Source organism: Leiobunum rupestre, chromosome 9 (genome assembly GCF_980474605.1).
Source record: "Leiobunum rupestre chromosome 9, qqLeiRupe1.1.hap1, whole genome shotgun sequence".
Taxonomy (NCBI): Eukaryota; Metazoa; Arthropoda; class Arachnida; order Opiliones; family Sclerosomatidae; genus Leiobunum; species Leiobunum rupestre.
This window is the reverse complement of record NC_143392.1, coordinates 48944087-49088265: the sequence shown is the minus strand read 5'-3', so window position 1 is coordinate 49088265 and position 144179 is coordinate 48944087. Positions and strand designations below refer to the sequence as shown.

The 144179-nt window shown below is 34.3% G+C and overlaps 5 protein-coding genes across 6 annotated transcripts; 4 read left to right on the top strand and 1 right to left on the bottom strand.

Annotated features, from left to right (window-relative positions):
- The first annotated feature begins 12990 nt into the window (after positions 1-12990).
- Positions 12991-17172, top strand: LOC149928585 (putative deoxyhypusine synthase). The gene is made up of 8 exons (XM_090157933.1): positions 12991-13071; positions 13139-13249; positions 14768-15151; positions 16290-16376; positions 16443-16548; positions 16611-16714; positions 16890-17015; positions 17092-17172. Exons 1-8 carry the CDS (start codon positions 12991-12993, stop codon positions 17170-17172), a joined length of 1080 nt encoding a protein of 359 aa, XP_090014059.1.
- A 21956-nt stretch (positions 17173-39128) lies between these two features.
- Positions 39129-66147, top strand: LOC149928583 (protein spaetzle 5-like). 2 transcript variants are annotated; one of them, XM_090158925.1, is made up of 4 exons: positions 39129-39259; positions 58405-58589; positions 59694-59957; positions 65941-66147. In XM_090158925.1, exons 1-4 carry the CDS (start codon positions 39224-39226, stop codon positions 66128-66130), a joined length of 675 nt encoding a protein of 224 aa, XP_090015051.1. In that variant the 5' UTR covers positions 39129-39223; the 3' UTR covers positions 66131-66147. The 2 variants fall into 2 exon arrangements, with proteins under 2 accessions (XP_090015051.1, XP_090015052.1); XM_090158926.1 differs by lacking the exon at positions 65941-66147 and adding an exon at positions 61381-61803.
- Positions 52290-53687, top strand: LOC149928584 (uncharacterized). Its single transcript, XM_090159273.1, has one exon. It carries the CDS (start codon positions 52290-52292, stop codon positions 53685-53687), a length of 1398 nt encoding a protein of 465 aa, XP_090015399.1.
- Positions 66148-75161: 9014 nt separating the features above from the next.
- Positions 75162-101793, bottom strand: LOC149928582 (protein spaetzle-like). The gene is made up of 4 exons (XM_090158743.1): positions 101352-101793; positions 86356-86600; positions 77422-77655; positions 75162-75610 (listed from the first exon to the last, which is right to left on the bottom strand). The coding sequence occupies exons 1-4, from the start codon at positions 101373-101375 to the stop codon at positions 75361-75363; spliced, it is 753 nt and encodes a 250-aa protein (XP_090014869.1). The 5' UTR covers positions 101376-101793; the 3' UTR covers positions 75162-75360.
- An 11331-nt stretch (positions 101794-113124) lies between these two features.
- LOC149928581 (uncharacterized) lies at positions 113125-114118 on the top strand. The gene is made up of 3 exons (XM_090159616.1): positions 113125-113382; positions 113443-113523; positions 113814-114118. The coding sequence occupies exons 1-3, from the start codon at positions 113205-113207 to the stop codon at positions 113867-113869; spliced, it is 315 nt and encodes a 104-aa protein (XP_090015742.1). The 5' UTR covers positions 113125-113204; the 3' UTR covers positions 113870-114118.
- Positions 114119-144179: the final 30061 nt, after the last annotated feature.

Here is a 144179-nt window from a genome sequence, read left to right as displayed (position 1 = left end):
CCTAGGCCTAGGCTTAACTAATAAAAAGCGCATTCACCGTTCTTTATATCTTGGAAACTTTGAAAAGAAAGATAAACGAGACTTAATTTTCTTAGTTGACGGACAATTTCTCGCCGATAAATATATATTAATAGATTTATTGATGTTAAATTATCCAACAAATAGAAAACTTTTTGCGTCGTTATATGCCTAAATCGTGCGCCGCTCGAGGCAAATGGTGATAGTAGCGTCCTCAAACGTCTAAGACTAATGGACATTTTAGCGGAAAAAATCATACGACGGATTTTTAAAAGAAAGGCGCCTCTCTATACTCTACAATCTCTGCACGTAGTGAAAATAGACGCGTCGCACAAATAAGCAGACGATCCGCAAACCCAGAAACCAGTAATGAAATAAAAAATAAGCAGCGAAAACACTTTGCCCAAGGACCGACACGTATACTAAAACAAAGCTGGAGAAATACCGCACCCGAGAAGCACAACGTAACAATTGGTGAAATGGAGTAACTAAGCTAGAAAGATGAAGAACACTCCCGCGAGTAACACGTGTGACTACTGTTGCATTGATATATAATAAACATAATATATTTAATAAAAATAAAAATTTAATAAAAATAAAAATTTAATAAAAATAAAAATTTAATAAAAATAAAAATTTAATAAAAATAAAAATTTAATAAAAATAAAAATTTAATAAAAATAAAAATTTAATAAAAATAAAAATTTATTAAAAATAAAAATTTAATAAAAATAAAAATTTAATAAAAATAAAAATTTATTAAAAATAAAAATTTAATAAAAATAAAAATTTAATAAAAATAAAAATTTAATAAAAATAAAATATAAATAAAAATAAAAATTTAATAAAAATAAAAATTTAATAAAAATAAAAATTTAATAAAAATAAAATATAAATAAAAATAAAAATTTAATAAAAATAAAAATTTAATAAAAATAAAAATTTTATAAAAATAAAAATTTAATAAAAATAAAAATTTTATAAAAATAAAAATTTAATAAAAATAAAAATTTATTAAAAATAAAAATTTAATAAAAATAAAAATTTATTAAAAATAAAAATTTAATAAAAATAAAAATTTTATAAAAATAAAAATTTAATAAAAATAAAAATTTAATAAAAATAAAAATTTAATAAAATTAAAATATAAATAAAAATAAAAATTTTATAAAAATAAAAATTTTATAAAAATAAAAATTTTATAAAAATAAAAATTTAATAAAAATAAAAATTTAATAAAAATAAAAATTTTATAAAAATAAAAATTTAATAAAAATAAAAATTTTATAAAAATAAAAATTTAATAAAAACAAAAATTTATTAAAAATAAAAATTTAATAAAAATAAAAATTTAATAAAAATAAAAATTTATTAAAAATAAAAATTTAATAAAAATAAAAATTTTATAAAAATAAAAATTTTATAAAAATAAAAATTTTATAAAAATAAAAATTTAATAAAAATAAAAATTTAATAAAAATAAAAATTTAATAAAAATAAAAATTTAATAAAAATAAAAATTTAATAAAAATAAAAATTTAATAAAAATAAAAATTTAATAAAAATAAAAATTTAATAAAAATAAAAATTTTATAAAAATAAAAATTTTATAAAAATAAAAATTTTATAAAAATAAAAATTTAATAAATAATCATATTGTTAACCGATGAGTCATTAATTAAGTAGAGTAAAACTTAACAGAAATTAATAATAAAATTGCTTAAATGGTGTATTTGCCTTTGAAGACTTTTCAATTTATTAATATTAGTTGGGCATGTAGTACCATATATTATTGAGTAGTGGCGTACCCAGATATTCCAAACTCGTGGCGCTTAAGCCATAAGTACTGTTCAGCTCTGTACAGTGCCTAAGGCTAAAGCGCCATTGAGTGATATATGGAGGGGGGCTCTCCCAAAAAGGTTTGTAAAGTTAAAATATTGAGGCCGGCTAGGAAAAATGAAATTTTTAATTCCCATTTTTAGGTTCGAAGAAACTTTTAGCCAAGTGAATTACAAAAAATATTAATTTTAGGAGGCGCTTTTCGGAAATTTTAGGTGGCGCTTCAGAAATTTTACAGGTGGCTCCAGCTCCACCTAAAACACCCTAGCGACGCCACTGTTATTGAGAAAAAGAAAACTGAAGACAATATTAATGATGCATAAAGGGTGCTACGACTAAGTATGTCATATATTTTAGGGCGTGTTCTTTGAAACCTTATGAGTCAAAAATGTCCTATGACCATGTGTCCTAAAATTCTTTGTTTCAGAGTCTTAGGCCCACAAAAACTGGGCTTTGAATCCAATTTTTCCATTTATTATTAATTTGATTTTTTTATCGATGAAGCAATAAGCATGATAGCAAATGGCAAAAGTTCATTATTGAACAAGCAGAAGTGTGCTAGGTCCTACAATGATTTTATTAATGGCCAGTTCCATTATTTCCAAGAATCGAGTTTAATTGAAAATGTTTAACATGGTTAGAAATTATGGAAATAAGGTGAATGTCAATTCAAAGTATTTTCCCCGATGGATACTGGGACAGTGCTTTTGAAAAGGCACAAGAGGAAAAACACGAGTGTTAAGGAAACTGTGAAAAATTCAAATTCCCGAATGAAAATGTTTGCCTAAGCTGTACTGAATGAGACCTAACACTTGTTAGGTCGGCGTTATCTAACTTTATCTCCTCTGAACGGATAAGGTCATGGGGATAAATCAATTTTAATATTTGACCTTTTTGAAAGTCATCGAGGTCGTTTACACTTGGTTCTTACTTTTTAAAGAACCAAATAAAGCGTTGTTGCGATAATTCATTATTTTGTATCCTAATTTAGGATTAGTATGGCGCATTTTACTAATTCTGAGGACGCGTATATGCACAGGGTGGCCTCAGGGAAATAGTGTAAAAGCCCAAAAATTGAGAGACAATTGGGTGTAAATCACGTTAGGGTTTGGCGAATTTTGCATAGTCATTAAATTCACCGGTATGTTCAAGCTCTGATCTACGCAGTTTATCCTAAGCGAGTTGTTTTTTTCAGTGGTTTGTTGATAAAGTAGGTTAAGACCATAAGTTCTTGAGTATTCAACAGCCAATAAAGCAAATTTTTCCCGTGACTATATACTCAACTTGCAAAACGCTCACCAGTGGATACAAGATAACCCCCAAGGGACTAGTGTTTGATTTCTAGTGCAGTTTAGCTTAACCGATTGGTGTGGTATTGTGGGTGATCATTAAGTTAGTACTTTTTTAATTCCGCCAAGGTCAAATGGTAAGTCATAGTTACAATTTTCGCGTTATTTAACGAGACTTTTTCGTCTCTGGAACAGGCTCTTAGTTTATAAGACGCATAATTTATGGCTATGAACAGGGCCGGATTCAAGGGGGGCGCATTCATCGAACGAGTTTTGGAGATTTTCCGAAACGGCTCGGAGAGAGAGAGAGAGTGTGACGTCATACGTGGTAGACCCATATTCTTGGGTAGCTAACTTTTATATATGGGTGTCTGTCAGAATACAAATAATCAGGTATTAAAACCATTTTTCCTAATAATGGTTTTGAATTATATAATTATATATATATAATTATAAATTATATAATTATAATATACAATAACGTTTGTAATATAATTTATAACTAGTTCATTAATTAATATAAATTATATTAGTTAATTACGTACGTAATATAAATTATATTAGTTAATTACGTACGTAATATAAATTATATTAGTTAATTACGTACGTAATATAAATTATATTAGTTAATTACGTACGTAATATAAATTATATTAGTTAATTACGTACGTAATATAAATTATATAATTATAATATACAATAACGTTTGTAATATAATTTATAACTAGTTCATTAATTAATATAAATTATATTAGTTAATTACGTACGTAATATAAATTATATTAGTTAATTACGTACGTAATATAAATTATATTAGTTAATTACGTACGTAATATAAATTATATTAGTTAATTACGTACGTAATATAAATTATATTAGTTAATTACGTACGTAATATAAATTATATTAGTTAATTACGTACGTAATATAAATTATATTAGTTAATTACGTACGTAATATAAATTATATTAGTTAATTACGTACGTAATATAAATTATATTAGTTAATTACGTACGTAGTATAAATTATATTAGTTAATTACGTACGTAGTATAAATTATATTAGTTAATTACGTACGTAGTATAAATTATATTAGTTAATTACGTACGTAGTATAAATTATATTAGTTAATTACGTACGTAATATAAATTATATTAGTTAATTACGTACGTAATATAAATTATATTAGTTAATTACGTACGTAATATAAATTATATTAGTTAATTACGTACGTAATATAAATTATATTAGTTAATTACGTACGTAATATAAATTATATTAGTTAATTACGTACGTAATATAAATTATATTAGTTAATTACGTACGTAATATAAATTATATTAGTTAATTACGTACGTAATATAAATTATATTAGTTAATTACGTACGTAATATAAATTATATTAGTTAATTACGTACGTAATATAAATTATATTAGTTAATTACGTACGTGATATAAATTATATTAGTTAATTACGTACGTAATATAAATTATATTAGTTAATTACGTACGTGATATAAATTATATTAGTTAATTACGTACGTAATATAAATTATATTAGTTAATTACGTACGTAATATAAATTATATTAGTTAATTACGTACGTAATATAAATTATATTAGTTAATTACGTACGTAATATAAATTATATTAGTTAATTACGTACGTGATATAAATTATATTAGTTAATTACGTACGTAATATAAATTATATTAGTTAATTACGTACGTAATATAAATTATATTAGTTAATTACGTACGTGATATAATTTTATATTAGTTAATTACGTACGTGATATAAATTATATTAGTTAATTACGTACGTAATATAAATTATATTAGTTAATTACGTACGTAATATAAATTATATTAGTTAATTACGTACGTAATATAAATTATATTAGTTAATTACGTACGTAATATAAATTATATAATTATAATATACAATAACGTTTGTAATATAATTTATAACTAGTTCATTAATTAATATAAATTATATTAGTTAATTACGTACCTAATATAAATTATATTAGTTAATTACGTACGTAATATAAATTATATTAGTTAATTACGTACGTAATATAAATTATATTAGTTAATTACGTACGTAATATAAATTATATTAGTTAATTACGTACGTAATATAAATTATATTAGTTAATTACGTACGTAATATAAATTATATTAGTTAATTACGTACGTAATATAAATTATATTAGTTAATTACGTACGTAATATAAATTATATTAGTTAATTACGTACGTAATATAAATTATATTAGTTAATTACGTACGTAATATAAATTATATTAGTTAATTACGTACGTAATATAAATTATATTAGTTAATTACGTACGTAATATAAATTATATTAGTTAATTACGTACGTAATATAAATTATATTAGTTAATTACGTACGTAATATAAATTATATTAGTTAATTACGTACGTAATATAAATTATATTAGTTAATTACGTACGTAATATAAATTATATTAGTTAATTACGTACGTAATATAAATTATATTAGTTATTTACGTACGTAGTATAAATTATATTAGTTAATTACGTACGTAATATAAATTATATTAGTTAATTACGTACGTAATATAAATTATATTAGTTATTTACGTACGTAGTATAAATTATATTAGTTAATTACGTACGTAGTATAAATTATATTAGTTAATTACGTACGTAGTATAAATTATATTAGTTAATTACGTACGTAATATAAATTATATTAGTTAATTACGTACGTAAAATAAATTATATTAGTTAATTACGTACGTAATATAAATTATATTAGTTAATTACGTACGTAATATAAATTATATTAGTTAATTACGTACGTAATATAAATTATATTAGTTAATTACGTACGTGATATAAATTATATTAGTTAATTACGTACGTGATATAAATTATATTAGTTAATTACGTACGTAATATAAATTATATTAGTTAATTACGTACGTAATATAAATTATATTAGTTAATTACGTACGTAATATAAATTATATTAGTTAATTACGTACGTAATATAAATTATATTAGTTAATTACGTACGTAATATAAATTATATTAGTTAATTACCTACGTAATATAAATTATATTAGTTAATTACGTACGTAATATAAATTATAATTTCGTATGTAATATAAATTATATAATTAGTTAATTATGTATGTAATATAAATTATAATTACGTACGTAATATAAATTATAATTTCGTATGTAATATAAATTATATAATTAGTTAATTATGTATGTAATATAAATTATATAATTAGTTAATTACGTACGTAATATAAATTATAATTACGTACGTAATATAAATTATATTAGTTAATTAGGTACGTAATATAAATTATATTAGTTAATTACGTACGTAATATAAAATATAATTAGGTATGTAATGCATATTTATATAATGAACTAATTATATGGGTGTGTAAAAATTTAATATAGCTATAATTATCAAACCTTAGATAATTAGTTTAAAATTTTTTAGGCTTATCAAAAATTTTGCAAAAGTAAAACTTTAAGAGTTTAAATCATTTTATTTAAGAACAACAATAATTTGAACAACTAGATAAATTTCTTATGTATCTGCGACCGTTATTTCGTCCGCCATCTTAGAAAATGGCGGACTGCAATGCCGAATTTCGCATTCAAACTTAAATGATATAGTCCGATTGTTTTCAAATTTGGTAAATCTTTTGATTGTGACGCTGAGAACACTATTACAAAATCTTAAAGGTATCTGACGGTTACTTCGTTCGCCATCTTGGAAAATGGCCGTCTGGAAAATATTCACCTTGTCGATAGCATTTATATAACTATTTCGAATCACTTTAGGGTTAGATTAGCTTTTAAAATCTGGAAAATGAAAACCGGTGATACAAATGTATATGTATATATAAATAATATAACATATTTAATAATAATAATATAACACATTTAATTAGGAAATGCCCAAAACTATTTATATATTCTTAAAATATTCAATGAAATATTTATCAGTTGCTGCAGCTCGTACCAAGAAACATCCATCTTTCTTTGTCCGAATAATAATAAATGTCGTTGCCCATCTCTCTAGCAAGACATTTCGAAATTAAAACACACCGGTTTATATATGTAGATATTAAAATTTAAAATCTATTAGTCGTTACATGAATAATACTTTGCTAACTAACCATTCTGGAGCAAGTAACCGTTTTCTGATTTCAGTAGTTCATAGAGAGTAAGGAAAGAGTTGCGAGTTACTTCTTTACGGTTACAGAATGGAAACAAATGATATGGTTTCAAATATATCTCTAACGATTAATATCAATTTTTGTGAGCTTAAATTACTTTTAAATTACCCCTTTACGAATGAGCGTTTGCCTGTAAAACACGTACACACATATTCACACTCATTTCGTGTAACTGTAGAACGACTTGCCCTAAAAACTGCGATTGCAAAAGATCTGGTCTCGTTTGCTATGCAATGTTTGGTATGATCTGAAGTAACCCTTGGAAATATTTGATTGAAGAAGACGACGAGATTATAATTTGCGATTTGTAAATATTAGGAAGTAGCTGGGGAGCCCGACCTTCGACCGGGTCCCACATAGTTGCATTGATCGTATAATTCATAAAGCCATAAATTTAATCACTGCTATATTTAAGATTTTGTATCTCCATATATTTTCTCATGTATAAAACGACGATACTTATCGTACACCGAGGTAAAGGATTGCACCAAAATTGCTACACAATATCGCGCAGTTTCCTAACAACGATCCAGTGGCGCACCCAGGTTTGTTTTCTGGAGGGGGCCCATGAAGATCAAAACTCTTTCGACTGCTTTAGTTGTAATAATTAGAAAAAAACCGAGTTTTCTTTTTGTTCTTGGAGGGGGCCCGGCCCTTCTGCCCCCACCCGCGTGCGCCACTGCAACGATTTGAAAGAGCAAAATGGCAGGATTGAATAAATATGATTTTTTTCTGGTTTAAATTTAATCACTGATATATTAAAGATTTTGTACCTCCAAAAATAAACGTGTACCACTAAAAGAAACACATTTGATCGTTTAGAACCGGTTTATTAGATTGTATAACGCCTTTACTCTAAAATTTCGAAGTACTCCTATAGACTCCTCTAAGCAACCTTTTAGACTGCTTTAGAACTCGTACTCATATCAGTAACCTAGCTGACCCCTTTAACGTCGTGTACGGTGTACCTCTATAAATATCAGTGTACTCCTATAAGGAGCCCCATTAACCTCTTTAAACTACCGCCAGAGCCGTGCTATTTTTTTTTGGGCCCGGGGCAAATGTTTTAGACCCCGGGCTCCACTAACGTTTTCAAAATGTTATTGACTTTCTCCCCCTCCTTGACCTAGGGGCCCCAATCAGTACCTCATGGGCCATATACTGCCAGGACCCGGGGATATAGACCGTTCTCTATTAAATTAAAACACGTGGCCTGTAGAGGGAAAGGAAAGCCCATCGACAGTTCGAATATAAATGATGAAAAACGATACATCGCCAAAGAAAACATCATGTGCTTATTATATAGTTAATTAAACAGTTTTGGGTATTTCCCAATAAAATGTTTTCTACAAATAAATGCGTTATATGTGTATCACCGGTTTTCATTTTCCAGATTTTAAAAGCTAACAATCTAACCCTAAAGTGATTCGAAATGGTTATAAGAATGCTATCGACAAGGTGAATATTTTCCAGACGGCCATTTTCCAAGATGGCGAACGAAGTAACCGTCAGATACCTTTAAGATTTTGTAATAGTGTTCTCAGCGTCACAATCAAAAAATTTACCAAATTTGAAAACAATCGGACTATATCATTCAATTTTGAATGCGAAATTCGGCATTGCAGTCCGCCATTTTCTAAGATGGGGGACGCAGATACATAAGATTTTGTAACCATGTTCCAAAGGCCGTAATAAAACTATATACCAATTTTCAAACATATTGAAACATATAGTGGAAAGTTACGTGGAAAACCTTTTTGGCTGCCATTTTCCAAGATGGCGGCCAAAATAACGGTTGTACATCAAAACAAAATTACAATACTATTCAGAAAGCCTTAAATGTATAATGTACCAATTTTTAACATTTTTGGACACTTTCATTTAATTTATGACGTCAGGCGTGCTTGGCGGCCATTTTCCAAGATGGCGTCGGAAGCTCACGTTCTAGAGGTGGGGACTTTTAGTATATATTTTTTTTGGGGTCCAAAACTACCTATGTACCAATTTTCATCTTTATGGGAAAATGTTCCGGGTCAAACCGTATCTGTCCTGGGCTACAAATCCCACGCCCGCGAAAAGAAAACCACGTGTGTGAGCATCTTGCGCAATCGTACCGTAACGAAGTGCTACAACGTCCCAGAGAAAAGCAAACTGACGAGCTGAAAATAACCAGTGATGAGTACAATTTTCCGTTCCTTACCTCCCCCCGTAGATACCTAGGGTCAGAATCTATAGTAGCCAGTAAAAAGCCTGGAAGAATTACCAAAAAACAAAGAAGCAAAAATGGTTTTCCCCTCGCCATGGCCCGAGTTTGCGAGCTCATTTTATCCACCGGTTATCCCGTAGCAGGTCCCAATATTTTCGAAGTCGTTCCCGAGTTATTTTTCTCCCACATATATTTAAATCTTTTTTTCGTAGTTGTAGTGTATTCCTTTTTTTTGTTGTATAAGTCTTAATTGTAGTGAAGTTAATTGTAGCATCTTTATTTGTAGTTTTATTTAAGAATAGTGTATTTAGTGTTTTCATTTCCCTCACATTAACAAACCGATGGCTTTCGCCCGAGAAATGGGGACTAATACCATAAATGATTGTAAGTAATCGAAATGTTAATGATAAAAATTGTGGTCAGAGTATTTGAATGTCCCGCGCTAATGACAGGAAATCAGAATCAGATTTCCATTTCGTTTATTATTTTGTGTTCCGTAGAGTGTATAATATTAACCCACGCCCTAATTTACTGTATTGCATTTTAATTCCCGCGCTATAATATCCTTACCGTCTGATATTTGTTCATTGTATGTATATATATTTTAGTACGTAAATAAAGATTTTTGGAATTTAATCGCAGGCAAAGTGTTACCAGACTGAAATCCGAACCTCCCCCTTTTTCCCTTCCCTTATTTTTATAATCATTCACTCGCTCCGATATCTTTCACCCCAACAAAGGCCACGACTAGCAATTACCATCATATATCTCATAATTCTTTACGTGAAATTTATTTTAAATAATTTTAAGATAGATTAACAATGTAATACTGTATTTATCTCATTGATTTATAATCGTTTAATTTGTTTTTAAGAGTTAAATCAAATAAATTAGCTTAATTTTGAAAGATATTATATTACTTTAAGGTGTATGTTGATGTTAGTTATCATTTAGATCGTAATTAAGGCACGAGGATCTTAAAAATGGTTACTTATCGTTGCGAGTGGACCAGGGGGTGTCAAATGTCAATTTCTTGCGTTACGTTATTTGGGAACATCCCGATACCGGCTGTGTTATTCGCAAAAATGTCTCAATTTAAACTTCTGTTTGCGAGTAACAGACCAAATGTGGTCATATAATGATGGGTAGCAGTATGAACAAGCATCATATCCTCTCTTGAACTAGTTTCTATCTTTAACAAAGCAAATACTTATACACATGTAAATGTTTTCCACAGATAACGATAAACAATATTTAACTGAATAAGGTTATACACAACGGCGCAGCAGTCCTAATAGAACTCTGCGGCTCATCTCCATTAAACGATCGTTTAGCGACTTTGGTAAGATCAAATATTCCTTTATTTTATGTATGATAAAATTAATTTGAAAATGTATTTGTGGCTAAATGGTAAACTAAAATATAAAAGTAACTCATAATATATTTAACGTTAATATAGAGGTAATTTAAATATTTTTAACTATATGGCATCTCGTTATTGAGCGTCAAGATCGGCGGAGCAGATAAATTAACTGGCAAAATTTCAATTAATCATAAAATAGCGGTTAACCGTTTATCCATGGATATTATCCATGGATTATCCATGGACAAAAACGATTTAATATGGGAAAAAGCCAAAAATAACTGATTATTTTTTGGATAATTTTTGTTTATGGATATTATCCAAACAAACGGTTAATTGTTATCCAAACGCCGAACTCTAATTGAGCTTAAAGGTTAGAGTTAGACCTTTATAGAATTTATCATTTTATGTGCCTCATACGTTGCATTGCTTCAGGCGTAATCAATCCGCATTTAATAATATTTTTATCGTTTTTTTTTTCTTATTTGGTATTGTTGTATTTTGATTGTTTATTTTAATGTAATTTTTAGGTCATTTGAGTCAGTTATTTATAGTCAGCCCTTACCAATTTAAACTGATCATCCGAGATCAGTGATTGGCGGGCTCGGGGCTCTAAAGAGTCCGAGAGCTATTGGGCGCGAGCTCGACTCTTCGGGAAAAAAGAGAAGAGCGCAAGCTCAGCCGCTAAGAATAAAAGAGAAGAGCCCGAGCGTCATCTTCTGAGATAAAAGAAAAGGGCTCGAGCGCGACCTTCAGCGCCACCCTTAGAGAGGAGAGCGAAATGTAAAACAATTGATTCCCGCCTTTCTTCACGAATCACATCACGTGGTGCTTTTTTTTAATGTGAATTGCCCAGAATCTATCGGTCTCTGAGAGAGGGCGATTCTCATTACGAGCAGACCGCGAGCTCTAGCTCTTCCTCTTAAAAGAGCGCGAGCGGGGGCTCTTCCTATTGTATTAAAAGAGAAGAGCGCGAGCCGCTTTTACTCTTGAAGGTTGGGTAACGTGCCTTCGGAAGCCTCAGAACGAGCTACACAATAAATTGCCACACTCAAACCACACATAGGCTTGAGGGATTATATAAATAATACGATATTGGCGGTATAACAAAGGTGCCGTCCCTGCCAGTTGTTGAGGATGTAGTCATTAGACGCCTGTGGTTAATTATCGGGTAAAACATTAACTATCAAAAACTGCCGGTTAACATAACTCGCTTCAACTACCAACATAATTCAACCCTTACTCCGGACTAACTAAGCAAAGACTGACAGCCCACTGAGCCCAAGGTTAGTAAATTTTAGGCTATAAAAGGTTGCCTCGATACGCTGTGGTTGCTAAGGGCTAAGGTTGGTAACTTCGTTGCTAACGAACATCGTGATGTCACTGAGATGAGATCCTATTGAAAATCAATGGGATCTCATCTGGGTGACGTCAGCAACAGACGAATTTTGGAGGCAATCCAAAAATTCTTTCAAACCATTTCTCGATCGAGACCCCGTTGCCACTGAGCCTAGGCAATCTGCGTCTGCTAATAATACCATGGAGCAGTGCTGCAAAACACGTCAGGGCAATGACTAGGGCCGGAAACTGCTACAAGATGTAACTAAAATTACTATTTATATATAAATATCTTAAATAAAATAAACTACAGGAAATCTAATTTGTTGCTAGACTAACAATTACGGAATGTTTCACTTAATAGGGAGTCACGTCACGTGATAATTTGTCAAGAGTTGAGAACTGATAATGAGACACAAGAATAGATAAATTTCATATCTTTGCCGCCTCGCGTCACGCGTAGCCATTTAGAAACGTGGGGTTAACATTGTGCATACCGTCATTTATTTGTTGATCTAAGATTATTCGCAAACTTTTTATTTGATATACCTATTAATGAAATTGATTTTTGAAATTTTAAGGAAGTCAATTTGGTTTCATTTTATACAAACATCCCAAGTATTTTATAATTGTTAATGAAACCTTAAATATATTTTTTTAGTTTCTTGAATATTACCAAAATGAACGCAGTACCACCACTTGTTCTTAAGGCCCTAAAAGTTAAAACAAAAACTGATTTATCGACTTACCCGGTTGTCAAGGTACTTTTTATTTTTTACGCTTTTACAATGTCAAAGATCTCACATTAAAATAAAGATTTTTCCACAGGGTTATGATTTTAATAGTGGGATAGATTACCACGAGTTATTGAAAACGTTTCACACTACTGGTTTTCAAGCAACGAACTTTTCCAATGCTGTTGAAGAAATATGGAAAATGGTAAATAAAAACATTTTTTGCTGGTCGTTCACAAATTATTTAACGAAAACCGAACCTTGTTTTCCACCATTTCATCCCTATTTACACAGAAAAAAAGGTGTTTAGAAGATGAACATTTGTTTCAACACCAAATGCAGCTGAATTTTTATTATGGTATGCACACCTCCCGTTTAATTTTAAAAATTAGCATTTGAACACCTCTAGGCTGTGCATGTTTAATATTAAAACATGTTTACGTGTGCTTATGCTCTAGCTTGAAACATGCCTTGTTATCAAACACGAGTATCGACTTATACTACTAGTTTTAAACCATGTTTATTGATTTATATTCATAGCTTTTAAACATATTCATGGAACCATTATAATAATATTATTAATAATAATATTAATAATTATAACAAAAAATAATGATTAAATTTATTTAATTACAAAATTCTTACCATTTTCTAAAGGTAAGCGCTACCTCTTTATTTCAGAAAAACCAACATTTGAGCCAGAGATTCCGACAGTAGACCGGTTTTGGTCTTTTTTGGCTGATCAGTACTGTGTTAGAATTCGGGCTATAAATAAATAGTTAAAAAGTTTCCTTGTATTGTGGTTTGAAAATTTATTTGCATTGGTAGAGGATGCTAGGAACTAAAATTTGTGTTCCAAAATCATCATTATTATTGTAATGTTTTTAAATAGTTAACAAGTTTAAAAATTTAAAAAAAATAAATATTTAAAATTTTATATTAATTTATAATTTGATTGAATCTATCCAAACTATCCATTAGATAAAAAATATTATAATAAATGATAACAATAACAATAATATTTATAGTTATTATAAACATACCAAATTCTTTATTGATGAAACACGAACTGCATAAAAATAAAACTTTCAATACGTAAATTTTTAGCTGAGTGTTTAAAAAGGCGTGATTAAGTTTTTTAAATTTCACCAGGATATGGCTAGTAAAACAACATTGAACATATCACTAGGACTTTCTATAAGTGTTCTGGTGACATTTAAGCAAGTCACACCCAATGTTTAGATCAGAACAAACTTATATGTTTAAAATCTATACACCTTCTTTTCTGTGTACTTAACAGATTATTTTCTCTATTACTATTAACCCTAATAAGATATGATTATTAAGAATTTAGCTTTTTTTTTTCAAAATTATAAAATATTAGAAATTATGATTTTCTTAAATAATTTGCAAATGTAGCCTTGTGTATTTAATATTGTCTTATTAGATAAAATTGAAGTCACCTTTCCCCGTTTCCAAGGGACACAGAAAATGTTGAATTTTGAGGGTGTAGCTACAGAACCACTTGTTTAGGGAAGCAGGATCTTATGCTTAAGTCACGAAACGACAATTAAGTAATTCACCTTAATTCTGCCCAAACTTTATAAAACGATTCTGTGGCCCTTTAAGGAAATTTTCGAACACTGAGTTACACCTTCCACTCTTATGAAATTTGTGGGCGGACCTTTATGAAAATGCACTTTGTAACGACTACATTAAACAGATAAAAGTAAGGGAAGTGCCACTTTCAAAGGATGATGAAGACAACATGGAAGAGGATGAATTTATCCGGAGGAAATATAAATGTACCATATTTTTGAGCTTCACTTCAAATATGATATCATCAGGGGTTCGGGATGTGATAAGATTCTTGGTTGAACACAAAATGGTGGACTGTATTGTGACCACTTGTGGAGGAATAGAAGAAGATTTGATGAAATGTTTAGCACCGACCGTTTTGGGAGATTATCACCTTAGTGGAAGCGCACTTCGCAAACAAGGAGTGAATAGAATTGGAAACTTGTTAGTCGGCAATGATAACTACAGCATCCTGGAATCTTTCATGTGCCCAGTTTTAGATGAAATGTTAGAGCTACAAAAATCAAAGGTAACTGCGTTATTAATAGGCAAATAAGGTTTGAAGGCTTTTACTTACTATTATAAGAACGTTTCGAAGCCTTATCCATCTAACGGCGAAAAAAATCGAAACATTCTTTGCGCGTGTGCGAAGGTTTCACGAGGAGCGATCCTGTTGGCATTTTCATGCACAAACTTCTAACTTAAAATTGAAATAGGTATACCACGAAGAGATCTAGTTTACGATTTTCTTAAACATAACACATCCTTCCGATAACTCTCATATCATGCCCAGTAGTTCTTAAGCCTACGTTTTGGAATATGTAATAAATATCTAATATATTGATAATCTAGCCTATACGTAAATATATAAATTGAAGGAAAGCATCTAATATAATTATTATAATGGCAATAATTAAACAATCCCAAAGTTGTGTTATTTATTTAATGGAAGTACACATGGAAGTATTTTTTAAGAGTTAATTTAATATTAAAAACATAAGACGAAACCAGGTTTGAAAAATGTGATATTATATTCCAAAGTTCCAACTTTCGAAAAACATTTAAGCCATTTCCAGTAAGAAACACCCGTTATTCACGAAATAATGAAATATTTATTGCCCTGACTCTATTTCTCAAATTGATGAGCTTAAGAATGCCATTCTGTATGGTATTAAATGCGTATCTATATTCTAATAAGCTTAGAAAGTATTTATTGAAATTTGGGAAAACGACTTTATTGAGAAGACTTTTATCATCGAACTGAATCCTCACGATTGATAGATATATTCCTTCTCCCTTAAAAAAAATCAGCCGGCTTTGTCATTGGCTCCTAAAACTGACATTTTCCAACGCGACGGATTAGAGAAGCTCGAATCACTTTTATATTGAAAGCGAATAAATGGCATTTTGGAATGATAAGATGATTCGATTACCAGGACAAAGCTTGAAAGTATAAAACCATGCTGGATTAGCGGACGGGTGAGATTTCAATATCACTGACTGGAGCGCCATCTCTATGTTTTTATTATATTAAACTTGTTTGACTATGAGGCCCTGATTGCTGTCTCCACTGAACTGCTAGACACTGATGAAAACAAACTCTACACACGCATGCTTATTTTCAAGGACAAATTAAAGTTATATTAAAAAAAATGTTTTTCTGACAGAATATTATTTGGACTCCATCGAAAGCAATTGCTCTTTTTGGTGAAAGAATAAACAATGAAAACTCTTTTTTATACTGGGCTTTTAAAGTAAGCGACTAATTTTAATTAATAATTATTTGAATACCTAAAACGTCTATCTTAACAAAATTTTAGAATAAAATCCCAGTTTTTTCACCGGCCTTGACGGATGGTGCTATAGGTGATTATATTTACTTCCAAAGTTTCAGAAACCCGGGACTGATATTAGATATAGCAGCAGGTAAAATTAATCCAATATTTGATAAAAAATATATATAATAATTCTTTATATGCATTATAAAGATGTAAGTAGATTATTCAGCATTGTAACAAAAGCCAAATCTTCAGGAATGATTATTTTGGGTGGAGGACTTATTAAACATCACACATGCAATGCTAATCTTTGTGTAAGTATAAATTTATAGGATAATAAATAATAATAATAATCAGCTTTGCTACAATACAAAGTACCACAATGGGCCCAAAATACCAAGCAACGTGTAATGATATTATTCCTGGTGGGCGGGCTTCATTGCGTTTTGTTGTTTGTGAAATAAGTGACATTTCTTAATGGTTGTGTAGAGAAACGGAGCTGACTTCTCCGTGTATATCAATACGGCGGATAGCTTCGATGGCAGCGATGCTGGGGCCACTCCGGACGAAGCTGTTTCTTGGGGTAAAATAAAAATGGAAGCGACTCCAGTTAAGGTTAGAAATTTCATTTCTAATCAGTTCATCTTCATCTTTTATTGTAAATTGATACTCAATGTTTTCCGTTTCAAAGGTTCACGGAGACGCGACTCTAATATTTCCAATTTTAGTAGCCGAAACGTTTGCGCGCTGGCATCATCGACTTGAAAAATAATTTTAAAGTTAGATGATTGAAAGCGAAGGAGCATGACTTGTTTGTCCTGGCTTCGTCGAAAACTATGTTGCTTGAAATAGGATGAGGTTTTGGCAATAAATCAATCGATAAATAGTTTTTGGTGTAAGTTTAAACACTTTTTTTAAACTTTATACAAAATGCAGAGTTTTTCTCATAAGCTGTTAAACACATCCCGCCACATTCACTATAAAGAAACCACGAGTGTTTTAGTGTTCATGTTAATACACACTGGTAACTTTTGTTTACCTCGATAAACATTTTACATAAATACATCTGAAATGTTGGTTACAAATTCTTAAGATCTTTAAGCCCCAACCCTTTTTAAAATTTACTAAATAATTTAACAGCCTAGAAAAATAACCATATGGTTGTACAGTGACAACCAAATGTTGTGTTCTACAATTCTTTATTAAAAATATTGACATGGCTAAGGGTTTTTTAAAAGTGCTTATACATGTTAAACAAAGTTTAACGACAATATCCGTAAATAGCGTACTAAGACTCAAGCTACTTTCCTTTTAATAAGAAATCTTATCTGAGATTGTATAACGCCACCTAGTGTCAATCGTAGAAACCTTTTTTATGTTTTGAGGAAACCGATAAAATTAGAAAGAGTAAAATGCAGTGCAACTTCAGTTCGTGAAACTATTTATTAAAAATAACTTGAACGTTTTATTTATAAGTGGAAATATTTATTTCAAGTAGAATGTGACTGATTTAATAAACAAACCAAAAAATGTCATTTTCAATTTTAGAGCGAAGTGAACTCTATTCGTAAAAAACTGGTTTATGTTAACATATGTTTATAAAAAAATAAAAGCGTTACACTTGTGCAAAATATATAAGGCAATGGCTACAGTCGGCCGTCCCCTTAAATTTACCGCAAATAACAGACTATCTGTTAGATTATAAACATTTGTAAAAAGAAAAAACCTTTGATGATAAGCTCCTCAGATAGCGTTACAGTTTCCATTTTAAATACATTTATATATGTTACTTAAAAAAACTTGTTGCTTTCTTTGATCACAGTTACCTAATAAGTTTATTATTATACGTATTACCAAGAATGTATTGAAGTTTCTAAGAATATTGGACTACAGGATTCTGATTCCCATCCTCGCAGCCTTTGTAGCTTAAATTCGTCCGCTTTCCCATTCAAGTTTGCCATATGGTATGACCTTGAATGCCCCTTAAATGCAGACTAACTTTCTCCACAAAAGCTGTGAGGATGGCACCAGGGGTTAATGCTATGCTGAAATATTCTTACTAACTTCAATACATTCTGGGTATTACTTGAACCTTGAAAATTCATTTTTGATTTTTGGATGTAACACGAACAACCTACTGAAAGAATACACTGTTCGCTTCCCAAAGCTACCTTGCGAGTAGAACAACAAGTTTTGTATTGGTTTGGAAGTGTTAAAATATGTTGATGAATTCACGTATTGAATAAATTCGGAGAGCAACTGCCTAGCCCACTAAAAAACAAGGGGTAAAAATATAAAAAGTAAAATAAAAAATTTGGAAATATCTTGAGCAGTATTATCGAAAATTAAGGTAACAAATTTTAAGTAAAAACAACCTTCCTTTAATTTAGTGCTTCGAACGGTCCCGGACAGAGATCTGCATTTGTGTCTGGCTCAGGCCATATTAAGATCACTCATATCTAACCATCATTTTCTTTACTACTTTTGGTTCAGAACAATTAATTTTTAAATATAACAAAAATACGTTTTTGGTGGAATTCAAAGGTTTAACTGCCTTTATTTAACACAGACGATTCAAATTCCACGTTGGTTGAATACATAAATACCAAGAAGCAACTACGAAAAACTTGGAACCGGCACAGTTTTCATTTCCATGTAGTTCTACTATTTTTCATAGCAGAATCGAATGCATAAATTAGCAACTTCCACAATTGCAAAATATTCCATTTTTTTAGCTAATTCTAAATATTATTTTAGAAAATGCTGTAACTTTTTTTATAAACTGACTTATTATTAAAATATTAATTATTAATGAATCAAATTACATTTTCGATAACAAAGTAAAAAAGCATAAATAAATAAATATAAATGAAATTATTAAAATATAAATTTATTTTATAGACGATATTCAAATATTATATTTTACGCATTTATAAAAAATATCATTTTAATAATAAAAATTATAATAATTATAATAATAATAATACTTATGAGAAATGGCTCGTGTTCCGTACAAAAGATGGCGCTCCAGACCTAAAATCCAGAAGGAACCTAAAATAACTTGGGGCGTCGGTATAATAACATATTAGCGAAACTATAAGCTACAGTCTCAGGATTTCCTTACGTAAATCGGTTCTTGTAAATACGTTGGCTTTTAATGCTCCTGAAGGAAAACTGTGAACATTGATAGAAATTTATAATATATTGCCTACAACACAAATTCCCATTAAAGTCCTTAAAACATGCTCTTTTCACTCATTGCAACGCTGCTCAAAAATTAACGACCTGTATAACTAGGTTGGAGGCAGTTAAATACTGAAATTACAATCCGTAAAGATATAAACTTGTTATTTTGTAATCAATGGCATTACTTAGCTTTCAATGACACACCTGCGAAGCTTTATACGGGCAATTTTCTATCATTGGAACTATTACTTTTCAGAATTTAACATTATTGAACAGTGTTCTCTTCCATCAGATTTGTTTTATTCAATTAATTCAAACGACAAACGATAATTTCGCTTAAATAACTAGTTTATGATTTAAATGGTTTATGCCTTTCTTGTATAGGTATAAAAATATTTTTGTAAATTGATTCATTTGCTTACATCATAAACATGACTTATGAGTTTATTTTATATTTTTAAAAATCGTTTAGTTTTTGAGTGGCGCAATTGGGTGAAAAAATGCTGAACTTAAATAAAATCTACATAAACGGCATAGTAGCCCAATGAATTTCTACATGGAACTAAATGGAATTACATTATTGTTCATTTCACATTTCATGAACCTCTACCAGAAAAAAAAACAGTTCAAATTATGGCAAAGCTTTCTTAATCTGTGTTATAAAGAAATAACACTTTTTTTGTAAAGATAATGTAAATGCAAGGCTTTTCCTATAAAATACCGTATAATTGTAGGTCTTGGATATCTCATCAATATTTATATGTAGTCATTTACATTCAAAAGGCGCAAGTTTTGCATTCAAGGTTTCAAAGAGGCTTTTTCCAATTTCACAATAATTTGCCGTGAAAGTAATTTCATTCGTTGACACAAAAAAAAATGTTATTTCATTTTGACTTTTTAAGTTTTCCTAATTTATTTCATCCAACCGAAAGCAATGTAAATTCCAGTAAGAAAATAAAACATTTTTACTAGCCAAACTACTACAATAATGCAGAGCTAACATATTGAAGAGCTTACATATTTATTTCATTCAATATTTAATCTAACTTTTCACGTGGGCATCATGAGTTTATACAATCCCCATAGATTGTTTGTATACACGAATGCGAGAATGGGGCCAAAACTTTTAGCGCGCCATTTTAAAGTTTGGTAGACCTTCCGTTTTAAAATATTTGCCCGGCAAAACTGATATCCGGTCAAAACTATGATGGCAGCCGACGGGAGTTTTAGCTGTTTCAGCTCGAGCGCTAGCTCAAACAAAGGCTTAACAGTTTTAAATGAACAAGTGCTTGGTTCAAAAGATAATAGACTAATTTTCCCAATTCCTGGATTTACAAATTGTATTGAAAATGTACCTAAAATAAGCGTTGAGGATATTTTATCATATTACGAAAGGAAATCAATAGCCAAACGGCAATTTGAAAGAAGTTATAAATTTGCCATTGAAAGTTATTTAAATAATGGATCTGTTCAAACATCATACAATAGGTTTGTATTATTATTTGATGACTCTACAATGAAGTATTAGTCGTTTAATTTAAATGAATCAATTTCAGTGGAACTAAAGTGGTATATTTCAAGGGAAAGTGTTTTCGGAGTCGACGAAAGAGGTTGAAGCCATATACTCCAATGGTCGCTATCAAAACAACACAGCCTGTTACAATTGTTGATGGTGACTGTGAGTGCAAAGCTGAAAAAAAAGGAACATGCAATCATGTTGTAGCTTTGTTAAGATTGTTATGTCTTTTAAAAGAAAATGGATACAAAAATGCACCACCTGCTAAAGCGAACTAAATGAGGCAGTAAAAAAGCTACAAGAAGATCTATTTGCTGACAGCTTAACGCAGAACTACATTTCACTTGAATGGCAAAAACCTCGCTTTGGCAGAGCTCCTACGTGCTCTACCCTAAATTTGCGACTCCCGCTAATGGAATTTGGATTTTCCTTTAAATTTTCAGTTAAACCTGGGAGTAGTTATCTTAATGATAAAAATGTCAATTTTGTGATACCTAGCCAAAGCAATAGCTCAGATTGGGAACTGACAAGTGTTTATCTTCCAATTCAAGAGGACGAGTACAAAATACTAATGGTAAATTTACATACATACTGATTTTATATTTAGGAAAATCGTAAAGAGAAAGACACGAGAAGCCCAAGTACGTGTGCTCTATGGGGACAGCAAAGACGAATGAGACTAAGCGCATTGAAATTTGGATTGGTGTCAAAGAGAGTACAAGCCTGGTCAGAAAAAGGTGTAGCGAATATCATTGTTAGTAAAGATTTAAGTAGAGTTACTAGTGTTCGTTATGGAATAACCAATGAACCCATAGCCGTGGAAAAGTATATTATGTGCATGAGTAACATAGGGCACGAGGTAAAAGTCAACGCATGTGGTTTCGTTATAAAACCAAAATTTCCAAACCTGGGTGCATCGCCTGATCGTATCGTGTATGACCCCATGGAGAAACCAAACGTGGGTTTAATCGAAGTCAAGAGTGCTTATTCTTATAGAGGGGGAACTGTGGAGCAAGCTTTAACTGATAAAAAAATTTACATGGAAGAGGTAATTGGCAAACCAGTGTTAAAAAAGCACCATATTTATTACTGTCAAGTATTAGGACCGTTGGCAGCAGCCAACTTAAAATGGTACGATGTTGTTGTTTACCTTCCAAATGGGTTAATTGTAGAAAGGATTTGGTTTGATGAATTAGCTTGGAATCCAATTAGATAGGTGATATTTTGAGCAAATGCTACCTTATAGAGTTAAAAATGTAACTTAAAAATTCCATGTATTGTATGGTTCAACTTGTACATAAAATCCTTGGTAATTGGACCTAGCTACTTAATTTTGATCTCATTTTAACACAATAAACTGCAATTTTTTTTAAACTTTTACGTTATTTTAAAGAAAATCACATTCCTCTAGACTACTCTCACGAAAGACATTTTCAGCATCGGATTCTACTATGCATAAATTATCCGATCATTTCTAGAGGAGCCACGATTTCTTCCAAATCATTATTCTGGTTCCAACTACTGATATTATTTTTAACCAAAGGTCCTTGAAAGTTTGTCAAAATTGTGCAAACAGTCCATATTTAGTTAATTACCGGAGATAATGTATGTGGTATGGCCTTATCAAATATGTTAAAAGCTTTAACTCGTTTAATTTTTCTCTCCACATGAATCCTCAGAGAGGCCATCTTCTGAGTCTCTTCGATTTCTTTTCATCGAGCTAGTCCTTATTACGCAGAAAGGCTGGAATGTTAAGAGCGATGCCCTACTCTTTTAGCATGATTTGTATTGTGAAATCTGGATTTGATTGCTTAAACGTTACATTAGTTACATCCGGCAAAATAATTGTCTAATTAATGTTACCTTTATTAGCCATTATGACGTCGGAAGGCTCGAATGGTAGTTTCAGTAACAAACTTCTCGCGGTGAGCTCTCGATCGGATATGCAACTCGTATACAGCGTAGAGACGAAAGTTACTAATCCATCCGGGCTGATTCCTATTAGCTCTGAAGGTAGTCGTTGATTTATAGTTCGAGCAAGTTCCTGACTATAGATATAATTATTTAGTAGTTTCGCATTTAATTTCTGTGGCGTCCAAAATACACCTCGGATAATAGATAAAAGTCTGCTGGCATATTTCGTTGGATAGCGTCTTTAGAAGTCCAAATACATAATTGGCTCAGATGGAGATACATGTAGCTCACCCATGTAATGGTTATTCTAGATACTGTGTTAGGTGATATACCGAAACGGTGGGAAAGGTCTCTCGTAAATAAACCTAGTCTTTAAAGCACTAAAAACAGTTGATTTTTAACAGATAATTTTCTTGGTCTCCCGATTCCACGATCAGTAGCCTGGTTTCTTCTTTCTGCGTTCCATAGAGTAATGTTCTCGCCATTTTCGCCAGGATTCAGAAATGTAAGCAAGCTTTCGAAACGACCATAATTTGGCAAGCCAGTATAAAAATATACATCTTCGTCACTATTTTGTATGGAATCTATACTTGAAACTCTACTATTCAACTCTTCAGCGATATGTTGACTTTTCGCCTTCTCCTCTTCAAGAGTTTCTAAAATAGTTTTCACCTCTTGTTGCTTTAAATTCAATTCTTTTTTAAGATTGCTGTTTTCAAGTAAAAGGGATTTTATTTTATCTTCAAGAGATTGGCAATTAGTGCAATTTGTAGGTTTTTCAGATAAATTTTTCCGTGATGTGAGTCTTTCATTCGAGTTGAGCCTTGACATGGAATTCACTATTGTAATTGGTGTTGATGTTAGTTTGTAGCTTACATCAGTATTGAAATTGTCACTGCAAGTATTATTTAAAGCTGACTCGAGTTCATTTTCATTATCAACAACAATTTCGCTTATTTCATTGGAGTTATTTGTGGTTGAGATCAGAGACGTTTCTGCGGTTGGTTCAGATTGACGAGACTCGAAACTATGAGATGAACTTAGATTTATGAGACACACTGATAGAAGTATCCTAATCTAAGACTGTCGGAATAGCATTTGTTTTCAACCGTGGTCTTTCGGAGTCCAATGATAAGAAATCAGATTTTTTTATTTAATGGAGCGATCAAATTTAGTTGATTTCGTTATTTTGCAGTATTTTAAATCACGATGAATTTTTATTAACCATTTGGCCTTAAGGTTCTCATCTTTGGGTAAACTATGAAATGTTACCTAAAACATAACCAAGGCTTACGTTAAAAAGCTCATTTTCATAATGAAAATTATTTATTTTTTACTGAACGACTTACTTTTTCGCCATTTTCAGTAAAACTGTTTACAACGCGCCACAAAACATACCTTCGACATCTTGTTTAATTAAGTGTAATTTAAAAAATCGGAATGTAGTAAGCGTGTACAAAAGAAACTAGAAAAGCTACCGACAAAATGATCCAAAGACTACGAAATACACTTCGGACTAGTTACTCTTCTGTGCCGGAAATACCTAGCGGAAGCGGCTGCAAACTTTAAAATGTCCGACACACTTCATGCCCCCCCATTCACTCAATCATGTATTTGTTTAACATACGACGACAATGGCAACGGCTATACTGTATTTCATACGTGTATAACCGTTCTTTGAACTGTTTAAGAAGGTCCAATGATACATGTATGTCAATCGATAGAAAAATCATTTCGTCAATAGCATATTTGGAATTGGGGAGATATGGGGAGCAAAAGCTGAAGATTTGTTCATTTTAACTCTTTGCAGCTATTTTTCTATTTAAATTTACATATGAAGTTCCATTTGCCTGAAAATTAAATTTTTGGTTCGGCGATATTTTTTTAACTAAGATTAAAGTCAAAATGATTTTAAAGCACGTTTTTGACCTTACAACGCACGTCAACATTATTGCCATATATGAATGTGGTAGCAATTCTATATTAAGAAACACACGCCAACCATCTTGAAAATTTCATTTCGGAAATTTAAATTTTGAGCATTTTAGCGGCGATCATTTTTTCTACTTCGTGTAAGTTCTACAGTGTAATGGCAATAATATGTTACGTATTTTGGTTTGTATTATCATAGTGCAGTGCAATTTTTGAGATTGTAAACAGTTTAAATTTGGGAAAAAACTACATAATTCCCAACAACATTTCGGCAGCTATCAAGCCTCTATGATTCATAAAAAAATTTTGTCAATCTACAAAAATCCTCTCTCGCCTGACCATTTTCAATTCAAATTCCCTTTAAAAAGCATGTGTTTGATAGGTATATTTTTTTGTAATTTCCAATAAAACTCTTCATGGTTCCTATTAAATTCTATCATTTGACTACACATTTCCTATTCTGGCTAAAACGAAATTTGTTATTTCCTGCGATCACCCAGAGCAAAGCGTGTGTAAGTATCTTCCTATTTCGGAAAATTTAAATTATATGCTTTTAGTATTAGATATATTCCCTGCCTATAATTGGCTCGATTGTTGAGAAAACGATTTCTGTTAATTTATCTAACAACTCGCGATGTAATTTTACTTAAGCCTTCACTTTTATTTTTCTTATGTAAGAAGGACTTTTACCACATAAACCTTTATCAATGTAAAACTTATGTTAAAAAATGAAAATACTTCTGTGGTCCACGAGATTGCAAAGACCGACCACTACATTTATAACGTTCGCGAACCAATTAAGAAGCGCCAACAGTTTAAAAACGGGTTATAACCATAGTTTTTGCGGAATATATCTAAAACACAATTTAAAAATAAAAAGGTATAGCAATTGTATCTGAAAATTACCGAAACGTTTTATCGAATTTGTTTGTAAATATCTTTAAAAATATAGAATTTAAATATTTTAGTGCTTTAACTTCTCTTTTTACATGGCTCATTTTCGTATTAATTATATTTATAAACAAAAGATATTAACTTGCCAAACTGGTTTAAAAGAACCATTTAACACCTACTTTTTAATCATTCATTGTAATCGGTTTTAAAAGAAATTAATTAAATAGTTAAATTTAACTATTTTAAAGCTAAATTCGGTGAGTTTAGCCGTGATGCTATAATGTTCAGGAAAGTTATAAATATGTCAACAAATAATATTTCCAAATATAAACTTATAAATAATATAAAATATAAAAATAGTAATAAACATTCAGAGAGCAGTCCATTGAAACTTATAGTGAAATTCATCACCAATTATTGCACGGCGGTCGCTATAATTCAGCAGACATCTTTTACGCTCGGGCTTCCGTTGAATTCCAACGTTAAGATATTTATATCAAAAGTTCCTATACAGTACTGATGAGCCCCAAACTCATTTTACTTCTAAAAGGAAATTAATGAACTTTTGCCACTTGTTATTAAAGTTTCTCGCCTCACGGATAAAAAAAACAATTGATAGTTTTATGAAAACAATTTGGTTCAAGGAAGAATATTGTTTGCCAGATTTAAGGCTGTATCCGGTTTTTTTGGGTAGTTTTTTGGGAGCCCATATCTCTGAAACGAAGCACTTTAGGACCCATGTTTATTAGAAAATTTTACTCATAGAGACCCAAAGAATGCATATAGAAAGTTTCGGTACTCTTATCCGTAACACCCTATATAAGCTGCAATGTCATCCTTAAAAAAAAATCGAAAGTAACCGGCTACGATGAGATGGGTGTGCCTATGACCTTAACACATTTGATAAATGTATATATAATATTTCTAAGGAGTTTGAAAACGTAGTAAAAACCGACTTACATAATTTCTTGAAAAATATTAGTATTTTTTGATTAACCAATATGGTTTAAGGAAAGGACTTAACACTTTTAGCGTTATTTTAAGTGTTACCGAGCGACAATGCAGTTGTTGTTAAATAATAAAATATTAGGTTTATTCCTAGATATAAAAATGCTTTTGACATTGTCTTTCATATTATTTATTGATTTATAATTTTGACAAATCTGGTATATGTAGAATTAAAGGGGAATTATTTAGAGATATTTGGGCAATCGTAATACAATAGTAAAAACGGTAGATAACTAAAGTCAATAAGTAATTACTTAATCAAATATATTTTTCTCATTTATATAAATTACTTAGAAAATAACATAGAAAAAGTTCGGTTATCATGGGAAAGGCTATTGTTTAGCACTAATTATACTAACAAGGAGATGACCCGAGGTGATAATCACCGATTTTGTTCAAAGTAGGGTATAATGTACACCTCCGTGTAACTTGAAAAACCTGCAAGGGAAAAGTAGCGACGGGCTTTCGTTTTGCCATGGCAACTGAAAACGATTTTGACAACATGATTTGGAATTATTTCCATTGAAAATAACATGGGAATCTGAAGTATTTTAAGGGTCCCCCAATTGACCAAATTGCATTTAAACTTGATTATATTAAATTTTTAAAATCAATTTAAATGTATTTTTAATGGTTTTGAAATGTTAGAAATTTTTCATTTTTTAAAAGGTTTCAGATTCCCATGTTATTTTCAATGGAAAAATCCGAAATCTTGTTGTCAAAAACGTTTTCGGTTGCCATCGCTAAACGAAAGCCCGTCGCTACATTTCCTATGCAGGTTTTTCAAGGTACATGGAGGTGTACATTATACCCGAGTTTGAACAAAATCGGTGATTATCACCTCGGGTCGTCTCCTTTAAGTAGTAAGTATACTTCAAGAAAAATTAGAAGAAAACCTCTTTTTCTTAAATATATAGGAACTTTTTTTATTAAAGAAAATTAAAGGTATTGAACCCCAAGTATGGCTCATGTAAGAACTACAATTTAAACTACTGGGAAATTGAAAGGCGAATAAGGTTAAATATCTTGGGATAATTAGAGTGGGACTTAAAATAGAACTGCAAGAAAAACGAGAACCGCACCGTTGGACTATGTAAAGATAACATAAAACAACGCCGAAAAAGTAAATAAGACTAACGTTTCAGGATACTATAATATATTTATTTATTAAAACCGATAAGCGGTAGTATGGGGGATAGACCTTCAGGCGAAGTTACAAGTTAAAACTCGTTTTAACCCTTTGGCGTTGTTTAATGTTAAAATAGAACAACCAAAGCTCTTACTTATCGGAAAGGTTTCAACTTTGCTTTCGAAAATTCCACGATATCAGGTATGTTTTCCATTTGATTTGGCTAAAAGCTGTTTATTGCGCCTGAATACTTTCGTTTTCATCAAATGGCTTTGGGTGGTACCATTGAGTTGGGAATATTAATCTAGAGATCCAATCAAATCTGCTCCCCGCGAAACAAGTTTTTGAAAATAACGAATGGGTCGTCTCCTCTAAAATGACGAGTAAACGTTATCATATGACCAGTGGCGCCATCCATTATTTTTGAAAAACAAAATCGTTTTGCCAGAAAACGCGTCTTTTTTGAACGAACCATCGAGAGATAGACGGCGCTACGGGTAGAATGATAACGTTTTCTCGTCATTTGGGAGCAGACGACAGTATTCTGATTTTTAAAAACTTGTTTCGGGAAATACTGAAATCCGGCGTTTCGATTGGACCTCTAGATTAATATTCCCAACTCAATGGGTGGTACTTATGATACTCTCATAAGCCCTCTGGAAGAACTTTCAAACATGGATTAACAATAACTCACAGGGATAGCACAGTGTTTCAAAATCGACTTTTTTGTGCCAAAATTAAATTTCAACAAAATATAATGAATGTGTATATATTATTGATCACTGTTTTTAGCTCAGTCCGAAAATATAACTTATATTCTGGTAACTGCCACCAGGGGGCCAAACGTTCCCCTTTGGGAATTTTGTGGAATTTCTTTAGTCAATGTGTGTATAGGCTTCTGCTAAACGTAAATTTAAAATTCGGTGAAAATCGGTTGTACAGAAGTTCTGTAAAATGCGCTCAAAGGTTCAAATTTGATCAAAATATGGCATATTCAAACGGCCTTTTTCCAAAATGTTGCAAGTAGTTGCAGAAAAAATCATCATAATTTGGTAGAATAAGTTCCGCATTATAACTTGCAAAAAGTCCGAGTGCGAAGTTGCGCGAAGTTTTCAAGATATATACATTTTTATAACTCCGAAAAACATTTTTTGAAAACGCAATTTCGGCAGGTCTCTGTTCATCTTGTTTTCCTTCTTTCCACTACAAAATATTCCACGCCTGATAAACTTTTATTTCATCCACCAGTTAGTAGGATTTTGCTGTGCGCATGCTCTCGCAGAAATTGATTTAGATTGTCTCACATGTCTTGTTCCTATGTAATTTCATACAATTTAAAATTTTAGATACAGTCGTTTCATGAAGGCAAAAAATAAATTAAATTAAACAAAACTAAATCATTTTAATTTTTACTTTTCCTTTGTTTAGCAACTTTAGAACAGGAACCTACAATAAATTGAAAGTACCATTTGCCGATTATTATATAAAGAATCAATATAAATGAACAAACACACATTTATTATCTTGTATTGTGCATTTTGAACAAATTACGTTGAAATAAGTAATGAAATGAATACTTCATTTTTGAAAACAAAAAAAACTCTTGTAACAACAAGTAAAATTAATAATAAATAAAAATACACTTTCATTATTTGCACGAGTTAAGTTTTTAAGTGATATAAGTAAAATTAAGTAAATATTATTTAAAAATGTTCCTCATTTTCCAAAATAAGACCAAGACCTTGCATATCCGCATGTAAATCAAATGAATCTTCCAAATCGATGTCGAACTCTTCACCAGCATAAGCGCATGGCGGTTGCAAAAATTCTACTTGATCACTTTCTTTCAACAAAAGAATAACAGCCAAAGGTAGTGGTTTGTTTTTATTTTTTCTCTTTCTTTCAACAAGTGAAAAATCTGAGATTACCGGGTCAGACGAATCTATAGATCGGTTGAAGATGTCAAGTAGGTTATCTCTTCTGCTAGTTTTTCTAGCATGGAACTCTCTATACTGGCGATACATCTTGTTTTTTGATTCTGCAGCCTGTTCGCTGAGCAATCCCAATGGTAGAGTAGAAGACTTTATTATGTCTTTTCCATGAACCAGAAGCTTATGCACGCTTACAGGCATGTAGTACCAGCCGTAACTTTCAAGGTATGTGTGAAGTTAACCTCTACAATACTCTCCAAATTTATCTTCGTCTACTGGTAATTCGCATGATATTGCGACGAGAATTACGTGCAGCTGTTCCATTAGCCAGTGCTCCAATCCTAAAATGTCGGCAAATATTCGACGGTTCCTTTCATTGAACGCTCTTCGTGCTGTGTTGCCATCATTGGAAGACCCACTTCCACCCGGTTTCGGAAAGTCAACCCTAAGTGCCAATTGGGACAACAGTTTCTCTTGAATTTATCTTTTACGCTGCTGAAAGATTTGCTTTTTCTCGTCCCCGTCTACGCGCCAACATCTTAAACCGTCGCAGTTTCGATAGCCAAGGTGAAGGCAGAATTCTAGACATCGTATCCACGCGTGAAGTAGACTTATTCCGTATTTGAGGTTTTCAGGTTTAGGGGTGAACGTGTAGTTAGAAATGTTGTTGAATTGAGATGGGTAGCTCCACAAACGGGACACGGTTGTTGAGATTTCGTTCCGGTGACGAAATAATATTCGACCGATAACTTTTTATCTGTTTTAAAAAAAAAATTCTAGTGGTGAAAGAGTCTTTATTTCTTCATCGCCTCGGCGCTTTTCTTCTTTAATTGCATCCGCCGTCTCCTTGCAGAAACTAAGTCGTAAAGGTCGACAATATCGAACAGATTGGGGCGTTTGGTTATTCCATAAGACGTGATCATTTTCAGACTTAAACTGAAGTGGAGTAACGGTGGTGGCGAACAATCCCTGGTCGTCGTTATTTGCGTTCTCATACGAAAACGACTGTTTGTACTGAGATTGCCCTGTACTCCCATCAAATCCCCAAGAAAGTGTAAGAGTGAATTTCTGCTCTTCCATATGTAACATATCGAAATACTGACTTAAAACTTCAGCTTGTAGGTGTACAATGCGCGTAACCGTATGGTTTAAAAGGAATTGCAATGGAATCACCGCTGATGTGTCGGATATTTGAACAGGTTCCATGGGTCTGGACTCTTTTTTATTTCGAGCACTTCACGGTACGCTGGGTATAAATCGATACCATGGGATTTTGCACCTTCTCTCAAGCGGTTATAAGTCTTCACCGTTAAGCCCTCATCAATTATCAGAGCGAAAGCTTCTTGTGGGGTATATTTCCGAAACATATTAGGTTGTTTAATGTGACTAATAATTTTATGTGGTCGTGCAGGACTTTTTAGCACCTCTTTCAATAGAGTGGAAATTTCTTTTTCTCCATCTCGCTTAGCGGACAACTGTACAGGCTACAGCCTTCAAAACCTTTGTAAAAGGTTGATCAGACAAGGTATTTGATAATACTGAAAAGTCCCTTTTTTGTGTGCGAGGACTCATCAGTGAAAACTCCTTAGTTAGCCTTCCAGTGGAACTAGTGTGGGTTCGGTACAAATATCTTTGCTAACCGAGGTTTTTTCTAGTGTAATATTGGTGAACGTCTTACTTAACCAATCCGCATTCTTTGTCAGGAAATGGTTTTTGATGCGATGGCTGCTTTTGTACTTGTTTAGAAATTTTGTTTTTAAATTTTTTATTTTCTTAACTTGTAACTTTAATCCTGCTTCATCTAGTGTTAAATGTTCTGGATCCTTGATAAGTTCTAAACAAAGGCGTAATTCTTCTGCGAAAACATTTCCCTTCAGGAAAATCTCGACTAGATCTCTATTCTTAACCACTTGTGATTCGCAAGTAGAAACACAAACCTCATTAGTTCTTAATTCTGACATTCCAGCGTTGAATTTAATTTTAAAAATAATTTTTCAGAGCTTAGGAGGTGTTTAAAAACAAATTTATATTGGACAAACAGTTAAAGAAAGTGGCGATTTCGAAAAAGTTAAATTCAATGGGTACATGACGAACACAAAATTAAGAGTTGAAACAAAACTAGTAACCACTGCACACATCACTTACTTGGTTTGCAATATATACACTGTTTAAAAGCACGATTTGCTTTAAGTATAGTTGCTACTAACTGTGAAACGCAAAAACTCGATTGTGTCAATAAGTTAAAAATAACAGACAGAAATAAACTAAAAAAAAATCCATTGTAATAATATTTTGTTGACATTAGATTTGTTAGTTTAATTTTTGCCTTCATGAAACTACTGTATCTCAAATTTTAAATTGTTGGAAATTACATACGCAAGCGCACAGCAAAATCTTACTAACAGGAGGATGAAATAGAAGTTGATCCGGCGTAGAATATTTTGTAGTGGAAAGAAGGAAAACAAGATGAACAGAGACCTGCCGAAATTGCGTTTTCAAAAAATGTTTTTCGGAGTTATAAAAATGTTTATATCTTGAAAACTTCGCGCAACTTCGCACTCGGACTTTTTGCAAGTTATAATGCGGAACTTATTCTACCAAATTATGATGATTTTTTCTGCAACTACTTGCAACATTTTGGAAAAAGGCCGTTTGAATGTGCCATATTTTGATCAAATTTGAACCTTTGAGCGCATTTTACAGAACTTCTGTACAACCGATTTTCACCGAATTTTAAATTTACGTTTAGCAGAAGCCTATACACACATTGACTAAAGAAATTCCACAAAATTCCCAAAGGGGAACGTTTGGCCCCCTGGTGGCAGTTACCAGAATATAAGTTATATTTTCGAACTGAGCTAAAAACAGTGATCAATAATATGTACACATTCATTATATTTTGTTGAAATTTAATTTTGGCATAAAAAAGTCGATTTTGAAACACTGTGGATAGTTCTCTTACATAGAACTATCATTGCCAGCCAAAACTACGTTTGCTACAAACTCCCCCCCCCCTTACAGTCCTACACTCGCCACTTTCCGCCCCAAAAACGATTCAAATCCGGAAATATATAGTAACGCCATCTCGTGTCTGAAATCGATACTATGGTTTTTTAATATGGTTTTTAAAAATGGCGATTGTCAGTAAAATTGGTCCGCAGATTATTTTATTCGGAATTTAATACGATTTGACATTGTTTAAGCCGTAAATTTTATATCGCATAGGTAAATATTAATTAGTTTTACATTAATAAAAAGTCAACAGTGATGGGATTCTATTATTATTATTATTATTATTATTATTATTATTATAAAAAGAATTACCTGATGAAAACATTTTAAGTACTAAAAACAGAAACGTGATGCAAAAATTAATTAGATTTCGTGGCGCCAAAGAAACTGCCCATCTGCTCGCCGAATTGAATCGTTTCTGCTCAGGCCTAGTTCTGATTTCGCCCGCTAGTACCGATGGCGTTTGAATCAAACTTATTTTCGAAGAGAACTATCCCTGTGATTTATTGTTAATCCATGTTAAAACAACCGTTATTTTAGTAATTTATTGTATAAAGTTTTTACGAAAACCCATTACATATTAAAAAATATTTTAATATACTAAAAATAAAATAACAATGAAAATAACCTAGTAACAGATAAGAAATTAAAAAGAGAAGTCTAATACAAGCCACGTTTTTAGGGCCGAAGTAAATAACCTGTTAGATAACGATATTTTCAAACGTAATAATATCACTATTTCAAAAACGAATTGTATAGTGGTTAATTGAAAATGGCTTTAGTGATATGTTAACACCTGATATTTAAATGTAGGATCTTTGTCTTAATGTACTTTGCTCATTATTGCTATTTATATGAAGTGTGAGATAATTTTGAAATATGTATCTAAAATATTTACATAACATGGTTGATGTACTTAGGAAATTTAAAGCCCAGCCACGCACGGGCATTAACGTACGTGTGACATGGGAAGATGTTCTAAAATGAAAAATACGAAATTGACAGAAAGGACATCATTAAATTTAATAATTAAAGTAAGTGCTTTAGGTAATAAAAATAACCAATTAAACAATTTTAAAAAGGTAAAAAGTTTAGAAACTGCCATTACCTTAATTAAACAATTAATTGCCAGGCATTTCCTTACAACAAAGGTACTAAGCATGAACAATTTATTTAACGCAACCTCAATTAGAACGTTGTCCCTCAATTGCCACTTAACTAAGTATTTTCATAAATTTAAAAACCAAACGGCAAATAATCAGTTGCTCTTATGATAGGTGATCATAAACACCTATTGTACGAAATCGCTAGACCATCGGGAGTGACAAGTTGGAAGGCATTAATAATTATCTGGTGCATTTCGTAGAGGTTCCGAATAGGCGTCTGGTAAACGTGTTCCTTGAGGCTTGATGAAGTCTGAATAGGTCTGGAACTTGTGGGAAGTTTTATGTCTGTAAGCTAGAGAAAAGTTAATTAGTAATATTAATTAAGTTTATTTTAAAGGAGTACACATACTGCTGGTAAATGTTATTAAGTTTCAAGGTTATTAATTACTCGTTTATAAAGACGAGATCACTGAAATAAAATTTTCAATTTCCTTATCAGCCGGAACAAGGGATTTGTGTATGGCCACCATAATTTTATTGCTATTGTGCAAAGGACTCGAAAAGGCGAGGAAAATTTGAGCATTTTCCTCTCTTTGTGCTACTATTTCGTTTAGAATTATTTCTTAAAGCCCATTCATTCGTTCTTTATTATTTACTACAAACATAGCAAGGTGGTTTAATGTTTCGGCACTGCTAGTAGCAATTGGTCCGGAGGGCGCAGGTATTGTATGATGTTTCTAATGGCTTCTTTTACCACCTTTAACACGTATACCAAATTATTACTTATATGTAAATTTATGTCAATCTGTTTTTCAGTGAATGTATGAAAAGAGCTACGTTAACCATACCACTATTTGATTTTCTTCAACCGTTCACCTAGTGATGGAAGTGTGTTTTCAGCCCTTGCGTATTTTAAAAAATTGTAACTGTTGATCAAACTCATTCTAGCTTCAAGTCTAGCTTGTCGAGGTTTACGGTAATAGTTAGTGTAGGGAGCTCTTGGCTCGATCTCGTGGCATGCAGGGCTTGCCACCACCCTCCTACGCATTGTAACCCGGCCACCTGAATTAATGGCTTCAAAAGTCGCTTGATGACTTAGGCCTAAGGTGGTGCCTTGGGTATTAGCCTAGCTGATTATTATTATAAAAAAAAATTGCTTCCCTTTTGTTCAACCTTGGTTTTGTTCACATCTTTGCCCTTTGCACTCCTTTGCTTTACCCATTTTTAAAACAATTTCACGTTTCTGAATTATAAATGTAAATAGTAACAAAAATATAAAAAACATATAAATAAAATTTAATATATATTGTAAAAAAACTGATCACTAGCCGAGATTACGAAGTAGAAAGTGGAAAATTGCCGCTGTTTACAAGATAGAAATAACAGTCAACGCTAAGGCTTAACTGGGCGATTGAAGTAACCCGGCGCTTCCCGCCGATAATTTCCGGCGTTTCTATTGGCTATGGCGGGGGGCGAAGCTCATTAAAAATGGCCAGAAATAAGAGAGCGGGAGTTTACGAATTCTTGAAAGTTGTCTCTGGAACGCGTTTAAGATACGAGAGTTCGGGTCTCGTAGATTTGCTCTCGTAACTTTTTAACTTACGAGACTTTTTAAAATGTCTTTGGAACGGGCCCTAAAATTATAATAAGTAGACTTAACTTGCCATGTAATTTAATAATATTAGGGTTAAATGTGCTATTGTAATCGAGGGAGCATAGTTAATTCGTTATGTAATTTAATGGGTAAAAATTTAATATATACCGGTGAACCTAGGATAAAATGTCATCCCATATCACCGGTGGTCATACCAAAATGCCCTGCGCTATCGTCCACAGTCACGAAACAGCCAGGAGATAGAAAGAACCGAACTTCTGAAGTCACAACGTTGACACAAGTCACCCAACCCTACAAAAGGTGAAGCAACGGGATGACCCACCCCGACTTGGCGCACAGCTCTGGGAATATGCTGCAGTATCCGATGTAAACATCCTACCTTCATAGGTAGAGAGCTTAAGCCCTTTGAAAAGACACGGGAGAAACCGGTGTGAGCCCAGAAGGCGGGAATGCCAGGGTGCCGACGCCTCATACGGAGACCCGAGCTGAAAACCATCTCCGACGACGTGGACCCTCTCTGTCCGCTTGAGCCGATACCCAGTTTCCCTTTTGTACCTGAGCAAAGTTTTAGGTTTAGATAGGACCATTTGATCATGGGAAACATATATGGGTTACAAGAGCTGGAACCCGACTCCTCGGTATAGCCACCAGTTATTGCACACTATGACCATTTAAGGCCCTAATTTAAAGGCTAAAGGAATTCCGGGAAAGGGAGAGTTGAAAATAATTTGTAAAAGGCCCCATAAGTTTGGCGAACACGACCAAAACACTACTAAATTAGTTCGTGCCACTTTCATTGGATTAAAATTTATTGATTATTTTGGAAGTATCGTAAATCATTTCTCAGTGGTCCTTTAATGCCCCAAGCGCCAGTCAACACTTGATTTTAAAATTATAACGTCTATGAAATTTTTGTTTTCAAAATCTGTTGAATTTTAAAATAATTACAAACCCCTTCATAAAATATTTGAATTTCTTAAAATTTTTCGTAAAGGTGAATTGATTTTATTATGATTTAGTTATATAAATAATTATGCCGATTAGAAGTTTTAACTCAAGCACTAATAACATCCCCATTTCTAAAAAACTAAAGTGATATTAATGAACTCATGCTTAATTTATGATTAAAATTAAAATTTAAAATCAGTCATCATAAAATTAAATATTGGGCAAAATTTGTCAAAGAATTTATTTGAAATCTCAAAGCGGCAGTGGCCGGGTCATGGAGGTCATATGATAATGTTAAATTCCGAACCTTCCTAACATTAAAAATTATTTATTAGCTATTGAGGACGTTTGCCCTTATGACGTCATAAGTGCGGCCAAACCAAAGTGACACATTTTTATGGACATTTTCAATAAATTTTTTTTTACATGAAATCACCCTTGCTTTAGTATTACGTGAACCTCGTTGACATCACATTTATATACAAGATAAATGAAGTTAGTCGAAAATATTTATTATTAAAAAAGGGTAAACACCCTTGTAAATTCAGTGACGTCTTGTGTTTCATTGTCATTTCTCCGTCACGGGGACTATTTTTCATCGCGTCATTTCATTTCCCGCAAAATTGTCCTTCAACATTTAATTTGAACAAATAAGTATAATTATTTTGAAACTCATGGAATCATTTAACTTTGCAAAGAGATAAACTTCAGTGATCTAATATTTTTAAATCCCTATTAATTTTCTAGTTTCTGGAACGAGCTAAGCAGTTTAATTCAAGGATATCTTAATCATTGACTTATTTTTATATAACTCCGATTCTTCTGAAAACAAACCTGTGGAAAAAACACTGATCTTCTGCCGACTACAAAAAAACCCCAAGGTCCTTTCCTTAATTTAAATTATACGATAATGAAGTTATAATGTAAAACGCGTCACCATAAGTTCGTAAATGGTGTTAGCTAGAAGCGACTCGGAAAATTTTCCAAACATGTCGTTCATTGACGCATTCGCTGACGGGTAATTTTCCACAACTTTTGGGTTTCTGCAGATGGTAAACATTTGTAACGAAAGCGGTAAATAGCTTAACTCAGTGACGCTTTCCGCTTTAGGCGGATTCCAAACGAGCCCACCTGGTACCCTTTCAGCTCGTGTAGGTGCAGCTCATTTTTAACGTCTGCCAAAGATGCAGAATATCTTCATTTTTTTCCAACGTGCGTAATCTCCGAAAATAACACTAAAAACAATCCCAAGGTTAAATTATTTAATTTTCATTACACGCAAACGACTGAAGAAAAATAAAATACTTTTAAGGGATTCCGCTCACGCATTGGTTTACTCGTAGAGATAAAACAAGTCCGTTGCGATTAAAATTAGTCTCACGGAGGGGTTAATGTTAAATGAATTTTGGACATCATATCAGACATACGAGTTTGCATCAATTGGGCAGCTATACCGGTTATGCAGTAAGATTTATATACTACAAACCGTTTAGTCAACAGATGAAGGTCGATACAAAGAAATCGAAGCGGTTACCTGATAAATTGCTCGCAAGTTTTCTTTTCGCCAAAACACCATTTTTATATTGGTGATAAGCGAGAGAATTCTATGCATCTTGGCGGCCAGGGGTCTAAGGCCTCGATTAAGGGCAGGAAGGGACATTAACTTTGATTACTATTGTACTCTGCGGTACCAAGAAGAATGTAAGAAACTTTCCATTGGTATGAAGCCCTTAAAAACCCATTTTCTCGGCTTTCAAATAATACCGAAAGATTCAAGCTTCAGCAGGTGCTTCATATTTTAAACCCGGCAACCTGAATTAAAGGCTTCAAAAGTCGCTTGACGACTTAGGCCTAACGTGGTGCCTTGGTTATTAGTCTAGATGATTATTATTATTAGTATTATTACTTACTCTGCTTCCTTAGCGACGAAGAATTCCAAATGTGGCAACAGGGGATCTCCTTCGCTAATGGAGTAGTAGACAATCTTGTATGAGGAGAGCCATGATGAATGTAAAATAAATAAAATAAATAAAAATACATAAACCAAAAGCTCCTATACCATTTTTGGATTTTGAAACAATTCGATGACATAGACAATAACATATGGTACAATAACAAGTCCATTACCCAAAATAAAATATGGGCGTTAAATAAAAATACCGCGAAACCTTCAAAATAAACTACTTGTAAATCGCCAATGCCTGGAAGCCATTTTTCGTCGGAAAAGGAATTAATACGGGTCGGAACTGGTTCATCGGAGAGTGTCTACGTCACGTCTTACATTGTCGGTCTGCTCAACGATAGTCACGTGGTCGGCCCACGAGTTTCACTGCGAAATCTGGTTCTACTCCTTTTTCAAGTTTATCCTTCTATTCGCTACGGCTCGCGATAATGCAGTAATCTTCGTGAGAAAACGTCACCCATTATTCTTAAAAAATTTCCTATAATACAGCTACCACGCTTAGATCGAATGAATTGCCATTTTTTCTTTTGAGACCGTCAACTTACTAAAATGTTGTTCGCTTTATATATGTGGATTTACCTTAGAGTTTTCGGCTGTTATTAGTGAGTTGTGAATTCTCACAATGATATTTCAGCTTCGTTAACATTAGTTTGGATTAACATCTGTGATATGATAATGGCAACCACAACTATAGTCTTACTTTTGGTAAGTGATTTTTTTATGGAACGATGAAATTCGATATTATTGTATTTTAACTGCTTTTGGCGTAACTACGATATAAGTTTTAAAAATAATATTTTACCTGTAGTTATACAACTTGATCTGTGTAGTGTATTATATTTTTAATAATAGATCAAAGTTACAACTATCAGTTTTTCTGTAGCCATCTACATTCAAGGCAGTGGACAGATAAAAACCTGTTTTTAGGTCCTAGTTTTAATTACTTAACAAAAATATTTGCTAAAATTGTAGTTACTCATTACAAATTTTGAAATTGGTCCTATTAAGATAAAATGATCACCATAACATGAGTGTGTCACAAACAATTCGTCAGACCCCTCTAGGATTTTCAAAATATTGGATAAAACTATTCCAATCTGTGCGGACAAACGTAACCGTCAATTTCTTACATAGACGCTTACTCAAATGTGTCTATCAAATTTGGCCTATTAAATATATCTAACTTTTCTCCAAATAAAGGTTACTAGCGAACATTTTAAAAGGCCACAAAGTTTCTAAGTCTACCACTTGAAGTAATATTTAAGAGGAAAGCTTAGCAGGCAAAAAAAGATTACGTTTTACTTGATTTGGAGGCCCGGAAATCGGGGGCCTGGTAGAGCCTTCTCTAGTTAAATTGTGGGGCTTTAAGCTAGGCTCTTTTTAATCAGCACAATTATAAAATGACTGGATAGGGACCACTTTTGTCATTCGTAAATCGTGGGCACCGCCTTTCCCTTTGACCATATTTATCTCTAAACTAATAAAAGGACAGTTCATGTACATAATTAAGAGATTAAAATAATTAAAAACCACTGTTGTACAATTAATTGTACAACAGTGGTTTTTAAATATTTTAATCTCATATTTATCTCTATAGATATTAGCAAGAAAGTCTTTTCATATATCGGTTCAAATTTGAAAAACAACTAGTGTAATCAGTGAATTAATGATTTCCTTATGTACTAATAATTTTCCATTCGTAGTATTGGTATATTTAAAAAAAACTATTTACATTGGTGACTTGAATTACATACACATAAATGACCTTATGGTCGTTTGAAATGTTACATTTTAAACAAGATGCAGAAATTTACAGCTTACTTATTTAAACACAAAGTCTGTATTTCCTTAGAGTTAAATATACTATCATATAATAACATAAACATAAAAACACATAAAAAGCCATAAAGGGATTTCAAACTTAAAATAGGTATTTAAATTGACATAGTGTTTTAACTAACGACTGGTTTCTACTTTGGAAACACTGGAGTAAGCTGTTTGAAGTGTAAATAAAATAAGCAATTAAATTTTGCTCCGATTTTATAAGATATTTTAAACAACGGCGAACACCTGTCGCCATCTAGTACTCAGTTAGAGACGTTTTATGGATTTTTAATAAGTGTGAACATTAAATAATTAGCACCTAGATCTAGTGTCCTAACTTTGGCACCCATTAAAAATGGAAGCCTCTTTAGTCATAATTGAAAGCAATTCGTGTTTGATCTTTTTCTTAATTTGCAGACAAATTGTTTTCGATTTCAAAAGCCAAAACGATTGGTAGGGCACTCTGAATGTTTATTTGTTTTCGATTGACTACCTGGAATTTTTCCGAAAGTAATTTACCCGCAGGCCTTGGAAACCCAGGAGCCAAATTGATTCACAGCTTATAAAATCCTGCTGTACACTCAATAACGAGTTTTTACATAAAATAATATGAAGGTTAAGTTGCTTTATTGAGTGAATGTAATATCCAATTAAATGAAATAACAAATACGAAAAATCTTGCTCAATAAACGTGATCGAAAAGATCTTAGACCTTTCCTTCAAAAACAGAAACGGTGATTTCGGTTTTTGTCCATCTGTTTTGCAACGCGATTTTTTGGATATAATCTAAATTAAGCTCTTTTATTTGTGCTTTTTTTAGCATTGACCCCGATTTTACCTTATGAGAAAAATAAGCATATTAATGTCCTTGGAAATAAAAAGCGTTTTCGGTCTGATGTGATTGTTGTTGAACCGTTTTGAGATGTAGAAATTCCGTCACAACGACTTGGCTCAGTAGTGAGCTTCTCTACATGGAAAGCTAAATTAAAGATATTTTGATCAGTGTGATAATACACTGAAATATTTGTTGTACTAAATGGAGATCTCCTATTGATAATTTGTTTGCTGGTTATAAGATTTAAGTAAATGATGAGGCAAAGACACAAAATACATCTAGATAATACAGTGCTCAATTTCTCTAGGTGAAGCAATTGTTCTGGCGTTCTGACCATAGTGGCAAACTAAATTATTACTCTAATGACCAACTACTGGCTAGCTCTTCACTTTAATATTGGCATTTACAGTTTTTAAAGTTGTTAAACTTTGCAAACTCGTTGAAAAATCCACGAGTAAATCGAACGTTTTCCTTAAAAAGTATCAAGTTTTTAATTTTGAAATATATAACAATATTTTACGTGTTATCTTATGATGTTTATTCTGAAGGAATAAAAACTGAGGTCACTATTACGCCATTAAATAATTTCGTAGGAAATAAAAGAAATCGGTATTTAAAAATTATATCTGTAATACCGTATAGCTTCCCCGTGTTATAAGAACAATCGGATAGGTCGACAATAAACCTTTCATTGATATAAATTGGAAAAAATAAATAACCATCATTTAACAAAAATTTCCCAACTGATGCCAAACCACTGTTAAATGAAATATCTTCGGAAATTTTAAAGTAAAAATAATTAATAAAGCTACTTATTCAATTTTGTAGCTGATCTTATTTGTTAATTGGTTCAAATTAATGTGGTAAGTAAACCATTACGTAGTTTGCTAAATTAAACAGAGAAAAGTTAAGAATGGCTTTGATAGACAACTAAAATCAAAATTGTTCAATGTGATTGAACACAAAGAATATAATTTTTATCCATTTACCCTATCTTAGTTGAACTCGCCCACACCTAACGTTATTTTTTCATAAAATATTATATTTAGATCATGGAATCTAATTACACACATAATTTTATAGGCCTATGCTCGTTTACAAAGACCTTAAAACGATTAAAAGTCCCACTGCTACGCACGCGTAGAACCAGAAAAAATAAAACCTCGAATTTAGAGAAATAACATTTTTATTTAAAAACATTATTTTCTTTTGTTAGAGCATAGCAGAGGCGATCTACTCCTAGGGCAGCAATTTTTAGAAGCCAAAATTTTCCCACTCAAGGGAGGGCGTTTAAAACATAACGTTGTCTTGTTTTACATAAGGTGTCGAGTGCTTGCAAAATGGGTCCCAAATGGTATAAACGTACCCTTGGGGCAAAACGAAAGTCTATAGAGTGATTCCTCTATTTATTAATTTTCTAATTATTTCAACAGATCATTTTAAATCTACTACGAGATATATCCATCTACAATAAAACTTGATCCTTGGCGCGGCCACTTCGTCCGACCATGTGAACATTTCCTATTCGCTAGCGAAACGGGTATAGGCGGCGCCACAGTCGCTACCCCTGCAGCTTGGTTTGTCTGCGTACTTTGTTGATCAAAACAAACGATTAATATGGCGGATTGTGGGCGCAGAGGTGGCATAAATTGCGAAGTACCTTTCTGTAGTAATACTGTCCTTAAAAATATTACAATTCGAGTAAATGGTGAGAAAAGAACGTTGGAGTTATCGTTTCACAATTTTCCGAAATGCAAAAATCTTTTTAATGTGTGGTTAACTAATATAAAATCAGGGAAGATGCCTAGTTAGTGGGCACAGATTTGCAGCGCCCATTTTAAAGATAAAGACTTTTTAGAAAGAAATAGTGAGACACAAATTTTACTTGTTATTACTGATTTTAAAGTTAATATTATTAAATATTTATCATAATAACTGTCATTTAGATGAAGAGAATTCAAGAGACGCGTGAAATGCAGTGCCATTCCAAGCAATAATTTACCATGTAGACTTATTACAAATCCACTGTTACTAAATGAAAAGATAGGACCCTACGTTTTGTGAATCGTTTTAAAGGTGATCTGTTTTATTATATGCTGCAAAATAAGGAAATGCTAATGAATTAAATTAATTTTAGGTCAAGCCGTTCGATTGTCATTATCGCTGGAAAATATTACATTGAGGCCCACAAAATTATGCGTTAAAAGGGCATATTTTTATATTTTGTATTGGACCCCAATTTTCCTATCTTTGCCACCCTGATGGTTCGGTATGAGTTTTCGAGTTGATTAATAACATTTCGAGCTATTGCCGCAGATCCCAATATGATTAAAAATAATACTGTAAATTCAAATGGTTTTTATTTTTAATACTTATTTGCATATCTTAACATTTTATTCACTTCTATTGTAATTTCTAATTAAGTGGTTTCTTCAATGAATTTAATAGCTTTTAACTTTGAATTAATTCTAAAATACATTTGTTTTTGCCTTTTTAGTTAACATGGCTTTGAGTAGAAAATTCATAACATAAATAGTTCAGTTCATTTGTTATCTACAAATACTAATTGGCCAAAATTTAAAATAGGAACTAAATTAACATATTAAAAATATAACTTTCCTTGACTAGAAGTGTAAATTTAATTATAACTTTTCTTAAACTAAAATCTAAAATAAAAATTATATATTTGGACAACGTTTTTCTTCAAATATTGTCAGTCTCTCTTAAAATCAATTAAAAATAGCCCTTGAGAGAATAGACAAAAAAATGAAATGGCCTAGCTGAATTTTTCCATAGTAGCCTCTACAGTCGTTAGCCAGTAGATTCCTTCCTTTCCAACTTAGTTATTTTGTGCCACTGCCTCTTCAATTGATATTATCTTCGCTACAACTGGACTCTCCACAAATATTTCATCCCGACTAAAAGCTAGAAATAAATTTTTGAGACTAACTAAGTGACCAAATAAGAGTACATAAACCTTTTTGAGCCAGGCAAATTTAACCCTCGCAACTCTAACCATTTTATTACCGTACAATACCGAAGGCACAGTTAGTTCTTTTCCTTCATTTTACCCCACTTTTAAAGTCAGAAAGTTGGGATAGCTTTCAGTATCTTTATATATAAAATAGACCAGCAATTTACTGCATGTTTGCAAAAGCCTGAATTTCTAGAATAATAAGTAAAACAGGTTACAATAAAGAATTGGGTTTTAATAAAAAATATATTTACCCACTATTGCATGAGCAATGGACACTCAATGCTGTGCTTTCCATCACCAACTTCAAATTTTAACTTTTGTTTTATGCATCCGCACACCTTATTCTAGGGATCAAGAGTAGACTACTCTCCAATATACTTAAAAATTTCAAGCATTGAGCGATTCACTAATATACCAAATAAAATTATTTAAAATACATTATACATTTTACAAAATGCTGAAGCTACTAGTCTATGAAATTAGAACAATCTGGGCTTGTTCTAATGTTAAAATAATAATAAATTTCCTACATACCTTTAAAATTTTCAAACTGATCCCGTGTATGAATTCTCCAAGGCCTACTCATAGTGTTATTAAAGGGAATATAACCTCAGATATTTGGTGTGGAACACCAACGCTTGCAGCTCTGGCCGCTCTTGCCTTTGGCTTTAAAAATGTTTGGCGCCACTGTACAGGGACATTTGAAAAATTGAAGGGGTCTTCCGTAAAGATTGCTTTGCAGGTTATATTCCCTTTAAACTCGAATATTTATACTTATATTTACGAATGCAATACCTATTGATAGTTCAAATTAATAAATAAATGTCGTATATACACCTTTGTTAATACAAAACATTCGAACACGCTTTAAAAAATATTTTAAAATCGTTAGTAAAATGTTTAATTGAAATATAGTTCTAGGCAGTGTGACTAGGTGGCGCAGCTGTAGTTTTTGGTGGCGAATAAAATAGGTTATGAAAATCATTATAATAAGGAATTGGAATAGTTCTAATATTTTTTTACTTAAGCTCGTTATTAATTAAATGACGTTAATAGTATAAGAAAACCATTGCTTACACATATTTTATCTAATATACTTTTGGTCTAGTGAGGATCTACTTAAAAACCTCTGGTGGAAATCCTCGTTATTAATTTTATTTTTACAATATCAAATAATGTGTGTCTATTTATTGTATTTGATTAAACTAAAAATATTCGAAATTCGTTCCCGAACCAAGATACTGGTATTCCATAAGCTTTCACTGAGCTAAACGACAATTTTGGCCAGCAGAGAAATTACCAATATTTACCTCAATTAGATTGGAATTTAAATTATTTTGATTCTTACGCACGTGCGTTTCTTTAATTTTTCCTTGAAGCTAACAGAAATATTATTAAATAAAATTTATTTTGTTGGAAAATAATTCTTTTTGACTTTGAAAACGTAGATATTTTATGTATACGCTTCGCTGCCCGATATAAGATCCACCGAAATTTCGAAATTATGTAAGAAATAATAAGCTGTCTTCCGAAAACTCAATTAATTTAATGTCACTAAACTCTTCAGACAAAAAGCGAAAGTTTATTTCTTATGATAAAAAGCAGAAATTGCACATCAAATGGTTAAGTTTGGAAACTCGACTCAGTAGCGACCTTCAGGTTTCTAAAGGAATTTTGAAATTAAACATAACCTTAGTGCAACCGAAAATACGAAAGAAAAAAACCAACCTAATAAAGCATTTTCAGAGTGTAACGAAGATTTTGTAACTCTACGAATTGATTAAATAAATTGATTAGAATACTAACTGTACATTAATCACTTGGGATACAAATAATCTCCAGCCTTTGACGACGGCGGATCGTTAATCGTACGTGGAATGACGTAGTATAATCTGAAGAAGCCGGATACTAATATATAACGCGAGTCCGAAGCTATACGAAAACGATTTACACAAAAACGAAGACAAATAAAAGAAAATCATGCCCGATTTTTCAAAACCTTGAAAGAAAATGTAATATATATTGACGATTTAATCTTAAAAACAGCGTAAACTAAAGCAAGTTATCTGAAGAATTGAGGATCAATACTCCAGGAATCCGAATCAAACATAAAGCGATGAGCTGTAAAACAGAAACGAACCAAATTTAGGTCAAAGTGCAACGCGTCCGAAATCGAAAAATAGTTACTAGAAAATAAGTATTGCATTTATAATATCAAAATTTAGTAAAATTTACTTCATATCTTCTCTTTATTTATGAGAATTTACTTCATATTTTCTATTTATTTATGAAAACTTAATTTACTTCATATTTTCTACTTATTTATGATAACTTAATTTACTTCATATTTTTTCTTTATTTTTGAGTATTTACTTCATATTTTATCTTTATTTATGAATATTTACTTCATATTTTATCTTTATTTATGAGAATTAACTTCATATTTTATCTTTATTTATGAGAATTTACTTCATATTTTATCTTTATTTATGAGAATTTACTTCATCTCTTTATTTATTAGAAATTACTAAATAACCAATTTGTAAAATGACGAATACTTATAGATTATTCATTTATTAAATTGCAGATATTTAATAGTAAATGTCTAAAAAATACTGAAATATATATTGAAGTACATTATTAATTTCTAATTGAAGTATTGAAGTAAAATATTCAAATTAAAGTAACTAACTTAATATATATTACCAGTAAATTAATTACTTTATAATTTGGAGTAAAGTACTAAATTTATCATTAAAGGAAATTATGAAAGAATCTTATTGCAGTAAAGTAATAACTATCTTATTGAAAAAATATTAAATATTAAATAACAAAAATAACTAAGTTTTAATTTTTTTTAATAATTAAACCATTTTTTAATAAATGGATAATTAAAAATTTAGAAATACTTAATTTCTTATTGTATTAAATTGACAATTGTCTCATTGTATTAAATTGACAATTGTTTCATTGTAATAAAATACTTAATTTATAATTTAATAAATTTTTAAAGGGTGTATTAAATAATAATTTATAAAATTAAAATATCAAATTACTAATATTAGTAAAATATGAACTTTCAAATTGCATTAAAATATTAAATTTTGAATTATCCCAATAACACCAATTTTTAAATTTATCTTTTCAAAAATCATAAATTAGTCTCTTAGCAAATTGTTCGCTTCAAAAAGTTAAATAATTAAATTAACCTCTTAGAAAATTCTTAATTTCCAAACGTAAAATAATTAAAATTAAATGATTAATTTTTAACGTTTCTTATTATAAATGGTCTTACTCTAAGGAAGCGATGTTTCAAATCAACTTAAAGGGGATCGGCCAAGCTTTGCCAAATATCGCCTTATTTACATATCAAAAGATGAACAAGACGTTCAATTTACTTACACGTACCATATTTTGTCTCGTAAAAATAGTTTTTGGCCTAAAAAGTTAAAACTCAAAATAACGCGAAGTATTTGGGTTTGAGCGATTTGCGAAATAGCCTAACTTTTAAAATCGCGCAATTTAGGCTTAGGTCTCGTATAACTGGAACACGCCGCAAAACAAATCTTTTGCGTCTTCAGCAGCGCGCGCTTTTATGTTGTTTTTGTCTTCTCATTTTCTCACCAGGTTTCTCAGCGGACGCGCGCTTTTCAATTTCCCGAAATTTCTTTTAATTATTAAAAATTAACCGCTTAATATTTTTTATATTTGCCATAAATTTAAAATTTTAACGGGCTATAGGGCTATCTAACTGGTTAGAGCTTGCTCGTTCCCCTTTAAAGTACCCATTCTTTAATCTTTTTTTAAATTAGTAATATTTAAAAAAATGGGCGAGAGGTCAAGTAAACAATTGGCAATATTTGTGTATTGAAACAGAAGATATTTGTTTAGCGAATTAAATGAAGGAAACTCTATCCTACATATTTGAACCACAAGACACATCGACCAATAATAAACAGTCTTGAATTTACCATTACTAATATGCTTCTGTTTAGAAATATAAAAGTAATTAGGTTTTAAAATCTTACCGAAACCTGTAATCAAGACATTCCTTTGATAAATTTTAGTTTTGTGTTTAAAAGCTATATCCTTGTAACGAGTGGCTGGCTGGATGGCGGGCATAGTACAGATACATAGAATTCGTTATATTTGCTTTAAATATTGTTATTTTTTTAAAAATCAGTGTCATCAATATAAAAAAATTTTTACATGATATTTGTTCTCTTTAATAGCTAAATAATGAAATTTTTTGCGTATTTTATTTTTTGTTGACTGATTTACGAAACTGTTTAATGGTTAACAAACGTGGACGAATTAGAAAAATCACTTGTCATTATGCTATTTTAATTTTTTTTTATTTTTCCGTAAAGAATTTAAGACATAGTTTGTCATCGAGACAGAGAATATAAACATTATGTCTGCCTAAAATAACTTTTTCGACTCATTTTAGTTTAAACGTAGTAAACAGCCCTTAATTTTGATATTTTTCACAGTGTAAAACTTCAGTACTAATTCTATATTCAACATTGAATTTTAGAAATGCACTGCTCCTAGTCCCTTGGAAGAATAATTAACCAATTTGAACCAAATACAAATTCAATGTTGCTTAAATTTGATCTCAAAAGTATTTATTGCCTTTATACATCTTGTTATCGTAATAACAAAGTGAATTCTTATTGGTTTTATAACACGAAAATCAGATCGCGTTAAAAAATGAAGAATAGAAGAAGAAATGATATCTGGAGCATCGTCGTGCGCTTTATTGCCGGCATTTACCCACTTTCGAAATATATTTTCGGTTTATTCTTTCCGCCTGAAACGTGAAGTTTTTTTGCGGCCACAACACTTGGGCATCACAGCACACGTCGCTGCGGAGAAAGTGATATCGATGTCACCGATTAGAAAAATACGCGAGGTTCCGGTCTACGGATTTCTGCTTATTACATTAAATAAAAGTATCACCTGAACGACAGAACAAGCAGACAACAGCCCATAATGTTTTCATTTTTTCACATGCTCTTAAAGGGCTACAAAATCACTTAATTTTTAAGAGTGTAGCACGAAGGTATAGCTGAGTCTCGTGACGGAAGGCAGGGGCGTAGGAACGTTCTAGAAGTTGGAGGGGGCAAAGTGAAACGAACAGGGGCCTGGAGAATGATTTTTAATTTTTAATGGTGTGTAGCTTCTCCGAATGCATGTGTACTGTTTAACACTATGTAATTTAGCGGGAAAAGACTGAATTTAAATACAGTTGGAGGTTCTATAAGCTTTATATGCTTTTAAAATGAGAATTTGAGTCTTTTGAAGATTTCAACTGACCAAAAGGTTGGAGGGGGCAATATCATTAGTTGCCCCTCCTAGCAAAATGGGCATTGCCCCCCTGCCCCTCCCGGTTCGTACGCCCCTGACGGAAGGGTAGGAGCAATCCAAAATTTAACCGCAATGTTTCAAACGATTTTGTGAACCTTAATTATAATACACCGAGCAAATTTAAAATTAATATGAACACTGCTTAGATTCAGGGCCGGTATAATACTATTAGACGACCTTAGCTCTCATGGATATTAAAATTTCCAAATGTAAATATTTAATACATAACCTTTGCCCTAAGCAGGTGCTCGTTTATTGTTATGGTTAATCCAGCACTGCTTAAATTTGTATTAAAAAATATAAGCATTTTTGTTTGTAAAAATATCATTTATGGAGACCCCATCTCTTAAAATTAATTATTATCAAGATCAATATCTTTTAATTAAAATTATTATGCTTCTTTGAGCATACTATTGAATTAAAACCGATTTCGTAATATTTATAGTACATTGTTGCTAACTTTTCTTTTAATATAATAACTATAAAAAATTATATATATTTGAATATCTAAGCTCCTTATTAATTAAAGTTTTAAAAATTTGTCAAACGCTTGCTATCTAATTTTACTCTCGTTTAAAAAAGGAACTAGATCGAGAAAAACTAATTTGAAAGTTCAATTATCATTTGGATTTTTTGCTAGACAATCAAGGAAAAATTAAAGACAATACTTTTAGGCGTTTCTATATTTATTCTCACAGGTTATTGGAAATTACTTAAACTATTGATTGATAAAATATTTTGGGGAAAAAGATAATGAGCCATCTAATCTAACTTTATTGGTTTAAAAGCGCACGACACCACACTCAAGTTTTCCTTTGCTAAACTTCAAGCATGCTTTTGGATATTTATTAACTTCACAAAAAGCTTAGTTGTTAAAAAAAACCTAAAACTGTTGTTTTGGGGTCTATTTAAGAGGACACAGTTAATTTTCCATTTTAAGACCTTTAGAAGTTTTTTTAATACACTACACATTACATACAGTATTTAACTCTTAACAGCCTATTATGAGTTTAGTTTTAAATAACCACACCGTCTCGACTGATGTAAAAAATAACCTAGCTTCATTAAAATAACCTTATTGTTCCGTTCTAAGAGTATTAAGAATTATCTAATTTATATACAAATTTAAGTAAGTACATTGGAATTAATCGATTTGAAGTCAGGTTACATCATAACCTTGGATGAAGTTTTCAATCCTCATTATAAAATGTTTTCATTTCAAACTACATATAATTTTTTCGTTACTCCGTGTTGTCATTATTGGTTTCACGATTTCTTATCCGTCAACCAAGTAATAGTTCCGATAAATTTGCATAAATTCAAGCTAAAAAATCCTTTTAATTAAACAACGACTACTGCAACAAAAATGAGGTCATTACAAAACCTTCTGCGAGTTAAATATCTCGGCGTAAACCGGAAAATGTTCTAATACCTGTCACTTCATTGAACCGTGTGATACAGCCCTCTTTTATATTGAAGTTGAATCGGAGCAATCGTCGGCAGCCAGAAATAAAGTTTTTACGTAATTGTGTTCTAGAAAATACCATCTTAGGTCTGCTGAAGACGTAAAATTAAAGTTTTTCTGAAATGAGACTTGGGCAAAAAATGCTCTAAAAATTTCCTATTTAAACTTGATCCTCGTCGACGATAGCTCACACAACTCATCTTGCATTTGATCAGTTCGGTTCAATTTGACCCAATGGAATAATTCTTGCGAATAAGGAGCTCCGAAAAGTGTAAAGCCATGGTTTCTCGATTAGTCCCACTGGTAAGTAGAATTTTAAAGTTTCGTTCTGAGAAAAAGGTCTTCGTTTATGCTAAATAATTATTGAAATATCGAAAGTTCTGAATTGTCGGATCGACATTTAACAAACCATAAACTTATGGCCAAGCTTTAAAATTGATTTTTTTTATTTTTTTAAAACATTACTGAAATAAACGTATTGTAGTTTTTCTTAAATTTCCAATACATTTGAAATATTATGAAAGCAGCTGACTGTCTAGAAAGGAAATAAACGCTTCGCTGCAAATCGTTATTTAAATTTCAAACGGCTCAGCACAAACCAAAACTTAACTTATCATGAATTTTTACATAAATATTAGTAGTGAAATGTTGCTGTAAATTTTATAAATTAAAAACCCTGTAGCCATAATCAACAGTACTCCCAAAATTTAATTGTAGGGTAGCTTCTTCCTATAAAATTATTATTTTTCAAGTTCAGTTTTTTTGAAAACAAGGTTATAACACGTTATGGTTATGTAGCGAGCAAATTTTAGTAAAAGATAAATATCTATAACAGATATCACTATTACTAAGATCAGTTCGGTCCGCAAATCAAAATATATGAAGTAATGATTTTATATGCAAAGATATACTAATTCCAACTTGTCTTTGCCAATGATATGAGATTAAAAAAACCAAGTTTATTTTGAGAGCTTTGTTAATGTAACTTTATTCCATAAGACCGATAACACGCTTCAGTCACACCACATGAGGGTCTGTTATAATTTTTACAACGAAATAATTAATCCTGGTTAGTGTTGGTATTGTGCCTTTTAAAATGACCAGACATCTCTAATATTTCAAAAGCCGAGCAGAACATAGCTTTGATTAACCTACGAATGACTAATTCCTTCTAAGATTAATTTAAGATTCTAAATTGTCGATATTTTAATCGAGGTATTGGTTAAAAACCAAAAATGTGATATTTAAAATTAATATTATTTGAATGACTTCACAGGGACTAGTGCTTTGTGCGCTACTTATCTCATCTATTGCCAAATCTGTCGATCTCGTCGATAAAGAGATTGATACTGATGTTGCTGAAACCACAGAAATTAAAGTTGAAGTTAAAGAGCTAGATGCAGCGGAATCTGGACACGGAGGCCACGGCGGTGGTGGCCACGGAGGAGGTGGCCACGGAGGAGGTGGCCACGGAGGTGGTGGTGGTGGTGGTCACGAAAGCAGTGGTCACCACAGTTCTAAAAAGGGACACGGCGGTGAACACGGTGAACACGGAGGAGGGCACAAAAAAGGGGCCCATCATCATGGTCACGAAAAGAAATATGGTGGACATCACCATGACGAAAAGGGAGGACATCATTTTAAAAAGCACGGCGGTAAAGAGGCAGGTCACAAAGAGCACGGACACGATAATCACGGTCATCACATGAAGAAGCACTGGGGTGGAGGAGGGCACGAAAAAGGAAAGGTTGGCAAACACCATCACAAGGATAAAGGTCACAAAAAACACGGATTCAAGAAATCATACCACAAAGTAGAGCATGGTGACCACAAGAAATATCACGATGTATTCCAAGATGGCGATTACAAGAAACATCACAAGGATTTCAAGAAACACTGGAAACACGAAGGCGGTAAGCATGAAAAGAAAGAACACGGCAAGAAACATCACGCTCACAAACATCACGCTGATAAATATGGCAAACATGGTCACGGTCACTGGAAGAAACATCACGGAGACGATCATCACAAAGGAGGCAAACATCACGACGGACACCACGAACACAAGCACTGGGGTGGTCACCACAAAAAACACTGGGAGGATGGTGAACACCACAAAAAAGGTCACGAAGAAAGTCACGGAGGACACGGCGGTGGTGGAGGGGGTGGCGGTCACGGTGGCGGACATGGCGGTGGACATGGCGGTGGACATGGCGGTGGACATGGTGGTGGACACGGCGGCGGTGGAGGAGGTGGGCACGATGGTGGACATGATGGTGGACACGGCGGCGGTGGGGGAGATGGTGGGCATGATGGTGGACACGGAGGTGGGGACGGTGGACACGAACATCATGGATGGGACCACGATGGAGGTCACAGTGGGGGCGGAGATGATCACGGATGGGACCATGGCCACGATGGTGGACACGATGGCGGACACGACGGCGGTGGAGATCACGGTGGCCACGATGATGGACATGAAAGCTCACACGATGGAGGGCACGACTGGGAACATGGTGGACATGATGAAGGTGGACATGGGGGTGGAGACGGGGGTGGTGGACACAAAGAGGAATCGCACCACTATTACATCATCACCCAAGACGGCCCTGTAGTAACTAAAGAAATCTATCATAACATGCCAATGAAAAAGACAACGTAATATATATTTTCGAACTTTAGATCGTTAATCGGTATATAACTAAAATAGTTCTCTAAGTACAATCTTTAATTTTAAGCTGTGATCTTTTAGTTCGTTATTAATATGTTTTCCTTACAAAGACTATGAGATGGTATGTGTGAGGTTTACGGTCTTGCGTTATGAAATAATACTTTTGTCTTTGTCGGTAATTTTTGTAAGGTGTACTTCTCTGCGATATTTCACATTATTGTATTTGTTTTGGCTAAAATTAAAATTTCTGTCAAACCAAAACTTTCCATTTTCCTTTTTGAACAGAAACAGTCAAAATCATTTGAGATTGTCTATATCGGAATTAAATAAACTTCTGACCCAGAAAGTGTTGAAACTGGTATACCATATTGGCATGACACGACCGTAGATTTCTAGTTTCTTAGATGTTATATTTGAAAATCCCGAAAATGTTTCATTGGAAATTACGATGAACGAGTGTTATATAATTGACGCTGATAAAGTTAGATGTCACAATTCAAATATTTTAAATTTGGAATTGAAATTTTACAACATTTAATTTAAATACCAAAACAACGACGGTTTTATTAATTTTCCAGATTTTAAATTGTTCCTTTTATTTTGCAAAAAGGTTTCTTTTATCTTTGAAAATTGTTTGGCAGGTCAAATCTGAGCTTTAAATAATAAATCACTGGTAAACAAGGACGTAGGAAACTGGGGTTGACGACCATTAATCTTCTAAAACTTTAATTGGGAGAACAAATAATGTGTGTCTTCTCCAAATTTTGGTTAGTTGACAACTTCAAACTAAATATAGAAAATTATAAATGTAGAAAAATGAACCTCAGAAGATAAAAGTAAATTGTTCCTCTCCGCTTCGTCTTAATATTTAGTCGAACATGGTTTTTGTATCAAAGTATCTTTAAAAATTTACCCGAAGTTAATGATATTTAACGGCATCTTCTAATTTCCTTAGAACAAATTGAAATGAAAACTGCTCCATTTTTGGATTTCAATAAAAAAGAATCCAAAATTCCCTTTAATACAGGATTTACTGCCGGTACTGACCTTCTCCCCTCCAACTTCTAAAATATATCTACAATTTATTTTTCTGCAATATGCATTTTCAAAAGTTATATTTTACGTATTTGTATAATGAATTAAAGTGAATTATGTAATTTGGTCCTAGACCGGGTACTGAACAGAACCGAAAGTAAAGATTTATTGAAATTTCAATATCGTGATCGATCTAAATCTAGCTGCTTTTAATACTTGCACTTTTTAATCATTTCTTTTATTAATATACAAAGGTCAGTTGCTAGAAATTTCTGATTTCCGTGTTCTGAAGATTCATTTCTCTAACATCAGAATGCCGTCTGTTCCGTCGTCTTCCCGTTGGAGAAATAGGAGAAATGGTGACGAAACAGACAACATTACATTTACTGACCACTAACAATATATTTTACTTAGCATTTGTTCCACTAGCCCTAAATATAATTAAAATTAATTCTAATCAAAGTGATGCCAAATATTTTGAGAGAGGATCGCTTACACTTAATCCATATTGTTTAGAACTTTAAGTCTACTCTCCCGCTAATTTTACAAAACACAATCTCTGAGTTTTTAGACTTCGAGCTTAGTTCAGATAAGGCCATCAACATTGCAAGTATTTTAAATTTTATACGTTTTATATTTGAAGCCTTAAAAATATTACGCTATATTAAGGATGAACTTTGAACATTGACCATTAATTAGTTTTTAAACACCAATTGTTAATTCCTCTAAAACTTTCAAAATTATTACGCACTTATTTCATTTTAGAATATTACTGAAAATATTAAAGGAAAAAACTAGTTCGGGCCAGGTCGAAGACTGAGCTTCGCAGCAAGTTTTTATATCTTTGGACATTCTTTTTCTCTTGTAGGCAGTAGCTTTTTTAGGGTTTACAAGGTCTTTGGCAAAGCTGACAAGTTTTTAAACGTGAGTCGTTGTTATTAAGGGTTATAATAAATAATTTCTTATTTCTGGTATAAAAAGAAAGTATTTGATTGCTGTGTATTCATAATTAGCAATGGATTTAAAGTAATATTGTTTTGTTAATTTTAGAATTTTCTACTTTATTAATTTTTTTAAATTATTGATTAAGGAACTGGACAATTAACTGATTGTATAATGACTTATTTAAATAAGTTATGTTTCCCAACTTAACAAATTTAGAAAATGGTGAAACTAATAAGTATACAAAAATTTTAAGCAACCATATAATAAAACAGCTAATTTTTTAAACTAGTTAATTCTTATTAACTTATTAATCATATATCGAAATTGCCCACTATGAAAATTACCATTTTACTTATAATGGTAAAAACAAGTTATCGATTATTGATATTTAATAATAATGTATGAAAAATTAAATATATATCTATGCAATTGAACATTTTTTAAATATTCAAATAAATAAACTTTTTCTTCAATCATGTTGTAATTTTACAAAAACGCAAAATGATTAAGTCACCCGTTTGGCCCAAGTTTCGTTCCCACTAGTACGAAAAACGGTTCATCAATATTTTTTCCCATAAATCTACTTTTATATACTTATATATTTCCGTCGACGCTTTCCCACGCTTTTTTAATTAATTTATTTTTAAATGAGTAAAAATAATTGAATATGAAAATACGCAATATCTAGGGTTGCCAAGTTCATTTCAAAGTTATTATTAAGTATTACTAAGTTTTAGGCATGAATATGTTTTAAGCTTTAGTATGTATCAGGAGTTAATTGGAACTAAGAAATGTTGACCTTAATGCAAATTCTATAACCTCACTCCTCTATGTTCTCACTCATGTGTGAGGAAATTGTAGACAACGTTTGGATTGAATAGATTATGAAATTTTAAGCTGTCCTTAAAAGATGATTTGGAACTAGCAGAAACAAAATTTATTTAAACCTCGTCCAATAAGGGTTTAAATAGGCACTATAGAAATTAACCAATTAAACTACATTTATTATCATGATATGTTTTTCAGGTTTTAATAAGGTAAACATATTGCAATAAGTTGCTTTACGATTTAAATTTTAATCTATTATTTCCAATTGTAAAATTTGGCTTGCTCAACTTTTTATATTATTAAAAAAAAACCTTTGAAATTTTGAATTCAAGTATTTTTATATTGCCAACCTTGTTGTTTGTTCCTAATTGTACTAATTTTATTTTTTATCTCGAAAAACTAACTCGATCACAACAATACAATCCGTACTGTGGCCTCAATTCTTGAAATCCGGAATTATAAGTTTAACCAGTCTTTTGTCGATAAAATGAGAGTGTACCGGTCGGATCTTTTAAATTTAATTTCACTGAACTATTCGACGCCTCAGACATCCTTGTCGGTTGGCAATTTATACAGCCACGCCCGAAAATCTCATTTAGCTCTTGTTGACACCAAAGCGTTCATGCGTTAGTTAAATATCATTTTTTTATAAATTTATTAAATTGACCCTATTGCAAAGGGTAATTAAATAATTTAATCGAAATCTTTTGACCTTTGATAGTGATACGTAAACGCTAAACAGTTTATTTAGGTGCTATATTATTAAAGTTTGTTATTTGGTCTTTATGGTACATTAACTGCTCAATATAGCTTAACAATCAACGAAACCTACGAAATTGTGATAGTAATAGAATTAGGGTTTCTTTGGACTACTTTTGCCAGAAATGTAATCACTGGAATGTTAAGTTTTTAGTAGTTGCTTAAATCGTTTTAGTGAAATTTCATCACCTTCTAATATTGTTTCCGATAAAATTACTCTGATATCACTAGGTACTAGAAGACTTTTGTTAATAAGAGACTCATTATTAAGGTGGGGAGGCTGTAGCACTTTCGCCTCGCAGCGAGAGGAACTGGGTTCGATCCCAACTTGGGGCACTGCGTGGAAACTCGGAAATACCCCTTCTGCGTTGAGTTTGCAAGTTCTCTCCCCACTGTTTTAAGTGGTTTGGTTTCGAGTTCTTCGGTTTCTCCTTCCGTAAAACTTGTTGAGGTTAACGGTAATACTTAGTGTAGGGAGCTGTTGTCATGCGTGGCGTGAAGGGCTTGCCACCACCCTCCTACGCATTGTAACCAGGCCACTTGCAATAATGGCTTTAATTGTAGCTTGGTGATTTAGGTCTAAGGTGGTGCCTCTGGTATTAGCCTAGCTGATTATTATTTCCGTGATGAATGAACAAACGATATTGTTATCCGATGAAAATACACCACTAACACAATTAACAAGTCAGTCAAAGCAAATTAAGCTACAATACTATGCACACCCAGTTATGGAAAGTTAGAATCCATTTAATTACCATGGAAACCGTAAGAGTCGGTTTTTGGCGTTATGGTATTTTTGAATATTATTATATTTATTATAAAGGTTTACTTTATTGTAATATTATTTTTTCATTTATTTCCCTCAATTTCTTTTCTATTTAATTCATTCTCAATATTATATGATTCCAATAGTTGAGGTTCTTAAAAATGTGACGGTCTAGGTCAGAGTTTAATTTCAACAACGCTATCAGTAGCAGATAATGTTATTAACCATTTCAGTGTGTAGGTGCTGAACAAAAGTTTCCTTACCAAGGTCTGTCTCGTTATGTTGAGAGAAATATTTTTTAATTAAACATGTTGTGATTTTAGATTATTTAAAAACTACTTTATTATTTGTAATAGTTATGGCATTATTTTATAGGTTTACGTAGTGTTGTCTCTGGGGGGTTCACTGGCACCGTCACCGAGTTACCCCATCCATCCCGGAGGCAGAAGGATAGACAAAGACGCACCCAACTCGGCCGTGGACAGAACTCTCATCTCAAATATGCCTAGTCCCAAGTGTCACAATGATGATTACTGCGAGAATGTTTCCAATTATCCCAGGTTAGAGAACATCTGTTTCTTAAAAGCCGTTTTCTGATGTTGAAAAAGTCAGTTGGCAAAGTCTATGGAATAATAGTGGTCCATATATTCTTTTTAAATTTAAATGAAAACAAAATATCATTTTGGTAATGCTCTTTAAGATCTAACTAGAGCAGGGCAAGTGATAAACTGGTCTAAGGCGTAGAAAATCTTCGGGATATTTATTTTAGGAACGCTATTTGGCTTTCAGACTAGAAGTATCTGTTAACATAGTAACGCAACTGGTTATGTATCAGGACCTAAATTCATGGCCAACGGCCCGATGAACAAAGTATCTTAGAGTTGCTAAAATCTAAGAAATTATTGCAGGAAAAATCAAAACAGAAAAGGGGTGCAAACATTTCCCGATAAAAATTGTTTGATAATTTCAAATAATAAACACACTAAACTCACCTTCTTTATTAATGGAACCAAATTATTTTAATGACGATAATTTTGGTTATAAACCTGGCATAGATGTCTTGACCATTGATAAAAAAGAGTTTATAAGAATTATTACATTGTAAAACCATATTTTTTAAAATTACCTTTTATGTATTCTACAATTAGACCACTTGGCGGGAAATTTGTAAAATAAAAATATATAGTCTATTATTTCCAAGCACAATTCTATTGCTTCAAGAAAAAAGTGACCGTGTTTCTCTAACTCAGCTTAACGTAGCCAGTTTTAGCCATAATGTTTAAAAGGTTATAATCAAAATTAGGCTAATTTAACCCTTGCAGTGTGCTTAGAGCCACGTAGTAACCAACGCGAGAAGTTCATAAACTGCAAAAATACAGGATTTAATTACTTAACTTAATTGGAAATCGATGAAAATAGCGCGACTCGCTGCCTTTGCGCCATAAGAATAGCGGTGAGAAATTTGGGGGTCCTAGGTTGAACAGCTCAGATTTCTATAGAGAAACAGACGCGAAACCGACTTAGGAATATAGTATAGATTTGCACTTGTAGAAAAAACTACGAAAATATCTTAAAAACTAATTTATGTAAAACCCATATTTTGGAATGGAAACGTGACCATTTTGGGGAAAAATCTATGTTTTACTCAAACTTTTTGCTTCTAGTGAAGCGATTCGACGTGCTTTGAGAGTCAACAACTCGTTTAGTACGTTTTTCAAGAGGAAACGGCCTGTGTTGGACGTACCACCGCCAAACGACCCGAGCCGCCAAGGAGGTACTTACGCCGATGACCCGTTCGAGGAACGAGTGTGCGATGTTCAGGAACAAGTGATCGCCCCTAAAGTGGGTACCAACAAAAACAAGGAGAAAAAATTCATCATCAACGATGGACAGGACTATAGACAGTTCGTCAAAATTGAAAAATGCAGGTTGGTATTTATACGAAATGTTTTTTATCTCGAAAAAATCACATTTATTTTTCTATTTAAAACGTGGTTTAGTCCAAAAAGTCGTGTTATAAAGTTACACCAAGAATATATTTATAAATACTACTTGACTATATGTTGAGTCGTGGTCTAGTTTTCCCCAGTCACAAGATGAGGACAGTAAAATCGTCAGCGAAGTGAGGCTCCACTACGTCGGAAGACGTACGTTTTAGAGAAACAATGAGTCACTGAACCGATTTCATTGACTATTAAGAGGAAAAAGCTCACCGTTAGTGCTAAAAATAATTTCTCTCTAAGGAAAAGTTATTATATGCATGCTAAAAAAACTAATTCGAAACAACTGAGATATAACTAACTAATCATTGCAAAGCAAAGAGGCCAACATGTAGCTTTCGAGAATAAGTTTTGATTTTTAAATAATTAAAAATAAAAACTATTTATTACTAAGTTAACGAAAACAATTTGGAAAAAATAAATTAAATCTTTAATTTCGAAAAAAATACGTTAGAACGATCCTTTTGTGAAGGTTAGAGCCAAAGTAACAGGGTAATTTTACATTTGAATTGGAATGCAAAATGGGGTCTTTGTAAGGTCTTATGGTAGTCAAACCTTATTACGATAAATACTACATCTGTGACGTAACACGACGTCCCCCATGCTTGTTTTTACAAAACCCTCAAAATAATTTCGATGAACAAAGATTTGAAGTGGTAAAATTGATCACAGAACCAAAAGTCTAAATGAGCAATGAAAGGTCATATCCAAAAAAATATAGTTGTAAAGAAATATTTTACCTTTGAAATAGTCATTAGCATAGCTTTAAAAATATCACTCGGTAACTATGACATTAAAACTCGATAAGTGACTTGAGCCTAAGGTCAAGTATTTATTAATTATTATCAGATTAGGTGATTAGTCACTTACATTATTTTAACGCATTTAGTTCTCAAACAATCGGGTAACCAAAGTAATATAAATCAGTATAGCACCCATGACGTAAAGTACTATATCCTTACAAGAACATCCGCAAACTAAGGGCAGACGATCACTACCTGACATTTTTAAATCAAACGAGCATTGTTTCTAATGGAAGAAGTCAATCACTATACAGCCCAAATTTTGAAAACGATAACAGCCATTTATTGAAAATCATTTAATTTTATATTTTATGACCTGGATATACAGGTACGTATAATTTAGTAATCGCGACGAAAGTGAATCAGTCTCTTGGACGTCAATGTAGTCTTATGGCCGCACGAAATGTGGTTGGTTCAATTAGGTAAAGGCGTTTCTAAAATACGAGATCTTGGATATGACCTTTAAGGTAGGCAAATATCTTTCCTTAAGGCTTTGCATGTGATCATCATATAAGAGTTAACGCAACTAATTTGTATATTTGATACAGAAACGTGGATAACGAATGCACCAAGATATCGGGAACCTTACCTAAAAGCTATTCATCGCGTTGCGTGCAGAAGTACAGCTCCTCGCTAATGGTGGCCTTCGACGAGAACTACGTCGACACCTTCACGGACGATTTCTTCTTCCCAACGGCCTGCGTGTGTTTCATCAAATCGCCATTTAAGACTTAACATCTACGCTGAATAACGTTTTGCCAAATCCATAATATCCGCTACGCAATCCGCATGGCTGGTGGAAGATTAGCAAAATATGAAACTTTTGCCAGTCAAAAGTGGCAGCTTCAATGTTTTCCGCGTTTTATTAAGTTGATTAATATGTGAGTAGCGTCATGTGACAGCCCGTGGCTACCAAGACTTAAGTACTCTTCTTGTCGAAACAATAACGAAAATTACTTTTTTGGGATCCCGCTGGAATTTAACCTCATCTCAACTGGAATCCAATTCTGTTATGATTAAGTCGGTAGAATGTGAAATTTGAAACATGGTTATTTGATCAAATAATAGCAAATTTTTGATGAATATTATAAAAGTTGAATTTGGATATGCCCAATTTTGAATAGGTGTTAATTTTACTACAATTTGGAAATCACGAAGAAGCAGACCTGGACACCTTTGTACAGATTTGTAGGTTTAATCGTTGAGATGTTCTATTTATATTGACTACGATAATGAGTTTCTCCAGTGGAAGCTATCTGGCAATTATATTAAGTTTTCACAGTTTAATGTGTCAAGTATATCCTGAGCCGTGCCATGTATTTCACCGATTTACAAATTGCTGAAAGGAAATTATTTGATGAGAAGACCTTTGAGGTTCCATTTTAAAGGTTTTATTTATAATAGATGGCGCTTATGAAACATTGATTGAGAGGAATTATTTTTATTCCAATCAACGCTTTATGAAAACATTATAATCCAAAAGTACTATCCCTAAAAGAAGGAAAAAAATTATTGGTCAGGTTTTAATATAAATTGAAAGCTGATGGTCAAGACCGTAGTGCCATCTGGATTTTTTAAATCAGCTATAATGGTGTAAACTTTGTGAAAAGACATAATCTCTTGTGAAATTTGTATCGGTTAACTTTCTGAGAAATGGTTTACGTTTCCGACAGCGTTATAGGTGAAAATGTTTCACAGTCAAGGGCACAAAAAAGATATTTATTAAGAGCACGTTCTTTGTTTGGTCATATTATTGACTGGTGTACAAAAAGATGTTCATAAGAATAAAACGATGTTAATTAAAGAAAAATACTATAATGACGGGAAAATTACATACACATTTTAGGGGGTGGAGGTTAACGGTAATATTTAGTGTAGGGATCTGTAGGCTCACGTGGCATGAAGGGCTTGCGACCACCCTCGAATTGCAATTCGGACACCTGTTTAAAGGCATTAAAATTCGCTGGATGACTTGGGCCTACGGTGGTGCCTTGGATTATAAAATTATTTTAATTTTAAATTTATAGCGTGACATTTGTGATATTATTAGACCCAGTTTATTTAGAGAAACACAATTTTTAGGAACGCAAGTAAATTTATAAAGGGGCAGTCCTTAAATGGCCATTATCAAAGATTACACAAATCATTTGTTAAATCCAGGACTCTAAAATTAAACTTCAGAACGTATTATATTTTTTATTTGGCTGATTTTGAAAGCGCTTGTTTTAAAATTACACGTGTTCATTGCGATCTTTTCAATACTTTTATTTCCTTAAAGAACTCGACCCAGGATAGCTAATTTATATGTTTCATCAAGATGTGAGCAAAGAATAAATCACAGGGAAATTACGCACATACACAACTTAAATTTTAAACAGAAGAGATTCAAATTTAACACCAATAAACGAATATGTTGAAAATGGTAGAGTCGTGTCTATCCCTTCTACCAATAATGACAGTCATCTCGACATTAAATATTGCTTTATAAAACGTTGATAGTTTAATGTAAAAAAGTGACAAGATCATTTTATTGTTTTACCTATTAACTATGTAAAAGTGTTAGTTCGTTAGTAGAAAAAAATATTTATTATTTTAAACAAAAAAGTGCTATGATGTTACAACATGGTCTTTGATGGTTTTTTATTGATCATTGTTATAGCAAAAATATACTATTTCAGATATATATTTAGTTTTACTACGAAGTTTAGTTGTTATATATCACTACGATGACCGTTAATAACAAACTATGGGTAATTGCAGGAAGAATGTATAAATTTATGGCCATAAGGATATTTTTAGCCCTTCACCAGATGACACCAATATGCTCTTCCGCTTAAAGTTAAATAAAATTGGCCAAGAATATCATTCTTTGAGTACATTTTATGTCCAGCACGCCACTGAAACACACGAGAGGGTCGTTTCTCCTTCTCGCGACTTGGAAAACAAGACCCCTAATTATATTCTCAGGTCGAATAGCAAGAAAGAGATAGCCGAAATGGAGCTTCCTTAAAAAAAACAAAAATTTGTTTAATATATACCGCATTTCAGACTTTCAATTTTCAAAGTCTGAAATCTGAAATCTGAAAAGAAAATAAAGCAAAACCTGCGTTCACTTCCTGGTTCATTTTTCACATCCGCTGCAAACCACGTGAGTGTGTTAGCCATCCCATTATAAGAGCAGACGGCTACCTTTCCTAATTTATAGCCCGTGCCAGCTCAAGAAATATCTTTCTTATACATTTTGATTCGATTTAAGATATACGGGTATCGATTATTTCCATAGATTCAAATTTTATATATTTCGAAGTTCAAATCAAGGAAGTTTTAAGATTTTAGATTTTCACAGTGCCAAAAAAAATACGAAAAATATGATTTAATGTACTTTATTTTCAACAATTACTCATTTGTGTTGTAAATAATTTAAAAAACTACTAATTGTTCAATGGTAAAATAAAGAAATTAAACAATTATTTTATTTAAATCTCTGAATTGGCTCTATATAACTTTTCTCCCAACTTTTATCAATCAATCTTGAATAAACTATTTTTTTCTTAATATTTTTCTTGATCAGAAAACAGATTTTATCAAACTTAATAATTAAAGGTTGTGCCAATTAGGTTCAGCTAGGTTCGGCATTAAATATCAAATATTTATACAAAGCACGTGAAAAACCGTTTGTACAAACTCGGAAAAAATGGTATAAGGGCTAAAAAGTAGTTTTTATATCATTAAACTGGGCAAAAACCAAACAATTTGTAAACTTTGACAATTTAAACCGTAACCTTGAAGACAATCACTTTTTAGAGTCTAAAAATGGATTTTAAATATTGAATACATTCATCACACTGAAAGTTCGTATTCCAAAATTAATTACCTACACAGAAAAAAGGTGTTTAGATACTAAACACTTTCTTAAACACCAAAATGCAATATTTATCATGTTTAAAGACGATCATGTTTAGGAGATAGTGGTTTTCAGCTTGGAACATCATGCGTTTAGAAATTAAACGCGTTATTTGCTTCTCATATTTATCTTTAAAACGTGTTTGGATAGAATACGTTTAGAGATTAAACATATTGAATGCTTTTGGCGCTTACAATGAAAACACGTCAAAAGATTTTTAAAATTAGTTTCTAAACATGTTCAAAGGTTCGGGTGTTGTGGTTTAAAACATGTGTTAATTTGCCGAATACGCCACTCTTTGAGTAGCCGTATATTTGAGTTGTTTAGTTACGATCTAAAATAACATTAACATTAATTGGCTACAAATTAATGAAACCTACTGCCTATACTGTCAATTTCATTTCTTTAACTGCCTGATTATATTTTAGCGATATTAATTTAAATTATATGTGTTAATACGGCCTTAAATCACATCAAAAGTAGTGTTATTTTATTAATTTTTAGTAGTTCATGTTCAATTATTGATGTATATACATTAGTCTTATTTTATTAGCCTTAATTACCAAAAACTTCAAATTATGAGATGATATAAGAACCCGGTCCAGATTGTAGTTAAAACTTAATATAGAAAAATAGAAAACGAAATTAAACGAAATATATAGACAACTCGAAATATACATTAAACTTGTAACGCAATATACACTTATTCAATATCAGTGTTTAGCATTATGTTTAAAAACCACGAAGTTTAATTTCTAAACATGACCTCTTACTCGCTGTTCCGGTTTGGAACACTACCGGAAATATCTTCGAAGATTGTTTGAGAAACTCGGTTTATTTAAACAGATGTGTTTAAGAAAACAGCACCAACTCTTACCCATGTTTAGCTTTCAAACATGTTTAGATGTTAAAAACCTAAACACTTTTTTTTTCTGTGTATGTGAATTAAAAGCTTAATTTTTTTAATCCAAGTTTTGGTTACTTTATTTATTAGGTTTTTTTCAATTAAACCATTTCTTATTTTTAATAAAGAATTTTCTAGAACTATCGCACAATCTAGTCGAGTTGACGAACTGAATAATAGATTCCCTATTTGATGAATTATTTAGTTTTAAGAAATTAATTGAACACCCATTTCCTCAAAAGGCTTAATTTGTGTCAAGACCTAAAGTATTTAAACAATGTCATTTTAATTGCTTTGCAGGAAGGGCAACGACAGTTGTCAAGGCGTCGAAGGCCACTTAAACAGAGGTCAAACCACCATCTGCAGGCAAAAACACCATTTATTACTGCTGCTTTCCTTCGACGAAGAATTCAATAAACTGGAAGTGGACGAGTTCGAATTTCCTCTCGCTTGTTTTTGCTACATCGTCAAGAGACATCCTCGAATTTAACACTTACGACGAAGGAGCTAATATAATAAATAATTGAACCTCAATAGTATTTTGGTGTTCTTTCGTTAGCTTATAGTTTGAGTGTATAAAGTCTTAAATGTGTTCTTATTAGTAACGTATATTGATTATTTGTGCCTACTTTATCCCACAAGGCGTCTTGTGGGTAAAGCCAAATAAACGCTTGGTTGTTATATCTAGGAATAATTATATTGAATACAACTTAAATTGTCGTATGTTTTAAACTAGACTTGATATCTTAAGATAAATAATATCACTACTTTTCGTTTCCGTGCTAAGAATACAAAGACTCATCCTATCTAGTTAGAGCCCGCAGAAGAAAAGAATGAAACGGCCAATTTAATCTGAGATATATTTGACATTTGACTGTAAAATTTAAAAAGAAAAGTAGTGTTTCGTTTAAACACTATAATCAATGAACTATTGCTTGCTCATGATTGTCGACCGAAGCCATATTTTCACATTGAAATTCTTAGCCAACCATGTGCTCTTCACTACACCGATAACATTGAGGGTGGCCCAATTGGAAAAAGCTCCGTGTCTATTCACATCTCATTTTTTTAGTTTTGGATCTCTGCACTTAATGCTTTATAATTAAAAATTAAAACTATTTACACTTAATATGCGATAATTTATTATTAGTTTGTGGTTAAGGAAATGTTACACAAAGTATTCGTGAAACCAGAGTCCTCTGGGCGATATTATTAGTTCGCAGGATATTGTTGTAGCTAATTAAATAATAACCCATAATTCTTAGAACAAATTATTAGGATATATAATGTATGCAGAAATTTGTAAAAGTCAGTCATTTTACAAAATGGTTACCTTTGTTTAGAAGAGCTGAAATTTGTTAACTGCGTGCAAAAGTTCCTATAGATTAACCATTTTTATTTCGTTGTTCCTAAATTTACTATGTATGTAATACAAAAAATTATAGATTTCCGTTAAAAGTTTAGTTTTTTCTTCGCTTATGACATTCAGCTACAAAATCGCGCCTATTGACGGTTTTTTTGATGTTTACTATTAGCTTATAGTGATATTTATTTTGTAAAAAATAACACTGTGATTTTTAGAATTAAAAAGTTCGATTTAAAAATGAGAATAATATGAATAATCTAATATTAAATCGGTCTTTTTAATAGATTTCTGGATTTAAAAGAAAAAGGATGTTATTTTTTCTCATTTACGTTAAAGTACCACCATAATAGCTAATTATAAATCTTGTATTTTGCTTTATATTTATAGATCATTTGACAAATTATTTTTGATTGAAAACATTCCAATTCATGATTTTCAAAGTATTATTCTAATAAACGAGTGATCAATTCCTGCTCTTTCGCTTACTAGTGAGGGTGGACGCATTTACTAAAATTACTCCGGAAAATATTTTGTGAAAAGCAAATGATTAAAGTTTTGTCCTTTTATTTTTTTTTCGATCCCTCTTGGTGCCCCTTGTAGGCTTGGTGCCCTAGACCCAGGTCTATTCGGCCTATTGGTTAATCCGGCCCTGTCAAAGACGCCGGCACTGCATCCATTTTGGGCTCATTACGTCCAGTAGGTAGCAATTATTCTAAGCTTGATATAAGAAAAGTCGTATCTCGTTCTTAAAATTTCCCCACCGGTTTCTGCTAGAGATCATTTCCCCTTTTGAGTGTAAATATCCAAATTTGTTGGTCAGTTTTAAATATGAGTGTGGAGTCGTGGGGCCATTATCCAAACAGTACAAATGACTTTGACACCTTTAAATCACTGTTAAAAGAAAAGTTAATTGAGTAGAATTCCAAGTACTAACTTATAGCATTTTCCATTGGGGTTGCTCGGAGCATCATCTGATTTTCTTCCTACGTCATCACTCTCGCTCGGGGTTTCTCCGAAGACCGGACGTCGGACCTCCCAATGGAATAAAAAACTTGTAAGGAGCACACATTTTGGCGTGCCTCTCTATACGCAGCTCTCATTCATTATAAGCCATTTTTAAAACTCCTGTAAAGCACACTTTTGGGATGGAGGAGCTCGGAGCCATCGGTGAGGGGGCGCCACGGGCCATGGAAGACAAGCCTCCTTTTCGGAGTTGCTCTTTTTGACCCAATGGAATACGATTTTTATCCCAGAGCACTCCAGCAATGCTCGGAGGTTGCCAATGGAAAACGCTTTAAGTTCCAAACTCTTGGCCTTTTTTGAAAGTAATCGAAGAGTTTTAATTAACTAAGTATCTAGCGAAAAAAGTAAAGCTTGTAAAGAACGAAATAGGATTTGTGCCAGACATTGAGCTGCTATTTGAGAACGTATTTCGACTAGAAACGGAAGATGATGAAGTCTCAAGGATGTGTCCACGCAAAAAGGAATTTGTGACAATAAGGAACAATGGTATTAAAGTTCAAAAATTATCAAATAATCGTGAGATTAACATTCAATTGAAAACAGTATTTTCCCATACGAAGACCAGATATTCCAAATTTGCACTCTGAGAGACTGAGACGAAAGTGCTGTATCACCACTTCGTTGAAGTTGCGCGTAGCGTATGCGTCTGTGCGATACCAGTAAAATTCGATTACAAAGCTATGACAAAGAAATCATTGTGTGACCTGGAGGACCGTTGAAGCACGCTTCACGGCTCCGACAAATGTACAAGAGACCACGTTTCTTACAAACAAAGAGTACGGGTTAAAGGGCAAATTAAGTTGGTCAAAATAATAAATTTGGTTAGTGAATTCGAGCCTTGTTAGAGCGCATGCACGCCACACTCAATTTCCCATCATTTTGTAGCCGAGTCCTAAGTTTTTTTACCTAAAAAACCTGAAAAAAGGTCTAAGATAAAGTTACATAAGCACTTATCTAGACTACGATTAAATCTATTCATTGATCGTTCAAGACTCTGTACAAGGCTTCCATTTAGGATACCTCCGAACTACACTGCACCCATTTGTATCGTATTACAAATGCCATTATAAATTGCAATATCTGAGCTTTTGCTTAGCTACTAACGTAATGGACCTAAGCTAGTATCACTTCCTAATATCGGGAGTTGCTAAATAATTTCGAGATGTATTATCATACTTGAAACACATACATTACTTTAGTGACGGTGTTCGACTTTGGTGTTACGACTGATTGGAATTTCTATGCTACTATAGCCACGCCAATTTTAGCCCTCGTGATGAGATTTGAGGTACGGTGAAACGATTACTTTCAAAATCTTACGTTTAATAACCAACGCAAATTCAAATTCTTACACTACTACAATGTTTTGGGTGGGCTGATCAAAATATTTATTCCGTCAAGTTCTTTAATACTCCTAAAGAACACGTTGAACAACACCAAGATGCTGTTTACAAAAAACTTGCAAAAGCTGATACACTTTTTATATATCTTATATATACACGTATAACCAGGAGGAGTATAATAGTAAAAATAATAAATCAGTTGTCTAGGGGGAAAATAAAATTTAGCTTAGTGTCTTCATTGGAAATAATTAAAATGAATACGAGTTGGTCTCGGCAGGAAGATATTTAATATTCATATTTATTTAATCATCGTTACAAAATAAACCTAACACACTGATAATCTAACTTAAAAACTAATTACAAATAAGTATTTCGCGGTGGCTGGTTCCCTATATCTAAAGTTGGATATTTAAAGTTTTATACGGTACCGTACGAAATGAATTTGTCAAAACACATTTTCTGTCGGCGACATCAAAATTGGTGCAAATGACGAAGAATGCGTCTTGCGTGGAGCGGATCACTTTAACGGTCAGGGTCCGAACGTCGTCCCACGAGGCGTTAGCCTCCATTCGTCTCGGCACTTCGCGTTCTGTTCTTCGAAACTAGCGACTTGCACACACTGTTTAATTTATTTATTTTGAACCTGGGCCTCAAAGGGCACCAGAGTCCAGAAGCGGTTCTCCTTTTCGAGAGAGAGAGCTGAGACCCTGAGGGAGATTAATCATCATTTCGTCCGTTCGCGAGAAACACCCTTGGAAACGTTTCGGACCGTCCAGGTGAGGATTTTGATACCACAGGAAATTTTTGGGAACCAGCGTATTTCGGGGAAACCAATCAATTTCCGATTTTAACTATACCACACTAACAACTTAGCAAAATAGAAAATAACCTTACAAAATATATGTATCAAGTATTAATTAAGGGGGCATTAAATTTTAACAAACTTACTATGATATTGGGTACTAGAAACCACTACAAATTTATGCCAATCTCAGAAACCTAAATTCTTATGAATCAAATATCTGTCGACGATTTTGGGCCAGGATTTCAAGTGGCGCAGGACTACTGGCGTTAAAGAGTTTATTTTTTTACTTTCGTGATTTGGTTATTTTTTAATGTGTTCTAGCCGCATGTGTTCGAAACTAATACATCGGGCTCGTGCGGGAAACCTGCCCACTTCAACTTCATGAGCAGAGAAAACGACACTAACCTTTGGTTATGACATAAAAGAGACGACAAATGACCCATGTCTTTTAAGTCGATTTGGCTACTCATATTAGCCACTGCTTCCGGAGCTAGATCAATTATGGTTTGAAAAATATTCAAGCCTTATTTATTACACATCTTTAATTGTTTAGAAGTTATGCCAATAAACTTCGTAAAAAATATAATATGCCTATTATAAATATTAAAAATAACAAAATTGCAGAAAATTGTATTTGTTTCACCAATTAAAAATTAGAAATAACCCGAGGGGTCAGACATTTCCAAAAATGACGTACACTTTGTCGTAAATCGCAAAATCTTTTAACTCTCTCTATGGTAAATTAACATTGAAATCCCAAAATCACTTCAAAAATAATGATAAAATCGCCAAAATCTCTACGAAATCCCGTACAAAATAAGGGCAAGTGTCCGACCCCTCGAAATAACCTCTTTGGTTTCAGATCTTAAATAATAGGCAGAATTAAATAAAATATTTATTTACTGGAACCATTTAGCTTAATTACGTTTAATAACAATATTTGTTTTCTCTAAAAATGAATAAACTGCTTAAGTTAAGAAATTGGTTTTTGCAAATTAAAACCAGTAAGACTACCCTTAAGATTAAAATCTAATTTTAAAGATTAATTCGTAGGCTGTCTAATAGTGTTATGGTATTTCGTAATTTTAATCTCGCACATGGCAAATTAGTCTTTCGTATATGACCCTTTCCCCCTCAACCAAAAATAAAACATTATATAACCTACGAAAGGTTCTTGTTACAACCTTCTAGTGCTCACCGCTGAATTAGGCTTACCAAAATACTTAAGATGGTTTAATATTGTATCAATAACTTTCATAAGAAAATTGTTATTATTTCGTAAAGTTAAGAGGTATTGATATGGAATGCCGCTATACCCAAATTGGCGGCTTGCCGATAATATGCTATTATTCAAAATCTTCCTAGTATTTTAAGCTAAAATATTAGATGACTTAGTCTTGTATGCATATTTTACCCAGTGTAAAAGTTTATAAAAATCGGTTGACCCAAGGTGACATCAGTGGAAGAAATCGCATGGAATGACCCCATATTAATTTATCGGTTAATTATTTGAAGCCGCCTTTTACATTTTACAGATGTAGATATTTAGTCCAGTCGTATTAAAGTTGTACCTAGTACAAATTGTAAGATGATTTTCTCTTTTGCAGTGGTATTCTATAATTGGTCCAAAACGTCCATCCAAACCCCCTATAAATCCCATCATCGGAAATTGGTATAAAAATAGTCAAACTTGGTCAAAATTGAACTAATTTGAGAAACCTTGGACGTGGCAACCGAAAAATTGTGAAATTGACTTAGTACTAATAGACGATAATATAAGACCCAAAACGTTTTCCTCCGCCATCTTATATCCAAGATGGCCGATAAAAGTGTCAATTATATCGACGAATTTTCAAGCATTAGCCTTATGATGCAGTTAAGTACTTCTAATAGTGATTAATATATATTTTTTACGATTGAATAGTAAAATTATTTTCCCGGGCAATTTCTTAAATCCAATATGGCGGTCATTCTACAATAGAATATTGAAAACGCCATTGTGATTTGAAAATAGTATCTAGACTTTGGGCTATTTTAAAGGAAATTATAAATATCTAAGCATTGACTTCGAGCTCAGCATAATCTATTTAAAACTATGACTGAAAACCATGTTATTGACTAAATAAGTACACTTTTTTAAAACTATGACTGGAAACCATGTTATTGACTAAATAAGTACACTTTTAGTTATAGAAAATTTCAAGATCCACAGAATCAAAATAAATTTATTTTTTGATTATTTTCCACCTCTTTTTGCATTGAATATATACAAAGAGATGCGGAAAACCGAGTTGCGCGTGCCAAAGACCAGGTTTTTATTGATTCTCAGCCAGTGAACCAGGTTAATCGAAAAATCCATTTCCAACAAACTCCGATCTTTCAGTGTGGAAGTTCCCTCCCAACTTAAATAGAATACCGTAATTGTTAGCACTTTCGCCTCGCAGCAAGAGGAACGGAACTCAATTCTTGCTTGTGACTCAGGTTGGAAAGTGAAAACTATTCTTTCCGCGTTGTGGGTTGTTTGCTTTCCAATTTTTTAAAGGTGTTTTCTCTATTTATAAAAAAAAGTGTTTTGGAAATAGTGAGTATAGGAATATTTTTGTTATATTTGCTTGAGGACTACACCTCAGTTAGCAATATAGCTGGCCAGCTGGAATGTTAATCAAGGTAGGCCCTATTAGGTTTTCAGCTAGCTTCTAGCCAACTAGTAGCTTATATTGAGAGCTTGTTAGTGGCTGTATTTACATTTGCAAAACAGAAGCGTTGTCGTTTTTAGTTCCAGGTCGATATATATATTGAGTGGCACTATTTCTAGGGCTGAAATGTAGTAGTGGTAGTAGATGTAATCAGGGGCGTACTAACCATTTTGCCGAGTAGGCACGTGCCTAGGGTGGCATTTTTCTAGGGGCGCCAAAACTCTGATAAAGCCGAACTTGACTTGCCTCTACTTAGATGACCAACCCGTTAGACAATGCCAAGGGGCGCCAAGTTTTTCTGTGCCTAGAGGCTCCGAAACGAATAATCCACCCCTGCTTTCAAAAGCAGTAGTTTCATGCCACGACAGCAAAAGAGATTGCGCTAGCGCCGAGTAAATATGTTCTTTTGAACACTGGACTCTGCGGGTTTCGATCCCCGGCCTCTCCGGGCGCGGGACGGAATTCTAACGCTCCCGGCCTGAAAGAGATAAATTATTCCGATTTGGAACTCCCTCTGGTATCTACTGGTTCTTCACTTATCTCCGGTGGTTTCTGAATGCGCTTGCACGAAATCGCTGTAGAGGGCAGCGTTGCCAGACGTATGAAAACTGTCGTTCCGGTCTATAATATTAAATCATTTTTTTTCTTCGGTACAATGTTTTGGAAACTAATTTTCAATATTTCCTGCGACTCTATCATATGAATATCCCTTTAAATATAAATGACTGCTTCTCTTTCCCTGTTCGGAGGCACTGACGATGGCTCATAAGTTAGTTGCGGTGGTAAATTTCGCAATTGTTTTCTTATTTCCAAAACCAGTTATCTCAAAAAATTCAGATTGAGTAAAAAATATTACAATTAACGCGTTCGCGTTTCGCTATTTTATTTCTAAAACCAGGTATGTCAAATTCATTTTGGTTAATAATCATTTAAATTTAAAAAACGTAACTATTACAATATCCATTGGGGCCCTTAAGGGCTCGTAACTCCGGGCCCTTGATTTCTCAGCAACCACTGCGGTGACAAATATAAACGATACGTCCAGGAATGGGGTTTGAAAACTCTCAGAGGCGTCATATCCGTTTGAGCCCTCAGGGGCCCATGATATTGGGCCCTTGATTTCTTGGTAACCGCCGAATTCAGAAATAAAAACGATACGTCCAATTATGGGTGATTAAATTTTATCTCGATTGCGATACCCATTAAGGCCCTCAGGGGCCTTTAAATTAGGAAAATTGATTTCTTGGAAACCGTCGAGACAACATATGTAAATGATAGGCGATTCATGAGGTATAAAATTTTCTCGATAGCGATGCCCATTAGGGCCCCAAACATTTGGCTGATGTGGAACGAATATTACGGCTGGGCCGACTTATTAAAAGTAAATGCATTCTATTAACTGTACCTACGTTACCTTACTACGTTTACCGCAAACGGCTTCATGTTACTGTTCCGCTTTTATGTTTTTCATCAAACACGCAGCTCACAGAATGTGCAGCTTACCTTGGAACAGTCTGGAACAACCACCTGTTCCAATTCTAGCAATATTTCATAGAACGTTAAACATTTTATTAGTTTTTACATAATTAATTACCGCTGAAAAAAATTATTTTGAAACTTGGCGCATGTGATTAAGAAAAATATCGAAATTATCCAATTTGGTATGTAAATTCATTTTGCTATAATTTAGATAAATCGAATTATGACCAATTATCATCCAAAAGAAATCGCCATTGAGAAAACCTTGAAGAACACCATAACTGATCCAAAACAGTTCATAGTAAAACCTAGGAGCAACAAACACAACACCCCACACAAGAAGAACGCAACCCGTAAAAAATCGTGGATTTTATTGTGTACATTTTTCATTGGCTAGACGCTTTAGCGCCTGCTGCCGTCGGAAGGGGAAAATTCGGAAATTGTCTTCCCCCCCACCCGTAAAACGTTGAGCGTAAAGGCTCGTGACGCTCGTCCAAAACGGTCCAATGAAATTCGTATACAACCTTTCGTTAGCGTGTTTAAAGGCTATAGCTGCGTTCTCCTTGTGTTTGTTGCTCCTAGGTAAAACGAAGGAGTAGATTCGCTAAAAAGGGCAAGGATCAAATAGTATGGATTAACATCAGGCCTTCCTTCTTCATCGCATTACTTTCTACAATGCAACAATAACCAGAGAAGGTTACATTGTCGGCAAAAAACCCTGAGTTTGACCAGCTTTGTATATCTCTTAAGATTAAATTAAAACTTTTAGTAATAGTAATTTATTTGACAGCTTAAATAAAGATGCTTAATTTTATTAGAGTGTGAAGATAGAGTTTTCATACATGGTGCAAACTTATTTTGCTAAATTTTAAACGACCAATTTAATCGAAGAGATCCACTTAGTCTATAGCTGGTGCCAAACGCAAGTAGCGTTACGTTTAGCTCACGCGTACAAAGATTAAAATAAGTACAATTTTAAAATTGGTTGATTATATTTGCATGTTCCGGTTATTTTTGATATCCTCTGGACATGGTCGCCGGTGACATATTTCTCTTCTTTCCATTCACCATATCGTGGATGGAAGGGACTTTAACGTAGCAGGAGCAGCAAGAGGGAAAACTGAACGAATCAGAAACCGGATTCTCTTGCTCAGGGTCTATAGCCACCAGCCTCTTGAAAGAATAACGTTGTTTGCAAAATGACCTGTATCCGGATGGAAGGCTGTCGTGCACGTAGTCGCAATCAGAACCTTCTTTACTATAACCAAAAAGTGATAAAGCATTCTAAATAATTAATGAATATAAAATTTATAACAATAACAGCGGTTTATCTTCCACTCTATCAAGATAAATGTAAAAAGGCATATCGTTTTCGAGATCTAATCTAATAAAGTGCACATTTACTTGAAGCTAATAAAAGCCACCTTTGGACTATAATGTATTTAAATTACGCGAAAAGGTAAAATAAAAAGGGGGCTAAGAAAACTCAACACTAACAAATTTATAGTGATGATAAGACTTACGAAATACTCGGACAAATAGGTCTTCGAGAATAAACTTAAACCTGTCTTTTTACTCATCTTAAAAGTGTCATTTCACAATGTCTTAATGTCGACTGTTCCATCGTGTTCCCTTTAAAATTTGAAGTGTCAATCACGATCATTGATATAAATTAATCCCAATATATCGTACTTATCTTTTGAGAGTTAAGTAAAAAAAGTAGATATTGGGATCAAAGCGAATATATGTTTAATGAGTCATATGACCTTGCTACAAAGACACTCTTTTTTGGACCACATAGTAATTTGAGTTTTACCGGTTTGCAGTGTGAGCTCTGGAAGTAATGTCCAGCAGAGGATAGGCTTTGATAAAATTATCTGACATGGTGACCCAAAATAACCCTCAATGACTGAACTATACAGCATGGCGCTTATATTGAAATCTGCATAAAATCATTCGGTACTATCATATCGTCGTCAGAAACAAGTATTCAACGCTAGCGTGAGACTGCCAAGATATATTTTACAAGTGAATAACCATATATTTATGCACAAATTTATATTTCTCTTTCGGAGAAGTATTGTAAACTTATGTAGTAAACATTTTATTTGTTATCACCGTTGCCTTTATTGACCTTTGATTATATATTAAAAATGGGTATAGTTTCTGTTATAAAATGAGATTTGTATTATTTAAAGGCGACCCTATACCACGATTGTTACATTGAATATAGACAAGGAGGTAATTACTTAAATTGTAGGATATTGATTGATTACGCAATGTGTTTGCATCATGGTCGAATTTTCATGGGCAAAAGTCGGAAGACTCAAATTTCAGGAAACAATTTTTTATGTGCGATGAGAGTGATTATTGTAATTTATGAAATGAAACAGCACTAACAAAGGTTTCATCCCGAGGGGTTAAGTAGACCTTTATGTACCATGAAAGATAATTTTAAATGAAAAGTTACAATGGTCATTCGTTTTGCCATATCAACCAAAAATGTTTTTCACAGCTCAATTTTTAACTTTCTAAACGTAAAATAGCATGGGAAAATCATTAAGTGTAAACCCTAACATTTTTTCCGAAATTTTATTGATTTTACCCATTTTTGTTGATTTTACCCATTTTTGTTGATTTTACCCCATTTTATCAATTTTACTCAATTGTTTTACAAAACTATTAATATTTTACTTTTTACCCTTACAAACCGTGATGCTTCTTTACGTAGAGAAAGTTTAAACTTGAGGTGTTAAAAAGATTTTTGGTAGCCATGGCTAAACGAATGACCATTGAAACTATTCGCTTTAGGAGCTTTCAAGGTAAAACAAATCGGAGATACACCTTGTCCTTTCAACAAGTATTTGATGGTTTGAATTCAATGAGCTTTTAGCATATTTATCATTCCAAATATCCGTTTTAAAAAACTTTGACACTTCTCCGTGGCTGTAACGAACTCCCGCCTTCGCACATATTTCAGGGTTCATGAATAACAGGGGAATTGCGTTGTAAAATTAGTTGGCGTTGTCGAGGTCAATTTTTCTTTATGTACAATAAAAAGCAGCTTACACGCATTGATCTGAACTGACGCTTTGGACGTAGTCAACGTCATTAATGACGTATCTCCATTTGTTTTGATCGTTCTTGGCCAATCTTGGTAGCACTGTACGAGAGCGGATTCGACAGATGGGTTCATCGGAAAGTTCTTCGCGCATTATGGTTCGTCGGCTGTTGATTCCTTTAGTTCCGAAAAGGTTGTCGAACTCGTTCGGGCTGAATTTAAGCAGACGACGAATGCGCTCACTATAAAATGTGGAAATTGGAAAGTTAGAGATTGCAATGTGTCGGAAAATAGTGTCGCATTGTAGTGATATCCGTTAAAATAGTCCAAATAAAATATATAGACTTCGCACGAAAACGGACACAACGTCCTTTCAAAACAAACACTGTTTCATGGTAGTTTGTAAGTATGCGCAATCTATTTTCACCCCAGCATTACATATTTGAAGTGAAGTTCATCCGCTTTCGAATTTTCATGACATTTCTTCACACGGATGATGGTCATAAATTTTTACGTTTTGTGATTTTAAAGCAGACGAACTTTCGTTACGAAGTATGCGAGGATGGTACCATAGATTATTGCTTTCTATAACTATAAGTCTTAAAGTTTGTCCATTTATTTATTTACTAGCTTTAATACCCGGCTTCGCCCGGGGTGTTAGTTTTAATGAACTAGATCTGATTTGTTCGTAAGAAAGGTAAACGCTGTAGCAAAAACGCCACACGCGTAGCAAAAACGTAACACACGTAAAACGCGTAGCAAAAAGTCCTGATCTACTCCCCTTCTACGAATTTCACACTAACCCGTTAAAAATGTTCAAAGGTCAGGATGGGTGCAAGGAACTCAAGTGAGGAGATAAGAGAAGCAAAGAGGCGAAAGTCCAAAGTCGAGTGAAATAAAAATTAAATTGAATTAGATTAATAACCATGTCAGGTATTTGGAATTAGGCGCGTTTAGTTGGAAATCAGGCCCTGAAAATTGAGTTAAAGTTTCAAAGCTCTAGAGCTAACCTTTTTCGAGTTCTTAGGAACAAGACATACAAATAAATAAATAAAAGGACAAACTTAATTAATTTATTTATTTGAATCTCATGTTCCTAAAAACTTGAGAACGTCTAGCTCTAGAGCTTTGAAATTCTAACTCAATGTTCAGGGCCTGATTTCCAACTAAACGCGCCTAATTCCAAATACCTGGCATGGTTTTTAATCTAACTCAATTTTACAAATAATTAAATTATATTTTAATCGACTTTGGACTTTCGCCTCTTTGTTTCCTTTATCTATTTTTCCGGCTGGTCTCGACTTCCCTTACCTCCTCTCACGAGTTCCTTGCGCCCGTCCCGACCTTTAAACTTATTAAACGGGCTAGTGTGAAATTCGTAGAATGGGAGGTTTAGTTTGGATTTTTAAGTTGTTCAGTACTTTTTGCTACGCGTGTTGCGTTTTTGCTACAGCGTTTACCTTTCTTACGTACAAATCAGATCTAATTAATTAAAACTAAGGCCCCGGGCAAAGCCCGTTGTGAAATTTAGTACTCCTATATTCTTAGGTACCTCAATGCATTATTGTTAGGCCTAATATTTTAAATACTAGATATCAACCTTATTGCTCAAATACTAAAAACCAAATCGTTAGGATTATAGGGTATGAGCGGACAATGTTTCTTAAATTGTAACCTTTCATCACTATTAATGATATTCAAGTCGGCTAATACCCAAGGCACCACCTTAGGCCTAACTCATCTTTTAATGCTTTAAACAGGTGGTCGGGTTGTAATGCTGCTTAATACAACTTACACAAGAGTGCACAGTAAAAGAGCAAATATGGTGTGGAGTATATTTTGGCGAAAAAAACAAATTCCTGAGATAACTCTTTTGTGTTTGTACCTAATATTAACTACTATTATTATTATAAAAAGGATCGATGAAAAAGGTTTTTACCATTTACCACTGTTCAATTTAAAATATTTTTAATTTGTGAGAAATTACCGCCATTTTTCGTTATAGAAACGTTTCAGCATACACTTTCACAGCAAAAGATGGCATATACTATTATACTCTTCTAGGTGCATTTCGCGACTGTAATTTAAAGCTAGAATTAATATAAATGTTATTTGGAAGGTGTACAGATTATAAAATATATACTCATTATCTTAAGGTGCTACTAGCCATGTAAATGAATGACCATCCCTTTTAGGTCTAAAATAAAGTCTATTTTTTCCCCATATATCTCCATTTTTTCGCAGTGTGCCATTCACTCTTCTCGCTTCGGATAATCCCGCTTAATCGGCCCGAAAACACACTGATGCCTTCAGAAATGAAACGCTCGCATTCGTGTTTTCTTCCAATAGAAAAATGTTAAATTGTAATGCTTTGGAAATTTTTACGAAACGGTTGGGCTGATTACAGTGTGATACCTTTTAAAAACCCTTACGAATAGTCTAGTGAAGGTGCAATTTCTACGCTATACTCCAATAGTTTGATGTTGTGCAACACTAGCAGGAAGTGTCGCACTAATGAAAGCAAATGATTTCGTACAGCGTAAGCTGAAAGTTCGGAAAATGAATATATAATCTGAAATCCTATAGGGGTTACACATTGAATTATATTGTGTGCGTGTTTGTAAATTACAATCCTATGTCGAAGACTTTATTTCAAAATCTCGCTTTTTTGGGTCCGTTTTCAAAACATTTCTCTGAAAAGTGAAGGGAATTTGGAAAATTGTCCAACTACTTATTTCTATTCCTCATAACCGTAAATCACAAATACTGAAAACTTCTTCAATTATAATAGCACCATATATCTTAAAATGATTACATTTCTTTCAAAACCAAGCCAATTTATTGAAAAAACTAGACATTAAACTAATCAAACTATTATATCTTAAAATAAAAGTTCACATTAATAATCGCTAATTGAGTTTCCAGTATAAAGGCAATAAAAGTCGCTAGAGGACTTGGAATGGTGCCTTGGGTATTAGCCTAGCTGATTATTATCAAGTGTTACATGTGTCGTGAACAGCGAAATAAAAGACGCGAACTTTTCCGACATAAAAACCGGTAAACCTTTTTCCTCTTATTTCAAAACAGAACTGGCCGTTAATTTATTTTTACACGCGCAAAATAACACCTTTTTTAACAGCAACCAAAAACTCACTTTCACGCGCGCGTGCGCTATGTAAACATTTGAAAACGAATATAGGTACATGTACTATACAAAATTACGATGTGTACAACCGAACATTCCGCCCGCCTTGAAATAACGAATTTCAAATGAGATAGTAAAAGTCCGAAAAGTTACATTTGCATACATAAATAACCCTTAGTAAACAGTTTGAATACAATTAAAATCAGTCTAGTGGTAACTGGCATAATTTAACTACGGGTCTTTTCAGTGATTTGTCAGAGGTTCTGACAGTTACGACGCGAACTTGATTGTCTTGTCCTGGATGAAGTTCAGTGATTCTTGCCATTCTCCACTTGGTTGGAGGTAAATCTTCATCTTTGAGCAAGACCAAGTCGCCGACTCGTAGATTCGGTTTTGGTGTAGTCCACTTTGGACGTTGTTGAAGGCGAGAGAGGAATTCATTTCGCCAACGGTTCCAAAAGTGCTGCAGTACTTGTTGGCCCAATTGCCAACGTGACAGGCGGTTGACGTTTTCAGAAGTGAGATCGGGTTCGGGTATTGCGGTGAGCGCATCTCCGATTAGGAAATGTCCAGGTGTCAACGCATTGAAGTCGTTTGGATCCGAGCTTAACGCCGTTAAAGGACGTGAATTTAAGCAAGCTTCGATTTGGCAAAGAAGCGTTTGCATTTCTTCAAAGTTTAGAACCATGGTGCCAAGAACTCGTTTCAGATGATACTTGACGGACTTCACCCCGGCTTCCCAGAGGCCTCCAAAATGTGGCGCTGCAGGCGGGTTGAAGTGCCAATTAATTCCTTCGTCTGCGAGCCATCGTGATACTTGATCGTTGTTGTTTGTAGAGACTATGAATTTGATGAATGTTTTCATCTCTCGATCGGCTCCTGTAAAGTTGGTTCCACAGTCGCTGTAAATATCGGCGCATTTTCCTCGTCGAGCAACAAAGCGTTTCAATGCTGCCAGAAATGCTTCGGTGGTCATGTCACTGACAAGTTCAAGATGAATTGATCTTGTGGTAAAGCAAGCGAAGACGGCAATGTATCCCTTAAACCTGAGGTGACTTCGTCCCTTCATTAGTTTAAGGGTAAATGGTCCTGCGTAGTCGACTCCACACTTCAAAAATGGCCGAGCAGGATTTACTCTCGCTGGTGGTAAATCGCCCATAAGTTGCTTTACAGTGACTGCCTGCTGTCGTACACATGAAACACATCTTCTGATATGGAAACGTATGGCATCACGAAGACCGACGATCCAATAACGTTTCTGTAAGACAGAAGTTAGTAGTTGAGCACCTCCGTGAAAATGTTTCTCGTGCTCGTGTTGTATTAGAAGTTCTGTTAATTTGCTCTGTCTCGGTAACAGTGCCGGATGCCTTTGTTCGTATGGTAAGTTGGAGTGGCAAAGTCTGCCACCAACTCTAAGAATCCCATCTTGATCGATGTACGGACGCATCGAAAGGATTTTACTTTTCCGTGGTAATTCCTTGTTTTGTTTAAGGCAAGCTATCTCTTCGTTAAAACTGTTGCTTTGGACGACCCGAATCCAATGGGATAGCGCCTTTTCGTTCTCTTCCTTCGATAAAGGTCCAGTAATCCTCAATTCTGTCGCATTTCGCGAATTGAAGACAAAACGTAGAATGTAGGCGGTGATATGATTGAGTTTTTTAAGCGCTGAAAATTTGGAAAGGAGCGTGAAATCCATTTGATGATGTGTTACTAACGAAATAATTCGTCTTTCCTCGGATAAACATTCATTTGGCTCTGAGAGTTCATGTAGTTCTTGCGTTGTTGCGGCGAAAATAAGGCACTGCGGTCCATGCCACCAGAGACCATGATTTCCCAGTTCGCTAGCGGATATTCCTCGAGAAGCGCAATCTGCAGGGTTGCTGTCTCCTGAAATGTGATGCCATTGCGCTCTCGGTAGTTTCTCGTGGATTTCTGACACTCGATTGGCTACGAACGTTTTCCAACGTTGCGGTGGAGCTTTCAACCAAGCTAGGACGATTGTTGAGTCCGACCAGCAATGAACATCAGCTATATCCAATCTCAATGACTCCCTGATCAGTTGAATCAGAGAAGCCAAAAGTAATGCACCAGATAATTCCAGTCTCGGAAGTGTGATTTGTTTGAGCGGAGCGACTCTTGTTTTCGCAGCGATCAGTTGTATTTTGATTTGTCCGTTGTTATTCACCGTCTTCAGGTATACGGCAGCTGCGTACGCTTTCTCCGATGCGTCACAAAATCCATGCAGGCTAATGTCTGTAGCATTAGCTTGCGAAATGTGCCGTTGAACCGTAATGTTTTCAATTTCTGGTAAATCGGTTCGAAACGACCTCCATTTAGCTTGAAGTGGTTGGGGAAGTTGCTCATCCCAATTCAATTTTAGCTGCCACATTTCCTGTAACATCAGTTTCGCTCGAACGGTTACTGGTGCCAACAGTCCCAGAGGATCGAATATCCTTGCTGTATCCGAAAGAATCGTACGTTTAGTGATTGAACTTCTTGACGCTGGAGAAGTAACCATAAACGAGAAATTATCAGCCGAAGGAGTCCAATATAGGCCGAGAGTCTTGACTGATTCGTCGTTCTCGATGCATAGTGGCTTTTGTAAATCCTTCATGTTGGCTGGTAGTGTATCCAATAATGCAGCTTCATTCGACGCCCATTTCCTTATTTCAAATCCTGCTTGAGATGTAGCTTGAATGATTTCTGACTGAAGTCTTAAAACGTTCTCAATCGTTTCGTCGCCTGTCATTAGATCGTCCATGTAGGAGTCATTTTGTAAAGCCGAAGATGCCAACGGAAGTGTCTCTTTCACGTCATGGCCGAGTTGCTTCAAGACTTTAGTTGCTAGGTATGGCGCTGATGCGGTTCCATATGTAACCGTTAGCAAACGGTATTCGAGCAAGGGTTCGTGTGAGTTGTTTCGCCAAACAATTCTTTGAAGATCGGAGTCGTCTGGATGTACTCTAATTTGACGAAACATTTTGGCAAGGTCTGCTTTCATTACAATGCGATGTTGACGAAAGCGAATAAGGAGGTTGACCAAATCATCTTGAAGTTTTAGCCCCACTAGCAGATGATTGTTTAGGGAAACTCCAGTTGTAGATTTGGCAGAGGCGTCGAACACTACACGAACTCTCGTGGTGGTACTGTCTTCTTTGAATACCGCATGATGAGGCACGTAGTAAGATGGATTGGTTTCGATTTTTATTTCATTCGAGGGAATGAGTTCCATATGTCCAAGGGCAATGTATTCCCCCATGAACTTGCGGTACTCCTCATAGAGATTCGGGTTAACACGTAGACGTCGTTCTAAGTGAGAGAATCGACGGATTGCCATTTGTTTAGAATCTCCAAGTTTTGGTGCATCGTTTATCTTTGGTAATCGTACAGTGAATCTTCCTGTAGAGTCACGTGTATGTGATTCTTCAAAGTTCTTTTCACATTGAATTTCTGTTGGAGATAGTATTCTTTGAGGCTGGATGTCTTCTAGCTCCCAAAGATGTTTCAAATCTGCTTCCAATGTACAATGGTGGACCTTTATTTTCGAACTTCTTCCGGCCATCAGCAATGGACCGGAAACTGCCCATCCGAAAAGAGTATTAAAGGCACCTGGAAGACCTTCTTTCCCCTTGCAAATGCCATCTTGTAAGAGCTCTAGATACACGTCAGCACCTAGTAAAATATCCACTTGTCCAGGGCTATGAAAAGTTGGATCAGCAAGTGTTAAGCCTTTCAAGTGTAGACAATTTCCAGGATCGAACGGACTGTTAGGTAAATAATCCGCGACCTTTTTCAGGACGATTGCCTCGACGATGACCTCCGACGTGTTAATGATATTTGACTGAATATTCACCATGACACTGCCTTGAGAGGTGTTCATTCCGGTTGCTCCAATCCCGTCAACTGAGACGTTGAAACGTGTTCGCTTCAATCTTAGTTTCCTCGTGAATTGTTCCGTGATGAAACTGGCTTGAGAACCCGAGTCCAGAAGCGCTCGGGCTGGATAAAGTTGCTCGTCAAGTCCCTTGACTTGGACCATTGCGGTTGCCAAGATAACTTGGGTTGATCCAATTATTTCACGAGATGGGCATGAAACTACACCGGAGGTTGCCTTCGTCTTCGTTAATTCCTTCTCTTGATGTAGAAGTGTGTTATGTCGTGCGTTGCATTTCCTACAATGACCAGATTTGCAGTCATTGCTTTGATGACCGGTTCGTAAGCAATTGAAACACATGGCACTCCTCTTGACCATGTTCCAACGCTCGTCCGAAGATGCATTCAGAAAATTGGTACATTTGTATACCGAGTTTGTTTCGTTGCAAAAGTGACACGTCTCGCTCAGAGCACCATGATGAGCCTTTGTACTCGGTCTCTGATGTAATGGAGGCTTCGACTTGATTGCAGTAGTTGTAGGCGGAGCTGCTGCTAAGGCTCTGGCCCGTTGTTCAAGAAATGCAACGAGATCTTTGAAAGTTGGTCTTTCGGTCCCCCTCAGGGAAAGTTCCCATTGTCGGCGAGATTCTGAATCCAGTTTTTCCTTTACAAGATGAAGTAGTATGGAGTCCCAATGTCGTACTGGTTCTTTGAGAACCTTGAGCGCCCTTATGCATTCGGCGGTGGTATCGATGAGCGTTCGTAAAGCGGATGAAGATTCTTGGATGACGTTAGCTTGACTGAAGAGACGTTTTACGTGTGCATCGATGACTTGCCGGGTATTGTTGAACCGATTGTTTAAGATATCCCAAGCTTCCAGATAATTAGCGTCAGTTACCGGAATAGATTGAACTAGGAGCGCTGCTTCGTTTCGTAATGATGACTTCAAATACTGAAACTTCTGAGCTCCGGTGAGCGATTCGTTGTTGTGTACGGTGGCCGTGAAGAGATCATGAAATGGAAGCCAATCGACGTAACCACCGCTGAATGATGGAAGTTCCAGCTTAGGTAAACGTACATCACTAGCTGGTCTGACTTGTCTCACTGGAATGTTTGCTGCTCTTTCATTTGATTCAGTGACGAGTAGGATTGTCAGATCTTCGAGTCGAGTGACTAGAGGGTTGTATTCATCTTCGTGATCCGCGAAGTCGTCGTCGTCGGGATCGATATTTGCAACTACGGCATCGTGAACCTCATCCAAGTCTTTCGATAGTTTTTCCACCTTGTCTACATACAGCTTCAAGGCGACGTCAGATAGATTCGTTGCTGTTTGACCCACCGCATTTTCAATCCTGGTGATCTGTCCCTTGATAGCTGCTCTTCTTCTCACCAGAACATCCATGATGACTTATGTTGATTCGTTTACGATCGGGATATGATCGATGGTTTAAACGGTTTCCAACGGAGAATCCACGCTAATTTTCACTGTCTCTCACGGAAAGATAGCCGATTCGATGATTAGTTGAGGAACATAATCAAGTTGACGAATGTATCCGGCTCGACGGACCAAAAAATGTCGTGAACAGCGAAATAAAAGACGCGAACTTTTCCGACATAAAAACCGGTAAACCTTTTTCCTCTTATTTCAAAACAGAACTGGCCGTTAATTTATTTTTACACGCGCAAAATAACACCTTTTTTAACAGCAACCAAAAACTCACTTTCACGCGCGCGTGCGCTATATAAACATTTGAAAACGAATATAGGTACATGTACTATACAAAATTACGATGTGTACAACCGAACAACATGTGACGTAACATTTAAAGGACCCCTTTTACGTATTTCATGAACGGCCTCTTACTTAAACCAAATCGTTGTTTTTAATAACGTTTAAGAAAAAAGGTAAAACAATCTTACGAACGCAGGGTAGTTGGTAACATTTTCGCAAAACGTGGAACTGGATGAAGTGACACAGTCGGGCATTCCGAATCGGTTCGTTGGGGGGTCCAATCTCAACAGGTCTGTTGGGAACATGACGTCTTCTCTGTGAGAGCGTGTCCTGGCCCTGTTAGCTTCTAATTCTCCTGGGTATACCACTGGTAAATCTACTGGAGCCGGCATCCCGTGGATCAAAATCACCAAATAGCTCATAGCAAAAATTTCAGCCTGAAAGAATAAACGGGTGAGTTCATGTTTCATAATTTTTATAAAACATTGACGTTAAGATAGAATTATGCCTCAACATTTACTTATTATCAGCTAGGTTTCGACTCAACCAGCAAGTTAATTTTATTAATCCAAGTGGTATTGTAACCCACCCACCTGAATTAATGGCATTAAAAGCAGCTTGTTGACTTAGGCCTAAGGTGAAGCTGATTTAGTTGATGGTACGAAGACGGGAAGTGGCAAGCTATATATGCCACATGACGTCTAGAGACCGATAACTATAGGCAGACGTAAATCATGACCACTCACGGAGCACGGGGCGCCATCTTAGTAGACTCACCCTTATATTAACGGAAAGCAATTCTTTTCAAAATTGTCGTTTAACTCTAAATTTAACAATAGCTTTGAACTCGTAAATTAAAACGCAAATACTTAATGGAAATTAATCATCATAGACGTGAAAATCCAAAGAAAATACCTCGATGACTATTGTTAGTGGCGAAGCGTGCAGGATGGTAGCAATGCAGTCACCAAATTTCCCCGTTTTTTTTTCGGCCAACTGAAAGCCGTAGGAATTTATTTTACCGTCTATTCAAAGGTTATGATATAAATCTGAAGTACCAGAGAAAACCAATAAATTCGCACGAGACTTTTGAAAAGCAGGTACTTATGGACTGGATTTCGTGAAGCATGAAAATACATATAAAATTAAATTATTGGAATACTTTCAAATAAGTCGGCGAAAAATTGGATTTTCAAAATTGGGCTTTATGAAACCTGATATATTTGTTGATGAAGCATATGATTATGATTTTTTTTATGTACTGAGGTCAATAGTAAGGTCTAACAAATCCCTCCAAAGAAAATCCTTTTAAGGAAACTTCCTGCGAGGCTACGGGGCACAGCTTGGAAATCTTTGTACTACGTCAAATCGGCATCTTTGCTTAAATTTAATATGTATAAGCGGTTTTAAATTTTACGAAAATAATGGCTCAGAGAAATGCTTTAAGAATGGACTTCTATAATATAATACTAAAATTTAAATTAAATTTTTTTACTCTTGATACTATGATACCTTAAAATCTGAAAAAGAAAGCGCTAGGCAAAACTACTTAGAGGCCAACGATTATTGGATAAGATTACAAAACTTTAGTTTAAGGTATAAATAACAAAAAAAATCGCAACCGTCCTACTAAACAATAACCAAATTCTAACACGTTTTATTAAATTGTTCAAAAATAAGCACAAAGAGCGCGTGGGTAGACAGTTGCAAAGTTTAAAAAAATAAAATCATTTTAAATTTAGTAACTTTTTCTTCTACGCTCAAAGAACGGACCTTTATTTCTCATTTGAAAAAAAAAGATTGCACCAAGGCATCTCAAATCGAAAAGGTTGTTTACTAGTATTTAGAAGCCAAGCCTTTAAGTCAGTCAGCATTCGTCAGTAAATGTATTTTTACTAGCATGTCTAATTTTATGAAGAAAACCCCCAATTGAAGGAAAAATCAAGGATTTAAAATAACTATTATTTTCTAAAGATTCCTCATTCAATTGTTCGAAAACTTTTGTCTAGGTAATTTTTAACCGTTGGGGTTTTACGAATTACTCTACCGTATCAAAATGTGTCACTGGTGCTCGATGTATTTTAAAAATTTCAAATTATTTTCAAATAAACTGAATGCGAATTTTTTTTATAATCATAATAAATATAATAATTTGGGAATGTTTTGTAGAAAACACACTATAAGTTTATGATACCTCTAAATGGTCAAGTAAGCCCTTTCAAGGTGGAATCTTTGTCTAGAAAACGTGATGTCGAAACTTGTCTCCGATTCCTGCGGAAATGAAAATGTTTAAAAACAATTCGAAGCCAGCGCTGCTGTGCGGTCGAGGATGAAACTATATTAGCAGGGGCTAATTTTAGTAGGCGGAGCTTAGTGGGGTGGAAGGGGATAGGGTACTTTACGATAATATTAACGTCGTCTGCTCGCGTGGAGTAAGAACTGTCTTTTCTCTTAATTAAGTGGGCAAGAATGGAATGAGGAAGATATCTTGAAAGGGAATTATGGATGAAATACCGCGTTCAATTAATGAGAGATTAAAGAAAATTTTAAATCTATATATCTTTATGTAAAGTTTACTTACCAGTTATAAGCCTTGGCTCTAAAAACATAACCGCTAGTGTTTGAGTGCCTTTCTTTAAAGTTTTTACTTTCAAATCGACTTTGGATGATTCCCACTCAATATAATCCCTCTTTCAGCTGCAAGATTGCACTGAGTTTGTTTAAAACACAAATTAGCCATTATAACAACTTGAGAAATTTAAACTTCCAACACATCAAATATAAACATCCCTCCCATTCGCTCCTAAAAACTGTCGGCTATTTTTATTAGCCAATATCAGGAATCCATACCTATACTTGGTATCCTTATCGCGTCAGATTTCTGTCTCGATGGGGCTGACGGTTTTTTTTGACGTCACTATGTTAACTTAAGAAACAACTACGTTAGAGGGGAGCGCGCGCAGAGGGGATTTTTTTTATCGTAGGTGGGGCCAAAGCCGTCAGAGTGATCTTACTATACGCGATACGGCAATATAAGCATTCCATGTAGAGGTATGGATTCCTGCCAATAGCCATGACTTTTTAGTTTAGTCACAAAAGAAAATAAACCAATAGAAAAAAGGTTTTTCCCCATGCGGGGAGAATGAATATGAAATTTTACTTTTTTTAGGCAGTTCAGGCTAGCCTTACACTAAACGGGATTAGGAAACGTCGGCTTCGGCAGTTCAGGTTTAAATTAAGGCTACGTTGACACACAGTGTGGATAGAGTATAGGTCTATTTGGACCAGCTATCCGCCATAGACAAAGTAGCCATTTGACTAACAATTGAAAGTATCATAAACTTATGGTTACACTTATTTTTTAAATATCTTCAAAATATGGGTTTCAATACCTTAATAAGCTCAAAAATAATATCATCCTATCAAACAAAAATAAGTTTCATACTCGCAAGTTTTTCTAAACCGGTAACAGCAAATGTGCAAAGCTGAATAACTACATTTGCAGAAATCACGTTTTGAAAGCCAGTTTTAATATTTTAAAGTTTTGCTAATTTTTTAATATATTTACGCTCATTTCTATGTTGTTCAACCATATTAGTAATTTTTGTAAAACTGAGATGCTGCTTTCTTAAATATCAAATTTTATAATTTATAACTATTACCAAATATACTTTTGAAAAATACTATAACGAAAATGATACAACTTAAAGGAGTATTTTTAAAAAATTATATTATTTATGAGTTATATTTTCTTATTTAGAAACCACAGAAATATCAATGAAATGTAATTTATATGCATTTATAAAATATTATATTTTTACTGAAATTATTTCATTATAGTAATTGAATTTCATGATAATAATTATTTTGTATTCCATTCCGAGATGGCGGTTTTATACCGAAAATCAAGCAAGAGCCTAAACTGGGTTCACTGACTAGTTGCGTAATATATATTATTTTCAGAAATTTAAATTGTCTATTATTTTAAAGTTAGGCGTACTATTAAAATTATATATTCGTTTTCTATATGTAAAACAATTAATTTGTTTAATATGAATATAATTAAGATTTATGTTGCTATTGTTAATTGGCAGATAGTATAGAGTAGTATCGCTCTGTAGCTTTTTGGGCTATGGCAGCCATTTTGAGGGCAATTTTTTTATATATAGGAAAAATCATGGGTGACGTTGACATACTTCACGCCGATATTACTATTTTGTTAATGAAAGGGGTCGTGTCCCTCTTAAGAAGTCAAGAGTGAGAACTAAAAATATATTTTTAGCTCTATATAATTTGTGAACGGCCCCAAAAAGAAGTTTTATATCTGAAGCCCACTTATCCTATTATGCACGATTACAATACTAATAGCGTGATGTATACATAGTGTTACGGTTAAGAGTACCGAAACTTTCTATATGCATTCTATGGGTCTATATGAGTAAAAAATGTCTAATAAGCATGGGTCCTAAAGTGCTTCGTTTCAGAAATATGGGCCCCCATAAAACTACCTAAAAAAACCGGACACAGCCTTAAATCTGGCAAACAATATTCTTCCTTGAACCAAATTGTTTTCAGTAAACTATCAATTGTTTTTTATCCGTGAGGCGAGAAACTTTAATAACAAGTGGCAAAAGTTCATTAATGTACTTTTAGAAGTAAAGCCATTTTAATTTATTGATACGATTTTAATTATTAAATTTAAAGACACAAATTTCTTGTATTTCTCTTAGCCGTCTATCTAGAGACTCAAACGCCAGTCAATCGGACCATGGAACTAACTAACTTAGTTAGTTCCATGATCTGACACCAGTCTTTTAGGAATCTACTGCTGGTTGAATCTTTGAGCTTCTAACCCATTTTTCTTGAGCCCGTCCGTGCAATAAGTGTTCCTGGACCAATGTGCCATATTAGCTACAATATTAGACAATTTTAAAACAATTCCTTTAGAATTTTTATGACATTTGTATCTTTAGATTAAATAATTAAAATCGTATCAATAAATTAAAATGGCTTTACTTCTAAAAGTTCATTAATGTACTTTTAGAAGTAAAGCCATTTTAATTTATTGATACGATTTTAATTATTAAATTTAAAGACGCAAATTTCTTGTATTTCTCTTAGCCGTCTATCTAGAGACTCAAACGCCAGTCAATCGGACCATGGAACTAACTAACTTAGTTAGTTCCATGATCTGACACCAGTCTTTTAGGAATCTACTGCTGGTTGAATCTTTGAGCTTCTAACCCATTTTTCTTGAGCCCGTCCGTGCAATAAGTGTTCCTGGACCAATGTGCCATATTAGCTACAATATTAGACAATTTTAAAACAATTCCTTTAGAATTTTTATGACATTTGTATCTTTAGATTAAATAATTAAAATCGTATCAATAAATTAAAATGGCTTGTATTTGTCTTCAAACTCATTTAACTTCTAAAAGGACATTAATGAACTTTTGCCACTTGTTATTAAAGTTTATCGCCTCACGGATAAAAAACAATTGATAGTTTAATGAAAACAATTTGGTTCAAGGAAGAATATTGTTTGCCAGATTTAAGGCTGTGTCCGGTTTTTTGGGGTGTTTTTTGGGAGCCTATATCTCTGAAACGAAGCACTTTAGGACCCATGCTTATTAGACATTTTTTACTCATAGAGACCCATAGAATGCATATAGAAAGTTTCGGTACTCTTATTCGTAACACCCTGTATTAAAGGCGATCACTCGTTGCTATGGTTACGCAATAAAAACAAAACAAAACCAAAGTTAAGATATTTTAATTGCTAGGCATGAATAATAAATATTTTTATCGTGCTAATGTCATTTTTTCCTAATTCCCTAAATTCAATGTTTATTTTTTTCCACCTTACTTAAATTTCGTTATATCAAAAATTTGTAAGAAATTTAAAAATACCAAAATACGTAGTTGAATTTAGGTTCAAACATATCAATACTAAATATTTTTTTTAGCACTAGCTCACAATTTTTCATTAATTTGTGCAATAACCATGAATTCAAGTTACGTAATCGTTGTGTAATTTACCATTTTCTCAGAAACTTAAATGTTACGATCCAGGAAATATGTGTCGTGACGAATATATCTTTGAATAGCGTTTAAAAAATAAATATTTGTAAAACCTGATCTGCGTAGCGTAGACTGGTCTTTACACACTGAAAGCTAAGCAAGAGTAGTAGATTTTCTCTACATGTACAATGCATACATTGAAATCAGACTTGAGCTTAGAGTATAAAAGTATCGTCGTGTATATGGTTCTTCGTCAACTTTGACGAGACTAACCGATATATTTTAAATTTTTAATTTTAATTTTTTATTTTTTATTTTTTATTTTTTATTTTTATTTTTTATTTTTTAATTATTAATTTTTTATTTTTTATTTTTATTTTTTAATTTTTTGTTTTTTTTAATTTTTTTTTAATTATTAATTTTTAATTTTATATTAAAAAAAAGTAATTTAACATTGTAAAATCGTCTGCAAACGAGCGCTGCGAATTGATTTAGATGTAAATTGTAACAGCTATTCTCTAACCATGGCGGTGAAAGGCATGGTGACCCCCAATTAAATAAAAATTAGCGTAACCTTTTTTGGTTAATTTTTAAAATTCCTTAAACCCAAAACCCTACCGAATATTATGACTTAAGCCTAAGGTGGTGCCCTGGGTATTAGCCTAGCTTAAAAGAATTAAAATTTCAATTTTGAGGACAAATGAACAATTTCTGCTAGCTTTTAAAAAAGGAGAGAAAATCATTATAAGAATATATATATATATATATATATAAATATCAAACATTTATGGTCAAATGTTTTGACCAATCTATTAAAAATTTCTGGTGACAATAAAAGGCGAAACTTCAAACGTCGGACTGCCTTTTGTCACCTTTTAAATCCAGGTATTTAATAATTGTATTTAGCGTGAGATTGAAACCACAAATGTGTTTTAATCGGAAACGCATCTACCTACTTTGAAAAATGTTTGGTATTTTTGAAGATGTATGAATCCATTAATTCTGGAAATTTACTCAAGGGTGCCTTTCTTAAGAGAGGGCCTTCAATTTTGGAAAAAGAGTTAATTCCATTAAGGTAATACCTGAAAATAAAACTCCGTGAATGACATATTTCCTGGAGTTTTTAATGAATCACCGTTAAGGGGTTTCCGTTCATGGCGTAAGACAGACATTACGAAAAGAAACTCAAAACCAAAAAGCCGGGAAAATATTGCGCTCGTAATTACTACCAAGAGTAACTTTTAAAACTATCTCTTCTTTTTTTCGTACATTCCGGCTTCATTAGAGTAAATTATGTCGCATTCTCAAACATATCCCCTGTAGCACAAAGAGTCGATTTAAGGTCGCGCTTTGCCAATTAATCGCTCAAAACTGTGAAACTTTGGCGATTTAATAAAACAAATTGAAATATTTTTAAAATAACTTCCTTTCTGTATTATATTTTTTCGAAAAAGATTATATATTCAATCTGAGAATGTTTCCTTATTAAAAATATCTCAGCTCAAGTAGGTTATATTCGTATAGCTAAATATGTTAGGCTAAGATATTATTAATGAAGATTTATTCGTTACTTTTCCTAAGCCCCAAAAAACTCTAGAACTCTGTACTCTAGATTCAAGAGCTTTCCGATTGACGGAAATAAACTCATTGTTTCACTCCCGTTCATGGGCAGTGGTGTAGTCCTAAAACAAAAAGAACCGAGGCGATACCTGGGTACGGCCAATTTCGATTTCGCACGTAATCGAAGTTGGCTGTACCGGCCGCTAAAAATGTACGTCCAACTTCGATTTTTAGCGTGATCGAAGCTGACCGTACGTAGGTAACTATTTGAAATTGTTATGGTATTTTCCTGCGGGCAAAATATATAATAAATCCACACACCCTTTATTCGACAAAAATGATTAATGAAATAGATAGAAGTGAAGAGAAGCACATTGTGAAAAACTAAATGAAAAGAGACTTAAAACGGTTTTAAAATTCACAATTTATTTATTTAAAAAATCCAACGTTTCGGAGGAACTGTTCCTCCTTCTTCAGAGATTTTTACAAGTCTGACAGTATAATGGTAAAACTTTGGGACGAAAAAATATTAATGCGCTTTATACATACAGTGGCTACTGTACTTTAGCCGCGAACGTTTTTTATCGAAGGCGAGTTGACCGTCGAAGGGTTAGAGGAGGAACGGGCTCGGTATCTTCGTTCGCGCGCGAGGCTACGATTGTCGGAATGGGGGATTCTGCGAGAGGAGGAATTGGTTTGTTGTGTGGGAGAGGGTGAGGACCATCAAAACATTTAAAAAGTTGAGAAAACGTGGTTAAGTTAAAGGGACCATCGTCACGGTTTAAACATTGCGCAGATTTATTTTTTTAAATTTCGATGGATTCGCGTACATTAAAATGGGTTTTATGTAATTTTGGTTGAGCTAGAATGTCTATTGAGTCCCACCTAGCATTATGGCCAAAAACACGAAGGTGTTCGCTAAGGGGAGAATTATTGTTCGGGTTGTTTATATTTTTGTGTTCTTTAAGCCTTTGATGAAATGGGCGACGGCATTGCCCAATGTAATAATCACCACATTCACAGGAGATTTTATAAATAATGGCCTTGTCGAGGGGGCAGTTGGTTCTTTGTTATTACATAATAAAGCTGACAATTTGGGTGGTGGGAGATAAATACGATCGAGACCTACTGATTTAAGATTTTTGGCTAGTTTTTGAGAGAAGCCAGGATAAAAGGGGTTACATGCTGGGATGAAAGATTTTTTACGTTCTGAAACTACAGGAGCTAGAGTTGTTTGGAAACAGACGGTATTAGAGAACTTTTTTGATATTTTCATTATTATGTGATCTATTTGGGATTCCGAAAAAAATGATTTAAAGCTGTGGATTTAAATAACTTTAATTCGGAGGAGAGGAAGGAAGAATTTGAGGAAATGGTGAAAGCGCGGTGAATTAATGTTGATAGAGCACTTATTTTTTGGGAAGGATGGTGGCATGATTTCGCGTGTAAATAAGATAAGGCATTGCAAGGCTTACGATAAACTGATGTTTCAAATTGGAGGGTGGCCTGGTTGTTATGTATAAGAATGTCAAGGAAGGGCAGTTTGCTGTCTTGTACAGTTTCTATGGTAAATTGAATGGCTGGATTGATTGAGTTTAAATGATTGTGGAATTCAGAAAGACAAGCTAAGCTATGGGGCCAAACGAAAAAGGTATCGTCATAAAATCGGAAAAAACATTTAGTTTTTTTTGGGGACAGAACTGAGGGCAAGTAATTCAAAATTTTCCATAAAGGAATTACATATTAATGGACTTAAAGGTGAATCCATGGCCATGCCATCGATTTGTTTATAATACTAATTTTTAAATGAGAAACAAGCGTTATTTACACATAAACGTATTATAGTCCGAAATTTCACAATCGGAATATAATTTGGAAGTAATTAATTTGGACTTAAGACAATCTATGGTAGCATTTGTGCAGGTTTGGTGAAGAGATTGACAATAGTAGCCTCGCGCGCGAATGAGGATATCGAGCCCGTTGCTCCTATAACCCTTCGACGGTCGACTCGCCTTCGAGAAAAAACGCTCGCGGCTATAGAACAGTAGCCACTATATGTATAAAGCCATAAGTGGTATTACCACTTATGATAAAGCGCATAAATGTTTTTTCGTCCGAAAGTTTTACCATTATACTGTCAGACTTGTAAAAATCCCTGAAGAAGGAGGAACAGTTCCTCCAAAACGTTGGATTTTTTAAATAAATAAATTGTGAATTTTAAAACCGTTTTAAGTCTCTTTTCATTTAATGAAATAGAAGCAAGGCGCCCTGGCAAGTTGAAAAAAAGAGGCAGGGCGCGCCCTGGTAAAATGGAAAAACCAAGGCGGGGCGGCGCCCTGCCTTTGAAAAAAGCACCGGGGCGACGCCCCGGCCCGACTACACCACTGTTCATGGGACTTGACCAACTACATACATGTATATTGGGTCATTTTCAGTCACTTAAAATATCAAAAAGAAAGTCGTTTCGACGTAATTATACAGTACATTCTAAGTCGGGATGACGTCGTTTCGGAGTCGGTTCTCAGGTCTATTAAAAGGCGGTAAAGAGTCGACATTTTGTAGGCGGCCGACCCTTTTACCCCTAAGACATTTCGACCCTCAATCCAAAGGTCGGCCGACCGTCAGCCGACTTTAGTGTTTAGTACCTTTTGTCGACGTCGGCCCGACTCTAATTTGCTACAGGGGATTTCTCACAAATATCAAAGCTTATGAAATGTCACACAATTATATTAATAAAATTATTATTTGAAAGCATCCTAAATTATTTGAGACGAAGATAAATCACCAACATAAAGCCTATCACTTTTTTTTAATAAAGCAAAAGTATATGAAGTAGAGTTGTTTGTCGGAAAATTACCGAGGCTTTTTATCCGGAAAAGCTTTTAATTCCATTATTAGCTTAATATTGTTCGCCAAGTTTAATTTCGTGGCATTTTGTTAGATAAAAAAGAATAATTTAACTTCTAGACTAGGCTAGAATAAAAAGCCTTAAAAAGAAAATGATGTTTAAATTTTCATTTCTCCGATTTTCGAGATTCTGAAAAGTTTCTGAACAATTTTCCGGAAATGTTTTTTTTTTAAATTAACAACTCCAATTTATAAAGTATGTCTTAAGAGATAAGTACCCAACTATATACGCCTTTAAAATGGGACATTTTCTATAAACTCTCAAGGCGTCAAACGCATACACCTTTAACCTCGATCATTTAAACACAGAAAAAAATATAAGATTTACAGAGTCTATCACCCTGATGCCATAAATTTTTTGATACCGTGCCAATTAGTTTATAATCTTGGGCAAATATCACGGCCCATTAATAAAATGAGCTACTAAAACCAAATGTTTACGAAATGTGATTGAACAAAACGCTCAATAAATAATGTTATAGACGATGCCCTTCTCTGCGGTTGCAAATATTCATTGAGCGCGTTTTTAATTCTAGCCTTACTTCTGCAAATTATCACCCAAAAAAGCCAAAAACTAACTATTGGCCTTAAGTCTTATTTACTTTTTGAGTTCAAAATAATTTAATTACCAAGCAACCGTTGGATTTTTAATAATAAGAATAGACCTAAATAAAGAATGATGATTGAGGCGAAAAGGGCCGAAATCAATAAATTTATTGAATTTCTTCAGATTTACTATATTATTTAATTTTAATTTTTTTTAACTGATCTGATTTTTATAAAATAAAATATAACTTTAACGATAAAAAGATATATCATGACAAAATAGCACTTTTGAGATGAAAACTACAGCAAATTACCAAATTTTATTTTTCCGTTCTTTATCAGCCAGGCCACCTTTTTCTAACCCTAACCAGCTTTCAGCATTGGCATGAATTTAAACTGATTGGATTTACCATTGTTAAAAAAAACAATTGCCCTTAAAGCAAAATGGGGTGGTGCACATTGGCCAGCTGCCCACGTGACCAGGCCGTCTCTGTTGATATCCGTGTCTAAGACCTCCCTTGATGGTAGCTTTTGCTGCACTATTTTTCCCACCCCAAATTGATAACCCGCTAAGTAAAGATTTCTTTTACACTTAAAGAATAAAATACACGCGCACGTAAAAAATAATTTACACTACCATATTTAATAAGTGAAAAAGGTTTTGGAAAGTTTTTAGGCGGCTTACAAATCACTTTTTATCAATAACAGTCGACCAAGATAAATATAATACGCAAATAAAAATAGGAACAAAGTGTCTTTGCCTTTCTTTGTTTACTCTTAAAACGTTGTTTGACATCAACAAAGATTAGAATAAGGAATGAGAGGGGGTGTTTGTCATACAGTCCACGTGCCGGCCGAAATTTCGCCACTCGAATCAGTTCCTCTCGAATCACACGCACGCCTCACGCATGACGTTCAAGGACGCCCAATGACAATGGCCCTTGTCTTCGAAGACGGAAAATTTCACGGACGATAGAATACCGCGTCTCACAAATTAAAGAGATTATATTTGCTGATAAATATTTATATGCGCTGGTGACATAATAAAAATAAATAATTATTTTAAGTACGTTTACACACTGAAATTAACTTTATGAAATTAATATTAGTAAGCATTAATTAAATATTAATATATATGTAAAGAAATATAATATAAAATTAAATTTTATAGGGATAACCTATTTTAAACTTAATGACTTGAGTTTTAAGTATTATTATAAATAATATTTCGCGGGATATGTCCTCAATGATTTTTCGGTTTTGTTCACTTGAACTAAATAATTTGGTCGTACCGGCTTCCCCAAACGTAAAACAATTTTTATTATGCCCAAACAACCACACACGCTTTAGTAATAGGCTAGTGGCAAGCTCCAAGCCACGAAGTGCAACCAGTGTCAACACTTACTATTACCGTTAACGTCAGAAATGATTAATTCAAGAGGGCAACCGAAGAGCTCGGGGTAAATCCTTCTAACCAGAAGGGAGAGATCTTGCAAACTTGAAGCAGGAGGTTTCGAGTTTTCACCCATTGCCACAAGGTGAAACCTCACCTTTATGTCAAATGCGTTATTAACTCTGCGCATGTGCAAAGGTAACACATTGCGCGGTAATCTTATAAAAAAGGATTCAAAATGGGCGCTACATGAGATACCTTTGTTCTTAGGCAGTCGCATTTCATCATATTTTCCCCGATAGAGAGATATTGTAAAGTAGTAAAAATTAAATGAAGTAGCACCGAAACTTCATGATAATAATTAGTATAAGTTACAAACAACAAAGTCAATAGAAACAAAAGTGCTGAAAAATTCCATCATTATTCCATTTGTTCGCTATCCGTGTTTTGTTAATGCGAAAATGATGCCAAAAACATTTTGGATTTACATAAATGAATTTATAAAAGGTGTTTTTTTTACAAAAGCGAGAGCGAGTCTGTAAATTGCAGGAAGTAAAAATGGGTGATGAAAGGGTTTGACTTACATAAATACGAATGATATTATCCTAAAAAAGAGCTAGCGTACATAATTAAAATATTTCAACGGGAAATTAACGACTATTATATTTTCATTATTTTCATATTGATGATGTTTATTATATAATTACACTAGGTCATAAAATAAATTACTTTGGGTATTTTACCCGAGTAGGCTGATTCTTCCGATAGGCGGAGCAGATAACTCTTCTGTCCGAGAACGGTTTGAGGAGACCCAAAGTTTTGTTTGACCATTGAAATAGCAACATGAATTGCTAAATGTGTCAATTTTCTGTATTAATAATCTATTGCAATCCTTCGCTTCATCACCTTGTTATTTACTCTTTGGTAAAATTTCGCTAATTTCTAAAATAAGTAAAAAATTTCTGTTTTTCTCTACGTTATGTAAAAAGTTTTTGGGTTGATAGACTCTAAAACAAAGCTAATAAATTTAAATTAATATTTCTTACGTTTCATCTCAAAAAAGTATTATCAAAGTTTAAAATTTTTCAATTTAAGAGTGACTTACTCTGAATTAATAATCGTCTTATAAAACGCTCTGCCACTGCTTTTTTAATGTAACTAGCGCCATTGACCCTATTTAAGGTTAAATCTGATGGCAGAACTGTTAAATTTGGTGACCCATCGTAAAATTGCTTCTTTAAACTCTCTTTAATCCTTACCACCTTGTTTTTAAACCAAACTGTTTATAAGTGCATTCAAAGTTCGTTACCCTCTTTAAGGATGTCAAGCAAATATTGTCCTAATATATTGCTGAAAGATAGAGCAAATATTTAAAAAAGAACGTTTCTTAAATCTTTGTTATTTTAAATTTATTTATTTTCAACCTAGATAAAGCTTATCACGCGTGGAACATTTTTTCTACGGAATTAAGAATAGTCTAGTTTCTCGGAAAATTATTAAAAAAATAAATGTGTTAGTTTTTTTTATTAACAGTTGCACGAATATTAATTTCGATTATTTAATACCGAGAAATATTGTAATTCTTTTTAATAATATTTACAGTACTTTTATTTTATTGCTAGAATCCATTACGCAGCTGTGCAAATGATATTTAAGGAAGATAAAGTATAAAAATCATTCGTTATTTCTAATATTTCTTTCATATGATATACCGAAGGTCAGTAGGCAAAATAACTTTGAACAGGCTTTTTAAATATTAACATTTACTGAAGTGCCTGAAATTGATTTTGTTTTATGTAAGCATAATAGATTTATGTAAGTCATTTGCAAACTACAACTAACGAAAAACGGTTGACCAAATTAAAAATATCTTATATTTTCAGTTATGTTGTCGATTTTAACGTGTCATATTTTTAAATTTAAAGTATTTTTTCTCATATGTTTCATATTTCTTATTGAATGGACTGTTAAAAACCCTTTGAGAATAAATAAAGCCTTAGATTAACATATAATTAAATCATCTTATTTCGTTGTTACAATTTGTTAATATGAACCTAAAACAATAGCTCTCGCGAACGTGTTCAAAAAGGCCATAAATCAGCTTTTTGACATTTGCGCGTTTTTCTCTCTAATTTTAATTCTAACTTTAACTACATTTAAATAACTAGAGCTTTTCTAATTTTAAAACTTCGATATTTCTAATTAATTATATGTATTTATTTAAATTTAAAACGATATTATTATATTCCTCAAAAACAAATTTAAGATTCCGTTATACAAATATCAATATTAGCGTAATTTGAAAATTTCCACATTGCAGAATTAAATTACTACTAATTTGTTAAATTTTTAAACGCAATTTAGTCGATATAATCATGGTGGTCATAAATACTTGACCTAAGGAAATAGATTGTATAACAATCATAAAATAAATTTATACAATTTTTGTGCACGAAATAAATAAAATTATAACCACATGTTAAAAATTTATACATTTTTTTCATATGATTTATGAAATTAAATTTCTAACTCATTATTTGAATTTCGTAATTAACACTTTAATCCTGAAAAACCTAAAATTGGTTATTTCGCGAACACGTAATATTTCTAATAAGACTAACCAATTTTTATCTACGTAATGCATTTGTACAAATTAAAAATTATCCTTTTGGGCAAAATAAGTAATTAGCCTTAAGACTCGGATATTATAAAGTCATTACGTGTAAATAATATTAAAAAATCAGGAAATATTCGAACTTACCACTTGCCTCAGTTGCGCAACCATTATCCTTTTCTTTCAAACAATCCCACAGGTAATTCTAACTCTCGCGTTGCGAAATATCATAAAGTACTCGGAGTTATTGAGAGATTTTGGTAGTCTTAAGTCGCGACAGAAATCTTTTAATTGTGGGTCACGAAGCGCCGGCAGCTAGAAGAGTTCTTGAGGTTTTTTTCTAAGCTATAAGAAATTGTGACGTCTTAAGATCGAGAAACAAGCATCAAGGACTCAAGGTCGCCTTCTGACTGGAAACCAGCTCCTGTCGCTGCTCGCTCGTTCGAAGTTCCTCGTTTCGCTGCCGATGCGTTTTCCAACCGCGCCGCGACTCCCCAGATAATGACCACTTTTAGTTGATTGCCTCTTTTTTTATTTTTGCCCCGACTCTTTCGTTAATCGGAAACTGTCGCAATCGACTCAATGGTTATGTAGATGTAGTTATTTTTTAAATCAATCAATACTACCAAAGAATGCTAGCATTGACGTAGTCAGGGGAGACAAAGGGTCGCTTGAAGGTTGTATAAGGAATATATTTCCTACTCAGTAGTCCGGCCAGTGTATGTTTCTTAATATCAAAATTTATCGCACGAATTGCTGATTATTGCGCAATAGCATTTCTTTTAATATAACACTCAGATTAGTTAATTTCTAAAACCATGCCTTTTCATTTAAATAAAGTGATAAGATTTAAGGTGGGGTGACGGAGTGGTTAACACTTTCACCTCGCAGCAAGAGGAGCCAGGTTCGATCCCAGCTTGTGGCACTGGGTGAAAACTCGGAACAGCTCCTTCCGCGTTGAGTTTGCAAGTTATCTCCCCACTGGTTAAAGGGGTTCCCCCCCGAGCTCTTTGGTTTCCCCTTCCATAAAAACTTGTACAGATTAGTGGTAATAGTTAGTGTAGGGAGCAGTGGCGGCTTAAGATGGCTGGGTCCCCGAGGCGGCGGCAGCGTTTTGTGTCACCCCCCAGGTCCGTGCAGAACTTTTCACGGGTCCGTCTTGTTCAAGTTTAATCGTTCTGATTTGCACCCCCCCCCCCTCGAGCTTCTCCGATGGCACCCCCTGCTGCCCTGATACCCGGGGCGGACCGTCCCCCCCCCCCCCTTAGGCTGCCACTGGTAGGGAGCTGTTGACTCGCGTGGCATGCTGGGCTTGCCACCACCCTCCTACGCATTGTAACCCGGCCACCTGAACAAATAGCTTTAAATGTCACTTGATGGCTTAGGCCTAAGGTGGTGCCAAGGGTATTAGCCTAGCTGAGTATTGATTGATTTATTTTAAAATTAATGACAACTAAACACCATGGTTGTTTTGAAAAAAAAATATTTGAAAATATTTGTCACGACTCAATAACTAAAGAACAAATAATCAGTGGTTTTTATTTGTTCACATTTTTCAGTTATAAATTCATAGAGTTAGTCTATACATATTAATTATTTATCAGATTACCTTTGTTATTCTAGATTTTAAACTAAAAACCTATATCGAAAATTGGGTTGCTAGATTTGCTACAGTGTGGCTTTAAGGTAAAGAGTCGAAAGCCTATAATTCCACTAACCAAGAATTTCTAAGGATAATCTGTGAAATATTATAGGATTGGTTCTATAGCCTTAGTATATTCTAAAATCAAAACTCTGAAACGTTTTTTTTCTAATAATTAACTATCATTATGTAAAATTATAAATCATGATAAAATTTTATTATTAGTTTTTAGTAATAAATACAACTGTTCAAAAATAATTTTGAATAAGCAGTTTTTAGACTTAAATTTACGCAGCTTGGTAATCTTTAGGGGTGTGCAAAATATTTGGTTAGACCAAATAATTCGATCGAATACCAAATCGAAAATTCGATTCGTTGAACCAAATAGCACTTTGGAAAGTTCGCGAATATTCATTTCTCTTGATCAAATAGTCGAATATTCGAAAAGATAGGAAAAATGTATTTGGTATTTTCAAATAGTTTGCAAACTGGTCGAATAACCGGGTCTTTTTCTAATTTGTTGAGTTTCAAGGCCATCAGAGGAGAAAACTGAAATTTCCGAAGTAGTGCTTATTTCTGGCACCTCTCTTTAGGCCACAGTGGCAAGGACCATATAAAGAGTAGCTTGAACGTCCATTATTCATACCGTGTGTATTAAAACTTCTCAGTGAAAGGCAGAAGCGGTTTATTCTAGCGCCTATTGGCTAGATTATTCGCGTGTTCTTTGTTATGGAATTTTCTAGAATAGCAAAGTAAAACTAAAACGTAAACCAAGTTCAAAACAAAACTAATAACTGGGAGAAAGGTTGAAGTAAGTAACTTTTTGGATTTTTCGGTTTTGAATTTTTGAGTTCACTAAATTATTGGTTAAAAATTATTATAATCTAAATAAAATATAATTTTTGTATTTGTTATAAAAGATCTGCTTCTGCGTGTTTTACATATATTTAAAAACTCGAGATTTTAATGAAGTGTTTGCAAAGCATGAAAAATATTTGTCGTATACGTTGGCCCCCCTTTTTTGATTTCCCAGAAAATATCTCTATCAATTTTATGCACCCACAATGCGACAAAATGCAACAACAAGAAAAAGAGATGTGACTTAACCATTATCGAGATATAATTAAAATTAATAGGGGGCTAAATTAAAGTCAGCCCCCATAATTTTGTTATTCAACTAGGATACAATATCAAAGCCACTACATGTCAATGCGAAGAAATGCGACAGATATAATTTTGATTGCGAAAATATAGTTTATGAGAAAATTAATAGAGAAAGGGGGGGGGGCTAACTTAACAGTATCCCCCCCATATTAATTCATAATTTGAATTAACCGTAATATAAAAGAGTCGTCAATGCGAATTAATGCGACACTATTTTTAACGAATGCGACAAATTAGGTTATGAGATAATAGACAAACGAAAAAAGGGGGGCTAATTTAATGGCAGCCCCCGAAATATAAAAAAATAATTTATAAAAAAATTTAAATTACGTCGTTAACGTGGACCAATGCGACAACCATTTTTCCAAATGCGACATCAATAAAAATAGTTCTTCATAACCAGATTGGAATGTGACCAGTAATAGATAAAAAAGGGGGCTAATTTAATGGCAGCCCCCAAAATATAATAAAGAAGTTTAAAAAATAAAATAATTTGCGTGTTTAACGCTAATTAACGCGACAATCGTTTTTTCAAATGCATCATCAATAGAAAGAGTATTTATTAAACAAAAAATTATATCATCAGAATAAGAAAAAAAATCAATCTAAGGAGACGTCAATCAAATTAATGCAACACTATTTTTAACGAATGCAACAGATTAGGTAAACTAAAAAGGGGGGTTAATTTATTGGTAGCCTCAGAATATTAAAAAATGAAAAAAAATATTAAATTATGTGTTTAACGGGGACCAATGCGACAACACCTTTATTAATTGCGACAACATATAATACCTGCGAAACTGAATACTAAATGCACTCCATTTGTGTTTTAGAAGCGATAGTTTTATTCAAGAAAACTGATAGCACCGATTGCATATGATTACGAATTATCTCGATTCGAAAGCGACATCTGGGTGACTGCTCGCGACATCATTTTAATGAATGTGACTTTATTTTAAATGAATGGGACATCATTTCAAGTGAATGTGACATCAATATAAAAATGTAACATCAATATAAATGAATGCGACATCAATATAAACGAATGCGACATTAATAGTAGTTACTAAAAAATAAAAGTCGCTAGCTGACTTGGACCTGGGGTAGTTAAACTTTAAAAATGTGTATTTAAATTTTTTTTGTAAAAGTTTTCTTTTAAAAAGTTTAGTATTACAGTTTAAATTTATTAAATAAAATTAAATATAAATTATGCATTTGGTTTAGTATTTTACTATTGCAAGTAAAATGAATAGTGATTTCAATGACTTTTTTTGACAAATATGCAAACTATTTAGTTATTTCAAAAACAAATAAGTCGAATTATTTGGTATTCGAAATACTATTTGGTATTTGAGCAGTTAACTGGCTTAAAATTTTGATCTCAAAATATTCGACCAAATTATTTGACGGTATAAATATTTTAGATTTGGTATTTGACGTGTCTTGAAAAAAATATTTGATATTCAATTCGACCCCCAAAAAATGGTGTTTGCACACCTCTAATAATCTTCTAACAATATTTGTGATAAAAATCTAAGTAATTTGTAAGAAAAACAAAACAAATAACTATTAAGAAGAACCTAAATAGTTTCTAAGAAAAATCTAATTCGTTTCTATGAAAAATTTAATTAGTTTCTATGAAAAATTTAATTAGTTTCTATGAAAAATTTAATTAGTTTCTATGAAAAATTTAATTAGTTTCTATGAAAAATTTAAGTAGTTTCTTTGAAAAATTTAATTAGTTTCTATGAAAAATTTAATTAGTTTCTATGAAATTTAATTAGTTTCTATGAAATTTAATTAGTTTCTATGAAAAATTTAAGTAGTTTCTTTGAAAAATTTAATTAGTTTCTATGAAAAATTTAATTAGTTTCTATTTTTCTATGAAAAATTTAATTAATTTCTAAGAAGAACACGGTCACCTAAATTAATAGCTTAAAACGTAGCTCGATGACTGGTATCTAAGTTAGTGTCTAAGGTATTAGCCTAGCTGATTATTATCTAATATCTAAGAAGAAGTTAAATGATTTCGAAATATAATGTAAAGAATTTCTATTAAATATAAAAACCTAATTTTCAAAGTAACTTCAATGGCTTAATGATCATAAGAGTTTCAGTACAATACCATGAAATGTCTGTTTAGAAATTAACCTTAATAAACAAGTTACTTTTATAGAAAACAACTATCATAAACAATTCACCATACATAGTAAAATAACTACAGTCGTATTAAAAAAATCCTAAAAATAATTAATATTTAAAAATGATTAGAGTTTTATTCTTAAAAATAATCAGATTCCAAATTACTTTTAAGCTATAAATTAAACAAAAAGCGACCAAGCTCTTCAGCTCCAAAAACTGGGACCTCCATTTCAATGTCACGAATTATATGAGTTCAAAACTTACTCATGATTTCAGGAAGTTATTATAGCGGCTCTATAGAGGTGCTTTAGAATCCTCTTTAGAGTTGCTATAGAAATACCTTTAAAATTGCTTCTAAGACTTCTAAAAAAAACTATTCAACTCCAAAAACTATGAATTTCTTCTCCATATCCGAAATTGAATAAATCATTGATATTGTAACTCTGATATAATAACGTGTAACTTTATTATATTTCACAGAAGCTATTAATTGTTTGTTATTTTAGTAATCATGTACAGCGCGTTGTTTCTAGAAAATCAGTTAGAGTTACAACAGAATCCACATTGTAATTGCTATAGAATCCCTTATGTAATTTCTACAGAATATCCTTTATAACGTATCTAGAATGACCTATAGAGGGGCTAAAGAAACATCTTTAGAATTTTTAGAATAAATAATGAAAATCTGATATAATGCCTTCCGAATATTCATACAGGACCTTTAAAGGTAGTCTAATGAAACAACTTAAAAGTTCTAAGAAATATATAATATAATTCATCAAATTATCTTTAGTATTTTTTAAGATATTAAATTAAAAACCTATAGATAACACACGTTTTTATGAAGAAGATTTGAAGAAACTTTGAGAGATCCTTTTTTAAAGTTTTCTTCTAGAAAATTTTCTAAAGGGATGTCATAAATTAAAAAAAAAATAAACATATTCCAATAAAAATTCCCTGGTATAACCCAAGAGATAGAGCGTTTTCACATATTAACCATTAGTGAAAGAAAAAAATTTAAAAGTTGACTTAATAAATGTAACTTATCCCAGGGGTGCACAAATTGTCAATGCTTATCAAATAACGAACTTGACCTTCAAATTGTTTATCACGAAAGTGTAAAAAAAACCTTAAAAAAATATCTACTTTAAACAGAGCGATCTCGACCTTCAAAGTGTTCATCTCGATAGTATAATAAAATATTATTATACGGAATATCTACAATAAACAGAGAGATTTCGACATTGAATATTGTGATATCGACCTTCACAACCAATGACCCTTTAAAGTTGAAATTTAGTGACTCCTGACCTATCAGTCGTGTTCACACTTGCTCCCGCAACGTCTGGCTCTTGCCGTATGAACAGTCGCCGTTACGCGTCCATGCGTTTCCAATCGCTTCGCCGCCCAAATCGGAAGCGATTCATGACGTCAACAAGTCGGCTTCCGCCTACAATGCCCTTCTTTAAAAAAAACAACAATCGGTTATTTTGTCCTACCAAAATTATTTTCATTAATTTTATCTAGAAGCTATAATCTTACAATCTAAAAAATAATTAAATTTATATCTCCTGATTGCAAAAACATTTAAAAACAATGCTTTTAAATGTAACGTCGAAGCACGTGCAGACGAATTCGTTATTGCCAATCCTTATTGGCCTGGAAAATTTTCAGCCCGTTATTTAAAAAAAAATTCATTTTAGAACAACATGAAAATATTTTTAATTTTGCTGAAATTGAAAGTTTTAACACTTTACCAATTATAGTTTTGAAATAAAAACTCTTTCCGAAAAAAATCAGACATCCTGTAAAATTACATTAATGTAAAATAATGACTTTTTTAGCTTCATCCTTTATTAATTAATTTCTTTTAAATATGCGATGTTCTAAAAATATATTACTTTGTGTTGGTATATTCGAATCTAATATATCCTGTTTTGGTCGGTTTCAATTTAATCGAATTTTTTTTACGTAATTCATTAAAATATCACAACATAATATGCGACTTTTTAATCCCAGTATTGAGTTTTAATATTTTTTATTTATTTTTCTATTACTTAAATAAACACTGTTTTTTTCTTATTAAAGATCGAGCAAATAATTTTCGTCTATAATAATCAGCTAGGCTTATACCCAAACAGGGCGGTTTTATCCAATGGGCATAATGAGCGCTGTGCCCAGGGCCTACGATGTTTAAAGGGGACCACGAAATTTCAATGGAAAATACTTCTTCTCAGATGTAAGTGCTACCAAAGAGGGTACGAAACTTTTAGTAATAAAGGCCAGTGAACTACCGAAACCGTTCAAGGACGCCTTAAGGAGAAAGGATCGCTGGACGAAAACTCCAGAAGTCCTTTTTAAGAGGTTGTACCTTAAAGGGAGTATAACCCTACGTGTTTGGTAGGGTGCGATAAGCTTACAGAAATATCCACCGGAATCGCTACCGTCGAATACCTCGTAGAATCTCTACTATTGCCGCCACTCGTGTCTCCGCTCAAACCCTGTTTTTCCACCTAAAATATTTACGAGATCGTCTGCGCACCGCGCAACGCGGCCGAGTACTAGTGTTACAAAGTGTAGAATCATAGAGTCGTTTCTTGGCGTTAGAAATCGGAAAAGAACTTTAAAAAATCTTCCAAATACCGATGTTAAAAGACAAAAGGAACAAGAATTAGGGAAATTACGAGGTCAGTCTCGCGTATATTTATTGTCCGCTTTTCAGGAATTTGAGTTGCAGAAAAAGTTATGGGTCAAAGAAGAAAGTTCCGTTAGGCCTTGTCGCCTATCAAATTTATTTTCAACCAAATGTCCAGTGAATTCCTATTTCATCGAACATCTTTTGGATTTCCACAAAGGCCGTAATTTTTGTTATAAGCCTGAATTGGAAACCTTAGATAATACTAGTGAAACTTGTCAAGTTAATGACTTTATAGAACCTGTAGGTGATATATCTACATAAACATTTCTGTCACCCTCAACATCTAGAACAATAGTGCCATCTTCACAAGCATTAACACCATGCACTAGGTAAGTAACTGTAATTATTAAACACCCAGAATAAAAGTTTAGTACATTATTATTAACTTTTAGGAAACGTATAGACCTTACAAATGCTTCGTTACCATTAGAATTGGTGTCATCAACACCAATTGCTTTTACTCCAATATTAACACCTTGTACTCCTCGGTAAGTAGCGTTAATTATTAAAGGCACAGGTAACTTTTCCATGAACTTATTGTTTTTTTTAAACTTTTACACGGTGTACAGACCTTACTCCATCATTGGTGCCATCTTCACCAATGGAGATTACATTGTCTCATCGATTAACACCTCGTACTAGGTTAGTTAAAACTAGTTATATTAAAAAAAAACACAGGTTAGATGTTTTAATAAAGCTCCCACGGAATTGAAATACCTGGGGGACGTAAGAAGGTATTTTGTAAGTAGGGGCAAGCCAGTACAAACCCGGGAACGAAGTTCAGAATGTCAATTTTACTAATAATTTTTTAAAGAGCTTATCAAATATTTTTAACTTATAGAAGGCGTATAGACCTACATGTAACAATTGCTGCTTCATCATTAGAATCATTGAACAATTCCAATTTGACTTGGTAAATAATTTTAATGTAATGGCAATTTGAAAAATAAAGAAAAATAATGATTTTAAATTATGCTTTAGGGGTACAGCAGGGAGTACCCCGGCAATAAAAAGATAGAATTTGATGATGAGACTAATAACGACTCGGAGTCAGATGGTGACAATTACGATAATGAAGATGAAAATGATGATAATGTTCAACCAGATACTAATGATTCATGTTTAGTTTTCTTGAAAGACATACTCGTTTCTAGAAATTCCTACGCTTAAGTATTTTATTATTGAATTTACCGTAAGTAACATAACTGTACGTATCACAATTGCAAACATTACCACATAACTGATTTTCGGAGTTATTATGCAATCATGGTTTCATTCAGCACGGAGTCACCTAGTGTCTAAAATACTTGACACTTCCCCGGAATATCCATTTTCTGCTAAATTTGTGTGCTACGAAATAGAATTGACTCATTGAGAAATGTTAAGGTTAATTGAATAACAATGGGCAGTGTCATACTTATGGTTATTATATTACTTATGCATTTTCTTAATGGAAAATCGTGAATTTTTACTTTTCATTAAAACTTAGATACAGTGCTTATTTATAGTTTTGGAAATCAAGTTTTTCAGTCGAAAAACGTTTCAGAAATGGGTTAGAGAAAAGTGTATTGCACCAATTGTCCGATATTGCACTGAGAGAAAAAACCCTAGTTTTAACAGGATAATTTTACATGAACCGTCTGTATATCACTTGCATAGAATAATCCTGTGATAATTACTGTTATCTTTTAATTTAACAGAAGATCTTTACATGAAACGTGTGTGTCAGGGACGTCATTTGGGTAGGGCAAGGGGGGGCATTGCCCCCCCCCTGGATTTCTATGATCTTAAAATGTTCATGCATATCTTGGGAAATTTTTGGTTCTCGCTATTATCCTGAAAATCAATAGCAAATATGCAATAACTATTTCGATTAAAAATCCCAAAAATATGAAATTTGATGGGTTTTTGTCCTTTTAAAAAACTGGTTTTCCGGAGCTCTATAGTTCTGCCCCCTCCTGTAAAATCCTGAAATGACGTTCCTGGTGTGTGTACAACTTGTACAGAATAATCCTGTACAAATTACACGTATCCTTTATTTTATTCAGGAACGTAAGTACATAAATGGCCTGTATTCTATAAAAATGGGTTGGTCTTGTGAAATGTACAGAAGGACATTGTAAAAATGTTCAGGAATATTTGCAGCTGTATTTATTACACACACCGAGAGTGTAAAATTAACAGTTCATTACGTCAAATTTACTTGAATAACAGATATGTACTTAAACGGCTAGCTTCAGTAAGATTAACATGGAAGTTCTTTAAAAACAATTAGCATATCTGACACTGTAGATATACTGGAATCCAATAATTTCAATTTACAAACTTCAAACGTATAATTTATCGGAGAGGCAGTATTTTTGAAAAACTAGTTATTTCAGCACACAAATGTTTTAAACATTTGTATTTATTTGTTCATTGCTGTGGGGGCGCGCCTCGTACGATCACCCTTCATCTACTTACAAGTGTTAGTTAATAGCATCTGAACCCCATAAATTTAATTATGCAAAATGCATGGTAATTTTTTTTTGATAATCCTTCACCCTGCAGACCAAGAAGTGATAAAGAAATGTTTTCGATTCCGACATTGCCCAAAATTATATTTTTGGGTGCACTGCCCAAGGCAGGGATTGAATAAACTTTGACTTTCAATAGCTCTATTTTGAAATCTATTAATGATAGAGTCATGATATGTTTTGTGGCTATAGCCATCCATTATCGGCCTCAAATGGTTTTAATTAAATATTAATTAAAACGTTATAGAAATTGTACGAAATAAATAAGAAAAATTAATAAATATAAAAATCGTGAGATATTTTATACAACCTAAGCGAGTGTTTCTTTCGGAAAAGAGCGAGCGTTTTATATTTAGTCGTTGGTCGAATTGATTTACAGCATTAAACAATTCGTTAAAATACTACTTAAGCGATTGTTTACTTTGGTTAATAGAGAGGCTCACAGTTATATTAGTACCTATCTGGAAAACTTGAAAACCCAGTTGCCTCGTAAAACATTCTATTGATTTGATTGTTATTTTTTAAACAAAATCATTTTTACTAGTGAAATAGCTGTGTATCAGTGATTACGTAAGCATGTAAATTATAATCGTGCTATATTTTGGAATATAGTCTCTTTACGTATGCTACCTTAGCTATATACTAGAAATCAACCTTTCGCGTGAAATTTAAAAAAAATACTAACCAAAAAGGACTGAACATAAGCCGAATTGTTTAAAACTCAAGAACAAGTTGTGCTTATAGGGTCTCTCTGAGAGATTTGACCCGTTTAGCCCCGAATTGTCTGTTCAGATAACCTTTTAATTATATTTTATTGAAAAATGTGAGATCGGCCCTGTATATTAGCTGTTTTTTTCCTAGCTACCACGTCTAAAATTCCGTTTCATATTCGTAAATTTGACTAAACGCGTTAGTGTATTTTCTACAATATTGTGTGTTGAATTAATTATTTGCTACTTCGAATTTACTGAGATATAAAAAGTATTTTCTACCGACGGATGTGTAAAACCAACTTTAATATGCCAATAAAATTACGTATAAGGTTCACGTACTCCAGACTGTTATTCATGTTGATTTGACAGATTTTATTACTGTGTTATTTACAGCTATTTCATCATGTTAAATTAACATACAATTACTTGGAATATTATAATACGGAATAATCTGTTATATTTACAGAAACGTCTTGGCATCCCCTGCTTCCAACACTTTAATGTAATTTGAACAGGGTCTTTTTCTCTCAGTGTGGGATAATGAACAAGTAAGTTTTTCTGAGATAAAAGGTTAACTGATACTATAGTGAAAGGCTAGATTGGCTTAAGTAAACCCTGATTGCAGGCCCGTCTTAAGACCTTTTGGGGCCCTGGGCTAAATTATTTCTTAAGATCCCCAACAGTCGGCCTTTGTATGTCCGTTGTCTAAATTCAACTACACAATAATCAAACCAAAACTTTTCATTTCAAAAGTATAACATAGGCGAACTGGTGTTAGGATTTATAAATTGTTGGTACCGTATGATACGCGATGTGGTGATGATTCAAGTTATTTTAGACGTATCTAAAAGATACATAATATTAAATGAGCATAAATAACATTTAACCAACTAAACCCTTATCCCTAGAGTAGAGGCTGTATGGCTGGCCTTTCCGGGGGCTCCAAAACTGGCTGGGGGCCCTGGGCTGTAGCCCATTTAGCCCATGCCTTAAGACGGCCTTGCCTGATTGTTTTTAATGTTGTAGGTTTCTATATTGGCTAAACACACTAAGCCTTTAAAAGTAGCAATCGACGGTCGAAATGACAGCCCCGGGCACACTAGTCAGTATAGCGCTGTAACCGGAATGTTGTTGGATAATAACAAGATTGTCGATATACAATTTATTGATAAGCGACATACCGCTGGTAATAGTAACCAAATGGAGGTAGTTGGTTTTGAGAAAATAATATCCAAACTAGAAAAAAGGGATAAAATATCTGAAATTGTTACTGATGGCCATAGGCCAATAGCAGCTCGAATGAGTAAATATATTTAGCTCTGCCATTCTATTTCAAAATTAATCATTGCACTTTATTACATAGGAAACACACATCCACACATCAAGCACCAACAAGACATTTGGCACGCGGCAAAAAATCTTAAAAAGAAGCTAAAGAAGGTGTGTCATTAAAAATTTATTTAATTTGGATTTTTGTCTCCTCTGGGGTACAAATAACCAAGCCAAGGGTACGTTCAGTAATGAAAAGCAGGTGTTTTTGATGAGCATCCAATATCCATTGTGGAGTCGTAACCGTAAACGTAAAAAGGCGTACAGTAGGAAAATGACGGCATCAATTACTCATTGATGTATTTGATGAGCGTTACTGAACGGTCCCCTAATTTGCGCCCCAAGTATTGTTTATTACCCCTTGTTATTATCTTTATGAATAAATTTATTTTAAACTCATTTCAGGCAGGAGGAAGAAAAGAAACAAGATCTCTCTTACAGTGGGTAAAAGCGATAGCTGATCATTTTTGGTTTTGTTCTCAACACTGTGAAAAGGATCCAAATAAAATGCGATTGGGTAAAAATTCTGATTTTCCTAAATTCCACATACTAATCCTGAAGGTTATTTTCAGCTCATGTTCATAACTGTTTTGCACCACATTCAAGGGATACACGAGTGGTCAACTGGTCGTTGCAGGCACCACGAAAATTTAACAGTCCCTAATGGCGATAAGGAATGGCTGAAGAAAGGGTCACCACCATTTGAGGCATTGAGGACTGTCATATTAGATAAAGATTTTCTAAAGAGTTTCAACTATTTCTCCAACTTTAGGTGAGAGTAAAATATATTAATAAAAGCTTTTATTTTTCTGGTTCAGTACTATAATTGCAATTTCAAACATACTGGTGCTCTAGAGAATTTTCACAGCCTCATATTAAAATATGCATTGAATCGAAATACATTTGGGTAATGTTCTGTTGTATATACTAGAAGTCTTACCTGATACCATAAGTAACATGATAATGGGAAGTATGAAGATAAGCAAACATTACCACTAAAATAAAATATTTTATTATAACAAACCATGGACCAAAAATAATTTAACCTTTATTACCACTAAATTGCTTTTTAGTGTTATTGCCCAACCATGGCATATACCCGCACAATGCCCTCTAGTGTCTAAAATATGTGACCAAGCCGTAATATCTATTTTCTGCTATATTTGCAAGTGGATAAGAAAGATTTAGGGTTAGCGTATTGTATGATTGACTTAAAATCTATATAAACTTCATTCACCGAGGATGCTAATTTCATGTATACTACTCAGCAGTTGGAAGATCAAGTTGGAACTGGGCGAGAGTGTCAGTGAATAAAAACGTTTCAATAGAAAATTAGCATGAAAATACTAGGCCATGCTCATGTCCTACTTATCGCTATTATGTTACTTATAGTGGGAGGAGTTGCGTAACTGGGAAACCCAGGCACCCTCCGGAACATATAGAATTATACGGTTTTCATTATAACAGTTTAATTTACATAACACCTTAGACGGGAAGGCTATATCTGCCGAGTCATACTAGCAGCTCCTGACCACAATGATAATGTGTATCGACCTCCTCGAAAGAATAAAACAACGGATGATATAATGTACAATATTCTTATAGGTAAATAAATTTAAAAAAATTTAAAACCTATTATTATTTAGGTAACTATCAGTGGTGTGTCCTTAAAAATTCTAACACCCCAGTGCAGCCTGAAGCAGTGGCAGAGGACTCTGCTACTGAAATGTCGAACTTAGATCAGGCAGGAGAACTGGGTGATGTCACTTTGGGCTTCATGTCGGATATTTCAGACATTACGATGGTGGAGAACACCTCCACCGGTAATGAAGGGCAGTCCAGCCCACAGTGGCTTCAAGTGAAGGTGCGAGTGGTGTGGCTGGATAGGGGGCTAGTATACCCACCCCCTTAGTCGGCGAGTTACCCATCACCAACACCGGCAACAGTCGCTGGGCAATGGGCATGAAGGTGGTACGGATTAATCTACTTCACTGTAAGGCAGTCTCGGCAGTTCTCTGTTGTAGGTTTGTTGTGGCGGAAGTAGACGTGTCCCTCAAACAGGAGCCTTGGATCCATAATGGAAGAATCCTGGGTCTCTAAAATAAACGTACTGTATACTATGACTAAAGGTCTGCTAAACTTAGGGCATGTATTCTGATACTTTGAGAAAAATAAATTACGGGAGTCATAAGAGTTAAATTTAAAAACATTCCTGGTAATAATTAATTAACAGGATTTCCCCGTGGTATTTACAACCTTATTTTATTTATTTTAACACGTGTAACAGTATATTTAATTTTACGATTTGCAACCGTAATTTTTAGAAAATAGTCGGTTGTTTTTGCAGAATATATCTAGATTCTTTTCCAAGAGTGTTGTTTTTACGTAAACACTTCATAAGGCCTGTAAAAATTACAGCATAATATTTATTGTACATGAATTTTGTAAAGTTAAATTTAGGGAACTATCTGACCTCAATTAACTTGACCCGCCCTACTAACCAAAATTAAAACCACATATCCTATAAAAAGGCACCAAATACGCACTAATATGCACCACCAGTTACGAAATAGGCACCACTTGCGTTTTCAAGAAATTAAGATTTGAAAATGGGCGGGCTAAGTTAACGGTGACCCTCCCATTTTCAAAATTTCATCCGAAAACTAGCCTATCAATAGGCACCAATTATGCACCGTTAGGTACCACGTGTTTTAAAATATGCACCATACCGGTTACGGAGAAATAGATTTTTGAAAACGGGCGGGCCATGTTAATAGTGACCCGCCCATAAACAATTTCAACTTTAATGTAGCCCATCAATAGGCACCCAATATGGAGCGTTACGCACCACCATATAAATATTATGCACCGCACCGGCATCAAAGAAACACGATTTTTGAAATTGACGGGACGAACTATACCGATTTTCAAAAAGGGCGGGTTAGGTTAATAGTTGCCCGCCCATTTGAACTTTAGAAAATAAAATAGCCCATTAATAGGCACCTAATATGCACCCTTACGCACCACCCTTAAAGAAATATACACCGTACCAGTTTCAAAGATACTTGATTTTTGAAATTGTTCCGCCCACCGAAAGTTTTTGACTTAAAACTAGCCCAACATTAGGCACCCATTATGCACCGATACTTAACACCCTTTTTTAAATATTCACCGTACCGGATTCCCAAATACGTACATTTTTAAATGGACGGCTAGAAAGAACAATGATTCCAATATGGGCGGGTCATGTTAATGGTGGCCCGCCCCCCGACCTTTTTTAATTGAAAACTAGCCCATTATTAGGCACCCATTAGGCACTATAACGCACCACCCATTTTTAAATATGCACCGCACCGGATTTAAAGTAACAAAAATTTTAATATTTACATCCATAATACACTAATTTTCCTATATGGGCGGGTCATGTTAATGGTGGCCCGCCCTCCGACATTTTAATTGAAAACTAGCCCATTATTAGGCACCCATTAGGCACTATTACGCACCACCCATTTTTAAATATGCACCGCACCGGATTTAAAGTTACAAAAATGTTAATATTTACATCCATAATACACTAATTTTCCTATATTGGCGGGTCATGTTAATGGTGGCCCGCCCCCCGACATTTTAATTGAAAACTAGCACACCCATTAGGCACTATTAAATTTAGCGACGCTAAAACAACTGAGGACGATTCTTGCCATCGTTTGAGCAGTTAATGAAGTTCCGCGTATGTGTATTATTGTTACACATTTTCCAGTCCGCACTCAGATTTCAAATATTCTGCCTGACAAATACTGACCATTATACTTCCTTCGATAACGGTTGATTTTATTTAATAAATACTGTATCAATTGTAAAAAAAAATATCGTAGCTATAGCTATTATTTCAGCTAAACTAGCAAATTGTTAGGCCTTAACATTATAAATTAGTACCAATCTGTGCTTTTGGGTAGCACCACGCTCCCCCCGATCTGAGTCTAGCTTGAAGATTTAATTTCAATTTTTATTTCTTTTGAAAAGTCGTGTTATTATTTTTAAAATGTCGCATTAGACTATATCGTATATCTACTTTATTTTGGAACTAAATTAATCGAATTATCGAAAGCAAAAGTTTAATTTCGCGTATTTTATAGAGAACTATTTTTCATCATGGCGGAGTACAACCGATTGCTTTGTGTCCCTGTTAGGAGGCGAGGGGGAAGGCATCTCGGAAGCCCGAAACCATTTACCCCTCAAATAAGACGTCGTGCGATTGGACCCAAGTGCTAGACTTTCTCCCCCTATTTACTTTTGCTTACAATTGTTAGACTACACGATTTGGAAAATTTAGGCGCCTACCGAAATGCGGTTTCTTGCTGCCAGACTCAGGGGTTAGGAAAACTAAAGTCTTATTTGGATAATACTTTAGAGTTTACTAGTACAACCTCATTTTATTTTCTTTAACCCGTGAAACGGTATATTTTAGTTTACGATTGGCAACTGTAATTTTAAGAATATAGTTCGTAGTTTTTGTATAATATAGGTCAAATTAAAAGTTGTTTAAAATATAAGTTTTCTGAAGCAGGTTATTTTTCAAACGAATGCCACAAAGTAATTTATTATTTATTGCTTATAATATGCAGATATAAATGGTATAACGACAAAAGTAACATTAAAATTGAGACAAAATATAAAATTTTAAAGCGTTGTTCTAAAATTCAATGATAGATGGCGACAAAGCCAAAACTGAACACTTGTGAGGAACGCAGAATCGTCCAACACATTTTCCTATCTCTTCATGAAAACTGTCTACTCGCTGCACTATAACAACTACCCTTAAAATCTCTTTCCAATAAATATTTATAAATTTATAGAGCAGCTTAGTGTTTCCAGTAGCGGCGCTAAGGTATTTTCACATTTGGGCTAATTATTTGTGCACCCTATAATTTTGTGACTTGCCCTCCCCCAAAGTCCCTTATAATTTATACATATTTCAAAATTAGAAAATTTAACTCAAAGTCTAAAATGAATTCTTCTCTCTTTTTTAAGAACCAACAAAGGATCTAGTACGGGTAAAAGAGGGTAGCTCAGCGGCCAAATTCGACCCAACTTGCAATATGACGTAAAAATTTCATTTTGGGGTCTACTTTGAGGATCCGATGAGTCTGCAGCGATGCGGGGTGGACAACATAGTTTTTGGGAAGCAAGGGGGCAAGAGGGGGCAATTGCCCCCGAAATTTGCGTTGAACGAATTGGATAGTGTTTGCTAATTTCCCTGATGTTAAATATCACGCTGAGTCGAATACGACCATCCACACGTCCATCTGACGAACCGTTGTCGAGTTATGACCGAATTTGTACGGAATGACGTGTTTTTACACACAATCCTAGGGATTTGTGTGTATTAGTTTCACGTACAGTGTAGCCGATGCCGCCTATGCCACCGTGTCGCGCAGATCTCTTTAACAGTAAGGGCTAGAAAAGTCAATGATATATTGTTCGAATGGACATACATCGGCATTGATAGCCTTTCATAAAGTTTTCAAATCGGAGCCCTAGAAGTTGGGCATTTGCCCAATTTACTATTTTCGGTGGTTTCGCTTTGTGTGGTAGATATTTTATTTAAAATTAAGTCCGATAACGCTAAAAAAATATTGGATAGGTTAGGATTCAGCGGACCTACACTTTCGGTTATTTCAGTAAATATTAAATTTAAGTATAGTTTTCAGGGTAATTAACGGGACCCCAATTTTCGTGGTTTTATATTTTCGCCTGAAAATCTACATACAGTTCTTTAATTTAAATCCAATTTTCATGAAAGTTATATTTTTGAATAGCTGTGGTTTCCATATAACCTAGAGTTGCAAAACGTTCCTTAATTTTAATTCTTAGTAAGGTTACTTGGGCAGCGTATACGGACCCCCGCAATTTCCAACATTGTAAATCCGCGTGTTTATAGAGGTCTATGCGCCCGTTTCCCTCTACCGTTTTTCAAGGCCATTCAGAGTGCGCCGCGCTTTCAAAGTATGACCAGACGTAACAATTTAGTATTACACTGATCGACCTAGTCTTCGGCGTATGACCAGAAGAAATAAGTGTGACGTTCAACTTAACAAATAAGTGTGTTCAGTTAGAAGTTCCATTTAAACCAAGGAATACCTCTGCGTATAGTTCCATACCAGAGTAACTGAAAAAACCATATCACCTCGGGCAGGAATCGAACCTACGACCTTTGGGCTACCGTCCCAACGCCTGTACCATTGGTTCGACTCCTGCCCGAGGTGATATGATTTTTCTCAGACACTCTGGTATGGAACTAAACGCAGAGGTAGTCCTTGGTTTAAATGAAACTTCTTATTGTATTAGTTCTTGCGTAATAATAAAAATAAATTCTCAGTGTGATGAGAAATTACAATAAGCTGTGATCAGAAGTTACAATTAGCTGTGATCAGAAGTTACAATTAGCTGTGATCAGAAGTTACAATTAGCTGTGATCAGAAGTTACAATTAGCTGTGATCAGAAGTTAAAATTAAGCATGACACTGATCGAACTAGTCTTTGTCGTATAACCAGAGGAAATAAGTGTGACACTCAACGGCTGACCAGAAGTAAGAAATAAGTGTGATCAGAAGTAAGAGTGACACTGATCGAAGGAATCTTTGATGCTTTCAAAGTATGGCTAGAAGTAACAAATAAGTGTAAATTCAATTATGGCCGTGGATATATATTGGTTGTGATACCTGCGTTTCAGGTTGCTGTGAATAGCTCAAAACAACTTAACACATAAGAAGGATTGTGTGTATTCTGACCGTCGTGCTTCTTGTTTTCTCTTATGGGCAAAAAAATCTAAAAATTTTAAATTTAACTTTCGGGTCGAGCTCAGTATCGTTTCTGTAGTATTTTTTAACGCCTAGTCAAATGTCGCTTGGTCTAAGAGTTTCACAGTTATGATCAAAATACATAAACAAACGTGGTTTTTTCGAAATTTCACTAAATATTGTATGGATAGATCAACATTTTGTTCAAGACCAACCATTTTTTCGGATCTGACGTATTGATTGGTGCCGAATCGAATGAGGTTATCTGCAGGTCCATAGGATTTATAATTTCTGAGTTATAACTAAATATGTAAAGGAACATAATTGGTTCTTTTCATAAAGTTCGAAAATTGGATAATAAACCACCTAAGTTGTCTTAATATTGCTCCCCGGGCCACCATTATGTACTCATCCTACGTACCACTAATATATTACAAGATATGACGAAATGTACATAAAAGAATTGACATAAAATAGAGAAGTGTTTTTTCTTTTTTAAATTATTGGAAGATTAAATGTCAATTTTCTAATGTAAGTTCCATCATATCTTGGATATATTGATTCCACGGCGTTGTGGTTTGTCTCGACTGAACTCGATCCGATTGCTAAATTTAAAATTTTAGGATTTGTTTTGCATATTAGGGGAAAAAACAGATCATTCATTAAAAAATTCTTTCATAACTCGACAATGGTTTATAATAATAATAATAATATTTATTTTATTTTAAAGTTGTCTCAGTACATAAGTTATGGTACGGCCAAGTCGAAAAGCGACTTTTAGGCCTTCAGAAAAAATCGTAAAATGTATATGACATTAATATAAATTTATATAAACAAACAACAAAACAACAAGTTGGCAAGCCAAAATATACCTTTCCTCGGTAGAATTGTCCCTACTGGTATTAATTTCTCGAGATAACCCTTAAAGATATATCTCCGCAATTTAGAGTTATTTGTTAAAAATATTAACCCATTTCTATCCCGCCCGGTATAAAATTTTAATTATAATTAAAATAATTGAGACGAAACGACCAATTTTAATTTATTCAGAATATCATAAGTTAAGTAGTTACAACAGTAAGTTAGACGTACTATAACAATGCACAATTGAATTAAACCCTTTTACAGAACAAGTTTATCAGTTAAATATAATACGAAGCAAATTTTAATGAAAGAAATATCTACAGAGGCTTTTTGGAATTACTCGCTTACGAAATACTTGCCGCATCTTTAACGCTCATTTTATTTCAACACTCGCCCTTGATGAAGATACCGTAGATATCTGGTAGTGGACGACTCGTTCACTTCCTGTTGACGTTGTGACGCATACCACATGAAAAAGACCAATGCCGTCCAATTTCCAATATCATATAATGACTCGCACACCCAAGAAATCATTGACTGCGTTAGAAATCGTAGATATCCAAATATCCACACCAAATGTATTTACAAGAAGCAAAAACCTTACCATCAACAAAGCACAGAGAGCCACTTGACTAACCGCCACCTCTTAAAGCAATTAACGTTAAATTATCTCCTTTGAATTAACAGAACTATATATAGGTCGTTAAGAAAGTGGACCACCCACAGGGTCTACCCTTTAACCCTCTAATCTCGGCTGACTGCGCTAAAACAAGATTTAACCTTTAAAAAATACCAGATTAGGCCTTCATAAATTCATTAATAAAAAAAGACTTTATTACCTATTATGCTTACGATGCCTGTCTTAATTTCAGTGAATCTAAGCAGCTATCGGTGGTTCTGTGGTAGAGCGCTCGACTGCCAAGCCGAATGGTCTGGGTTCGAAACTTGGGTGGCGCATTTGTTTTTAATCAATAGAGAAACGCTAAATTAGAATTTCTTCGATGCAATAATTTCAATTTCAATTCTATTTCAATTAAACCAAAATTTCGTACTCTATTAAATTCGCTTCCGATAAAGCTGAAGGTCTAATTTTCAATAAGGCGTAACAAGTGTCGGTGGTTCTGTGGTAGAACGTCCGCCTGTCAATCAGGAGGTCTCGGGTTCAAATCCCGCCCGATGCGATCGCAAATTGATACTAAGACGAATACCGTGTACAACTGGTGGAAACCCTGCCATTGGACGTTGAGAGGTAGCATTACACTCAGCACTCGGTCCGTCCCAAAGTCATTAAGAAGAAGTTGGAGAGAAAACGCCCATATAAACACAACAGACTCAACATGCACATCCATCAGAACACAAACACAACAAATTCAACACTCACAACCTACGCATAAAAACGTAACACACCAAACCGTCACGACGGTGAGCGAAAAAACACCATCCAAACCAAACCGCAAATGCATCCGTTAACGCTCACCGTCACACGGTGGTTTTGCCAACCCTTTGAGAAACTGCGTACGCAGTGATTACACTTTGCACCGAAAATGCGAACGCGTTCGCAGTCCTGACAGACAGACACACCCACAGACCCACCCACAGACCCACCCACAGACCCACAGACAGACACGGTCGTTGTATAACCCCTCCTAGGGGACTTTGTCCCCTCGGAGAGGTAAAAAAGAATAAAATAAATCAACAATCCTAAATTTACAAAATCAATAAGATAACACTTATTCCTGATGATGGCACTAACACTGCCGAAACTAGTCGTTTTAATATTATTTTAATAATTTTTTTATACTTACGCAATAATTCGTGTACTTGTACTTCTTGGTTATTTAACAGCGTAAGGCTGGAACCACACCAAATTTTAATTATGTGAAAATAATTAGCCTTAACGGAGGTTATTATTACGGTTATATTATATATTTTTAGTTATTAAAACGATTTAATAAAATTTCATACACTACAGAAAGCTTTGGGGTGTTTAAGCGAAGTTTCAGTTTAATAATTAAAAATAAAAGTGGTTTCATGCAAATTATAAGTTCTATTTTTGGAACTGGTAAAATACACACCAACTAATATGAAACGCGTTTTATCAGATAATTGATTTAAGTCATTGTGAAAATAATAAAGCGCATGTAGTAAAACCTACAAAAATTTAACTGTGCAATAGAAAAAGCTGTTTTCATTAAAATATACAGGGATGATAAAAATTCCGGTATTTAAACGCGAAGGCACTTGTTAATATAACGGGACAACTAGTAAAAACTAGCGGAGATTTTAGTATATGTTGAGAAACACTATCTAGTTAATTTTACTTGAAAGATGCAATTTTTTACAATAAAAAATTGTGAAAATAATAAAACATGTAGTAAAAACTATAAGTTTTTAACTGTGAAATAGACAAACATGTATCCAGTAAAATATACACGATTATTACTGTGAAATCCTTAAACATAAGCACTTGTAAATTTAACTAGAACCACCTGGCTTAACCATTTTCCAGGTAGTTCTTGTAAATTCAACATGACATTTTTCCTCAGCGTACGAAGTAGTAGTTAAGCTCTTCCTCTGTCATTATACCATTCTAGAGACACTGCCCCTATAAAAATATTATCCTCGTCAGTTGATGGAGAAGACGAATGCATGCTGGCATCAGGTTATTTTCCATATGATGCCTTGACCCCTCCACCACAGGAGGTTTCCAATCTGGTGAACCACTGTGAAAGACTGGGTAAGAAACACGTCATTGGATGTGACACTAATGCTCACCATGTTGCATGGGGCAGCATCCAACGTGGTGATGACTTATGGAGTATTTGGTTAGTACTAAACTACATATTATCAACAAACACACTGAGATAAAAAAAGTATTGTTAAAGTTACAGGAAGTTCATGGAATCTGTTGTTTCCATAAACCTCCTGTAAAATTTACGTGAATCCGTAGAGGTGAAAAAAAAACCAGTAAAGTCTTGTTATCAACACAGGTTATACGCTGGTAAAAATCACAATCAATTCAACTAGTTTAACGTGTTGAAAATACAACCATAACCCTAGTAAAAAAAAATGGAGTTTCCTGGAAAAACCACGGACTAGCTGATGTAAAATATCTTGTGGACTAAACGTGAATAGAGTGAAATATCGTAAAACAAGTCCTGTACCTTCCTCGGAGCGAAAGGAACCAGGTTCGTCATATCAGGATTGACGATGAGGTCAACTTCGCTACACCAGCATTCCCCAGAGATGAGAGCTTTCCTCATCATAGCCAAAATGGTTCCTGGGAACTTCCCAGTACTAATCATTGCGACATCGTCAGTGTAACCAAAGCCGCAACAGCCATCCCTGTTTAGTTTCAACAATAAATCGTCCACAACCAGGCACCACAGCAGGGGTGAAAGAACAGCCCCTTGAGAGCAGCCCCGTCTAGTGGTGATCCTCGGCGATTCGCCAAGAAAGGAGTCGCGACCCGATCAGTCAACATAGAATCGATCCATAAACACAACGCATAATTAATACCGAAAGGTTTAACAGCCTTAGAGACTTTATCAAAGCCCCATCGATGTCCAGAAAAACAGCTCACGCTATTTTTTAACCCAATTGCACGTTCAATGCAATTATTTATGCCATGAAGGGTAGTATCAGTAGATTTGCCATTTTGATAGCTATACTGAGCGTCAAAGAAGGGTGTAACACTAAGAACCTCTTCTCTAATTTATCCAAGACCTTTAGAAGAAATGATGTTAGACTGATTGATCTTAATGACTTGGCCTTGAGATAACTGGTTTTCTCGGGTTTAGGAATAAAGATAACCTTTGAATGCTTTAAAGAGCTCGGTATATGCCTAAGAGCAATACTGGCCCTGTAGCTTCTACACAACACAGGGCAGAGAATATCTATTCCCTCCTGCAACAAGATTGGTGAGATTCCATCCGGTCCAGAAGCCTAGTAGGGCCTATATATACACTCTTAAAAATATTGGGTTGTTTTTGACCCAAATTGGGTTGTTTTTTTACCCATTGTTGGGTCAGTATTTAACCAAACAATATATTGGGTTGTTTTAGTTTTCACCCAAAACGGGTTATTTTCATAACGCTATTTTGGGTTAAATTTATAAGTTACCCAAAATATGGTTAATATATGACTCAATTTTGGGTTATAAATTAACAATTAATTTGGTTTATAAATTTATCACACTGGAAAGAATATCGTAGCCTAGGGCCTTGGCCATTTGCAATAAATTTAAACAAAGGAGCTCATTACGTTCTTCCAATGAAATATCAACACCACATACAAAAATAAATTTAAAATATTGTAAAAATTTTAATTATAATTAGTAAATTAAATTAAAAATATCCTATACCTATAGAATCAAAAATTAAGAATCCTTTCAAGCACTCATGGAAACGATGCAAGAATGGCGCAAAATTTTTAATTTCCTGTCTTCCAAAGACTACAAGTTCGATGGACACGTTTTCGATGCTCATATCGTCTTTGGCGCGTGGGAACTTTAAATTTGATAGTATGACCCAATTTTGGGTTGCTATTATATTATCTTAAAAACAACCTAATTGTGTTAACCCAAATTTTGCGTTTCAAGATTTTCAACTACATTTGGGTTAATTTTGACTCAAAAAGTAGTTCAAAATGAAATAACCAAAATAATTTAACCCAATGTTTTTAAGAGTGTACACTCTTAAAAACATTAAGAGTGTAGACCGCATAAGCTTTGAGTGAGTGACAACTTGTTTTGGCATGTCGCAATCTACCTTTTTAATTGTTTTGAACCGAAAAGGAGGGCCATGAGAGTCATCTGCACGTGCGTTAGTGTCTCCAGAACTGGAGTAACAACCATCCTCTAATTTAAAAGTATCCAGATGTTATGTTTTGTTATGCGCCATGATTTTCATTAGTTTGGCTGAAGTAGGTATATTAGAGATCCTCTAACAAAAACCCCTCCAGGAAACCTGTTTGGTTTCCCGGGTTACCTAATTATAGGAAGGGAGGGCCTGCTTATAGGCTGACCAATCACCGGACCTCTTAGCTCTATTAATAAGCATACGAGTAGTTGGCAAAGTCTACCAATCTCATTATTTCACCAAGGAACTAACCTTGGCTGGTTGGCATACTTTGTCGGACAGTTTTGGTGGTAAGAATCGATAATGGACTTTTTGCCATTTCGAGCCTCAGCACCGAGGAGAGCTTAGAACCACATCCCCGTAAATGAAGATTAGGTTCTTCCCTATACCTAGGCCAATTAGTTGATCTAGGATTGCGAATTTCGGTTACTACACTGAGAGAAAAAAAACCTGTTCAAATTACATTAAAGTGTTGGAAGCAGGGGATGCCAAGACGTTTCTGTAAATATAACAGCTTATACCGTATTATAATATTACAAGTAATTTTATGTTAATTTAACGTGATGAAATAGCTGTAAATAACACAGTAATAAAGTCTGTCAAATCAACATGAATAACAGTCTGGAGTACGTGAACCTTATACGTAATTTTATTGCCATATTAAAGTTGGTTTTACACATCCGTCGGTAGAAAATACTTTTTACATCTCAGTAAATTCGATAAGTAGCAAATAATTAATTCAACACACAATATTGTAGAAAATACACTAACGCGTTTAGTCAAATTTACGAATATGAAACGGAATTTTTGACGTGGTAGCTAGGGAAAAAACAGCTAATATGCAGGGCCGATCTCACATTTTTCAATAAAATATAATTAAGAGGTTATCCGAACAGACAATTCGGGGCTAAACGGCTCAAATCCCTCAGAGAGACCCGATAAGCACAACTTATTCTTGAGTTTTTAACAACTCGGCTTATGTTCAGTCCTTTTTGGCTAGTAGTTTTTAAAGTTTCGCGCGTAAGGTTGATTTCTAGTATATAGCTAAGGTAGCCTACGTAAAGAGACTATATTCCAAAATATAGCACGATTATAATTTACATGCTTACGTAATCACTTATACACAGCTATTTCACTAGTAAAAGTGATTTTGTTTAAAAAATAACAATAAAATCAGAAGAATGTTTTACGAGGAAACTGTGTTTTCCAGTTTTCCCGATAGGTACTAATATAATTGTGAGCCTCTCTGGTTCAAGAGAAATCGGGCCAAGACTTTTTCCTCTCTATTAACCAAAGTAAATAATCGCGTAAGTAGTATTTTACCGAATTGTTTATTGCTGTAAATCAATTCGACAAACGACTAAATATAAAACGCTCGCTTTTTTCCGAAAGAAACACTCGCTTAGGTTGTATAAAATATCTCACGGTTTTTATATTTATTAATCTTTCTTATTTATTTCGTACAATTTCTATAACGTTTTAATTAATATTTAATTAAAACCATTTGAGACCGATAATGGATGGCTATAGCCACAAAACATATCATGACTCTATCATTAATAGATTTCAAAATAGAGCTATTGAAAGTCAAAGTTTAGTCAATCCCTGCTTTGGGCAGTGCACCCAAAAATATAATTTTGGGCAATGTCGGAATCGAAAACATTTCTTTATCACTTATTGGTCTGCAGGGTGAAGGTTTATCAAAAATATTACCATGCATTAGGCATAATTAAATTTCAAAAATACTGCCTCTCCGATGAATTATACGTTTGAAGTTTGTAAATGGAAATTATTGGTTTCCAGTATATCTACAGAGTCAGATATGTTTTTTAATGTTTTTAAAGAACTTCAATGTTAATCTTACTGAAGCTAGCCGCTTAAGTACATATCTGTTATTCAAGTAAATTTGACGTAATGAACTGTTAATTTTACACTCTCGGTGTGTGTAATAAATACAGCTGAAAATATTCCTTAACATTTTTACAATGTCCTTCTGTACATTTTACAAGACCAACCCTTTTTTATAGAATACATTCCATTTATGTACTTATGTTCCGGTAAAAAATAAAGGATACGTGTAATTTGTACAGGATTATTCTGTACAAGTTGTACACACACGTTTCATGTATATATCTTCTGTTAAATTAAAGGATAACAGTAATTATCACAGGATTATTCTGTGCAAGTGATATACAGACGGTTCATGTAAAATTATCCTGTTAAAACTAGGGTTTTTTCTCTCAGTGTACCTGGGCAGGTTTGACCAAAACAGAAAAACATATATGCCTATGATCCGAAAATAACGATTCATTAGACACATGCCTTTGTGTCATAGAAGGTAATACATTTTCTGGCAACAAGGTTAAATCAATAACCTCCCTCCTGTTACTTGTAACCAACGTTGGTATATTATGCACTGAAAGAAAAAACCCTTGTTTTAACATGAAATGATCATGTGGAAATTACAGGACAAACAGTAACGGAATTTATCGCACCAAAAGATACATTGATTTTTTTAAAAACGGCGTATTTCTCTCAAAAAAAATAGGACTAATTTACTCGCTCAGAAATAGAAAATTTCTGAATAGTTGGCGAATAATTTCGAAACTTCTCAGACATGCGCCATTTTGCAAAATGGCTTCGGAATTCTTTCAAAATAGAAAGGACTTATTTATTCGATCATTTAATGAATCAGAAAAATTCAGATTTATCGTCGAATAATTACGGAACTTATATAACCGTGAGACATTTTGACATCCGCCATTTTTCAAAATGGCCTCGAATTTTATGAAAATTAGTAGGATTAATTATCTTTAATAGGTAATGTAAAGTAGAAAATTTCAAGTAATTGGACAAATAATTTCGGCAGTTATCGCATTATGATATCTGCCATTTCCTAAAATGGCGTCATATTTCTATCACAGTGTAAGGGGCTTATTTATTCGATCAGACAATGTAATGTAGAAAATTTCACGTAAATTGGCAAATAATTTCGGCAGTTATCGCATCATAAATTACATTTATATCCACCATTTTTCAAAATGGCGTCGGATTATTATTGGAAAACCCATAGGTCTAATTAACTCGGGCAGATAATGAAACGTAGAAAATTTCTGATTAATCGACGAATATTTACGGAACTTATCGCACGATTATTATTATTGATATCCGCCATTTTCCAAAATGGTGTCGGATTTCTTTAAAAATCTATAGTACGAATTCATTCGGGCAGATAATGTAACGTAGAAAATCTCAGGTTAATCGAATACAAATTACCTAACTTATTGCACCATGATTTATATTTGTATCCGCCATTTTAAAAAATGGCGTCGTTTTTCTATCGAAATCTAAAAATCTGTTAACGTCGTTCAGATACTGTAATGTAGAAATTTTAAGATTTATCGGCGAAAATATATGGCAGTTATCACGGCATAACTTTTAAAATTTTTTTGTATTATACCTAAAATTTCGACCTTCAAATTAGCTCGAGTTCACCCAAAATGGTTTTTATTCCCCCTATTTGTCCAAAGTAATCCAAAAATGTAAAATTTACAATTTTTTTAAAAATAATTTTGTTTTGAATTATTGGAGTTTTGCACAGGGGAGACCCTAGAATTTGTAATTTTCGCATGTTATTTTACATAGACTTTCTCATTTTATGTTGTCAAAAACATTTTTGGTTGCCATGGCAAAACGGAAGCCCAGCGTAACTTTTCCCTTTACCGGTTTTCATGTTATATCTAGGTCTATCAACCCCCCAACTTTGAACAAAATCGGTGAGAACCACCTCGGGTCGTCTCCTCGGAAGTCTACTTACTTTTCGTAAAATAATTTAAAACATAACTTAGACAATGTGGGAGTTTTAAGTCTTTTTTCTAAAGTAGTATTAGATTAGTTTCGTGATATACTTTTTCATATGTGTCGGGTACCCGGTTTTACTACTTATATCAACACTATCATGTAAAAAAAACGGTTTTATGTATAAGTTTTGCTATTTGTGCGATAATGTTTCCCGCTTCAATGAGGCGGCAAAATTATCGCACAAATAACCTCACCTTCGCGTAGCAATACAGGTTGCCAACCCCTTTAAATCGGCCAGTTTTAATTAATTGGAGTCGTGAATAGGGTTTAGCGTCGGTACACCAGTGCCACCGTAACATCGCACTGTTCTCGTAATATTGTTAAATAAAACAGGCGCTCTTGAGTCCTGTCTCTCCATAGACAGTATATATCCCTTAGGGATTTATACTGTCTATGGTCTCTCATCTGCACCTTGGGAAATACCAAAATTGCGTGTTTTGCACGACCTTTATCTTGCAACCTACGATTTCTTCAGTTGGTTTCGCGCCACGGCTTTGCCCAGGTAATTAAATAGTAAATATGTTTTGAATTATTTGACAGTGTTTGTAGGCCTATTAATTTTATTTGGAATAAAAGTTTACGCAATCAGGTAAGATGTTTAAGAATAATCTAAGATCGTTTAAAAATTTATCACTGAGGCTTCTAACTTTCTATGATTCCTTTATTTAATAGACTTAGTTTTTAAAATGTTGATATCTAAATGATCACTCAATTAAGTCTGATGTTGAAAATGTATATCTTACAAAGTTATCACTACTGAGCCTTCTAATTTTTTAATGAATACACGTTATTTTTGTTACACTAGGCTTAACAAAAAATATATCTGATTATCTTTAGATCAGATGTTTAAAATTTATTAAACATAAAACAGTTATGACTGAGGTTTCTAGCTTTCTACGACTACATGTTTTGTTATACGAAACTTAATAAAATATATTTTACACAAAAGTGAACTTAAATATTTAAACAATAAGTGAAAGATTTTGTAAATTTAAAGTTAAAATCTTAGGTACTGTTAATAGGTTAGAGACTATAGTAGGGGAAAATTCATCATTCATAACTGTCCAGATAACGTAGGACTCGAATTCGCTTTGAGAGAGAAGTTTAGACTAAGGCAAACAAGGGAGTATGTATTGTTTTTGAATTTTAAATATTTTACGGTTTTAGTTAGTGTCTGTAAGCGAGTCTGTAAGCGAGTCTGTAAGGGATTTGTTTTTGCTTTACAGGATGGAAAGACGTTTGGGCTAGCGGGGGAGGGATCGCATATAAATGAGGGGTAATCGGGCGGAAGAAAAAATTACTTACCAAGTGTCAGAAAAATTTAACTCTACAACCGGGAAATTTTAATTTAGCGAAAATATTGTCGAATTTTCCACGGTTTTAACGCATTTGACCATAATTGTCCACATCTGATTTGAGTTAAGTTCGTACCGCTTTTTTCTAGTCCTGAATAAAACTTATTTGTTTTATCCGAGGGGCTGATCACTCCGCGTAATCGGTGTACAGAGCCGTACCTTTGACTGTAATCTTTGAACTGCCTGCCTTTGGCAGTGCTAATCTAAGCGTAATCCGGTGTACAGACTTTCTAAGAGTGGTGAGCCCCTCGGTTTTATCTAGAACCAAATATTGCGATTCGGTAGAGGTCGGTAACGGTTAATCATTGTCCATGATTAAATTGATTTTTTTGGGGGAAAAATGTAAACAAAGAAATTTACCGGTTAATATTTTGGAAAATGATTAAAAAACATGTATTATTCGTAAAATTTGAGCTTTTTATCGAAAAAAACGTCATTTTTCCGATTAATTTTACAAATTTATCAAAAAATTAATCGGATAATACAGGTATATAAATTACTTGACCAAACATTTTACGAATAATTATGATAGCTTTATCTATTGAATAAAAGTTAACCATCCCCGACCTCTACGATTCGGTCTAGCATTTATGTTCTGATTTTGAATAAAAACGTTTTATTTAATTATCATGTATTTGGATTCAATGGATTCTTTTTTTTCAGTGAAAAACTGAGAATAGTTAAGTAAAATTTTATTTCTTTTAATTACCTAAAATTTACAAAACTTTGATCCCCCGTGGAAATTCTCACCCAAAAAGAGAAACAATAACAAAAAAAATATATATGGAGGGTTCTTGTCTTTGAAAAAAAAATTGGCTTTTTTTCAACACTGGGGGAAGACTTGGAGTTTTATCGGTTTGCCCCCTCCCTGAAATAAAGACCTTCCTACGCCCCTGCCCTGCACTCTTTTTAACGCAATTTGTTTATTATCGGGCAGATTTTCTTTTCTAAACTTCCATGGAAGTTCTACGTGGTATCTTTTTTCTTTAAAAACTATTGTGTCCTTGAAATTTTGGACGACGTCACTATCACTATTTTTGTAGGTTTCTTCCGTGTTGCTAACGCCTAAGGACGTTTCGGTGTGGGGCGTTTCGGTGGCGGCGCTTTCGGTGCCACCGCAAATATTTTATATCATTAACATTTTTTTTCAGCCTGGACCTTTCCTTTAAGCGATTATTTTTTAGATATAAATTATTTTTTTATAGACTGAAGTTTAATTTAGATATAAATTATTTTTTATTTAGATATAAATACCATATATTAGTTCATGAAGCTTGTCATTTTAGATATTGAAATCGGTGACTATTGCTTTTTTCTTGAGAGTAAAAGAGGCGGTAAGAAATTGATTTTAGAAAATTTCGAATACGTTAAAGAAACTACGAAAGTGACCAAAGTAAGCAAGTATGTCATTTGAAAATTTTATTGAAGTATCTAAAAGCTTAATTTACTTAGACGTATTGGCAATGTTCAAGAAAAGGCGAGTGTAAAGCAGGCGTTCATACTATCGAAGATAAAGTGATTAAATTCATCAATGAGCACACTCATTCCACAATTGTCTCTATGATGGAGGCCAAGTTTGCGGTTTCAGAAATGAAAAGAAAGGCGGTAACAACCGAAAATACCAATCAGTCTATACTGGGAGAGGTCGTCAGTCAGATGTCTGAAGCTTCTCGAGTTCTCTTACCAAAAAGGGAAACACTTAAGATCAATTTAAGGTGATATAAGTCAATAAATAAAATAGTGAGGTTTCTAATTATTTTTCATTTAGAGGGAATAGATCAAAGCGAAGTCGTACTATATCATTGCCACTATCCCTCCAAGCGCTAGAAATTCCGAATGAATATAGTTTAACCAGCAGTGGATTAAAATTCCTAATCTTCGACTCGGGTCCTGAAGATATTAATCGTGTCATCATGTTTGGTAGTCAAGCCGCATCTTTACCAGTGTACCTCGATCCTTTATTGAACTATTTCGAGGACAACTTCATAGGTAGACCTGGATTACGTGAACGAAGGGAACCTAAATTTGCAATGTCTCGATGGAACCATTTTTTTTTGACATCCACACAGCGGTGTCGACCCAAGGCCTTAGACACCATCACACAATAACTGATTAATCAGAGCGAGATATGTGTAACGGCCACGCCAACGGGGGGATACGTGGGGACACCCGTGGCGGAGTATTCCGACCACCCGTTGGGGGATTGGTGGTCGTTCTCACACGGCCATCCACAAACTCTGCCTCCCGGACGCCTGGGATTACAGGAGTGAGCCACTACTCCCGGCCTCGATGGAACCATTACGAAGATATCTGTAACCGCCAAGAAAAGACGAACAACTCAGTTGAAGCGTGGCATAGGTGCTTCAATGCTCATGTATCTGCGTGGCATCCAAACATTTGGAAGTTTTTAAAAATTTTGCAGCAAGAAGAGGCCTTAGCGAACATGAAATAGAAAAACTGTATGCTGGTGAACGATAGTTAAAAAGGAAAAAATACGAAGACTGCAAGGATAGATTGCGAAATATGTCATTTAATTATACAAACTTCCACCGAAACGTCCGTCAAACCGAAACGTCCCCACCGAAAGCGCCGCCACCGAAACGTCCTAACAGGGAGCACTAAACCCCTGGAGCGGTCCTGTTGGTATTTCCCCCTCCTTGATTTCAGGGACGTAGGTGAAAACTGCGCATGTGCCGCAGAAATTTAAATACGAGCGAGGTTTACGGAAATCTTTTTAAACGGTTTGTTCCCAGACGGTGGCAAGTTTAAAATTGGTTTTTCATAGAAAATGTTGTTTTAAGGAATGTGAAAGAAATTTTAGATACGAGAGTGAACGTTTCATGAGTGGTTTTAAATTTGTGCCTTTTCCTAAACCGAAAAGATATCTAGAAACGTGTCAAAAATGGATTAGCCCTTTACCCTTTTAACGGAACTACAATGATGACGTTACAAGCGTGCGCATTTAGAATTTCCGTCCCTATACCAGGAAAACGGGGGAAGATAATTTGGGGATGCAAGAGGTAACTTCCTATTGCCGGTTTCACAGCAATTCTACCCAACAGGACCTCTCCAGGGGTTTAGTGCTCCCTGGTTCTAGACCCCTTTCTAACTCCCAAAATAGTTTTAAAGTTTCATTTACCTTTCTTTCTTCTAACGTGACTTTCATAACAATAGTCAAAAAACAAGTCTTTGGCTTTGCGCTATCTAAAGCCCTATTTGTGAGCCCTTGCATTACCCACCCAAATTTGGTTTTTTGCGGAACTAAACTTGCACTAAATCTATGAAATTTGATAAAGGCCACTTCCCATAGGTAATCGACTTATTGGAGTTTTTAAACACCAATGATAACAGCAAAGCCTACACTACACTAAACTGACGAAACTAATAACGAGTCATAGTACATTAATTAAATTAACAAACGTTTATTAATTAAAACATATTAAGAGTGAATACTGAACAAGATGGAAGGAATGACAGAATATAATGCGACTATAAACGCTGTTGAGTGGATATATATATATATATTAGGTTAAAAAATAGTAAACATGATTAGCAATAATTAAAAAGAATATCTTATATACATTTAACATTTTAACCTGTTAAAAAATACGAAATGGGAAAAAGCCGATAACGTTTCTTATCTTCAACACTCGCCCTCATGGTAACGTAGGTTGAGTTTTTGACGAAGACGAATGAAGACTTCTGCGGACAGAGACTTGGTGAATATGTCCGCTAGTTGTTCTTCACGTGGGACATACATGACGTTGATGACGCCCTCTTCAACCAGTTCACGAACGTAGTATTGACGAATACTACTATCTTTCTTTCGGCGGTGAAACTCTGTATTTTTTTATGGCTCCTGCGTTGTCGACTCTAAGTGTCGGCACATTCTCGTCTACGACCCCCAGGAATGACTTAACCTGTTCAATCCAGACGACATCCTTCACTGCTTCGGTGGCAGCTACCAGCTCGGCCTCCGTGGTTGATAGGGCAACGGATTGTTGCTTCCTGCTCGCCCAAATGACTGGAGTTGTACCAATTAGGCATACGACTCCAGACTTTGAACGTCTCGTCTTTTCGCAGCCAGCATAGTCAGCGTCGCTATAAGGGTTTGTCGTCATGGAGTCGCCTGCCTTGAATAGGAGACCAAGTGTTGTGGTCCCTCTGAGGTATCGAAAGATCCAGTCAGCGACTGCGGGATTGGCCATGGCTTGAGATGCTCGATTGACAGCGTATTCTATGTCAGGTCGTGTTCCTGTGGCTGCGTATCTGAGACTTCCAATGGCTGAGGCGTACATGGTCGTTGACTCGTAACTCTCTTGACTCTGACCGGTCGTGTCTGGACTGCCGGTGGGAGTTTTACTGGTTTGCAGTCTTCCATGTTGAACCTTTCTAAAACTTTTTCGACATAGGCGCTCTGGTGTAGAAATATGGATCAGTCTTTCAACGTATCGATTTTCAGGCCAAGGTAGGTTGATGCTCTTCATGTGAGGATTTCGAATTCGTCACTGAAATTTAGGAGGAACTCGTCTACCGCTTTGATTGTACTTCCAGCGATCAGACCATCATCTACGTAGATGATAAGGACCAAGAAAACGTCGTTGGTTGACAGGATATATAAGCATCGATCTCCATCAGCGCTTTTGAATCCAAGGTTACGTAGGAACTTGTCGATTCGCTCGTTCCAGAATCGTGGAGATTGCTTGAGACCGTAAAGACTTTTCCGTAACTTCCAGACTCGTCCGCTACCGTCGTCGAACCCTTCGGGTTGGCGCAGGTAGATTTCTTCGAATAGTTTTCCATAAAGAAATGCGGTCTTTACGTCAAATTGTCTGAGAGAAAGATTTTTCTTGGCGACCAGACTGAGAAAAATTCGTAACGTCTCGAAGCGAGCAACTGGTGCGAAAGTCTCGTCGTAGTCGATATCTTCTCGTTGCGTGTAGAATTTTGCTACGAGCCGGGCTTTATATTTGATGACAGTGCCACCTTCATCATTCTTCGTACGAAAAATCCATCGATTTCCAATGATTTTCCGACCAGGCGGAGGATCGACCATCTTGTAGACATCGTGTTTCTACATTGCTGAAAGCTCATCTGACATTGCCTTCTGTCATTCTATGGATTCGCTGCTTGAACGTGCTTCTCTTGCCGTCTGTGGTAAATTATCACAGATCAGGAAAGCTTTATTTCCTGGATGACAGGTATGGCATAGCTGAACTATTTTGAGTGTTGAACGATCTGAGTACTGGACCACTCTTCTCAGAGCGGTTGTCTGACATTTCGTCAGAGACTGTTGCCTCATTGTGTCCGGTAGCCACGTCTTCCGACGCTTCGACGGATTTGGTTGTCTCGTCGTTTGAGTAGTGGGCAGCTCTGGTTGGCATGCCCGATGGTACATTAGTGGCTCTGGTTGGTCCGTCGTTTGATGAGTTGGTGGCTCTGGTAGGCCGGTTTTCGCAAACGAAATCGTCGGTCAATTGCTCGCCCTGGCTGGAGAACTCCCCAGAGACAGGAATCCACGAATCAGGAACGCACGTCTCGGGATTGAATTTGACATCTCGAGATCTTAGTACATCGTCCAGCTCTGGAACATAAACCTGATATCCGTCTGCATTGTCTTCATAGCCAACAAGGAAACCTTTATACGCATTCCGAGACAGCTTCTTCCACTTCTCTTTTGGTATGTGGACAAAGCACTCAGTGCCAAAGACACGCAAATGCTGGATCAATGGGTTTGTCTTCCCTGTCCACAATTCGAAAGGATTCTTCCCAGCAATGCATGTAGGTGCTGTTCGGTTCAGGATATAGACGGCCGTGTTCACCGCTTCAGCCCAGAGTTTCGGTGGTAAGTCCGATCTGGAATGCAACATGGCCCTTACAGACTCCATTATCGTATGATTTTCTCGTTCAGCGACTCCGTTCTGTTCAGGCGTGTATGGCATGGACTTGCGGTGATGTAACACTTCTTGAGACGTCCATTGACAGAACTCTTCGTTGACATATTCAGTTCCATTGACCGTGACCAGCTCTTGTACTGTGTGATTGCGGGTTCGGCAAAAGGCAAGGAAATCTTTGAAACAGTTGACGACTTCGGATTTCTTCGTTAGGAAATATACGGCTCGAACACTGGAATACTCGCCTTTGAATAGGAGGTAGTATTTCTTCCCCTTCATGGACGGTGTCGGTGATGGTCCCCAGAGATCTGAATGGATCCTTTCACCTTCTCTAAACGAGTGCCGAAACTGTGCCTAGTCATCTTGCCGTAGATGCACTCTTCACAGAGCTTGTCAGACGTCTGGTTTGGAACTTCATATCTGAGTCTCCGTAACGTCGCTGCTACATACCGTTTATCCTGATGACCCATGCGTTCATGCCAGACTTGGAGATCTGCTTTCCGGCCATTTCTCGGATCTGCTGCGATGTGAGCGGAGCATGATGGCTGCTTGACTTTGATATCCAGACGATACAGACTCTCAACCTTACCAGGTACACAAAGGTTCCTTTTGCCTCCGACAACATCATAGAGACCGTAAGAATTTGCTGTGACCTTGAACTCCAGATTCTTGTTTCTTTTCATTACGCTTTTTAGCGAGAAAACATTACAGGCAAAGTCACGGATGTGCCAGACATTGTGGACTACCTCTTGATAGAGTTTCTTTCCGATCCGGAACTGAATCCTTATGTCTCGTTCACCATCCGCTGTCATCTGCATTTTGTTTCCAATCTGAAGGGTCGCTGGAGTAGCGAACTTGCGGAAATTTAGGAACTTTGTGGCGTCGTTCGTGATATGCTGTGTAGCACCAGAGTCAAAAGTACCATGCTGCTTCAGATGATGAGCAAGCAACGAGACCGTTTACTGAAATCAAACCCCCAATGCTGGTGCGATTAATTTCGTCAACGCTCGTCTTTCTATGAGTTTTTCTTTGTCCTCGACACTCCTCTGCTATGTGACCAAACTTTCGGCAATTGGTGCATTTTGGCTTACGTCTCATGCCTTTCGTCTCGTTTGATGAGTGACCGTGATGACTTCCGGCATTGCGTTTCGCCATCAGACCAGAGGAATCTCTGAAAGTGTCACGTTCTCGAGTAATACGGCCAATCAATAAACGTTCCAACTCTGCGACCGTCTGTTTTTCGGTTGGCAGCGTGTCCCAGAACATACCGAATTCTCGATACTCATCCTGAGGTAGAGACTCGAAGATGCAGGCAATGAGGATGCAGTCGTCGAATGTAACGTTCTTCTCTGTCTGTGCCGTTGACAAGATGTCTGTCCAGAGAGAACACATCTGGGCAATGTGTGGGGACATGTCGACGTCTGGTGACTTCGTAATTCGCATAAGTTGCGCCAGAAGCATATGCAGACGGTTGGACGACTTCGGCTCGAAAATTTCAAGTAGTTAGTCCCGCATCTCCTTTGGTGTCTCGCAATTGGTAATCAGTTTTAAACCTTCTTGGACAAGGCTGACCAGATGATACCCCGGACTGTACTGAATGCCACTCGGTATTTTTTCTTGTTTAAGGTGTATTCAGACTTCGCTTTTGCGGTTGCTGATAATAACGGCCCCGTGGGTTCAACCCATTCACCAGTCAATATCTCGTAAACGTCTCGTACGGTGAGGATGTCGACTATTTGTCGTTTCCAACTCCTCCAATTCTCTAGACCAGACAGCTTTTCAACGTCTTGGCGAAGTAGACTATCCATCTTTGCTTTCGGGAACTGTTGACAAGGATACGGATTATTGTGATGGCAACTGGGACCAGGATACCGGATTCAGCAGGCAGTAGACTTGTTCATCAGTGTTGCTGTGGCGCAGTGGGAGCGTGCTGGGCCCATAACCTATTGGAGTTTTTAAACACCAATGATAACAGCAAAGCCTACACTACACTAAACTGACGAAACTAATAACGAGTCATAATACATTAATGAGAATAACAAACGTTTATTAATTAAAGCATATTAAGAGTGAATACTGTACAAGATGGAATGACAGAATATAATGCGACTGTAAACGCTGTTGAGCGGATATATATATATTAGGTTAAAAAATAATAAACAAGATTAGCAATAATTCAAAAGAATATCTTATTTACATTTAACATTTTAACCTGTTAAAAAATACGAAACGGGAAAAAGCCGATAACGTTTCTTATCTTCAGCACGACCCCAATCAAAATGTCAATTTTTTAATCGACCGAGTTTCCTATTTCGGCTGGGTCATCCGCTAACTCATACCCTCTAGATTCCATGAATTTTTGAATTTCGCGGCATTCTAACCTGGCGGTGGCTTTACAAATGAATGGAACTTCAACCGCTACCACTTCTATTTTTTCTCTAGGGTCTATTCAACTTTGTAAAGTTAGTTTTACTCTTTTTCTTAGAGCTTCTACCGAGTTTTCGTTTCCGAAACTTCCTACCCTAACCCTTTCCGTTCCCTCAACCGGGAGGCTTAAAGCTTTTGACAATTTTTCAGTAACGAAGGTGGCTTGACTCCCCCCGTCCAAGAGAATTCTAATTTATCCGCGTTTTTTTGTTGGGTAGGGTTTAAAGCTATAGTTTTTGCGGTTTGTAATAGCATTATCCGTTCCCTTTCTTTTACAGGGGCTACTGGCGAAGTCACTTCGTTACGGGTTTGTTTACTACATTTTCTTCACACACAGCCACGTTGTGTCCCCTTTTACAAATTCTGCAGTTTCGTAAATTTGATCTACAATATTTGTCAGAATGATTTAAAACATCTACCACTATCCCTGACTATTTTCTTTTTCTCTTCTAAATTTAATTTTTTGCATTGGGTGGTTTTATGGTTGTTATTTTGGCAAAATATCCAATAAATTGCTTCGCTAGACTTTGTTACCGGAATGGTTAGCGTGCTGGCGGAAAATGAAGGCTTGTTATCAGTTTTAAAGGATTTCTTCTGTTTATGACTATCCTTATTCCCAAATTCCGAATTTTCTTGTTTAAAACCTCCGCTTAAGCTCTCTGACATTTCTCTATACTCTAGCTGCTCCCTGAAAAACTCCACTGATTCTTCCGCAGCCCAGTTAGACTGGCCCTTGTTTTTTTTGGCAAAATGCAATTCTCATATCGTTTGGTAAGCATCCTAATAGTGTGGGGCATAAACGAGAGACCTTATCGTTAGTTGATATGCCTACCAGTCTTAGACCCGTGAAGGTAATTTCAACCGTATCGAGAAGGCGACGCAACGATTTTAAGTCATTCGAATCTCGCAGGGGCGCAAGCTCTAACAATTTTTTCATATGAGAATGATTTATCATCTCTTTTTTCCCGAATCTATTAAATATGATTTTTACAGCTTCGTCGTAAGAATCTTCGGCACTACCCTCTAAATACGACATTAAGTAATAAATTTGTCTACCTTATTCAAGTTTGTGTCCTCATGTACCGCGGATCTAAACCTATTCCAAAATGTAGTCCATTTGGTTACCTCTCCGTTAAAGATTTGCATGGTGAGACGGGGAAGTTTCACGTCCACTCTTGATATTGTTCCACCGTGGTGCGTCCAGTTTTGGTACCAGTTTGGCGGATTAAATTGAACCATATTCGTAGGTCCTATTCCCATCGGCGGTGGCGTCTAATTCGTGAACGATGATGTCGGCTGGTTCCCAAGCGGCGGCGGCTGCTGGTTTTCAAGCGGTGGCGCGAACGATGACGTCGGCTGGTTCCCGAGCGGCGGCGGCTGCTGGTTTTCTATCGGCGGCGTTTGATTTCCGGCTCCAGTCCCATTCAGACCCACTGAATACATTTGCGTGGTGAAACTCGAAGCTATGCTCCCGGCGCTGTTTAATTGTTTTATCCGAATATTTGTTTTACTTTTGAGGAGCGGTATTTTATCTATCAAATCTTGAGCTTCACTCGCATCTTTTTCGATTTCTTTATCGTCGTCTAAAAGGCTTATTATCGTGTTATCGAGTTGAGAAAGTTTGCATTCTTGCTGTTCTAGGATCGCTAATTCGTCTTCTAAGTCCTCGAAAGCCGCATTTTGGTTTTGCAGCTCCGTTTCTAATGAACTTCGTCTAGTATTAACCGCTTTTTAGCGCTTCTCTTGTGGCTTTAGCTCTTTTGCGTTCATCTTGACTTGCCATGTTTTGATTACTAATTCTGGATTGATCACTATTCGTTTTTGATTATGAATGTCCTCGGCGTCTTTTTTCACGACCTACATCTATCTAAAGTTCTCGGGTTATTGGGTAGTAATAAATGAACAAAAATTAACGTGGAGCAGCTCTGGTGAAAACTCCCGAGCATAATAAAAAAAAGATCAACCAACAAAAGAATCGCGAAATAAATTTGATTTTAAACAGTTATCATGTGACCGGAGCTAAGCCTGGCTGGATATTTGCGATACGACTGCTTGTTTGAGCGACATAGCGTTTAGTACTGTCAAAGGCTACGCCTTCCGCTCCCTATCTTAGTTCTCTCTGATACCACATTCTGTTCTTTTTTTTTCAGAAAGACAGCTGCAACGGCCAATGCGGCCATAGTTTGCACCAAAGTCTATATAATAGTCTAGTCTAGGGTTTACACATACCAATCTTCACATTTGCCAAAGGGACTTGGACCATTTTCCGAAACACAAGGATTTGAAATTTTAAAGTAAGTAATTTTTAGACCCACTTTTAAATAAGTTAATAATAAAATTAATTGCGATTATAGGGCATTCGGTACTAATTCTTAAGGCACATTGGCTTCATTCGCTACCTTATTTCCAAAACCTGGTATGTTTAAAAATGTATTAAAAAAATAGTAAATTACAAATCCATACACTCTAAGAAAAAAGGCTCCATGTAGGTCGGAAAAAGGGTTTTCAAAAATGTCCCTTATTTCGAACCCTTTTTTGGCCTAGTTAGAACCTATTTGAAAGGTTCCAATTAGCATCACTAAGGGTTTTTATCGAACCACCTTATAGTTTTATTTAGCACTGTCAGAGGTTCTACCTGACGCCGCCTCGGTTTCGATTTGACCGCCATCACGGTTCCATCTAGCGCCGTCAGTTGTTCCAGCTTAAACCACTTAGGGTTCCCTCTAACACCATCAGGGATTCAATTTTAAGCCCTTCACGGTTTCAACAAGTGCCGTCAGGGGTCCATCGTCACACTCCTATGGTTCTACCTGACGACACCTCGGGTTCGATTGGACCGCCATCACGGTTCCATCTAGTGCCGAATGGGGTCCCAACTTAAACCGCTTACGGTTCTATCGAGCACGTCCAAGGGCTCTTCTTCAAACACACCACGGCTCTACAAAGCACCCCATAAGTCTTTAATTAAACCATATACAGCTCTATCAAGTGCCTCTAGGGGTTAATGTTTAAACCCTTAACGGTTCTACTTTTCCGCTTAAGAGGTGAGGTTAGTTTTTAAGCCCTCACAGTTCTAGGTACCACCTCAACGTTTTAATTTCGAAAACCCAGCAACCCCAGGGATTCTATTTCAACACTCTATAGTTCTATTTAGCACCTGCAGAAAGTACGATTCCGCCTTTCACCACAAAGAATATTACTTCAAATCCTATCAGATTGTATTGGGTTTGCTGTAATTTAAATACCTTAGCTTTATCAGCCGAGTGTTCTTTATGAGTTTTATTCCCATTAAGAGGATAAATCATGAAAAAAGTATTTTTATAAGTCAAAATAATAGTATTTATTTTTCTTTTATATACGTAATTTGCCAACAACTTTGCAGACAGCAATTGTCATTTTTTGGGGTCTATTCCAAAAATTTCCTTTTGGAAGTACTCCAACATTTTACGAATATTTTTGGGGTATTGTAGCTAGAAAACCAAGTACGAAGCAAAAAGACAAACAATTCCTTTTTTAATATTGAGAGATAAAAAGTATTAGTTTCAATTTTCAATAAAAAATCACAGCTTAAAAGATCTTCATCCGAAAACAATAGCGTCGTTGTGGCCCAAGGTCTGACGTGCTTCGTTTCAGCCTAAAAGAAAAAGATCATATGTACTGTTGGTTATTTGTTATTTTAAATAAGAACTATTCTTTAAATGTTTGGTATGAACTAAGAGTTTTTATAAATGATGTTGAGTCATCCATCATTGATAACAAATTCCCTCCGAAGTAAAGAGAGTGTCTTTTTTTACACAATTATTTAGGAAATTTTTAAATATGCAACTTAAAAATTGTACGTATAACGCCCTAATTACGTATAATCTAATATTAACACTATAATTAAGAAATAACTAATAGGAACTTGGCAGCATGACATAGGTTATACGTTATCTATGCTTTTTTCAATTGAAGAAAAAAAGGATACCAGCATGGCGGCAAAAGCGAAAGGTACAGCGTGACGTCATGCTGCCAAGTCCCTATTGAAAATTTGAATATCAACGTTGCTTTATTGCCCACAGTATTCGGGTACACCGGGTTATAAATCTGACACATGCCCACAGTATTCCCATCACGGGCGGTGGCGCGCTAGGAGATGTTAGCTCCGTCCAAATGGTCCTATCTCCACCTCCGACTTCGGTCCGGTGTGGGCTGGTAACTGGGCTTCGGCCCAGGCTAACGGAGAGGGTCCAGGCAACCCGGCCGCCTCAGCGGATTGGGTGGCCTGCTGTGGGGCTGCGAGCCTCCGTATGAGGGCACGGTGGTCCTGTTTCTCAGCCTTTTGGACTCCCGCCGGGATATCCGGTGCCAGCTGTGCCGGGTTACTTGGACTGCTGTGTGCTCGCCGTTTCCCTTTAGGAGCTCTTTCCAATGGGTTTGGCTCTCTACCTTCGTAGGTAGGGTGTCGGCCGGAGTTGCCAGAGCATCCGCTCTCATTCCCACTGCTGTGTGCGAAGTGGCGCGCTGGTCAGCCCATTGCTGCACCTTCTGCTGGTTGAGCGGCTTGCGTCAAGGGTGCGGGCATCAGTAGTGGGAATCTGCTACCCATGCTGGTTTTGTCACATGTCCGGGTTCGTGGACGCTGGCGTAGGGCATTATGATGACAGACCTCCGGTGGTGTGGTTTGAATCTTACCGGTACACTGGGCTATAAAACTGATGCATGCCCACAG

Excerpts from the sequence above, each read along its gene's own strand:
- LOC149928585 (XM_090157933.1), top strand. The coding sequence starts at position 12,991 with ATGAACGCAGTACCACCACTTGTTCTTAAGGCCCTAAAAGTTAAAACA. Across the intron at positions 16,549-16,610 it reads GATATTAGATATAGCAGCAG|ATGTAAGTAGATTATTCAGC; the intron begins GTAAAATTAATC and ends TGCATTATAAAG. Across the intron at positions 16,715-16,889 it reads CATGCAATGCTAATCTTTGT|AGAAACGGAGCTGACTTCTC; the intron begins GTAAGTATAAAT and ends ATGGTTGTGTAG.
- LOC149928583 (XM_090158925.1), top strand. The coding sequence starts at position 39,224 with ATGATAATGGCAACCACAACTATAGTCTTACTTTTG. Across the intron at positions 39,260-58,404 it reads CAACTATAGTCTTACTTTTG|GTTTACGTAGTGTTGTCTCT; the intron begins GTAAGTGATTTT and ends ATTATTTTATAG. Across the intron at positions 58,590-59,693 it reads AATGTTTCCAATTATCCCAG|TGAAGCGATTCGACGTGCTT; the intron begins GTTAGAGAACAT and ends TTTTGCTTCTAG.
- LOC149928584 (XM_090159273.1), top strand. The coding sequence starts at position 52,290 with ATGACTTCACAGGGACTAGTGCTTTGTGCGCTACTTATCTCATCTATT.
- LOC149928582 (XM_090158743.1), bottom strand. The coding sequence starts at position 101,375 with ATGGTTGCGCAACTGAGGCAAGTG. Across the intron at positions 77,656-86,355 it reads AATGTTACCAACTACCCTGC|TGAGCGCATTCGTCGTCTGC; the intron begins GTTCGTAAGATT and ends CACATTTTATAG. Across the intron at positions 75,611-77,421 it reads GTCAGTTCAGATCAATGCGT|TAAAGAAGGTTCTGATTGCG; the intron begins GTAAGCTGCTTT and ends TTTTGGTTATAG.
- LOC149928581 (XM_090159616.1), top strand. The coding sequence starts at position 113,205 with ATGTTGTTGGATAATAACAAGATTGTCGATATACAATTTATTGATAAG. Across the intron at positions 113,383-113,442 it reads GCCAATAGCAGCTCGAATGA|GAAACACACATCCACACATC; the intron begins GTAAATATATTT and ends TTTATTACATAG. Across the intron at positions 113,524-113,813 it reads AAAGAAGCTAAAGAAGGTGT|GCAGGAGGAAGAAAAGAAAC; the intron begins GTCATTAAAAAT and ends AACTCATTTCAG.